Source organism: Dermacentor variabilis, chromosome 6 (genome assembly GCF_050947875.1).
Source record: "Dermacentor variabilis isolate Ectoservices chromosome 6, ASM5094787v1, whole genome shotgun sequence".
Taxonomy (NCBI): Eukaryota; Metazoa; Arthropoda; class Arachnida; order Ixodida; family Ixodidae; genus Dermacentor; species Dermacentor variabilis.
The window spans coordinates 11,309,072-11,453,250 of record NC_134573.1 but is presented as its reverse complement, the minus strand read 5'-3'; the positions used below and the strand labels follow the sequence as shown (position 1 = coordinate 11,453,250).

At 47.0% G+C, this 144,179-nt stretch overlaps 1 protein-coding gene across 1 annotated transcript; it reads right to left on the bottom strand.

Annotated features, from left to right (window-relative positions):
- Positions 1-43,856: 43,856 nt before the first annotated feature.
- RpLP1 (Ribosomal protein LP1) lies at positions 43,857-104,390 on the bottom strand. Its single transcript, XM_075694758.1, has 5 exons — positions 104,186-104,390; positions 104,038-104,098; positions 80,811-80,951; positions 65,318-65,377; positions 43,857-43,951 (listed from the first exon to the last, which is right to left on the bottom strand). The coding sequence occupies exons 1-5, from the start codon at positions 104,255-104,257 to the stop codon at positions 43,938-43,940; spliced, it is 348 nt and encodes a 115-aa protein (XP_075550873.1). The 5' UTR covers positions 104,258-104,390; the 3' UTR covers positions 43,857-43,937.
- Between the last annotated feature and the right edge of the window lie 39,789 nt (positions 104,391-144,179).

The window sequence follows — 144,179 nt, the reverse complement described above, 5'->3', positions numbered from 1 at the left end:
GATCTGTTTGAGAATTTGGTGCGCCGCTCTCGGGATGCCATGTCCTTATAGGAACGCCCGGCATGCCTGTTGCGAGTCCGTGAATATATACACTTCCTCAGGAACACGGATGGCGTATCGAATTGCAAGAGCAACACCGAGAATTTCTCCGTAAGCGGCATTTGTTCCGCGCATTGCAGCAGAGTCTCTCAGGGATTCGGTGCCATCCAAAACTACCGAGGTATAGCCCTCTTGAGTGCGTGATGTGCCCGTGTATAAAGTGTGTGTTTCCGGGATGTTTGCAAGCATGCGGCCAATGTATCGTACACGGGCTTTGCGCCGCCCTTTGTCATGCTCGGGGTGCATATTACGTGGCAATGGATGAATACTTAGTGCTTGGCGTATCGCTGATGACAAGATCGTTGGACGGGTTTCAGACTCAAGGGGTGGGACAGAGTATCCTAGCCGTGTGTGAAGATGGCGGCCAGTAGGAGTGAGTAGGAGGCGCTGGCGATGGCTGACCCAATGTGCCTCTAGCAGCTCGCATAGTGTGTTATGTGTCCCTAAGTTAAGGAGACGGTGTGTGGAAGTATTGTTCGGGAGGCCATGGGCCAGCTTCGTCGCTTTGCGAATCATTGCGTCTATGCGAAGTTGTTGCGCTTGGGTCAACCGCTGAAATGAGAGATGGTATGTAAGGCGGCTGATCACGCATGACTCCACCAAGCGCAGCAGGTCCTCTTCTCGAAGGCCCGAGCGCCTGTTGGAGACCCTCCGGATCATGGCCAGAATTTGCTCAATCTGTCTGGATAGAAGGGAAACAGTGTAGTTTGACCTGCCATCCGCTTGGATGTGTAGGCCGAGGATACGAGCACGATTAACCTGTGGTATCGGTGTGCCATCCACGTGCACAGTGATAGGGGGAGTAGAGGAACGGCTCCGGGGTCGAATGATTATGAGCTCCGACTTTTCCGGAGCACATCTTAAGCCGCATTTTCTCGCGTACTCGGAAACTGTATCGACTGCTTGCTGCAGTCGGTCCTGGATGGCTCCGTCGGAACTCCGTGTCGACCAGATAGTAATGTCGTCCGCATAAATAGCGTGGGCAACATCAGGGATCTGGTCGAGTAGTCGGGGGAGCCCTGCGAGCGCGATATTGAATAAAGTAGGGGAAAGAACTGAGCCTTGGGGTGTCCCACGTCCTACAAGGCGAATCGTACCGGATCGATGCGACACCATTCCTACGGTGGCCGTGCGATCTCGAAGAAATGTGCGGATATAGTTGTACATACGAATTCCACAGTGTGAATGTGCGACATTGCGAAGGATGAGGTCATGTTCAACATTATCGAATGCCCCTTTTAGGTCTAAGGCTATGAGTGCTCTCGTTTGGGCGGATGACGGAGGTCCTATGACTTCCTCCCGCAATTGTAAAAGCACATCTTTGGCAGACAGATGAGCCCGATATCCGAATTGAGAGTTAGAAAAGAATGATTTTTCTTCGAGGAAGGGCTGCAGACGCCGCAAGAGTACATGCTCCATGAGCTTACCAATGCAGGATGTTAGGGAGATGGGTCGTAAGTTTTCAACCTTAACAGGCTTGCCCGGTTTGGGGATCAGTGTGATGTCGGCGTGTCGCCATGCTTGGGGAAGCATGCCCTTGCGCCAGCAATCATTGAAGATATGGGTGAGGTGTTTAATATCCGCGTCACTGAGGTTGCGAAGGCTAGTGAATCGGATGTGGTCGGCTACCGGTGCCGTGTTGCGGCGTAGGTCTTGTAGGACCACCCGCACCTCATCAGATGTGATGTCTGCATCGAGCAATTCGTTCGTCTCGCCTATATAAGGATAGTCAGGGTACTGCGGCGGCGGGCCTGTGGGTATGAAATGCTTCTCTAACTCTCTGAGGAGTGTCGAGACATCGTCCCTGTACTCGTGCATTAGGATGTGCAGCTGTTGAAATGTTTTTCCCTTTGTTGTGGTGGGATCTGTGAGTGAGCGAAGAATCGACCACATTTTTGCTGTGCTCAATGTGCCTGAGAGGCGATCGCAAAATCCTCGCCAGTTATTCCTCGTAAGGATCTCTGCATACTCCTGAGATTCCCGTGTAATTTGATCTATACGTTTCCTAAGTTTGCGGTTGAGGCGTTGTCGTTTCCATCGTCGTGTCAACCCTCTGCGGGCGTTCCAAAGATGAAGTAAATGCGGGTCTATGTCTGGTGTCTCGGTTGTGGTGCGCAGTGTGCTCGTGGTGGCCTCTAGATCTTGTGCGAGAGAGTCAAGCCAGCGTTCGTACCCTTGGCGCTCAGGTGGGTCCTGGCGACGTTCCCTGAATTTCACCCAATCCGTTATACGCACATTTCGCTCGGGCCTGCGCGCACCCCGTAATGACAAGGTGGTCGCCACAATGTAGTGGTCACTACCAAGGTGCTCCTCCAAAGGCACGTGCGCAACGACTGGGCCAGTATTGCGCACGAAGGTCAGGGCAGGTGTCACGAGATACGCTGTTGCCCATCCGAGTGGGGTGCTCTGGGTCGGTAAGGAGTGTGTATCTCATGTTACAGATGGCATTCCATAAGCGGGTCCCTTTAGCCTGCGATTTAACGTAACCCCATGCAGTATGCGGAGCGTTAAAGTCGCCGGCCACCACACAAACCCGTCCAAACCTACGAAATTCTGTTAGTAGGTGCTGAAAACAGAGAGAGAGAGAGAATAAACATTTTTATTAGGTAAATGCAGCTTTGGAGAGGCGTCCTCATTCCAGAATGCCTTGAGCTTGGGCCGCGGCCTGGGCCCTCGCAATCAGCCGTTGCTGATCCTCGAGGTCGAAGCTGGTCAAGGCTCTCTCCCAAAGCTCGTTAGTAAGGTAAGGGTTCGGAGGATTTAATGGGGCCGCTCTGCAAGCCCCTACTATGTGCCTGAGGGACCTGGGCTCTGCGCAGAAGCGGCATTGCGGAGAGAATTTTGTAGGGTGTATGAGATGATTTCTGGTTGGGTGGGGGAATGTATTAACCTGTAGAGCATGGAGGAATCGCTCCTGCTCTCTAGGTAGTGACTTGTGCGGGGGTGCATATGTTCTGCGGGTTAGCTTGTAGTGTTGTGTGATGTCTTGGTAAGAGACTAAAGGGTGCATGCACTCGGGTTCAGATTACTCGGCGTCGGCTCGGTGGGTCAGATCTCAAGCCACGTGGTTGGAGACCTCGTTGCCAGGAATGCCTTGATGAGCTGGCGCCCAGATGATCATGATTGATCTCGTTGGCGGCTTTTGATTGATGATCCGGAGCGTAGTGGTATGAATTCTGCCGCTAGCAAAGTTGCGGCACGCCTGTTGGGAGTCGGTCACTATGACTTCAACCTCTGTTTGGGAGAGCGCGACGGCTATGGCCGCTTCCTCGGCTTGGAGGGGATTGTTTCGTGTGAGCGAAATGCTGCTCCGATGTTCTGTTTTGATGACTACGGTGGCTGTTGTGGCTGCGCGTCTGGAGTAAGAAGCCGTGTCCGTGTAGGCTGTAGAGGGTAAAGTTCCGTATCGCTTGTGTATGGCCAGGGCGCGGGCCTCCCTTCGCTCTGCGTGGTGCACTGGGTGCATATTGCGAGTTAGAGGACGTACGGTGATGTTCCTACAGATGGCATGGGGTAAGCTCACAGTCTGAGGTGGCGGGTGGCTCAGAGGGGCAGAGAGCCCCAGGCGTAAGAGAATGGACCTCCCTGCTTCCGTAATCGCCAGCCTTGTTCGCTGACTGGATAAATGTGCCTCGATCAGCTCCTCGGCCGTGTTGTGCACACCTAGTCGTAGTAGGCGTTCTGTGGACGTACTGATTGGCAGGCCCATCGCCTGCTCATATGCCTTTCTGATCATTGTGTTGATTTTCTTGAGTTCCGTCTCGTTGAGTAGTGCGTATGGAATAGCGTAAGTTATTCGAGACACGACGAAGGCTTGGACAAGCCGAAGCGTGTCCGCCTCCCCCATGCCTCTTGTCTTGGTTGTTATTCGCCGGATCATGTGCGTAACTTGGGCTGTTGTATTCTTAAGCTTTTTAATTAATATTGTATTAGTGCGATCCGACTGGAAAACCATTCCCAATATCTTTACGCTCTGAGACGGAACGATGGTGTGTCCCTCCAGTTGTATGTTGATAGTGGGCGAGTCGGATGTGTGCTTCTTTCGCGGTGAGACCAGGAGTAGCTCCGACTTTTGGGGGGCGTAGCTGAGCCCGCATGACTTAGCATAGTCGCTCACCACGTCTGCAGCTTCCTGCAAGCGGTTCTCCATTTCCCCGATGGACCCTGCGGACGACCAGATGGTAATGTCGTCGGCATATAGGCCATGCCGGATCCCTGGGATGTTATCGAGGAGCGGCGGTAGGCCTATTAGGGCGATATTGAAAAGGAGAGGGGATAACACTGCGCCCTGTGGTGTGCCGCGCCCACCCAGTAGGAAGGGGTTTGTGGCTTTGTCCCCGACCTTTAGGATGGCTTTTCTATCTGAGAGGAAATCTCTGATATAGGAGTAAATCCTGGCCCCACAGCCCAGCGCGTTTAGCCTCTGTAAGGTTGCTGTGTGCTTGACGTTATCGAACGCCCCTTTAAGATCTAAGGCGAGGATAGCCCTGGGGGAGTTGCGTGTCGCTGGAACAATCACCTCCTCTTTCTACTGAAGTAGGATGTCTTGAGTTGAGAGGTGTGGACGGAATCCTATCATCATTGTTGGAAGTTTCCCCGAGTCCTCCAGGAATGGTTGTAGCCGGTTGAGAACGATGTGCTCTAGGAGCTTTCCTACACACGAAGTGAGGGAGATCGGTCGTAGGTTCTCAATGGCTGGTGGCTTGCCTGGCTTCGGTATCAGACGAACATCGGCTGTTTTCGAATCCTCAGGAAGGTTTCATTTCCTCCATACTTCGTTAAGATGAGCGGTAAGCTCTAGTAGCGAGGGCCTGTCAAGATTTACGAGTGCCTTATTGGTAATTTGGTCCATTCCCGGGGCTGTGTGGCGTCTCAAGCCCATTATCGCCGCTGTTACCTCATGTAGATGAATGTCCTCATCTAGGAGCTCGTTAGGGGTGCCAGTATAGGGTGGCAGAGGCTCCGATGGCTGTGTGGGGAAGTACTGGGCTTTGAGAGTCAAAAGGAGGTCCGCCTCGTTTCCAGGAAATTGGTGAATTACTCGGGCCATATTGTGGTGGGATTCCGTTTTGCTGCTGGCCGGGTTGATTAAATACCTCAATAACTTTCACGCCTTGGAAGTACTCAGTCTTCCTCTCAAGCTGCCGCAGAGGGATAGCCACTTCTCTCGGCATAGCGTGGTAGCGTATTCCGCAGCCTCTTGTGTGAGTAGTGCTATTCGCCTCTTGAGCTTGCGATTTAATTTTTGCCTTTTCCAACGCTTCAGCAGGCTACGCCGGGCTTCCCACATGTGGAGCAAGCGAGCTTCGATGCTTGGAGTGGTGGTGGATGTTTCAAGCATTTTGGTGTGCGCCTTCACATCCTTCTGAAGCTGAGTGATCCAGTCCTTAATTGACTGAAGCTGTTGGCTCTGTTCGTTCGCAACTCTTTCTTCTCTTATCTCCCGCAGCTTGGTCCAATCCGTGAGGCGAGCCGTGCCTATCCTGGATTTGTATTCGAGCCCATGGAGAGTGGTGGCTAGCAGCGCGTGGTCGCTGCCTAGATACTCCTCCACATTGGTCCAGCAAGCTTGGGGGATATTTCTGGTGAAGGTTAAGTCGGGGTTCGTGTCTCTTTGAACACTTGCGCCAAGCCTCGTGCTATTTTTTGAATCGTTGACGAGTGTGAGATCCATGTCCTCAATAACTTTGTGAAGCATGTTTCCCCTTGGGTTGGTGTGCTTATAACCCCAGAGGGGGTGGGCTACATTAAAGTCGCCCACAATTAGAAGCGGATGGTTGCCTGCTGCGTGCGTGGCTTGCTCCAAAACCAGTTTGAGGACCGATGGCGCGCTTTTCGGCCGACAGTAGACGTTTAGAACAAACATGGGACCCTTCTTCTTTGTTGCCTGTGGGATAATTTCGAGCAGAATGGCAAGCGGTTCGGATTGCTGGAGATGGTGTTGAACGGCCACTAGCTTCTTAGTGACCAGGGTGTGAAGGCTGCTGCCTGTATCGGTGCCATAAGTGACGTATCCGGGTAGGCGGACGTGTGTGTTCATTTCTTGCAGTGCGATGATTTCAGGTGGTCTTGTTGATGTAGCGATGTATTGTATCAGTGATCCATACTTGTTCTTGTAGCCCCGGCAATTCCACTGCCACACCGTGACTTCGCCTGGGGAGCCCCCGCGCTTACTGCATATATGTTGAGGCGGAGCCATCTTGGTTATCAAGGGGTGGTGATGCGTGCACAAGATGGGGTTCCGGGGAGCCCAGAGAATCTGGCAATTCTGGTAGGGTCTGATGAGCTGTTTTCTTGGGGCGCCGGCTCTGACGAGCTTCCAGTGCTAGTATGCGTTCCTCTAGCCTCATGATGCGTTCCGCCAACTGAGTGTTAGAGTGTTGTTGTTGAGTTGCGAATTGTTGTTGTGCCGCTGACTGTTGTATAGCTGTGAGTTGTTGCTGCATGGTAGCTTGTAGGGATGTCTGAAGGCTCTGAATAGCTTTTGCTACTACCTTTTGCTGAAAACAGTGCGTTCGCGAACGGGGGGAACTGTATGCATTAAGACTCTCGCTGCGTTTACCTTGCGTAATTATTTCCAATATTTGGTGAGGAATGTCAATGTTAGTGGTATGCATGCGACATGTAACATGTTTCGAAACTAGGGCTCCCACAAGAGGAGAGACACCCGAGAGCGTGCTGTAGCCGGATAAAGAAGGGGTGCAATTGACTTCCTGCAAGAGGATGACATCGGGAGGGTTCGTGGATGTGGCGATATACTGCTGTAGGGAACCTCGCTTTCGGCGGAATCCCCTACAATTCCACTGCCACACCACTAGTTGCTCCGTGTTACGCGGCGCCATCATCATCGCTAGAGGAAGCAGGCGGTCGTGCATAGGGATGTGGGCGCCGGGTGCTCACATTTGAAGGTTGCGGCCGAGAGCCTTGGTCGGAAAGCACGCTTTCGTTGTTACCGCTAAGCTCAGGAACTTGCATGCGTGAGAAAGTGCACTCTGTAAATGATTTTACTTGCTCCGTAATCCCTATTTGAAGGGCCTCCATTTGGCGTTCTATCCTGTCCAGAGCCGCCTGCATACTAGTGCTCATGTCTGCCACCAGCGCGTCCATTTGTTTTTGTAGGCGCTCACAGCGCGCCTCCATGTCACGACGTAGGCGGGCTATTTCTATTAGAGGATCCGGATTTGGTAACGAATTGGTAATAGGGGAAGGGGTAGGGAGAGATTTACTGGGCGGAGCGAGCTGTGGGGTACCCTTCGCCCGACCTACCTCCCGAGGCGCCTCCATTGCTGTTTTCTTCTCCGGAGTCCGCTGCACCCCTGAAGGGACCAGGGTCACCTTGGCTGGGGCGTTGGTCTGCAGGGCCTTCCTGTAGGGTTGTCGGGAAGATGGGGAAGGAGGGCGCTTCTCTGGGAGGCGCACCGATGCCTCGCGGGATCGGGACCGAGACTTGGAGCGGGTCCGGAACTTGCGACGGGAGCTCGAACGGGTCTCCGACCGGACTTTTCTGGTCTCCTTCGTTGGGGCGCGCGACGTTCGGGTCTCCGCCGTATCTGTGGTAGTGGTGCGGTCACTGAAGGGTTGGAGTTCACGCTGCTCTTTCTCGAGAGCTTTCCGCACCCAAGCTTTGTTCAGTGTCTGCCTAGCACGCCGCGGGCAGTTTGAATCCGCTGTAGGGTGGGTGCCGTCACAGGATCTGCAGTGCGGGGTGCACGGATGTGACGGGGTGGGGTTGTCACTCCCGCACGTCGCGCAAATGACCACGTGCGGCGTAGGACAGTAATCAGCCCAATGGCCGAGCTTGTGACATATCTTGCAAACCAGTTGGCGGGGCCGATAGGGGTAGCAGCGGAGTTCGGCACCATAGAAACGCACGTAGCGAGGCACTTTAAGTCCTTCAAATGTTACCAACGCAACGTTGGTTTGACCCATCATTCGTGCTTGGAGTATTTGAGTTCCAGGAGCCACAAGCTCATCCACTAGCTTGGATGACGATGTACCGGGCAAAAGGCCAGGAACAATTCCCTTGCATGAGTTGTCTGGGGCCGCAAAATATGTCGTGATGGTATAGACCCCCTGACCAAGGTTCAGCTCCCTCACCTTGTACAATGCGTCGGCTACGTGTGACTGGGGTGTGCTGATGATTGCCAAGTTCTGCTGAGGTCGCAGTCGGAATATGATGTCCTGACGATCCTCGGTGGTCAAGCCGGCAGCACTCCATGAGCACTGGCGAGTGGAGTGCTGTCTCGATAAGTGGACGTCCACTTATCGAGACAAAGTCCTCCGTGAGGCCGCAGAATTATCTTTTCATCGTGCAAAGGAAGTTGAGGCAGGTTCTGATTCCGAATGCGCTTGCGTACGGTAGGCTCGGAGGAGTCCGGATTGCCCAAGATGTTCTCGGAGGGTTGCGTCTTAGCGCGCGTTTGACGGTTGCGTCGATTATGTATGACTGTCTTCCAACAGCCACCTGTGTCGTCGTCAGTTTTGTCGTCGTAAATGTTCGGGGCAGCATCTTCCTCCATCCTTTCCCCGGTCGGAGTGTCTGCCTCTCGTTGTTGGGAGGGAAAATCGGCGACGATGGGATCGGCGGCCACTCCCGCGGTATCCACCTCGGGCGTCTTCGTTGTCGAGGAACGCGCGTCGGCGTTCTCCGTCGCCGTTTGCGTCTTCTGCTCGTTGGAAAATGAAGTTGCGGTAGATAAATGCTCCATCGAAACAGAGCGGTGAATTGGTCGAAGGCCCTTTGCACGCCCGTTTAGAACATGGGCCTCGGAAGAGCTGGTCGCTTGGCGCTCTTGGTTCATGGTGTAGAAAACACGCCAAGGCAGCTATGGCCCCGGCAGGGGCGGGATAATGAAACATAGGGCATTGTGACGGTACAACAGGTATGAGGTACTGAGAGGTATTTGGAAGGGAGTAATGGAGCCGGGGCTTACTTTCGGGAATGCGGTCCTTTGTTTAAGGGCAGAGGTTCAGTCGAGATTAGAAGTAAATCAGATAGCTTTGGGAAGGTTAGCACTAGGTGCCCACGGGAAAACCACAAACGAAGCAGTACAGGGAGATATGGGCTGGGCATCATTCGAAGCACGGGAAGCTCAGAGTAAAATGCTATACGAAAAACGTCTGAGGAAATTGGATGATAACAGGTGGGCAGCTAAGGTGTTTAAATACCTATACATAAAGAGCGTTGACCCACAATGGCGTAAAAGAACTAGGAAGCTAACCAGTAAGTATGCCAGACACGAGGACGGAGAAAGACAGCGCATTAAACGACAGGTTAAAAACGCGGGAGGTAGAAATTGGATAAATTCAATGGAAAAGAAGCATAGTGTAGAACTATATCGATACTGGAAACAGCAGATCAGGAAGGAAGCGTTTTATGATAACTCAAGAGGCAGTGCCCTAGCTACTCTTTGAAGCTAGGTCAGGGTGTCTCAGAACCCGGAGCTATAACAAAATTTAACGAAGAAGACACATGGACTGTGTGTTGTAAATATGTAGAAACAACGGAACACCTCATACTAAAATGTGATGGTATCAATCCCTATGGCGATGCGGCCACAGTAACGCTCCCAGAGGCGCTAGGGTTCAGAGATAACAATAGTGATGTAAATAAATATGCGGTGGAAATTAGCAAAAGGCGATTGGAGGATTGGTGGCTCAAAAGCAGAGGTGAAAGGCTAAAGGGTAGGAAGACGTATTTAAAGAAAATCGCGAATTTTAATAACACACAGCACAGGTAAACAAAAATAAAAGGCAAAATAAAAAGCTGAGCATGGTGGCAACTACCATCACCACGTTTCAAAGGGGACGCTCCTATAATCCATCCATCCATCCACTCTGCTTCCCGCTGGTGCCCACACGCCAGCCAGCGCCTGCTCTGTTCTGCTGACACCTTGGCTACGAGACAGTCGTATTTGCTTTGTGTGTTTGTAATTTGATCAGCTTTATGCGGCTGTGCGATGGGAAAGTGTTTTGTGCCCGTCTTACTCATTTGCAAACCTGAGAAATAAGGTCTCATCATGATGTTCTGCCCGGGACTGTACATGCCTTCTTGGTGGTTACATAAAGCAGCTGGTGCATCAATTTCTCTACCAGTGCTACATGGGGTGATTACACTGTTTGAAAACATGCTTGTAAGTAGGTTCCATTAGATGTACAGAACAGATAAAGGACCGCGGAATCACTCCGTTGAAACTGGCGCAGCCACGTCGGTAAATCGCCTTCACCTCATGCCGCACACGGTTTTGACTGTTCTTTTGAGACGTACACGAAACATATGGACCCTTTTCGGTAATTCGTGGAAATAGTATTGCACATAAAATGTAAGTGAAATCAAAGCGCCCACTGTAACTATGTACTATCACGCTCGAAATTTTCAGGAACGCGATCGAGTGCTCGGAAAGAATTTATATGCTGCATAGTCTGCAGTCAGCCTGGAATGTGTCAAGGTATGAGGGGTTTGGCATGCGCTATCTGCTTGTAGCAATACCACGCAACTAACGCTGTTTAACTGTAAAGCTACAATAAACATTTTTCTGAAAATATGTGTCCCGTAAAATTTTGATCAGGACCTCTACGTGCTGCTTTTTAAAACAGGCTGAAACGGCGACGATACATGGTTATTTCATCTAGCCCGGCGTTCTTTAAAGTGGGAATATAAGAGCCGTCAGTGAAGACATATTTCATGGACTTTGCGCGGGCGGCTGAAGTTACAGTTTAAATCGTTACAGGTGCTAGCGCGGCAAATTGTGCGTCCGCCGTCTGCTTTCAGGCGCCCACGGAACGCCGAGGATGGATGGATGGATGGATGGATGGATGGATGGATGGATGGATGGATGGATGGATGGATGGATGGATGGATGGATGGATGGATGGATGGATAGATGGATGGATGTTATGAGCGTCCCCTTTGGAACGGGGCGGTGGGTTGCGCCACCAAGCTCTTGCTACTGTGCTGCCTAATATCCTACCTAGGTTAACCAATGAAAAAAAAAACACACTATGAACTACCACGTCCAAATTTTCTGATTCCCTATTGCGAACTGTGCATTTGTACGTCTCCGTCTTTTGTCGTTTCCCTACTTTTCTTCCACCAATCCTCCAATCGCCTCTTACTAATGTCTATTGGGGACCTGTTTGCTTTACCACTGCTCCCGCTGAACCCAAGGGCTTCAAGGAGGCCAGTGGTGCCTAAATCGACCGCTGGGTAGGCGTCGTCACATTCTAATAAAATATGCTCCGTCGTTTCCCTGGCCTTACCGCAGCGAGCACATGCTTCTTCTTCCTTCTTATATCTTGCTTTATAGGTGCGTGTTCTAAGGTATCCCGATCTCGCTTCGAACAGTAATGAGCTTCCCTTTGAGTTATCATAAATGGTTTCTTTCCTGATTTCTTTTTTCCTCTTAAGTAGTTACTCATGGGAGGTTCCTTTTCCATTGCCGCCACCCATGAGATTAATTCAGCCTCTCTGACTTTCCGCTTGACCTCCTTTGTTGCTGTGTTGCCTACCCCACAGGCCGCATACTTGCTGGTAAGCTTCCTAGTTCTTTTCTGAGCAACTCAGCACAATTCCTGTTAAGAAGGTGTTTCGCTACATCGACGATTTTCTGGTGATCCTATCTGCCCACCCTAATGAAGCCACAACCCTGGTCGACCAAGTGTTTGAAAAATTCGAGTGCATCTATCGAGGTTTGGCGTTCACAAGATAACTGCCGGAAAAAGGCCAAATCCGCTTCCTAGACCTTGCATTACACCTCCAGGAAGGGCACACGTGTTGGATGTATCCCCCGCGTTCCAAAAAACAACTTCTGCCCTATACATCCAACCATTCTAAAGTGGTGAAGCGCTCCATCGCCCTAGGGGCCCTTAGAAATGCGGTCGTTCGCTCTTGCCACCACTCGATGTCCAGCAGCCTCTCCAATCAAGTCCAGCGGCTTAAAGCAAGTGGCTATCCTGAACAACTGCTGTCATCCTTGGCGGAAGTTTTATTGCAAGAGGCTCGTTCCCCCAAGAAACAGCGCGAAGCGGGTGATGTCTTAACCAAGACTGTTGCGATACCGTATATACATGGTGGGTCCCACATCGCATCAAGAAAGCCGCAGGCCGGGCTGGTATAAAGGTCGTGTTCACTGCGCCTAACAAGTTGGGAAGGATGTGCAAAAAACATAAACGAAAGCCGGAGAACACCTGGACCGTGCAATAAGCAACATGTCGCCAAGCCTGTACATTGCAGTACCAATGTAGTGTATTCCATTCCCACCACTTGCGGCTGCACTTACATAGAGCAAACAGGACGCTGTATTAATGAACGTTTGCGCCAGCATGCTCGCTGTGTCAAGATTAAGACTGGCAGTAATCTGGCTGTTCATTGTGCCAAGTGTGGCTGCACTCCACTACTTGACCACACACGTGTGTTGAAAAAGTACAGCAATCAGATGGCCAGAGAAATCTTTGAGGCATTTTCAATGTGTCAGTTAGGAGCCACCTGTGTTAGTTCCCCTTCTATTGCACTTTGTGATAAAGAACTTAAGTTCCTTAGAAGTTAAGCAGTTTGGCCTGTGTCCACCATGTTATGGTTTCTTTTATATTGTTTAATGTCATTGACGCATGCGCAGCAGTAGTTGACCGACGATGGCTCGCCTTCCCCTCCCCTTCTTTCACTCTCTTTATGCCTGTTGCAAATTGTATATATTTGCGCATGCTCCAATAAAGGTGCTGTTGGCACAGCGCTCGTCCTGTGTCCTCCCTTGTCCGTGTTTTTTGTGCTGTTTTAAATATGAATAGTTCTTTTCCTCCACTGTGAATCAATGTTTTGCCTGTAAAGATACCTGAACACTCTCCCAGCCCATTTACTTTCTTCCATATTCCTCAGCCGTTCTTCATACTCAATTTTATTGCGAGCTTCCCTCACTTCAAAACTAGTCCAGCCCATATCCCCCTGCACAGCTTCATTTATAGTGGTCCCGTGAGCGCCCAATGCGAGGCGACCCACTGACCTTTGGGTCCCATCGAGTCCTGATTGTACTCCTGATTTAAAGCAAACAACCGCATTTCCAAAAGTAAGTCCTGGAACCATTACCCCTTTCCACATACCTCGGAGGACCTCGTACCTATTGTATCCCCATAGCGCTCTGTGCTTCATTATGGCTGCATTTCTCTTCCCCTTGACTGTTATGGTTTTTTCCTGTGTTTCCATATATCCGTTGCCTTCGTTTATCCATATACCAAGGTATTTATATTCTGTTACCCGAGGTATTTCTTGGCCCTGTATCTCCACTGTCTGTTCACTGTTTTCATTGAATACAATAACACCTGATTTTCTAACACTAAATTGCAAACCTAAATTGTTGCCTTCCTGTCCACAGATATTTGCCAGATGTTGCAAATCAATTTGCTTGTTAGCGAGCAACACAATGTCATCCACATAAAATAAACCTGGGAGTTGCTGCTCTATTACTGTACCTGCCTGTTTGTATGAGAGATTAAACCCGATATTACTTCCTTCTAGCGCCCTCTCCATCCTCACCATGTACATCATAAACAGCAGCGGAGATAAAGGGCACCCCTGCCTCAGTCCCTTGTTGATATGAACTTTCTCCGCGCTCCTCATCCCTTCCCATTCAACGCAAACGGTATTTTCTAGGTAAATCTCTCTCAAAAGCTGTAGACAATCGTTACCTAAGCCTTCCCCTTCCAGAATATCCCCCGAAATGTTGCGGTCTACGTTGTCGTAGGGTCCTGTAATGTCCAAAAACGCCACATACAACGGTCTGCTATCTGCTTTTGATATTTCAATACAGTAGTAAGAACGAACAAGTTATCATCCAAACGCCTACCTATTCTAAAGTCATACTGAAGCTCTCCCAAAATGTCATTATTCTCTGCCCATGCTTGAAGCTTTAATTTGATTGCCTGCATTGCTAGCCTGTATATTACCGATGTAATGGTCAACGGTCTATACGAGTGAATTCTGTCTTTCTCCTCCTTACCTTTATAAATTCATTCTACTTTGTCGCCAACTGTCTGGTATTCGTCTATCTTTTAAGGTTTTTTCCACTGCTTTCACCAGAGCTTCCTTACTTTTTGGTCCCAGTTCATTTATCAGCCTAACGGGAACCTCATCTAGCCCTGTGGCTGTGCGCTTAGGAATTTTCTCTTCCGCTTTCTTCCAGTCTAAATTTGTCAGCACCAGCTCCGTTTCCACTTGGGTCTCTTTCATGCTCTTTTTTTCTTCAAATACAACGTCGTCCTTGCCTTGGAAAAATTCGGCTGTTACTTTTTGGATGTAATTTATTGCCGCTTCTCCTTCCAGTCTGTTTTCATCTTCGTCTAGGATATGTTGTTGTATTGTTGTTGACTTCCTGCCTAATAATTTTATGTGATTCCAAAATATTCTAGGTGCGGCCTTCTTTTTCTCACGTATTTCTGACAATCAACGCTCACTTTCACCTTTTAATTTTGCTTGCACCAGTATTTGAACCATAGACTTTTTCTCCCGGTATATTTCCCATTTACTGGTTACTTCAGCCTGTGGCAACTGCGCCTTCTTTGCCTGCCTGTGCTCTCGAGATGCGTTCTGTCGTTCGGCGATCGCTTCTCGTATCTCCTTGTTCCACCAGCTTTTCGGTTTCTTTTTCGTTTCCAACGAATATGTTGTTTCTCTTTCCTTATTTCTGTCGTTATTACACTTAGAAGCTCACCATATTCCCACTCCTTACTTGGCCACTTGCCAAGTTATTCCTCAACTCTAGTGACTTTATTTGCTATTTGTTCAGCGTTCAAATTTGGACTGGCCATTGTGCTTTCCTTGCTCTCTTTCCCAACTACCTATCCCCTTTTCAAAATGATGCGTGTATGGTCACTCCCTATGCTGCTATACCCTTCCTCATCGATGACCATTTCTCTGAACTTATCATGAATTCCTTCTGTCATCAGACAGTAATTAATGGTCGATTGCCGGTTTCCCACTTCCCACGTGATCTGTCCTTCACACTTAGGCCCTGTATTCACGATCACGAGGTTATGTTGCTCGCAAAGGTCTACCATTGACTTCCCGTTGTTGTCGGTATAGCCATCTAAATCCTGTATGTGGGTATTTATGTCACCTAATAAGACAATTTAAGCACCATTACCGAAACCCTTAATATCAGCGCTTATGCATTCCACTAACTCTTTATTCTTCTCTGTGCAATTTTTTCTGGTCCACAAATACGTAACCCCCAGCCAAGTTTCTTTCCCACTCATTGTACCTGATAACCAAAGATGCTCTTGACATTGTGAATTTACTCTTTTCCATTTGGCTCCCTGATGGATGAGCATTCCGACTCGCCCTCCCTTTCTTTCCGACTTAGTTCTGTTGCACCCTTCCCATACATAATTCTCAATAACTGGCGGCTCTTCTGAGTCTCTAAGGTGCGTTTCTGTAACCGCATACACCCCTATTTGTTCTCTATGTAACTGCTCCTCAATCTCTGCCCACTTTTCCTTTCTTCTGCCGCCCTGCATGTTTATTTAGCCTATTGCATTGCGAGCTCTTGTTCTTGCTTTCCTCCTTTTTCTGTTATCGACGGCGATGCTCTTCTGATTTTCCCCTAGGGGACCTTCTTCATTACTACCTACTCTGACCTCCTGAGCGCCCGCGGGCCCCCTAAAAAAGCAACAGCGCGACCCCCAAGTCGCCAGCCCACTTCTCGTGCTAGCCTGTAATTGAAGTGGATCCCTTCTCGTTTAAAACCACCACAACTTCTCACTTCCCTGTTTACTTCGACCAGCTCGAAGCCCTTCTCTCGGCTCATTTTCTATATTGCCTCATTGGCAGCCATTACGGCTCTTTGTACGTGACTGTCACGCACAGGCACCTTAGGCACCGTGCACACCACGATCTGCACCTGAGGGGATAGCTCGCGCAAGTCGTCCACCCCCTTCGCCAAGCGCTGGGCTAGTCCTGGCCCTTTCCTCTTTAGGACGTCATCTAGCCCACCTGCTACTACGACAAGGTTGCGCACGTGGGCATTTTCCGTGAGCTTTTCTCTTGCTCGCTCCATGACAGAACTCAGTGTCCGCCCTGGAAATGTCCCTAACGCCACTATTTTGTCACCTTTCACCCTCTCCACAATTGCTTTTGAGCACCCAGCCATGTTTGAGTCGCCAGCGATAATCACCCTTTCACTTTCTCCTAGCTCTCCTTGCTTCCCTTTGTCATTTTCCGCGTGATTCGGACTCGACAAAGGGCATTGTCCCCTGGGCTCCTGCTTTTTCCGCGTGGCGGCCTCAAGGTAGGTGCCGCTCTTTCCAGCTTCCTGTGGCTGCAGCGTCGCCTCACTCGGGGCGTGTTGCGCTGCTTCACTATAGCTACGCCGATTCACCGGCGGCGAGCTGGCGACCGCTTGCTTTGGCTCCTTGCCTCCCACTTCGCCTGTAGGGTCTACCCTACTTTCTGAGTCTTTGCCACCGCTTTGGTGTCATGACCCGACATTCTCCGCTGCCCGCGTCTCAAGCGCGTCGAGCCGCTTTTTCAGTTCGGCGCTCCTTTCTTTCTCTTCCTCAAGCACGGCCACAGTCCTTACTAACTGCGCGGCCTGGGCCGCCTCCACCTTGACGAAATTTTCAACTTTCGCCTGCAGTGCTACCCGCTTCTCCTGCTCCTCCCTCAGCTTTGCCTTAAGCTCTTCTGACTTAGCCGCCCAATTCCTTTCCAGTTTTTGGACGGCTTCCCTGACGCCCTCGCACGACCTGCACGTGAAGCTAGACCCCTCCGCGTCTGCTAAATTCTGGAATTTAGTCTCGTCCAGGAAGCACCATCGCAGGCACTCGTCGCACTGCACTTGCTCCCCGTCCCCCACGGCCTTCACGTTCTTCGATTTCATCGCTAGGCCTACGTCCCTAGGCCCAACGAGCAAGTTCGCCAAATCACTCACGCAAAGCCGACCTCGACCGCTATCCCAAACAAAAATAAAGAATTATCACTCCCTACTCCATATAAGAATCCGAAGAGCTAGCTGAAAGAATTAAATAAGCCTATCAAATAGGTCCCTCCTACTATCTAGGCCTAACGGGGGAGCCGCCAGAGCTAGACAAAGCCGGTGCGTTTACTACTCCTACCAAGAATTCAAAATTTGCGCCCCTACTCCATGCAAAAGAAAACACTTCAAAACACTAGTTAATAAAGTTAAAAGAGTACTTAGCTACGAACGAAGTCGCTGAAGCCTCGTGCACAGGAGCGTCCGCGAGCCACCACTCTGAAACGCGAAAACCGCGAAAACCCGAAAATGGTGGTAAAAAAAAGTTGTTGTGCCATACTACGAGCGCCACGTGGCGACCACGAGGTGACGGGAGCTCCCACTTTTCCGCCTTAGTTAAAAGGGCCTCAGTTCGAAGCGCCACTGGTGGCGCGCTTTGAAAGCAGAGCATTGGCGCGCTGCGGCTCCCGGCGCCTTTCGCTCACCTAAAGTATTCTTCCATCGTGGTCAAGGGGCATGCGTCTATTTCTCGTACAAAAATCCCTCAAGTGACCTGATCCTAGGTGCCTAGGGACAGCATCGTTTAGGGATTTTTCGGAAGGCGCGATGCTGGCGCCGAGCGACGCCGTGGCGTGTTCGTCCTCGGCGTGATCGTTCTCTAGACCGCGCATTGTTCAACATTGCTCGTGTGATCGTATGTGCGTTGCTTGTGTGTTGGTTGTAGGTTCTCTGTTACTTGGCGGAAAGCCGTGAGTAGTGGCGGTGCGGCTTTGGCCTCGGTGAGCTCTGGCAGTACAGAATCTGCGTTGTGAGACCCGTGCTTTCTTGAGAACCCGGCGGTGGTGACGATTGCAATATCGAAGCGGCCTAGCGCCTCGACAGCGAAGTTCTGCGAACCGCGATGTGGCGTCGCCGTGTCCGACTTTGCTTAACGGACATCTAGAGATCTGCAGCTCGCTGCAAGTCATGTAAATGCAACTGAGTCGACCGCCCGTTGTTCAGCGCTGAATGTGCGTTTGGTGTGCTGTGCTTTAAACAAGTGGTGCAGCCCTGCAGCGGGGGTGGTGGAGGAGCAGAGTGGCTTAGGGGCTCCGTTTGCGCGTTCACAGACATGTGCTCCCATCTTGGTCTCATTAGCGGTGGCGCGGGATTGTGGTGTGCTTGCTCCTTGCCTAGCACGAAGTTTACGACGCTAACACACAGCATGTTCACGTTTTTCCGCGCTATATGTTATTTGCATAACGGCCGAGTTGAAAACGAGACGCATATCTGTGTTCTTTGCGTTTGTGCGTTGTAAATTACTTGTATTGTGGAAGTTCTGGGAGTCTTATTACGCAAGCAGTACGAACGTAAACATACACACGTGTGTCTGAAATATTGAATTACCCATAATACCCTTTACGACTAATAAGTGCGCTACACGGCCTGTGTGAATCAGCTACCATATGTTGCGACGCTCTTCCATGTGGTATACTGATGTATGGTGCGCGTTTATTTCTGTACTGTATTAAAAACCATTTGTGTATTCACTCAAAACAAATGTACGGCTTCTTCACCGCAGTTCATTAAAGTTACGCGGTGAAGCATACTAAAAGTGGGAGGGGGCCGCTATCAGCCAGCATAGTACGTCCAATTAGGCGACCTGAGAAGTGGCGGGTACGCGAGTGTATAATTAAAGAACTCTTATTATGTCCAGTGACAATGGCCCATTTTCACTTTTAGTATGCTTCACCGCAGTACATTGCTTAGGCTTCACAGCGAAATATTAGTGTATTGCGAGAAAGATAATTGTAAAAAGCCTGATTATGCAACGTTTCTTTTGTAGCTTGCTACACCGCCATACAGGGGTGTAAATAAGCATCGTGCAGTAAAGCATACTAAGAGTGGAAAGGGCACATAGGTTTACACTGTGCTCATTATTTTCAATTGTGACATAATTTGCAAGTGCATCTGTGCTCGTGAAAAGCTTCATTGACAGTTCTTTGTACATTACAAAGTCATATTGCAGGGAAGCTTACTAAAGCACATTCGCCATTATGGTACGTGTTATTCACCTTCAATGCAGGAGCACAATGCGGATTCTTGCCCCTGCTTTTGGCTGGACTGCACATGCTCTTTGAGAATTGATTCATTGTTCATAAGTGCACTGGTACTTTAAACTGGAGGGCTCAAGATGATATGGAAGCACAATTTTTATTAAGGGGACAAGATGTTGCCCGGATGGTCGCAGCACAGCTTTTTTTCTTTTCTACTTGAAGCTTCCATTGCAGTGTTTCGAGCCTCTTTGAACCAGCACATAGTGTATATAAAAATTGGACACTGATTGGGAACATCACCTAAGTTCATGCCTATCTATAGTAAAGAGGTGTAGCACGACCAGACAAAATAAAAGAAAGGGGTGGGCTGTAGCAGTATTAAGTGTTAAATGGTGCTTTATCCTTTGAGTTTTCAGTTTTTGTGCTTTTTATGGATCCTCCGCAGTAACCACGCGAGTGCCGAGCTTGAGCTTGTTGGTTTCAAGTCTCATGGTTGTTACTAATAGAACAGTGTGATAAACGAACAAGGGCTTGGAGGCATCCATTCACCTTGCTTGCCTCACGGTGCTGCTTCATAAGCACCGTGAGCATCCAGGCCAACTAGGAAGGGAGGTTTGTTGCAATCGCTTCTGGACTGTATTGCCACCAAACCAACAGTGCTCTCAATGATAGCTTTTGGACAGTAAAATGCTTGCACCCAGCAAAGTTGTAAGAAGGAAGCATTCAGGATGTGCAAAGCAGGCTTTTGAAGCTGGCAGCATTACTGAAGGGGCTTTGCCCATGTGCCCTCTTTATGGATACACAAAGATGATTTCCTCTTTAAGAGGGATTGTTTCAGAGGTCGTTACATGGCAACAGTGTTGTTTGTTTAGTAGCTTGTCTTTGCCCACTGTTAATAATCTGTTGCTTCTCCAGTGCCCCTGTGAAGTGCCTACTTCTTGGACACAATGTGCTCTCCATGCATGCATGCATTTTTAGCTTGTAAGGACGTCTATTAGCTCTTGCCTCAAGCTGGTCCTTGCTGATGTCACCCAAGAAGGCATTGGGGAGTATGGCAATGTACACTTACAAAACAATGTTGATACCAGTGAAACCAAATTAATGGAGCTGCTGTTCTTTTTTTTTTGTCCACTCCATCCTGGTTAGTTACAATAAGCAATGTCCGAACAGAAGGCACCTGTAGTTGGTCGTGCATATCCTGCGCACTAAGACTTGTTGGCATGTTATTACCTTAGCGCAGTGTTTATATGTAAAAACCTTCTGATGTGTTGATGACTTCCTTCTCTTTATCATACTTTGCCTGATGGAGCCAGCAAATGGGTCAACCAGATGTTCAACAGGCTTCCCACTAGTTTTCCCACAGTCTCCTTTACCAGGGTGCTGCTCATAGATATCTGTTTTCTTGACCTTGCACTGCACTTCAACCATGGCCACACCTGCTAAACCTATAGCATGCGATCAAAAAAGTGCTATACATCACGTTGCTCCAAACTCGTGACATATGCTACAAGGCCTTGAGGAACGCCCTCATGATACTGTACGAAGCTTCGCATGATAAGTGCAATGATTAACATCTGCTGGTTTTTCAGTGTTATTCCTGTCCAGTTTGCTGAAAGTTATGCCGAGTGTTTCAAATGCAAAAGACTGCTGCCAGACAAGAAGTGCATAAAACAAGGGTCGCTATAACCACATATGTCACACAAAATGAAAGGGCACTGAGTGTACAGGCAGTTTGCTTCATATCCAACAAGTTTGATTCTCCCTCTGCAAGTGGGTCAACTCAACTTGCCCCAAAGACATGGCCTATGACAAATTATGTGCCAGATGCTGTGTCCCCTGCAAAGCTGAAGATGTGTACAAGAGCCTGACACCCTGCAGCAGCTTCTACACTGGGCAAACAGGTCACTATAAAAACGACTGCCTTTACTAACATGCTAATAACATGAAAAGAGGCAGAAATTTGGCTATTCATTGGCCCCAACTGCAGGTGCAAGCTACTCGTCCACCAGGTGTGTGTTGTTCACAAGAACTGGACCTATACAAATGCAGATAAGAACAATGATGTTTGAAAGTAGTAGAGTTGCACTATATTCTGCACAAGCAGTGCTATTTGCCCCGCTGGTACCTTATAGACCTCAAACTCTACCGAGGCGGCGCTGCGGAAAAACCCGTCACCAGCGCCCCCATCGGAGCCTTGGCACGAACTGAGTAGTGCAAGGGGAGCTGTCCACAAGCGAAGGTGCATAGGCCACAATGGTCCCTTCTCTTTCGTTTGTGTTGAGGCACGGTTTCCTAAAAATCAAGGACCTGGAAAGCTTCTTCCGCCCATCCACGATTCAGAAAGGAAGCTCGGCAGGGCGAAGTACGTGTACAATATAATATAAAGTCTCAAGTGTTATTTCGGCGTGCTGCAACTCGCAAGTACAGAGAGCATCAGGCTTGTCTATAGGCATATCAGCATAAAAGTCTAAGCATTAAAATTGGTTCATACTGAATATGTCCTGAACACAAGACTTATTAAGTATAGCCCATATTTTTATGTATTTTATCGTAATGTTTTGTCTCGCGCAAGTATTTACAGAGAGTAAATCCATTCATAGCCTTTTCCAGGGCAACAAACAGAAAACGTTTTCCAAGGCAGCAAATAGCGTGCGATCATAACGAAAGTAAGCTTCCTACAGTGCCTACGTGCTGCATCTTTCTTTCTCGCAGAAGCTACAGCATCGCTCAATGCCTTAATTTGAACTTTTTGCAGACGCTTCGAGCAACAAGCACGCACAAATAAATGTAAATAAACGCAACATTTCTTTCTTTACACATGTGCATTATTTCGCAATTACTCATCCAGTGCTTCTACAGCAACTTTATTACTCACATTTGAAAAACGCAGTCGAGCATGCTCAGCACATTGCGAAGCGTGCTTGTTGTATCGGCGCAGGACATACAAAATAGTGAAAGTAGAAATGAGCTCGCAATACAACGATGCTCTAGAACAGGATTTTGAATTTATAAACGAACCAAAATGTTTGGTTAAACTGACCTGCCAAATCTCTCCGTTCCACTTGTTGAGTTAAGCGGAGGCGGACGTCTGTTAAAAGGCGGAGATATTGATGGCACATAAGCAGGATGGTTCGCAACATTGTTTTTTCTGTTACCAACGAAGTGGCGGCTGCAGATTCTTCAGTTTTCACTTGGTTACCACGGTCCTCCGTCAGGGCTACGCAAAACAATTATAGAAGAACAAAATTGTCGCACTTTCTCATGCGAGCCGCTGTGTTGTGGGGAATGCAAGTAATCCGATTACCCAACAGGTTGAACAACCCGTATCCAGCGCTCTCGCCTTTCCCCTTCATACGATCGCTATGGAAATCGGTAAAACTGAACGTTGTTATTCCGTCCTTCACGTTCATGGCAATTTACAACAAAACAGGAGCGTCTATTGCGGCGTTTCTTCGTAGCGCATGGAGCTATCGCGGTTGCCGTCGTTTCCGCCATCAGTCTGATCAGTGAGCCAGCAAGCGCTTTATGGCAGTTCGGCGGCGCGTCCGACTAGCATAGAAATTCATAGCTCTCTGTCTGGGTGTTAAATGCGCAAAAAACTCGCCGTATGGACCAAAATCTAGTTAAATCATCGTTTCGCCATCGCTAGCTGCATAGGCAACTTAGCAAGGGAGTCGGCCTTTGCACTACTCAATTACTGCCTCTTCGCATCGGCAGGTGGCACTAGGCGTCTTGCAAAATTCCAGAGTCTGACGTCCATAGCCACAATTTATGGCTGCACCACCATGCAAAGGCACTATTCTTGAATTAACTTCTATTTAATATATTTATAGTGGCCATATATTGCAAATGTCACATGTGTCATGTCACCAGCAGTGGGTAGCAATCTTTCAAGCTTGGGTGACAGGCAAAACATCAAAATGCTACAATCACACTCAAATGTAAAACAGCCTTGGACACAAAACACTGACATCATGTACAGAATGTACACATGTACACATAATTGACATGGTGTAAAAAATGTTGACATGCCCTACCCATAAAGAAAATGCAAAAAACACAGAAAACACACCTTAAAATGCAATGTGCAGAGTCTGAAACCAAGAAAAAACAACCCAAAAAGATTTGTAAGTCTTTCAACGATTAAAATTGTCAAACTGTCTCATCACTTAATGAACCTGCACAGCTGAAAAGGAAGGAAGGAAAGCCCAATAGCAGGGCTGCAAAAAATGTCACCAAATAAATATACTTTGTTTACCAACCATACCTGTGGTTTAGTTGTGGTCTGTGTATAAACTAATTGTGTATAAACTTTTCTTGTTTAGAATGGTTTAGCGGATAGGGAGAAAATGACCATAAGAGCACCAGGTGTGTACAAAGTCTACGCACAAAAAGCCACTGCTTTCTTACTCTTAATTTTTTCCTCTCTACTACTATTCACGAGTATTTAGGTGCCTTAATAGCACTGCTAACATCCTACTGCAAAACACAAAATTGGGCAAGTTGTGGCATAAAGAAAATTGCAGTTTCACTCATAATGTGAAACAATGATGCAGTAGCCGGTGAAATATGTGCAGGAAGCTTAATTCATGCAGTGTTTGTTGGAGTGAACACTTGCCAAAGCAAGTCGGTAATCTCCATAAAAAAGTCAAATAAGTAAAAGTCGTATTTATTTGTGGGAGTCGTGCCTCCCAGTGTTGAAGTGGAAAGACTCGTCTTTTCTTCCTCCTCTTTCATATCTGGACTTGGCCACTGGTCTACACCAAAACCCTTTAGCTTCTTACTGCTGAATTCGTTTTGGTTTTCTCAAATCTATATTTGGGCTACCCATTGCTAGGTCTCGCGCTTAATCAAAGAATGAATCAATTCTCAGAGAGCATGTGCAGTCCAGCCAAAAGCAGGGGCAAGAATCCGCATTGTGTTCCTGCACTGAAGGTGAATAACACGTACCATAATGTCGAATGTGCTTTAGTAAGCTTCCCTGCAATATGACTTTGTAATGTACAAAGAATTGTCAATGAAGCTTATCACGAGCACAGATGCACTTGCAAATTATGTCAGAATTGAAAATAATGACCACAGTGTAAACCTATGTGCCCAATTCCACTCTTAGTATGCTTTACTGCACGATGCTTACTTACACCCCTGTATGGCGGTGTAGCAAGCTACAAAAGAAACGTTGCATAATTAGGCTTTTTACGATTATCTTTCTCGCAACACAATAATATTTCGCGGTGAAGCCTAAACAATGTACTGCGTTGAAGCATACTAAAAGTGAAAAGGGGCCACTGTCACTGGACATAATAAGAGTTCTTTAATTATACACCCGCGCACCCGCCACTTCTCAGGTCGCCTAAGTGGACATACTAGGCTGGCTGATAGCGGGCCCCTCCCAATTTTAGTATGCTTGACTGCGTAACTAAGATGTACTGCGGCGAAGAAGCCGTACATTTGTATTGAATGAACAAAGGAATGGTTTTTACAACAGAACAGAAATAAACGCGCACCATGCATCAGTCTACCACACGGAAGAGCGTCGCAACATACGGTAGCTGATTCACACAAGCCGTGTAGCACACTTATCAGTCGTAAAGGGTGTTATGGGCAATTCAAAATTTCAGACACACGTGTGTATGTTTACGTTCACACTGCTTGCGTAATAAGACTCCCAGAACTTCCACAATACAAGTAATTTACAACACACAAACGCAAAGAACACAGACCTATGTCTCGTTTTCAACTCGGCCATCATGCAAATAACATCATCATCATCATCACCATCATCAGCCTGGTTACGCCCACTGCAGGGCAAAGGCCTCTCCCATATTTCTCCAACAACCCCGGTCACATACTAATTGTGGCCATGCCGTCCCTGCAAACTTCTTAATCTCATCCGCCCACCTAACTTTCTGCAGCCCCCTGCTACGCTTCCCTTCCCTTGGGATCCAGTCCGTAACCCTTAATGACCATCGGTTATCTTCCCTCCTCATTACATGTCCTGCCCATGCCCATTTCTTTTTCTTGATTTTTCTAAATAACATATAGCGCGGAAAAACGTGAACATGCTGTGTGTTAGCGTCGTAAACTTCATACTAGCCAAGGAGCTAGCATACCACAATCCCGCGACAGCTGCTAATGAGACCAAGACGGGAGCACATGTCTGTGAACGCGCAAACGGAGCCCCTAAGCCACTCTGCTCCTCCACCACCCCCGCTGCAGGGCTGCACCACTTGTTTAAAGCACAGCATACCAAACGCACATTCAGCGCTGAACAGCGGGCGGTCGACGCAGTTGCATTTACATGACTTGCAGCGAGCAGCACGTCTCTAGATGTCCGTTAAGCAAAGTCGGACAAGGCGACGCCACATCGCGGTTCGCAGAACTTCGCTGCCGAGGCGCTAGGCCGCTTCGATATTTTAATCGTCACCACCGCCGGGTTCTCAAGAAAGCACGGGTCACACAACGCAGATTCTGTACTGCCAGAGCTCACCGAGGCCAAAGCCGCACTGCCGCACCGCCACTACTCACGGCTTTCCGCCAAGTAACAGAGAACCTACAACCAACACACAAGCAACGCACGTACGATCACATGAGCAATGTTGAACAACGCGCGGTCTAGAGAACGATCATGCCGAGGACGAACACGCCACGGCGTCGCTCGGCGCCAGCATCGCGCCTTCTCAAAAATCCCTAAACGATGCTGTCCCTCGGCACCTAGGATCAGGTCACGCGAGAGATTTTTGTACGACAAATAGACGCACGCTGTTGAGGGGCAAAGCTGGTTCTCGGCTGAACAGAAGGGAAAATGGGGAATAACCGACGGTATCGTGGCGCGAGAAATTATAAGTAAATGTGACAAACGGTAGAGTGAGGTCCCAGTCAGTGTGGTCTGAAGAGACATATTTCGTGAGCATGTCTGTGAGAGTGCGATTTAGACGCTCCATGAGACCGTTTGTTTGCAGATAAGATGACGTGGAAAGCTTGTGCCTCGTGGCACAGCACTGCAGGATGTCCGCGGTAACTTTTGATAGGAATGTCCGGCCCCTGTCTGTGAGAAGTTGTCACGGAGCTCCATGTAATAAAATCGCATCGCTAGAAGAAAATCAGCGACGTCTTTGGTGTAGCTCGTAGGAAGTACTCAGGTGATGGCATAGCGCGTGGCGTAATCCGTGGCCACAGCGATCCACCTGTTCCCAGAGGTAGAAAGAGGAAAAGGGCCAAGTTAGTCCAAACCAACCCGAAAGAATGGTTCCGGGTGAATGGCGAGTGGTTGAAGGTACCCAGCAGGGAGCTTCGCTGGTGTCTTGCGTCGCTGGCATTTCTCACACGCAGCTACGTATCTTCGAACGGAGCGAGCAAGCTTTGGCCAAAAGAAGCGTCGGAGGATCCGGTCGTAGGTACGTGACACATCCAGGAGACCGGCAGTGGGGAGGTCGTGGAGAACAGCCGAGCAAAGGTGTTTAGGGATCACAAGGAGTAATGCAGGGCCGCAGGGGTGAACATTGTGGCGGTAGAGTACGCCATCTTGAAGTGTGAACAAGCAAAGGGAACTGTCGGCAAGTGACGATTCCAGACGGTCAATGATGATACGCAAGCACGGGTCACGACGCTGCTTGTCGGCGACATGGAGCAGTGGAAAAATCGAGAGAACACAGGCGTCTGTGTCAGTATCAGACGTAGAGGTTAACATTAATATAGATAAGCGAGATTACGTGCAGCCACCACACCGACACTCCAATAGAACCTGTCACAATAAACACATCAGGCAGTATCCGACACAGTGCGACACGTTTAGATATTCATATTTCCCATGGGCAATTGAAATCTGGAATTCGTTGCCAAAGGAAATTGTAGAATCAGATTCTGTGGATGGCTTTGTCGCAAAATTGGAGTCATATTTGGCTGTTCGTGAAAGTATTTGAGTGTGTAGTTCAAAGGTAATGCGTTGGTTGAGTGATTGGACACTAGTGCACGTGTGATTGCATAGTGCCTTATGATTTCAAATGTAAATATTGCAATGTGCTGATAGTGGTGTTTTATAGATCCACGATAACTACAAGAATATTATACGACTAATATTGCAATTGTTTTGAGTACCTTTTTCCCTGATTCATGTGAAACAAAAAAGTGTCTTGTTTTGAATACCAGTGCTGTTGTATGGCAGTTTTTTTTTTGCTTTATATATATATATATATATATATATATTCTTTTTTCCTGTTTTTCCCATGCTCGTGTGTATATTTTACAATCCACTTCCTGTTGGGGCCTGTGCAAAGGCCTACAGTATTGTTAAACAAATAAATAAAAAGAATTAATAAATAGAGGTCGCGTCATTGACTGGGTAGCGAGAGAGGCAATTTGCATACTGGTGTTGGGGTCCTGACTTGTAATTTACTGTGTAGGGACATTCTTGTAGTTGGAGGGCCCAACGACCGCGCCGGCCAGTAGGATCCTTGAGCGACGAAAGCCAACAGACTGCATGATGGTCTGTGATTATTGAGAAGGGCTTGCCATATAAGTATGGGCGGAACTTTGAAACAGCCCAGGCGAGAGCAAGACATTCGCGCTCGGTAATCGAATAGTTGCGCTCTGCAGTTGTCAGGAGCTGGCTAGCGTAGGCTATAACGCGGTCGTGTCGGCGCCGTCTTATCGCAACGCCAACAAGGGTTGGCGTTGCGATAAGACGGCGCCGATCCCATAACCACTGGCATCGGTTCGGACCTCTGTAGGTCCGGACGGGTGAAAGTGGGCCAAGAGCGGTGGGTTGGTGAGAATCATGATAAGGCGTGAAAACGCGGAAGCCTGAGCGGGAAGCCCACGTGAAAGGCACGTCTTCAGTGAGTGGTCGAACGATTGCTCCGAAATCTTTTACGAACCGTCGGAAATAAGAACAGGGCCCCACAAAACTCCTAACGTCTTTGACGGACTGAGGTACAGGAAAAGCCGTGACTGCTCTCCGGGTCGGTTTGTACTCCGGAAGCATCGACGAGATGGCATAGCACTGTAATCTGTCAGCGCCCGAAGTGGCACTTTGATGAGTTTAATTGGAGCCCAGCCTTGCAGAAGACGTCAAGGATAGCTGCGACGCGCTCAAGGTGCGTCTCAAATGTAGGAGAAAACACAAGGATGTCGTCGAGGTAACAAAGGCAAGCTGACCATTTGAAACCTTGAAGGAGAGTCGATCATCCGTTCGAACGTGGCGGGGGCATTGCATAAACCAAACGGCATAACCTTGAATTCGATGGGGGCGAAATGCGAAAACACCCGTGTGCTTAGATTTAGGTGCACGTTAAAGAACCCCAGGTGGTCAAAATTTCCGGAGTCCTCCACTACGGCGTGCCTCATAATCAGAAAGTGGTTTTGGCACGTAAAACACCAAATATTATTATAACCTTGAATTGGTAGAGGCCACCTGGAGTGACGAAAGCGGTCTTTTCTTGGTCTTGCTCATCGATGGAAATCTGCCAATAACCACATAGAAGGTCGATGGACGAAAAGTATTTGGCACCGTGAAGACAATCAAGAGCGTCGTCGATTCGTGGTAAAGGGTAAACGTCCTTTTTAGTAATTCGGTTGAGGTGGCGGTAATGAACGCAGAAACGCCACGAACAATTTTTTTTTTTTTTGACGAGCACTACCAGACGCCCAAGGACTAAACCATGCTCAACAATACCTCTGGAAAGCATCTTGTTTACTTCCTGTTGAATAACTTGCCGCTCTGCTGTGGACACGCGATATGGTCGGCGGTGAATGGGAATTGCATCACCAGAGCCCAGTTCGTTCTTCCTCGTCTCGAGTGATGGCGCCCATGTGCCTCGTTCAATCAATTAAATATCACACGCGTGTAGCGATATTTAAGAAAGTACTCTTATAAAAATTTAAATTGTCTGCCGGCAAAATTTGAACACAGGACCTCTAGCACAGAAGCCCGATATTGGATTATACCATGAACAAGCGAAACTACTGCAATCAGCAGCAATTATGCCTGCTGGCAATCTTATTACCTTTTGCCCTAAAAAAAGTAAATTGTTTTGAACTTTCGGCCCAGATAAACCGCAATAAACGAAGCCACAAGAATGTCCGAAGCCCCAAGCATGAAGATCAGACAAATCCTTGTACTACTTGTGCAACAAGTGCAACACCAGCGTTTCCTCTGGTAATTGTAGTAAACACATTGAAAAATTTGCCCTCCCTCACCCTGAAAGGCTAGCTTATGTTTACCTTCTGTTTTCTACTTGCGAATAAACCATTTGCTCGACCCGTGAGCTTAGTTTGCAACTTTGTTTAGTACCATTCTTATTGTCAAAGCATGCCACACTGCTTTGCTTTTAGGCGCCGGACCACAGGTTGGCAAAATCAACAGCTTACTCTCAAATTATATTTTTTTTTTGCTTAGAACTCACTTGGATTCAAACTTGCCAGATCTACGCTCAGCTGGGCTAACCATAATTATGTTCAGCCAGGTTCGCTTCGACTCGCTCAATCAGAATGAGGAAGGCCTTGTTGGCCAAAGGATCTCACGAAATTCAGTTGTCTTGAATTGAACACATTAAACAAAAATGCCTTCATACCAGGCTAATATGTAACTGCAGACGGATTACAAATGGTAATAATTTAGAGGCGTATGCACGACAGTCCTTATGCCCCCCTCACTGGCACGCGTCGGAAAGCTTCGGCACACGCCGAAGTATCATAAGCGTCGGTCGGGAACACGGCGAAGCATGACGACGCGCAGCGAGTACGTCTACTGCCGATGCTAGAAGTTGGTCGACGCGAGGCGAAGCTGCGCCAGCGTGCACCAATGAGAGGCTGCGACGCGTCGCAGGCGTCAACCACTATGCCTATAATGGTCGCCCATGCGAAGGCGCCGGCACCAATGATCGTCCGCGTTCTTTGGACGCGCGACGACAAAAGCGACCCGCGACTTATACACCAGTCAGAACATTGACCCTTCAGACACAGCGATCACCAAGAGGCGTCCGCGTTCACTGCCTCACCGCGTGGGCAGCCAGCGGCGGAGCGTATAAACCTACTCGACCGCACTCCGCAATGCCGGCATGTCTAGGGGACAAACGAATACAACGCGCTCTAAGAAACCTCCTCCGTTAGTGCCTAGGCTGAGTCATATATACAAGGAGCAAAATCCCCCAGATTTTCTCTCTCGCGCCTGCGCAGAAAGGTCGAGCGCCGTCAAAAGCGCCACGCCCCGCTGTACCTACTAGCAATTGTAAAAACGCCGCCGGGCTCAGTGCGATCGTCTGCTAAAACAGTCAACCGAATCACGATTGCCGCGTCTCTGCTTGTTGTATGTGTATTCTGTTTTGCTCAAAACGAATGGAAACATGTTTACGAGCTCCGAAGCCTGGATAATCAGCTCTCGCCTATCGCCGATGTTGTTTACGTTACGTGTAGGCCTAGCGCGGCCATCGATTTCATAACTGGCGAGTGAACGAGCCCAGCTGGGAAACTGTGTCGAAGGAAATTAATTTTCAGGTCCGTTTGGTGCTGCAGTGATGTAAAATATGGCACTCCTGACTTCGAGTGACGTGGTGAATGAACCGTGTGGAACTTGGGGTTGTCAACCACGGCGTAGTTCGTGTGGTGTCGAGTGACTCAAGTTTAACGGGCAAGCTCTGCGCTGTTTCCATTGGCAAAGATAACTTCCGAAAGCGAAAGATAGTAGTAGCCAAACTATGGAAAGTACTTACATAATCAGATGTGCCGTCCGTTTCAGCTGACACTGCGCTCTTCTATTCGGCATGTGAATCCAGTTCAGTACAAGTTCACTGTACTCTTGCACTTGCTTCTTTCAAGTGTATCCGTCTTTTGGGCTAGTTGGGGATAAATCGCTCGTGTAGCAATCAAGAACACTGAGGCAGTGAAGCATACGTGACAACGCAGTGATAAAAAAAAATTATGGGGTTTAAAGGGACACTAAAGGTTACTATTAAGTCAACGTGGACTGTTGAAATACCATCCCAGAAACCTCGAAACGCTTGTTTCGTGCCAAGGAGAGACTTATGTTAAGAGAAAATGCGTTCTGAAGCGTCCGCGTACCTCTAGCGCAGTTCAAATCGCCCGCCCTCCGATCGAGGAGTACTGACATCATGGTCTCATAGTGACGTTGCGCCATAGGTGAGTAGAACGGCGTCCGCAGACGGCGCTGCGGCTTTTCTGTGCAAAACGCAAACGCGCGGCCAGAAACAGAGCCAAGACAGAGCCGACAGCAGAGCGAAAGCGGGAGTATGGTGGCTAGCGGAAGGAGAAACGCGCGACCATAAGCTGGTACTTCATTCTATGACGCAAACTTCGACGCTCGTCGCAATGGACCCTGACACCGACAGATTGGCTCGCGCTGGTGGGCTCGAATACAGCGATTTGAGCACTGACGAGCGCGACCTGCTGCTGAGGGCTCGCCCTGCCGGCGTCGTTGCGTACTACGACGGCGGCCTCGACACCGGCTCTCCGTAGCGGGAAAGCAACGAGGGCTTCCCACGACATCACATGGACGTGGCATTCTCGCTGCTTGTTCCAAATGAAAGTTTCACGAGCCAGCAGAACCCTCACAGCACGACGCGATAACAAAACCACTGAAACTCGAAAGCGTGCACGGCGCAGAGTCGAGCGCGCAGAGTCGAGAGAAAACGAAACCTTTCGACCACCCATATTACTGAAGGGTAACGTCAAAATGTTATTTTTTCTTAGAATCGAATAGACGTAGACAAGTAGCATTTTTTCCGTCTTATAATCGAATGAAATGATATTTTTAATACGAGTAGTTGAGTATTAGTAACACAAATTATGAGGAGTGCTTTCGTCATCGGGCTAGTACCGGAATGTCGCTGGGGGGTCTCAAATCGTGTCATGCATTTACCTCAATTTCTCGGGTACTAAAGCTTTGTTCGCGATTGTATTGACGCCTTAGACGTTCTAGAACATTGCTCTACCACTTTAACTTGAGTTTCTGGTAACCTTTAGTGTCCCTTTAACGTGCCAAACCACTTTCTGATTACGAGGCACGCCGTAGTGGAGAACTCCGGAAATTTCGACCACCTGGGGTTCTTTAACGTGACATAAATCTAAGTACATGGGTGTTTTCGCATATCGGCCCCATCGAAATGCGGCCGCTGCGGCCGGGATTCAATCCCGCGAGCTCGTGCTCAGCCGCCCAACACCATAGCCACTGAGCAACCACGGCGGGTGACAACGCAGTCATATTTGAGTCAGTGTGTCCTTATACTTGAGCACTGCAAAAAGAAATTATCTGTTTGCAACGTGTGCCCCGTGTGCAGTGCATAGCAGCACCTGCATCATGCAAGACGTATGCATGTAGCAGCGTATACCATGATTTCTTCGATGCCTGCTTCGGAAGCAGCAAGTACCAAGTCAATGAAACTAATTGATTTTTTCTCACTTTTTGTTTATGGAAAATGTAGATGGTGTGAGTGCATTGTGGGGAAGGTGAAAAGGTGTCATCAGTGTTTTGTACAGTGAGTATGCTTAGACTGCTGGAATCCCTTCAGCTTCTACTAAAATCTTTCTTGCTGCGATACTATAAATTGTCGTCAGGACAAAGATCTACTCAACACCAAGTTACTGTGTTTGATTAACAAGTTAACACTTCCACAACAACATGCCGATGCACAGCATATGTGCTTGCAATAAATACATTCTGTAAAAATGAACGACTGGGCCTACAAAAATTGGAGGACGCTTAAGCTTCGCCTTCAAGAGTGGAACGCGACAGCGTTCCCGTCGACCCGCCAAGGAGTGTAAGACAATGGGCTACGGCGCAGCGACTACGCGCCCCGCATCGGACACGGTGAGCGTCGAGCAACGCAGCGTTCGGCGCGACAACGAAATGTGCGCCTGAGCAAGGAATGCACGCCTGAGCCTTAGAAACAGCGCGTTTCTAAGGCAACACCGCGTTCACTAGAGGTGCTTTTGTACCGATTTGAAGCATCGAACTCGTGGCTCAGTGGTAACGTCTCCGTCTCACACTCCGGAGACCCTGGTTCGATTCCCACCCAGCCCATCTTGGAAGTTGCTTTTTATTTATGAAGTGCCTGCCGTGATTTATCGCTCACGGCCAACGCCGCGGACGCCGACGCCGACACCGACGACACCGGCTTTTCTGCGACACGAGCTCCTTAACGCTATCGCGTTAATAACAAACTTTGTAGTAGCACTGGAAAAAGTACTGCCATGCGTATCAGCCACAACAAATCTTCTGCACGTCCAACCTACTTCCTTGGAGGCACCTCTATAAAGATAGTTCAGGCCTTTCCCATTCTGGGTGTAACATTTAGCTCTTCAACTTTTCCGCATATGTCACCAGCACTGTATCTAAGCATCGGCCTATTCCTGGGTTAACGTCCCGCGTCTCCCTTCTTTGATGACATTAGGTATTCCGAGCACTCTACGCTTCTGTCATTCTGTCAGGACTTGAGTACTCCTCATCAGTATAGTTCCCGTACCAAACTCGCGATGCTAACAAACTTGAGCTTGTTCGGAGGCGGACAACACGTACTCTCTACTCCAGTCTTTTCGGTTGTTGCAAGCTCATGCCAGCCTACGAGGATTGCCTCAAACCCCTCAGGTAGCACACCCTGCAATACCAACGCAACATTGCACTAGTCTATACTGCAGGGTGCTTGACGGCTCTCTGAACAGCACTTCAGTTCAGTTCGTCTGAACAAGTGGTCAGGACAACCCGAGCCCTCATCGCACCTCTATGGCCCGACACAACTCCCATGATTACATCTGGCATACAGAGCTTTCTCTCCACCCCTCTGGCCATTTGGATTCTCCTTCCTTGGAACCAGACTGAATTGGCACTCCCGTGTGTTGTGCACCCGTCGAATGTGTGCCATGCTGTGTTATTGAGCAAGTGTGTGTGTGTGTGTGTGCACGTGGAGGGGAAGGAGGCATCTTCTGCATCCCGTAAATTCCTGCTCTAGATGGCTGGTTATCAGACGCTCTAACATACAGGCATGAGCCTCTTTTCTTTAGTCTAGTGTGCCAAGTTACCACTAGGATAATTAGAATCATCACTACGACCACATTGATTGTGTTAAAACCAGCGTGACACAATTCAAAATATTTCTGGAGCTTTGTGCGTTCACTCTTCTAAAAAGAGTACCAAAGATGTAAGTCTTCATGAAAATAATGGTGTTGTCTCGAACACTGCTGATGCCTTTGCCTTGATTTGTTTGCTATTGGCCTCGAGCTCCACCACTGGAAAAGCTGGCGCCACCGTCGGCGTGACGTGCTAGGAGGGATCACGTGGACATAGAGGCCCCGTCGGCTGCTTCGGGAGCGCCGAAGCGAGCTGAAAACGAGTTTCAATTCCCTCGTACGCTGCGGTCCTCATTTAGTGGCGAAGTTTTCCCGCTTCGAGTGTCTCCTTTACAACGCTTGAAAGCACTACAATAGGTAGTGGCTGCCTTTGAAGGTGCGCAACATGGTAGGCTACTGCTCGGTGCCGCAGGGCCGGACGCACGTAACGGAGGCCGGTGTCAGCCTTATTCACACGTAGCCGCAAGACAAGAAGCTGCGTGAAGCTTGACTCGCGAAACATAAAACCGGCAAACAGTCATCGGCTACAACTCGGGTATGCAGCAAGCACAGACGCGAGGTAGATTTCTGCTACGGCGCCCGGTTTGCGATGTTCTGAAGACGCGCACTGAGACGCTCGCCCGAGTCTGCTGCACGACTAATGTCATGACGGTTTGGTCTATCAACTTGTCGATGCTACAGATACTGGCAAGTTCAGTGGAGTGGAAAGGCAGCGGTAAGAAGCACATATAAAAAAAGCAATGCACATGGTCATGTTTGTGTTATGAATTAATGCACTGGATTACAAAAAAAAAAATGGAGCAGCGGGATATTGAACGCTGAGAACACTGATAAGCATACAGTGCGACGCAACTCGAGAAATAATATTGATAGGTCAAAGAATTTCGAAGAAAAAAAAGATTATCGTCGCGACGGCACATCATAGTCGCTGTAGGCGTCGAAGTCTCTACAATGATATTATTTTTGTACAGCTCTGATAGCTCCCTCGCAACAATGGTTGCTTGTATACTGTCAAATGCTCATATTCTGCGGCTTAAAGCTCATGGCATGGTGCGAGAACACGCGCGCGGAGAAAGCGAAACAGTGCGCGGACAAGCATGCAGACGCGCAGTCGGTCGCTGCGAATCTGCGCGATCGCTGCATTGAGGCTTCTTTCTATTACGCTCCATTTAGTTATACAAACACTATAAGAACATATTTCACATAGTTTGCTCTCAGCGTTTACCTACCTTTCACGCAAGAAGCTGGTTCGGGAGACTCCATCGCGGCGACCGCGCGCAGTGGCGTTCACTGTACGTATTCGGTAAAGAGATAGCGTCTGTAAACGGTTGTGTGCTTTCAGTTTGCCCAATATTATTATTTAGACAGTAAGGAACTTCTTTCGTTTCGAAAGTACTTACAGAATTGTCCGGGAGAGCTCGCGCGTGGTGTTTTCAGTGAGCGCTGACAGCAAAACCTACGAGGAGGGCGCCGCGTGATCCCTCATATTACGCCAGCGAGGCGCTTCCGATAGATGGCGACTCCGTAACTCCTCGCCGCCAATATGGTGTGAAATATGCTTCAAGTAACCTTCCTTCTCAGTCTGGCGCAATGTGTACGCTATCAGTCAATGAAAACCTTGTTTTCAAGTGTACGAAGTGCCTTAAACCTTCCCTTTCTTGTGGTGTTGATGGCATTTCTTCCACAGAGCTTAAGACGTATGGAAGCATACTTGTTCCCTGTTCTCACAAGCATCTTCAACAGTTCGCTAAAGTTTATTGCGTTTTCTAGCACTCGGAAAGTAGCATGGACATTGCCCACGCATAAATCAGGTGCTTGATATGCACTAACTGCCGACCTATATATGCAGTGCGTCAAAAGTGTTTGAATCGATATTGGATTCCCTGCTTTCTGTTAGTGCTAAGAGCATTTTAATAAATGAACAGCATGACATTTATGTGCAGACCTAAAACTATTTGAAACTGTCAACAGTGTTCACCACTGCATCGACTTACAAAAAGACAGTTTTTCACTCTCAAACTGGTGCAGAAACAATAAGTACTCTGAAATGCTACCAATACTGTGGCATTAAGTTACACGCAGAAAACGCACCATGTGAAATTTTGATACACCCTACGTGATGCTCCACTCCTTAGGCTCGATGAAATGAAAGACCATGGTGTGTACTTTAACAAAATGCTAAGCTTCTCTTCACATATATAATTACACAACACGCCCTTCACGCTCTTGGAAATGTATGCCGTATATTGCATGATTTCCACTCATCTGTTTCTGAAATTCTGCTGTCCCTCCAACTACTAGAGTATGCCTCTGTAGGAGGGGGTGCAACGAGCAAATCTAATTCTGACCGCATTGAACGCATTCAGAATAAATTGATAATAAAGCACTTTTTCCATTCTGGCGACCACAGTTGAGCCTTCTCAAGTATACTTCAACTCGTAACTCGTACGTAATTTCGCGTGCGCGCAATGCCCAAGAAGTGCAATTTCCAGCGATCGTGGCTTAGCCATGAAGAGTACAAAGATTGGATTGCGCCGGACACCACGAGTTCGCATCGTGCTAGATGCAGACCGTGCGAAAAAGTGTTTGACATCTCGTCGATGGGAGAGTGCGCTGAAGAGCCACAAGAGGAGTTCGAAACACAGCGCGAGTATGAAGAATGCAGCAGGTAGCTCCCATGTCGAACTACGTGACATCGCGCGAGTGTGGCAAATCCGTTCGTGTGGTCGAAATGCAGTTCTTGAATTTGAATGCCGCAAGCAAGGCTCACAATTTGGTGACAGAAGCGGAAATATTGTGGGCTTTGAAAGTGGTCACGTGTCATTACTTGTACAGCTTTACTTGTATTACTTGTAAAGCACCACTTTTGCCATTCTGGCGACCACTCTCATACTTCATACTTCAGAGTTCATTTCCTGTGTTTTGTCTGTAGATAATCACATAGGAATAACTCCCTTTTACTTTTTCTCGTTTCTTTTATTCCCTATTTGTTGCTCTATCTTGCATTTTTTTGTCTACCACATTCATGTTTTCTGTACATTTTCTCACATAGCGCTCGTTACCTACACCAGTACAAAGGCTCTCTAGCTGTTCCTGGGCACTACAATGGACATTTGAGTGATTGATTATTATCATAGTATAAAATCATGCTTTTTAAGTATGTACTAGTATACTATCAGTGCAGTAGCTTTTGTGCAATTAAAAAAAAGAGGGCAATAATATGCTATGTGCCTGATCATATGCATTGTGCTATTAATTTCTTCCAAGTTTTAATAATTGCTGGCTACTGTACACACTGTTGTGCAATAAAATAATATACCACAGCAATTATTGTGTGCCTCGCAGGACAGATTTAATATATCTTTCTCAGACAAAACATCATAGCAGGCTGAAAACAATAAACTGCAATTTTTTTTTTGCAGTGACGAAGTGTATAAAGTGTGAAAATAACCTGTTTATATATTTCTTATATTATGCAAATGAGCTGCTCCCATACATTCGAATAAGTGCTTCAATAGTACGACTTGGCAAAGGGCAACGAAAGACCCCTATTAAAACTCCAATTCTCAAGCTTGTATTATCTGACGGCATGTCATTTCATTAATGTAAAGACAAACGTGACATGTGAAAACCAGTTAGAATAGAACATGGCCCTTACACTGTGAAAATGTTTTGTAGCAATACACTCAATGTGAAGGCCTCCAGATCAGCGTTGATGCATCAAAACAACCTAAAATAATAGAGGTGCTCCATGGGCTAGATCTGACAGAATCAAGAATCTGGGGGGAGACAAGCTATGAATTACATAAATTTTAGACATTCTAGATTTTTGCCGATTTTCTCAGAACCCACTTTTTCACGTTTTTCATGCACCAACAAGCATAATTATATTGTCACAGATGCTTTATCTGTATCTGGCGACCGTATTTCACCGGCTAAGAAATGTTAAACGTCGCTCTGTGCAGGATGCGCCTGAACGTATCGGAAGTTTCGCGAATGTTATCGAGGGTTCTGTCTGTTGTCTACGAACCTTGTTAATCTGATTGCATGCACGACACGATTTGTGTCGCTGGCACCAGCGAATACGCTGCAACTTTCGACGACTGATGTATGCCAACCGACACGCTTGACCCGCAGATGAGATTTTCAGCGATTGCCGACATTGCTCGCCGCTCTAGTTGCGATTGAGTCTGCACTATTTTTTACCGTTACTACACGACAATATTTCAAACAGATTTTTTTCAGTGATACTTTGCACGCCTAATTCTTACATAGTTGGCTGTGCAATGAGCTACCAAAAACTGAAATGGTACAAGTTTTTGATATATCGCATCGTCATGCAGGTGTTTGCAAAGCGATCTTGCAGACAGACGCGCGAGGGCTGATACCGATATTTTGCGCACTATTGTTACTTAAAAAAAAAAAAACTGTTGCGGCAGGCGTATATTCATTATTCAAACGTGTTTTTTGTATCTAAAAAGCGCATACAGATCACTAAGTTATTGTTTCAAGCTTGGTTTACAGCAGGCTGTTTTAAGCTGGACTTTGACAAATGAAGACAAAACAGCCCAGCAACAGTGCGCCGCAGACAAGGAGCGAGCTTCGGCACACGTCAGAGCTTGTCGAGTGGTTGCATGCCCTCTTCCTCCCACCAACGCGAAGCGTTCGCTTGTCGGCGCGCGCCGAAGCTTGCCGACGAATGCAAGTGGTTGGGGTATTATTTGCATTGCCTCATCTCTTGTTCATGGTTTACAACCAGATATGATGCTCTCGACCTTGGCAGTGCTGGATTTATTTTGTCAAAAGAAAATGTACAAAAGTGATGTTTAAAGAATATGCAAAACTGTGCATGCGTGCGATGCACACACTTTGGTTTCTGTGGCACGTGTATTTTTGGCAGTTTGGGATAGATAGTCCTTTCTATTCTTGCACTGTACTAATGAAGGCTTGCGTCAAACAAGTTTTCCCTGCTGAAATTGTGTGCGAATAATCTCGACCATACGTGATGCCACTTATCCACAATAGAACTGCAGGAGGCTCAGCTAGCTGAAGGGTTTGTCGAGGTGTTAGACACCACTAGGTGCTAAAATATTTTGGCCTGTTATGTCCACGAAATTAACCGTAGTTTCATATGAGGTGCTACCTAAAAGTTTTGCGAATTCGGTCATAAAAAAACGTGTTCACAATGCCTAATGAGCACTGTCTCCTTGAAAGTAGTCCCCTTTAACATGTATACACCGATACCAGTATTTCCGTCACGTTATTTGTGATTTCCATGCATTCGTGGAACTTTCCAGGTGACTGTGTGTTGAGGACCGCTTGCGATTCGAACTGGATCTCTTGAACAGTGCGAAACCGACATACTTTCAGACTCAACTTTGGGAGAGAAGGAAAGAGAAACTTTATAGAATAAAACAAATTTTAGGTTCCGTGTTTGGGTCCCCTAGTCCTGGGCTCCACTGGCGCGATTGCCTCGCTAGGCTTGGTCCAGGAGAGCCAGTAGCCATGGCTATCCTGATCCTCGTCCATAAGGCGCACCTACCACTGCCTGTTAAAGGCTAGGAGTTTATGAGTTGGTCTGTTCATAAGGGCTTGTGGAGTTTATATGTACCGGTCTGTTTGGTAACACCCACGTGATGTGCGGCAACACTGGGGTGTCACTGCACCATGGTCATTGTATCGTGTGTGGTGAATATGGATAAGTGTATGTAGCTTTGGGTACGTGCGTGTTTGAAGTTGGCGGTCGAACTTTGGGTGCAGTTATCCATATTGCCTCCGCTGCTCTCTCCGGTGTTCAAGGATGCCGCGTGGTGTAGAGGGGGGCTCGTCACTCAGTTGATCCACAGCTCGGATGCTTAGTATACGAGCTAGCCAATCCGCCATTATGTCCCCCTCCATGACCTCGTGTGTGGGGCACCAAGTGAGGTCATGGAATCTGGTAATTTGATTCCCCAGAATTTTTATTACTAAGCGCGGAGCCGTCCCGGAGAGATACAAGCGACAGGCGGTTCGAGTCTGCGAGTATGGCCGCAGACAAGCCCCTGTTCTCTGCATCCCTTATTGCAAGTGCAATCGCTGCGGCTTCTGCCTTACTGACAGATTTTGCCTTGGCCGATGCCACTATCACGCAATTTTGGTTCGTGGCTACCACGGTATACTTGTCCTTGTCCGACTCGCTCGAGTCCGTGGTGGGAACAAGAAAAAGTCCCAAGGGGTGAGGTCAGACGAATAAGATGTGTGCTAAAGTACTGCGATTTGTTTGGAAGTCAGGAACTGTCAAACAATAAGCGATGTGTGAGCAGGCGCGTTGTCGTGATGAAAAAGCCAGTTGCTCTTCCACTTCCCCATACATTTGTGATGAATGCTCATAAGCGCCTCAATATGTCACAGTAAAGCTCACTATTCAGTTTGTCCAGGAGCTATGGCTTCCTTGTGAACAATTCCATGTAGGTTAAAAAAAAAAAAACATGAGCATGAACTTCACATTGCCACGAACTCGACATGCTTTTTTCGGCCGCGAGGAATTTGGCAACTTCCACTGTCCCTGGTTATTTCACTGGAGAGGAATGTGGGATTGTCTCAGACTTGTTGCTTCAGTTCCGTACAGACAGACACACGGTGCAGCTTGTTTGCCACTGAGCAGTCTTGGCACGAATTTTGCACTAGTGTGCTTAATGTTCAAAACATATGGTAAAATTTGCCGAACTATGCCGTACGATTGTCCTAGAATGTCAGACATCCTTTGTAGTAAACCTGTGATTTCCAAAGATAGCCTTACGAACTTCCGCTATTGTTTCCAGGGTTGTGCTCTTCGAGAGGCATCCAGAATGTTCGCCAACAGACATGTGACCCTCTTTAAAGCCTTTACGCCATAAAAAGATTGTACCACTTTGGCTCATGGTGCCAACTCCAAAAGCGCCCTCTAGCATACAATGAGTTTCAGCCGCAGTTTTGCCATGTTTCAAACAAAACTTGATGCAAGCCTGCCATAGTGGCTGCTAAGGTATGCGCCAAATCAGTGAAGCATTGCGTTGCAAAACAACACTTCGCAAAACACTACTTAGAAGCAAGTCGTTGAGCACACTGATCCGCAAGGCACACTGCTAAGCTAAATCTAGCGGCGGAAACGTGTACCACTGTTTCCTCCCGGTTTTCAAAATTCCCATAACTTTTGGGTAGCACCTCGCAAGTGCAGATGCACAATTCCAGCAGCGACACTGCTGACAACCATATTTGCTGTCAAGTGTGCTGAACGTGAGATTTAAATGGAAAATATTTATTGGAATTCATGAATATAAACTAACCAACTACATGTTAATCTATTCAACTATTCTGCTGTGCTTATTCTTGAGAATCAGTGCGGCAGCTCAACAATGTGCCAAAACACTTAAGCCAAATGTTTAATGTCGCTCGACTATCGAACTAATTTTGGTTGTACTGAAGACAAGCTCCAGCTATATTACCGCCAGTTTTCATCTTAACGCTTCCTTTAGTTGATATGTCAACTAATACCATACCTGCCAATCTGGCGACATCAAAAATCGGGAGACTTTATTCACGCCAACGAGGGGGGGGGGGGGTTGCATTCACCGTTTCAACTTCCGGTAGGACCGGGCAGAGGCGTTTCGTTCAAGGCAGTGTTGGAAGAGTCCTTTTCAGGACCTTGCAGTAGCAGACTTTGCCCACTTCAAAAATTTGTCAGAGTAGCTTTGCTGAAAACATGGTCCAGACTGACGGCCCTTCACTAGTAGCAGGTCTTGGAGGGTGGTGTTGCACATTGCTGAGTGGAACCAAGTCCTAGTTTCTCAAGCCGTGCTAAAAATCTCGCACTCTGCGTTGCTATGCGGTATCACGAGTAAATCCAGCATCACCTTCGCAACTCGGTGAAACATGTTTTCCATCAGTGTTTTTCATTTTTCCAACCACAGACCACTGCACTTCCCACCTTTCTTCATTCAAATGTCCTCTGGAAGACTACGCCTGTAGTGTGGCAAACTCAGCTTCGAGAGCATCTAAAGCGTCTTCAGCAGATTCATGGGAATCTCGGGGCAGCAGCTGCGGAAACTCTGAATAAAGACTCGAGAGCGATGCTCGTGAAATAAATTTCAGGTTGGCCACGTGCGCATTCTTCAGAGTTGTGTCCACATCTATAGCGCTTCGCCTCGCTGCATTTCAGAAGCATTTTCCGTAGAAGAGGCCCAACGTAGTCGCTGACATGAAGGTGTAGGTTGTGTTCGACGAGGAATCTCGTGAACAGGCACTCCTCCCTCCTTTCGTCCACTTCTTCCGGAGAAAGTTCACTATGTTGCCTTGCTGCTCAGCGGTGCGAACTAGCTTTGATGCTTCGCAGTGGAAACCTGCAGTTTCAAGTTGCCTTTGACACCGTGAGGCACGATGACATCACATCCACACGTCATACAAAATGTTCTTTTCTTGATGTCAAAAAGGACAGAAATTCAGAAGATCGCAAAAACTTCTGCAAATACTTTTTGCTGGGCTTTGATAGTGCCATGGCATCAAGCACACGAGGATTCTAACTTTACACGGTGCATCGCACACAGATGGCCTAGCTAACACTGATCATACACACAAGCATCAGCAACAAGATGCACCGTGGAGAAAGACATGCATGAAATGCAAGAGCAACATTGGCTCTAGCTTTGGTCAGCTTACTAGACACCGTAATTGGCTGCTTAGTCGATGATACCGATGGTGCTAGTGCGGCCGTTGTTGGTGATGCTGACTATTACGATGTGGCTGTAGATTCCGCGGTGCCGGTTTCGCAAAAACCATCATTGCGCAAACAGAGACCACTTTTCGGGAGATATAAGACAGTGATCGTACTATCGGAAAGTTCAGTAAAAAATTGGGAGTCTCCCGGGCGAATCGGGAGGGCTAGCAGGTATGCAATACTATCAGCAACTGAAAATCATTAACCTCAAATTTTGTCTAATTAGATCAAGAAAAGATAAATTCCAGGTTGTTTACTCCGAATAAAGGAGTGTGCTTACCAGTGAAAAATACAAATGTCGGAGCAACATCAAAAAGTTGCAGTCACTCCTCCCACTCAGTGGCTCGGTTTTCAATGGCCTTAACCACAGCGAACATCAGCAGTCATTTATGACTAGTCAGAACTTTCAGGTGGGGCTTTTATGAACATCTGCGCTAAGGAGACTTCGTGCCAGCGCACTTCAAAAAGTTGCTTTAAACCCACCGTGTATAAGATCAGAGGGACTTTCCTGTACAATATGAATCGCCTTTTTATCATTTAACCTCCCATCATTGCTGCACCCTCCCTCACAACGTGAGGGGAGATTGAATTCTGGGGTTTTATGTGCCAAAACCACGATTTGATTGTGAGGCACTCCACAGGGGAGGACTCTAGGTTATTTTGACCACCAGGCAACATTTGACGTACCCACATGAGAATCTGGCCGCGATTTGATCCTGCAACCTCATGCTTAGCAGCGCGTGCAGGTAGAGAGAGCAGATGAGGGTGAACAAGGTCCTTGTGAGGGTGCCCATGTCTGATTGTCTTTCTGCGACGCCACCCTTGCACCAAATTACTTAGCACACCGATTTCTCACTTGCACATTGTATGCACTGTGTTGGTTGCAAATGCAGCTAGAGCACAAAGTTGCTGGGTGGCCAGATAGTTAGACTGCAGAACTTGAGATGCAAGCAGTTGCAAGTCTTGTTACCAGCACTACTGGTAAATCTGAGCTTTATTCACAGGCTGCGCAGCAGTTCCACAGGATCTGCCTCTTCAGTCAAAGAGACCTAGACAGAGAATAAAAAAAGAGCCAGTCAACATCACAGAACAAAACTGGGACACAGAGGGCAAGAGGCCGCAATCAAAAACTGTCCCAGCTCATGACATAGCTTAAGAGCCTGCCAAGGCAGCTGTCAAATTCACACTGTGAAATGAAATTTGCCCTTATCTTTCAGAAATACAAAAAGGCTATCTGATACACTGATTTCGTTCCAATGCAAATTGAAGAACAAGTACCTCACTAGATAGAAATTACTGTTCCAAGCTCGAGGAAAAATTGGTGAGTTGGTACTAGTGCTGCCACTATCTAGACAAAAACAAGTCCTGCATGACAAGCTTTTTGGTAGACAACACACATCACAGTCGAACCCGACCATATCGAACCTGTTTACATCCAATTATCCTCTATATATCAAACAATTTCCAAATACGGTATATAGTTCCGAGTATATATAGCAAAAATTACACTTACATCAAACAAAAATAGCAGTGACTGCTGGGGGGTTTGAAAATTTTGTTGTTGTGAAATGAAACATCACAGATAGGGAGTGAGCATAAAACTAAACATTAATGTCAAAATACTGTTAGCCTACTTTGGCTAGCCTTGCACAAAGACCTAGAACCACATTGCTGACCGCATGTGTGCCCCATGCATGTGTCAGCGATGGCAGCATTCTGGTGGAGCAGTATTTTTTGGTCTGTCGCTTTCGAAGGTACAATCACTTTTGCAAGTTTTCACATGACTTGGCGCCAAATAACAACATTTGTCTCGTGATATATCAAGTCAAGCATCGTGAAAAATTGCCCTCAAAAGTTGGCTTTCCCTCGCAGCGGCAGGGAAAGGAAATTTTGATGATGCGGGATTGTAGTACAGCGACATTTCATTGTCAAGTTACAAAATGGACTTAATCTTACGGGCGTTCGCCGAGGATACGGAAATATTTCTTTGAGCGAGAATGTGTTATTGCGGGATTCGACTGCAGCTGTTTTGCATAGTTTGAAATGTTGGTGGGATTCATGGCACAGACGGACCACAAGTGCCAAGCCCAGCCTGCTTCCTGGCCACCAGCTGCTGTAGTCTCCCCCTGGCACCAGCAGGCTTTGATATATGAGCACTCTGGTGTGGCGTATGTTGGGAGACAGTGGTAAAAAAGCTAAACAGGTGCATACTAAAGCCTACATCTCTTTTCCCTGTTGGTGTTTATTTTCAAAATGACGTTTGAGTACACTTTTTCAGCCTTGATTGATGATGCTTAGTCTTTGTCAAACATAACATTACTGTGCAGTTTTTTTTTTTTCAGTTACTGTTGACAGAGCTGTTTGCACAGCTTTTTGACCACTTTGAACATGTCGGGTTCTACAGGAGTGGCTACTCTCTTGGCCACATCTCACTCAAAATTCTTAATGAAAGCATGCCATTTTCAATTTCAATCACTTTAGGAGGCTTGCTGAACTCATTTAAATGACTCCATATGGAAAACAAGCAAGAGGCCATGGCATCACAGTTTATAACACTTTCTGGCTCTTGAATGCTCCACCTGTTTCTGCCTCCTCCTGCCCTAGGCATACAGACTGACAGCAGACACGGTTGCTACCTCTAACGTGATTTCACTATAGCTGTGCAGGACAGAACTTCTAAAGAGTGATCTATGCAGTGCATCCAGTCTGATCGGAGCTCTTTGGGAAGCACGATGCACTACAAGCTTGTCAAAAACAGGCAGTGTGCACTGCCACACAGGCATTCCTTGCCTGCTCTTGGGCAGGAGGAGGAGGCCACAAGTTCTCGTTCACACTGCATGATGTGGGTCTTGCACCTCCACAGGGCACTGATTGTACATCTGCTATCACCATTTCATACTGTCAAAACCCACAATAATGAAACATTTTCGCCTCCCTGGTAAACGTCCATAGAATTCAATGCATTTTTCTATCGACACCCAAGTGTTGCTGAACTACAATACCGCCTTAACGAAATTCGTCGAAACGTTCCCTTGCATATTACTTGCTCAAAAAGGTGCCATACTAGGAAAAGTGCTCAAATGCCGCATTACACTTGCACGTGTGCTACAATTTTTGCTTACAAAAACAACCAAGCGCCGGTAAACGTGTCATGGCTGCATGCCTTAACCAATGAGTGACTGGTTTTTGCATACCTGGCGCAGTGCCGCAAAAACAAAGAAATACACATCACAGCTACACGAGCTTGTTTATGGCGCTGGAGATGGCAGCTGCACTGCGGGTTGTCGCAAGCAACGATTGAGTGATCGTCTCAGAATAAGGATGCCCTGCTTTTAAATGCTGGTTTTGTTAACAACAAACAGGCATCGTGTGTGGATTTGGTGCCACTGCAGGTAGATTTGCGCGAAGGGACTCTATCGATGGCTTTCACTGATATGAGATACGATCACTTTTGCACTCACCACTGAACGTGTTGGCGCCTACGGGTGATGGTGTGCACGAGACAAATGTTTTTTAATTATTTAGCGCCTAGTCATGTAAAAACTTGCAGAAGTGATTGCACCTTCGAAAGCGACAGACCGAAAAATACTGCTCCACCAGAATGCTGCCATCGCTGACACATGCATGGGGCACACATGCGGTCAGCAATGTGGTTCTAGGTCTTTGTGCAAGGCTAGCCAAAGTAGGCTAACAGTATTCTGACAATGTTTTATGCTCACTCCCTATCTGTGATGTTTCATTTCACAACAACAAAATTTTCAAACCCCCCAGCAGTTTCATTGTTGCAGGGTTCACCTCTAGCACAACAGACCAAAGCCACCATGAGGGCATCATTTGGCTATATATATATATATATATATATATATATATATATATATATATATATTAAAGAACGCAGCTTCCACCATGATTATATTCTGTTCACATGTAAATTCAGTGGTGGCTGCAGAGCGAATTTTTTTAACTGCCTGCATGGTGGACTCGCTACAGCCATATACAACATCAGTGAACACAAGGTCTTAGGGATGACAAAACGTTTGCTTACAATGTGCCACAAAGGCCACTGGAATGCTTGAACTGCACTCTGCATCACTACCCCTGCATGCCAGGGGCACGGAGTAGCTCCAGTGCGGCATGTAGGAGCAGACCACTGCCTTTGGGGTATAACTGATCAATTAAGTCCGTTACCATGCTACTAACAAGTGAATATGGTGTCTGCTGTTTGTTACACAGCGGATGGCTGATGCTTTACACATTGAAAAAAGAAAATATCAACCTGCAGGTGTTTTAACCAAGTCCTTCAACGCACCTAAACCAACCAAGAACTTAAAGGTGGACCCGGATGCATCGAACCCACCTATACTGAATTATTGTATATATCGAACAGCTATAATACCCCCTTGAAAACCCAACACAGGTATAGCACTGTAATATGCAGGCATCAAACTGTGTTCACCGCAACATTCAATATCTTGAACACTGCGCTGTGCCATGGCCCTGCAAGTGCACTACTTCTAACAGGTACACAACTTGTGCTGTTAGAAAAAAGACAACAAATTTGGAAGGGCACTATTTTGGCAGATCTCTTAACTATTTCCCTACCATGTCCATTAGGCATCACTAGCCTGCTATCAACAGTTGGAAACGCTGCTTTCGAGACCTTCCGCGGCACTTGCGGACACACTGCGTCATGGGCGTGGAGAACTTCATTTTTGTTTCCCAAACAACTAACCAGTGATTTTTTAATGTGCTCTAAAGTTTTGCAATTGACAAAGCAAGCAAAAATGTCCGCCTCTGGAAGCAGTGCGTGCGTTTTGAATGATTGCTGACCTCGCAATTCAGCTGCGTCGGTGGCCGATTTTATCGATGGATAGAATAGCAGCTAGTCTGAGGAAACTGCCTTTTTGTCAGACTGACTCAGAGCGACGTCGACACAAACCAGCCCGTAACACACTGGCGGCCACAGCCTGCTTAGTTTCGCTTTTTGCGTTGGCCCGCCTTTGTTGTCATTTGGAGCACAGCCTGCCAAGATGACTTATAGAAACTGCAAGAAATGCCATGACAGGAAAACTGAGCAGAAAACGAGTTTACTGAAAGACATGCAACATTCTGCTGCTTTGCATTGAGGAACCGCTTTGCCACATGGCATGACCAACTGCAGTGCTTGCACGTAAAATTTTTGTAGTGAAGTCCTATTCAATTAAAAATTTTGCTTTTTTCCCCCCGGTGATAGTGCCCATTAGACAGCTAGATTATTGCCGCCAGTGTTCATGCAACAGAGTTCAGATTATTTCAACATGCTAATGTTTGAGATGCTGTTTAGACGTATAGTAAAACCTCATTAAACTGTACCCGCTTAAACAGTATCTTCGTTTTAAAAGTAGCAAAGTCAAATCCCTGACTCAGCGGTCATTGAACATAATGTGTTTTGCATCCGAATAAACCGTACCAGCTTATTGCATCCATCTCGGTTAACACAGCGTTTCCACTTTTCGCCGCGCAAACACTGCGGTGCGTCGTCTCCATCGGGTGACCCGGCAGAACAATAAGCCTCGGAGATCAGCACAACGGCCTCCAAGCGCCCTGTACGCATGATGCCACATCAACATGCTCCCGACTGTGCCGGGCGGTTCTGGAAAGCCATCAAACCGAGCTCCCCATCCGGATCCAAACTGAAGACAATGACGGGGCCCAAGCAGGCTCCTCCGCCCAAGGCCAAGAAAGTGCCAGCCGATCAGGAAACCAAGGCCAAACACGGCACGTCGAAACCTGTCAGGTCCGCGACACAGGCGGTGCCCCGGGTCCTCAACGCCAGGGACTTCCCGCCCTTGGCACCCGTCCAACCACAGGTGAGCAGTTGGAGTAGGGCAGTCTCCGGGCCCCCTACCCGTCCCTCCCCTACCGATACTGCCCTACAGCAGCAGGTAGAGGAGCTCAGGCGCCAAAACCAAATTCTAGCGCGCAAAATTCAAGAATTAGAGGCCAAACAGGCCGGGTCATCCGAACCAATGCAAGAAGCTGAGCCAGATGACGAGGATGACGGATCATCCGTAACAGCTTGCCTCACTAGCGTCTCGCGGCAGTGCGGGGACACGGTAGTTGGATCTGCTGGTCGCGTCGCCGGCCTAGAGGCACTGCAGCGCCAAACTGAGCAACTGGAGGAGCAAGTGGCGGCCCTCCCGAATCAAATCATGTCAGCAGTCCGCGAGTCCTTCCAGGACATGTTCAAGGCAGCTTTAACGCAAGCACTTCCCGACCTTATGGCCCAGGTCACTGACTCTGTCCTTTAAGCCGTGCAGCCCTGGGTCAGCACCCAAATTAAGAACGCCACTAGCTGCGAATCCCCTCACCTCAAACGTAAGACAGCCTCCCGCCAGGCAGCGGAGGAACATGGTTCAGGCTCTGCAGCTGGTGGGTCGGTGCGGCCCCTCGCTGGGGTTGCGCTGGCTCCCGGCCAGAGCTAGTCCGCTCGCCCGTAAATAAATAGAACAAGATGGCTAGCAGATCTAATAGGAATGATAAAAACCTTGAAAAATTCCAGATCATCCAACGGAACTGCAGGGGTTTCAGAGCTTGGAACAAACGGTCACACCTCCAGCTCTACCTGCAGTCCCTAGGAGGCATGCCGGCACTCATTGCCCTGCAGGAGCCTGGCATAGACGCTAAATTATCAGGCTACAGCACCTTTCAGGGGGGCGCCTCTACGTGCATCTTGGTGAATAAAGCTTACACCGTGGTTCAGGTCGACTTAGACTTGAGTACCGAGCAAGAATATACAATGGTCCGGGTACTGCCTCAGACGCCGCGACCCGTCAATACGTATCCTCAACATATACTGCCCTCCGCATAAGCCGCGCGTAACTTTTAATGAAATCTTCCTTCGCGCGATAAAAATGGCAGCCAAATAGCCTCTAGTGATCGTTGGAGACTTCAATGCTCCCAGCCTTCATTGGGGCTACCACTTCGAACAGGCAAGAGGACGTAAGCTGGCGGAGCTCATCTCGACCCTCAGCCTCACGTTGCTCACGGACCCGGCGTATCCCACCCAAGTGGGGAATTCGGTAACCCGCGACACGTGTCCCGACCTTTCTCTCGTTAAAAATGCTAGAGCGGCTGCTTGGGAGAACTTGGGAGATTCTCTAGGCAGCGATCACCTCCGGATTACACTCATGGCAAAGGCAGCGCGCAAAAAATGGGGTCAGGCCAAGCTGACCGATTGGCACAAATTCCGAAATCACACTATCCCTCCCATACTATTTTCCGGCGGCTACGCGGAGTGGGCTAACCACATATACAACATTCAGAAACAACACGTCACAACACTACAAACCACCGAAGAGATCCCCGCAGTGGACACCCACCTCCTGCATTTGTGGGAGGCGCGCCGGAGCTTAATTAAATGGTGGAAAAAGCAGAAAACTAACAGCAAATTACGCGACCGCATAGCCAAACTCACAGAGCAGGCTGCAGCGTATGCTGCCGAACTCTCAGATTCAAATTGGATAGCACGCTGCGACGCCGCAGCTCATCAGATGAGCTCGAAGGGGATGTGGCGTCTCTTTCGCAGTCTAATCGACCCCTCCCAAACGAGAGGGGAGACGCAAAAGCAGCTCCGGCGGGCTCTGCAAGGGTATCAAGGTACGACGGCGCAACTTGCGGACACACTGTGCGACATATCTCTGTCGTACGGAGGACCCGCCTGGGCCTGAGTACATATACTCTGGCAGGCCTAATGAAACACTTGATGCCCCTTTTGAGTTGCACGCCCTTAAGGCGGCCTTAGCAAAAATGCGCCGGGGTACGGCTCCGGGATGGGATCACATAACAGTGAACCTGTTGGTGAACCTGCCGGACCCAGCCTACCTCCATTTATTAGAATACATCAACCAGATCTGGGACGGGCGTCCACTCCCTCCCGAGTGGAAAACGTCACTTGCGACGTTTATCCCTAAAACAGGTAAGGCCATGAATACGGACAACCTTATGGAGACGATGGTTCTGGATCGCCTCTCTCCATACCTGGAGAGTAAGGGCTTCTTTGCAGTCACCCTGTTCGGGTTTTGCCCCCTCATGTCTGCACAGGATGTCCTTCTCCCGCTGCACAGGGATGTAATACGACCCACAACTATGCAACACAAGGACAAAGCCATCCTCGCCCTTGATCTGAAAGGGGCTTTCGACAAAGTTAAACACGGAAGCATCCTGGCCAACTTGAGTTCTACCGATTGTGGGGCTAGGGCCTACGCATATGTAAGAGATTTCTTGACTAATCGCCAGGCCTTCCTTCGGATTGAGGGCGAGGAATACGGCCCTTACATGATGGGAACACGGGGTACCCCTTGAGGAGCGGTGTTATCACTGCTCCTGTTCAACATAGCTATGATGCGCCTCCCAAGCCAACTGGCCCAGGTGGAAGGCATTCAACACGCGTTATATGCAAATGACATTACAATTTGGACCACTGAGGGGAGCCTGGGGGACATGGAGGCCCGCCTTCAGCAGGCCGCTTCCATAGTCGATGCGTATGCTATGGACTGTGGGCTCCAATGTGCTCCAGCGAAATCAGAGCTTCTGCACGTCAGAGCGAACCCAAAGGACAGGACAGCAATTCACATCTCTCTGTCAGGAGGTCCTATTAGAGAGGTGGAAAAGCTCCGTATTCTGGGCCTTTTCATTCACCACAGACTCAGACCGGACTCCACCATTGTGAAACTCAAGAGAGTAGGCGAACATGTAGGGCGTATGATCCGCCGCGTTTCCAACAAGCGGGGCAGGGACGCGCTTCGGCTCGTCTATGCCTTCGTGACTGGCCGGATCCTCTACGCCGTGCCATATCTCCGCACTACTAATCAAGACGAGGCGCGAATAGACGCCATCATCCGCAAGGCAACTAAGCGAGCCCTGGATCTCCCGGTGGCTACCTCTAATGCCAAACTGCAGGCATTGGGGGTGCTAAACTCCTACCAGGAGCTGCGGGAGGCCCACCTTGTGAACCAATACACGCTGCTCATGCAGACGGCCCCTGGGCGCCGCCTGCTAAACCACTTACACATCCAACACGACTGCACTCCAGAGGAGATGGAGCGTATCCCAGTACTGTGGCGCCATATGCTCTGGGTCTCCCCGCTCCCCCGTAACATGGACACCGACATGCACGAAAACAGACAAGTGCGGGCTCGGGCTCTTGAGAGACAACACTGCTCCCGACCCGGTGTATATTATGTAAACGTAGCAGGGCCGTCGCCCACGGGATTTTACACGGCCGTTGTTGTTCACCAGGAAATGCACGTTGATGGACTCTCTTTTCGAGCCCCGAATTCAATGCGAGCTGAGGAAGTAGCGATAGCGCTTGCTGCCGCCCACGCCAATTCGAGAATCATCATTACGGACTCCCGAAAAGCATGTGATCATTACTTGGCTGGGGAGATCTCCCCCTTAGCTGCTTGCATTCTAAGACGGACTGCCACTGATCCAACACTGAAAAGAATCATTTGGGCTCCTGGCCATCAGGGCGTACGAGGTAATGAGGCCGCTGACGCGGCTGCCCGAGCGCTTATTTACCGGGCTCCTCATCCCAGCTCTTCTGGCTCGGAGACTAACCAGCCGCTGCTGCGATTCAGGGAAATAACGCATTATAGCGACAACTACCGCCTTTCCCGGCCCCTGCCAAGGGGCTGAGTAAGACGGAGGAGCGAACTTTAAGGCGCCTGCAGACAGGTACTCTGCTCTGTCCTGCAATCTTAAAGCATTACAATCCTAACACGGATGGGCGATGCCCGCACTGTGGGGAGACCTGTGATATCTTCCACATGGTGTGGGCATGTACTCAAAATCCCCACCTCCCCCCTTCCCCTACCTCTTCCAGAGAGGCATGGGAGACTGCCCTCCTCAACTGCTCCTCGCTTGAGTCCCAAAGGGCTCTGGTGAAACGGGCGAGAGACGGGGCATTGTCATGCGATGTCCCGGACTAGGGACGCCGACCATGTAGCGGGGGCCACTCTGTGGCTCCCAAACTCTCTTGCAGCAATTAAAAGTTTTCACCACCACCACATCAACATCATTTCGGCGCCATGACAGAGCATTGTGGCATTGTGCAAGCAGGAGCTCACGTCATGCCGAAACTGATAAAAAAGATGCCGGGTGCTTAGCAGAGAAGAAAAACTATCGTTCATGCTATCGAACGTGACCCGAAAAGTCAGCACTGGCATGCGACATGGGTCTACTGTTGACTATGGTGTGTGGCATTTGGAATGTGAAGTTGCTCGGCAGCGCTGCTGCAAGCGCGAAGAGATGTCTGCTACGAGGTCCAACTTTTCGCCATCGTTGCCTCTGTTATTGCTGAAGTGTCGCCTAGCGACAGTGATAAGGACGACACGGAAAGCGTCGATTCAGGCCCGACAGTGGCAGAAGCTGTGCGTTACGCGAGCCTCATGAATGCAATCGTCATGACGAGAACAGCATCCAGCAATAAAGAGGTGCCCCGCGACCGCGCCTGTGCACAGCGATTATGCAATGCCAACGAGGAATCTGCCATGCGAATGTTTGCCGAGAAGAGGGCACTGGCTGGAAAGCTGGCTCACAGCTTCAGAAAGTTTTGAGGCCGCTGTCGTTGCTGCTAGGCCGCCGCGGCATCAAACAAAAATTACACGTTTGTCGCACAAAGTAAATAAATACTGCATGTTTCTTTCCACTTTCATCGCACTCTCTCCCGAGTTCCGTTTTTGACAGGTAAGTGGGCGATCTCATGCTATTTCAGTTAAGCAGTACTACCGTTCATTACGTACTTTTTCCGAGCTCCAGCCAACTACGGTTTAAGGGAGATTCTACTCGAAAAGGTTTTTTTTTTATTTCTAGACTTAGAACTGAAATTTTAGGTATTAATAGAGTCTGCAATGCCAATTTCAAAACTAATTAGTTTCCTTGTAGCTACAATAGCTCCAGAGTTCAGACAACTTTGATAACAGAATATAGGGTTTTTTGTGCACGCTCTTTAGCTTATTAAAAATTTTCACACGGAATCTCAATATAGCTCATTTTGCTGCATATGAGCAGCACATTGCTGAAAAGAACCTCAAATGTGGGCCTAACATGCTATTTCTTTTTTTTTTTTAAATCGAGAGTACCAAATCTATATTTTACATCTCTCCCATCAGCATTTCAAGTTATGAAACAAAAATCTAATTTATATTGTAACTTTATATAGATATCAGCAACCTAGAGTTCTGAAGACGCTCTGTGCAAAATTTCATTGAAGGAACCACTAAAGCAAAACAATAAATCAGTTTAGACTAATGAAGCATCGTTTTAGAACCCTGCAGGCAGTCATAAAAAAAAAAGTTTGATTATTAGATGAGGAAATGAAGGTCCAAGTATCAGTATTTGAATTTCGCGCCGAAACCCAGACAGCGCTACGTCAGAGTGACGTCAGGGATTCCAAAGTATGTTTTCGCATTTGGGCCGTGTTGGCTGAGTAAAGGTTCCCGAAACTTGCCATGTTTAATATTTGGTTCCTTTAGAACACAATGTAGTCAACCTGTACCGCTATATATAATTAGTAGGCCCTAGAATATGCCATCAAAATCCAAGACGTCACAGCCCACAGGTGCAGGAACTTAAGTAGGCGTTGCCACCCGTATTTCATTCTTGCCAAACATCTTATCGTTGTAAGAGAGGTGTTTTTGGTGTTGTAGAACAGTAATTTACTGATGCAGAAGAAATCATTTTTCACTTTAGTGTCCCTTAAAGATAGGAGAATTTTAAGTGCATGAAAGTTTTGTGAACCACACGTCAGAATTGTCTCAAAATGCAAATTGAGCAAAACGCATTTGAAAGTTCTAAACATGTTTATTCTTCAATAACTTTGCTGTAAGCGCACCGATGTCCCAGATTACACTTCACAGAATTATCACTTCTTGTTCTCTCGTTTTTGCAATGTCCTATCTTTTTCAGATGCACTGACAAACTTGATTGTGGCGTCGTCAATCTTATCGGAGTTCCCGCAAGCCACCGTATATTACACTTCACAGAATTATCACTTCTTGTTCTCTCGTTTTTGAAATGTCCCATCTTTTTTCAGATGCACTGACAAACTTGATTGTGGCGTCGTCAATCTTATCGGAGTTCCCGTAAGCCACCGTATCCCCGCAGCCTTGATTAGCCTTAGCGGCAGGCGAGTAGCGTTCTTCCAGTTGCTTTGCGTTTCGGCCTATGTTGACGCCCTTTAATTGTTCTTGCCTCGATGTTGCCGAGCTCGAAAATCACGCTTTTTCAAGTGATCTATTGCGGAATAAGAGAAACGTAGAAACGCACGGCAAGCGCTCGGCAAGCGCTGACTATCACAAGCGCTCCGCGAGCAGGGCCGAGTACCACGTGACTAGTAGGGATGGCCGAATCGGCTGAAACTTGGCTGCAAACCAACTTTGAAACGGCTTTTTAAAACCAAAATAAGAAACTGGAGGGAGGCCTGTATGCTAGAATAAGACCTTGTCTACCTCACCGAACAAACTGCAATGGCGGACGACGTCGAGTTTCTAAGAGGCGAGTGTTCTAAAACAGTCTTTATTTGCGCAAATTTGCGACTTGGAGAGCTACCTTGGCTGATGCAGATTGATTTTTCAGATTTCTCGTTTGAATTCAGCCTTGATATTTAGGAATATAAGAGTTTAATGACCAAAAATAATTCTAGAAGCAACATCTCAAAAGTGAAAATTTTCGTAAAAAGCCATTTTTTGACCCGCATCTCCCCTTAACAAGGTTTCACTGTACAGCAATACCTTGTGAACTCGAACTCGTGTATCTAGAAAAGTTGGCCAACTCGACAGTTTCCGTGGCACTGAACCATTTTCCATATGTGCGATGTATTTATTGCCCTTTATTTTGAAGTATTTTTGGGCCATATTGCAGACTGCATCTCGAAATCTTGACAGAGTGGTACAAAAACTCCGTTGCGGGACCGTTGCAACAGCTTTTACACTAGGCTGCCGCACCTTGGCCGTTCCTACCACAAAGCGTACGCTTTCCTGTAGTGCAAAGTCTGAACCTTGGCGGCTTAGCAACTTTGCCAAGCAACCATGTGGCACGTCATGTCACGGGAGAGACGTGTGCAGAGGCAGGCCCTTCAGACACGCTTGACGCAGTTTCTTTTGTTCGCTTTACACAATGCACGTGATTTACCACCATATGTACTTTTTTCTACGCAACGCACACGGCACGGAATTTTTATTCCATGCAACATAGAATAAAAATGCACGTGCCACAAGCATTCCTGTACATCCCGCCCGCATAGCATGTACTCGTGAAGGCTAATGTCGCTTTCTGTGGCATCGTTCCCATAAGCATGTGCACATGTGCACAGTAGAGAGCGACGTGAGCATTCACTAGTACATGCTACGCGAATTGGATGTACCGGTGACAGATGAATTCACTGACGCTGAAACGCTGGGAGGCTACAAACGGAGGGGTCGGTGAAGGCAACGACGAAAGACCTCGATAGGTGCTGACAGCAGAAACAAGAAACATGCTTTGCTTCCTGCGAAATAAAGTGCAGCGGCGAGAATGATGTGCTTCACGTATGCAATGTGTGAAGCAGCTCAAGGAAGCCTTTCTAGGTTGAAGTGCAACCACAAAGCAGACCAGCCTTAGGCCTTTTTATGCACCGAATGGCAGTGCCGCAAAACGGAGCTGGTTGATAGCTCTGGTACTTCTATTTTTTTTTAAACCTTTACAAGGGCCAGTTTAGAAGCTCCTGTTGAAAAGCTTGTCAGTAGTAGTGAACTTTTCAGAAAGAACTCGACTTGGCACAGAAATTTTGGCAACTTTGCGTATCGAAATGTTTTCCAGTTTTTACTTAGAGTTAACGTAGTACAGTATGAATAAACATTTTATTTTTCACAGCCTTCTTTTAGTGCAAATAGCAAATGTGGTTTCGGAGCTACAAAGGTATGTGCGCTAGCTTTCTTACGGGGGGGGGGGACACTGGTTCTAGAGACCAAAAAATTGCGAAAAAAATCTATTTTGAGAATGGTAATTTTAGAATTTCAAACTATTATTCTACCACTTCACCAAATTTTGCGCATTCTAAATCAATATTTTAGCCGTAATGTTAATTTTTGGCACCAGTGCCAGCTAAATACGAGTCAAAGTTTCCGTAAGAAAGTGCTTTTTCATACAATGAATGCATTTTGTTGCAACCAAATATGTTATTTTCGCACAATGGCCATATATATGTCATGAACTCGTTGCTGAAAGACAGGGCTACATAGCGATGAAATTCATATTGCCATCTTGTTAAGGCCATTCAAAATTACAGTGAACTGAACTTTCTCGTTTTCCCGTTTTTCTCAGCTTCTTTTTTTTGAACACCACACACTGCCTTATGTATTCATATGCTCTAAGTACCAGCAAAATGTTTGGTATCAATATGTTTGTGCCAAATGGATCTAGTCGGTGATGCTATTTATTTCTAAAGTTGTCGGCTAAATTTTAATTGCCACTAAATATAAATGAAAATTGGCAAGAATATTGCAATTACCGTATTTACTCTCATAATGATCGCACATTTCTGTCAAAAAAAAAACATATTGACGCCAATTCAGAGTGCGATCATTACACAGGTTATATTTGCCGCAAAAAAAAAAAATTTTCTTTCATTTGGTGTTTGCTGTGGGATGACAACCGGTCAACAAATAGGCGGCTGCCGCTGTATGCAGTGCGGGACACCAAAACAAAAATGGTGGCTGGCGGAGCAAGCCGAACGCACTTTTTTCTTCTTGTGTGTACATTACGTGCATTGAAACAGTTTCTTCCATATCCGTAATGAATAATATCATTAACATCAGCAAGTTTGCGGCAATAACATAATAATATTTGGGGTTTTACGTGCCAAAACCACTTTCTGATTATGAGGCACGCAGTAGTGGAGGACTCCGGAAATTTTGACCACCTGGGGTTCTTTAACGTGCACCTAAATGTAAGCACACTGGTGTTTTCGCATTTCGCCCCCATCGTGCGGCAATAACATAGCCATGTCCACTTTGAGAGAGAGAGAATAAACTTTATTCAAGAACCCCGGTCCGGGTTCGCCCGCTTTGTCCTAGTTGTCTGCCAAGCCGAGCGTCGTGATGAGCTCGATCATGGCACGTACGTAGTCGGAGGAGTCCGCCAGCCACTCCTCAAGTCTCATAGGTCTACGGGTGGGTGAGAGTGAGACGGCTCGCCGGACAATCCCACAGAATGTGAGCATTACCCGGGAAGCCGCCACATGCCATGCAAGCAGGTTTACCAGGCAAACCTTGTATGTAGTGTTGGAATGTGTGTGTCCGCTTGTGGATACTTCATGGAGTTGTTTAGTAAATTGTCTAAGTTTTTCGCGCCTTTCCACCCGCACGAAGGCATATTGCTCATTCAGACTCAGTGGGTCCGGCCACCACAGAGGAGGGCCCGGGAGATTTGCGCGGGATGTGGCATGTGCCACTTCGTTCCTTCTGATCCCTGTGCGACTCGGAATCCACTGAATCTGCACTCTAATGTTAGGGTGTGCGTTAAGGTGCGTTGTTAATGCTGAGTGTAGTGCCATGGAAATGTTTCTGGCTGCAAGTGCCCTGCATGCAGCCTGGCTATCTGTTTGAATGAGCAGATTTCGTTCGTGTGGATTTGGCGTGGTCGCGGCTTCCACGATAGCTGTAAGTTCCGCTTGATGTTGTGATGCAATATTGCAGTGTAGGCCCCATGATAAAGGTGTAGAGTCGGTTGCCACCCCTGTGCAGAAGCTTTGATTATTTGGAGAGGCGTCCGTGTATAGGATCCAGTCTTCAGTGTCGTCCTTGAGGTGTAGTGCTCGACTTTGTCGTCTTTCTGGTTGTGTGTCTGCCCCCATATTTCGAGGTATTGGGTCGACGGTGATACGGTCTAACATGTCCCACGGGGGATATCGTTGTTCCCTGTCTGGGCTTTGTGGGACATCGTAGCCTAGATCACGCAAAAATGCCCGTCCCTGTCTAGATAGCTTCAGGGGACTAAATTGTGCCTCTTGGTGAAGTTGTTTCAGCTCATCCAATTTAGGCAGCACTGCTGTCTCGACTCAGTTGGATCGCGAATATGCAGGGGTGCCTAGAATAACTCTCGTTATCTGCCAGAGCATGGCTTCAAGTTTGCCTTTTTGCGTTTTGGTGACCTGCAAGTATGGATATTTTGAGGGGACAGAAACAGATGGGCATGCTTAGCTGCCAGTGACAGAAACACATGGCGGGCATGCTGCCGAAACTGCGGAATTTGTCTTCACTGCTATCCTAGTACGGCACGTTTCCGCTAAGAGTGGGCGAATATCTTAGCTGTGTTACAAGCGTCGGAGTATGAATAGGGTACACTTCTAACCTATCAGTGTAAACGTGCCTGCTATCGTTGCCGCTCGCGGTTTGTTGCGTGCCCACAACTGCAGACGAGAAGCATTGAAAGGCGCCTTTTTTGTTGTGTTGTTGACCACAACCATTATAATGGCTACACATAATAAAGGCAAGTGTGGTTGTATTTTTTTTTGTGATAGAAGTGATGAAAGGAATGAAATGGGGCATCTGCTTAAGGGGGACATGGGTTGTGATTTCCTGCATCTTATGGCCAAATCTGATGAAAATAAACAAGCTTACTTAGTTTTTTGTGCTGATTTCAAACATGCAATAATTTTTCTTGTAGGTCCATTAGTTCAGGAGATTGACAGTGTTGCCACTCTATTGTTTCCGGAGACGATGGATAAAAAACTGCTCAGCAGAAAGTGAATATTATTGCATAGCTAGATACTATAATGTGCAATAACTGCAATGTTGTAAAAAGTTTTCAAATGAAATTCTAATTAGCCATTCTGCAGGTGAACAAAATTCTTTCCTTGACCTAAGGCTACCACACCAAAAGAAAATTATAAAAATGGAAATATACATGTGCACAAATTTGAAATTCTGCTCTCAGCACTTTGTAATATACAGATTAGGCTTTCTGCTAAGGAAAGAATTAGTGTTCTAGCGGCTCTAGATCATGAGATATTACTCCGACAGTCTAGTGAAGTGACCCAAAAACATGTTTTAAGTGAGAAAACGTGCAAAACCCTATTTTATTTACAAATTTACACCTGGAACAGCTCAGTAGGCACCAGGCATGTAGTCCTGCTGACTCCCAGCCCCTGTGTGCCGCTTTTTGAGGGACTGGCGCAAATCTTCTGATGCTTTGCGCTTCTTGGCTGATGCTGCCATTTGACACCTATCTTTCTCGGCCATGCGGATGCAACTTTGCTCGCTTGGATTTAGACATAGTTCTTTCATTATGTCCTTTGAGACCCTTGCATTGCCTGCATTAACTTTAATACTGCCTCTGCCACAGCAGCCTCCATCATGAATAAAGAAGCGTGCCTGTGTTTTGGCACCAGTGCCCAGATCATCGAATGCAGGCTTTCGTTGTTATTTTGCGTTTTACCACGCTGGCAACATTGCAGCAGTTTCTTGTCTGAAAGACGTTCATATATGGAACGTAAAGCCTGACTAACATGAGGAGGAAGCTTTCGAGGAAGTTTTGGTAATGGCTCACCCTTGGCCACTGCTTGCACCAGGAGTTTGGGCCTGATGGACAAAGAGTGTGATTAGCCACATCATCGTTTGATGTGATGTGATGATATGTGGCCATCACTGCATTTTGAGTGGCATCTACGTCTCCTTTGTGGGTCTTCTGAGCCCATCCATAGTATGAGGTTAACTTGGAGATCAAGTCTGCTGTCAAACGGCCCTTTCCACTAAGACTCTCATGTCCAGGGCCTCTGTGTTTTGGCACCAAGTTACGCAAAGCCATCCCCATGCGCTTTTGAACGTGATTCACGCAGTCCTCTTTTTCAATTGGGATATACCCATACACTTCATCATCTTGTAAAGCGAGATAACTGCGGCTGGCCCCGTCACAAAGCAGCGTTGTATACCGCAGATTGTGCCGCTCCAATGATCGCCTGAAAAGGATGAAGGCAGCTTCCACCTCCATCTCCCCAGCTTTCTTATTAGTGTTCTTCTTCTTCTGACACTTGTGGCCAATCTTCCAAGTTCCATAGGAAGGGTCACTCTCCTTAGGCCCCGACTCGCACACAGCACAGAAATTGCACAGTACCACAAAGTTGAGCACAAGTCTGCTGAACAACTCGATCACAGTGCCCATGCCAATATGGGACGTATGAACGCGGGTCATCCATGACCCGTCGTACAACACCGCGATGTTCCCAGTATGACCTACGTTCAGTTTGGCGTAAAGTTCGCGAACCGACCGCGTGCAGTCGTTCGTCAGATTACGCGCTGCGTGATCGACCGCTGGTGTCAACTTCGTCTTCACGTAGCTCTGCCACGTTTTCGTGTGAAGAGCCCGCCGGCTGATGCCCATCAATGAGAAAATGTCATTGAATGTGGTCTTTCGGTTCCCCTTTGCCTGCATGGCACGTGTAGCCAAAACGTTCACAGCAAAGGGTTTCATTCTTTCAGCACTGTGAACGCGTGGCGAGCTCCACACCGACGCAATCTCTCCACAGTTCGCGCATATAAAACGCAGCTTCACAGCGAGTCCGTATTCTCACTCGTCTCGGACGATTTCTAAGGCACCATTGCAGATGTTGCAGTTCGCAAACGTTAATAAAGTGTTCACGGCACTCAAATCCACAATCGTAAACGTAGTCCCATCAGGCGGGCGAACTGCATCGTCGGTGCTGTCACCCACGAACTCGCGTTTCCTCTCCGTCACTGGAGCGGAAGACAATTTCGATAGCTTTGCTTTGGCTTTTGCTTCCTCCTCCTCTAGCTCGGAGGGTTGACGGTAGATCGTATCTTGCCGTACGCGAGAGCTGGTCGAAGGGTCCGCGGCAGACGGACTTGTCACAGTATCCACAGCAGCGGATGCGGTCGTTAGGCCTGTCATTGCTGCATCGACGATTTCGGCATCGGACACTGAGGTTGTGGCGTCCTGGGCGTTTTGCAGTGATGAGCAGCGTTTCTTGAAGTTCTTGATTAGCGTCCGTCGCACTTTTTTCGCACCAAACTTGTCCCGCGTTCGAAATTTGCGCTCCGTTTCAGACATCGCGTTGACACTGAGGCAAGACGGCGCACCTCAATGCGCGGCTCCAAGCGCGGAGCAGACGATGGCCATGCACTTCCGCCAATCGAGAGGCAAGCTCAAGTCACGTGCACAGAGTGACGAATAGCAGGGCATTCTAGTACCTTTTTTTGCCGTGCATTTTCTAAGTGGCCAATGGCTGAATGGGGCCCGTTCTGGAGGGAATTTGAAAGGAAAAGTCTCCTCTTTCAGATGAGACCAAGATGTCAGCGCTAGCACACGTGGAAGAGGAGGCACGCGTTTCGGAAAATGTGCTTTCAGCTCAAGTCCCGCCTGAAATTCAGCTAGTACATGTCGTATAAGCTGTCACTGCAGCTGAAATACTGATGTTATCGGTATGAAATTAACAATGTAGATGCAATAATAGCTGTACACTCCAAAAATGCAATAAAAAAAAATATAGAGTTCTTTCGCGATTTTTGGACGCCACAACCCGTGTCCCCCCTTGAGAATGTTTGGTGCGTGCAGACCGCTTGGTTTGCTTGAAGAGTCGTTAGTGTAGCATTCGATAGATGGTAAGCGCGATCATTATTAGCTAGACTTGGCACACGACATATCGCTGCGTCAAGTTCGGGGTGCGATCATTACACGGGAAATAAAAAAAAAAATCAAATTTTGATGACAAAATTCAGGGGTGCAATCACTATGCGAGTAATACGGTATGTTTACATCTTATTTTTTTTCATTATAAGTGCACTGAGAACAATAAAAATAGCATCACCGGCTAGAGCTACTCTCTGGCGTTCTGGCCGTATACTTTGTTTTTGCTTTGGCAAAGTTAAGCTTTTGAAAAGACCCGTAAGAAATTGACTGAATTTCTGTATTAAAAACTTTGCATCATTTGTTCTAATGCAGATATACAAAATCTAATTAGATATTTGCAATCAGCAGAAAAAACTGAACAATACTGTTAAATATCATCCAGTTGACACTAAAATTTAACAAAGCTGGCTTTGGAACCCACGTCTCTCCTTAAGGGGGGACGCGGGTCTTGAAATCGCGAAAAATGGTCAAAAATGGCAATTTTCGAAAATTGCATTTTGAAGTCTTTAATGTCCCAACTATGTCTCTACAAAATATTATGGCTCAATTCCTACTCGAAGTATATAAAAAAAAAAAACTGCAATTTAGAAACGTCGGTGAGCCGAAATTGAACGCCAAGCGCGAAGGTTTGCCTCAGTTTCACGCTGCCGTAGCTCCGCGCGACGTGAACCGATCGGCGCAATCTTGGTCTCGTTTGAGAGCTGGTTTCCGGCTCTCCATTCTGGCGTCCCTCGGCACGCTGTAGACTCTCGTGCAGCGGAGCGATCGGCACCCGTTCTCAAGCGGGAAATCGTCGCGAGACAGCCGCTGATTGGGTGAAACAGGCGCCTCCTCCAGGGCAGCCCTCTGATTGGCCGTGACGCATACTTCGCCTGCCGTGGGCCCACGGCCGCATTGTTCGACTCCTTTGCGTCGTCTGCTTTCGCCTGCATGCACGTCATTTTTCGCGCTCCTCTTTGTTTCCTAGTATTTTTCGTTCTGCCTTTTTCTTTATCGTTCTTGTAGATATTCTGGCTATTGAGTCGCTTCTTTTAACCACGAATTTTTTGCTTTTGCGTGCCTGGTGTCTTTGTTCCGAGTGTCACGATGGCGCGAGACTCTCGCTTGAAAGCAAGCACGCGAAAAGCAGTCAGCAAAAAGAGACGCGCACGGAATAAGAAGAGCGCTACATCGTCGACAACTACAGCTTCGGTGATGCCGCAAGCTGCTGTGCCCTTGGTGGATGCGGCTGGACTGAGCTCGCCAACAACAGCTTCGCCACAGGGCGCGGCTGAACAAACCCATCGACGCTAGCTTCGCTGGTGGACGCGGCTGGGCAGTGCCGATCGGTGTCAACTTCGGTGTTACCGCAAGTCTCTGCAGTGCCAGTGGATGCGCCTGGACTAAGCCCGTCGAAAATGCCAACTTTTGAGACGCTGCAAGTCGCTTTAGATTCCGTGTCGTCGGAAGCGGCCGAGCCGGCTGACCGAAGCCTAACGTCGACTTCGGCGTTTACGCACGCCGCTTCGGTGCCGACGGACGCGGCTGAACCAAGCTCGCGTGCCCAATGCTTCGACATGGTGTTTTTCACGAAGGCAGAGTGCGCGGGGCGCGAAAAAACACGCAGACAACATTAAAACTTAATTGGCGAAGAATTCCGCGACTTCCCGCAAGTTCGAGCTAATGAACGTCGGCACAGGAAGTGAAGACGACGATCGCGGCACAGAGTACATCATCGTTAATCTCTCGGTGCTAAAGAAGCTGTTTGCGTCCTCAAGCTGCAGCAAGTGTGGGATGGCCACTCTCCAACTCGCAAAGTGCAGTGAGAGAGAGCAGTGAGAGAACCAGCAGAGCTGTTGCAGCACAGCTTGGTTACAGTCCCGGGAGCTACCTCATTCGTAGGAGCCTTGAAAAAGATAAACAGAGGCTCTGCAGGTCTGATAAAAGTCACACCAATGCTGAAAAGGTGAAGAAGAGGATGGCCAAGAAGCACAAGCCTGACAGAACCCAGGACTACTGCCCAGGACTTTTGTGAATGTGTGGCAGATTAAAAAAAAATAGCAAGTGACTTTCTGAGCTTTTTTTTTTTTTGTCAAGTGCCAATGCAATACAGAGGTTTTCACAATCTTTACATGAACAGATTTCATTGAATTAAGTATAATTTTTTCAGTAACACCTCAGCTACATCCTAAAGCTTTCCATTTTTCCCAATAGACTAGCAATTAAGTCAGATGTAAGCTAATTACTCCCACATTGTTTTTTTCTTCTTACTTTGTTATTCATTGATGACTTATATGATGACTTTTTGAAAATTTCTTTAGCTTTAGGATGTGCAGTGGGCCCTTGGAAATGACAGCTATTCTTTAAAACTAGTTTTTTATAATTAAGAAATTATCACAATAGCCCGTAAGAAAAGACCTATGTGGGATAAATTATTTTGCAATATCTTCATTTCTAGATGAGATATATAAAATCTGAATATATATTTGGGATCAGCATTCAAAGACATATCTGCATGCCAATTTTCAGAAAGATATGTTAAGAAATAAAAAAAGTTTTCAAGACCATCATCCCCCCTTAAATGGCAGTCCAGATACAGTTACGATTGTATTTTTGGTTCTTGATGTTGTTGCAAGTGGACTGCACTGTATTGAACCATTTTGCAATCCCCTTTAAGTTCAATATATCCAGGTTCCACTGCATTTACTACAGCAATGTGCATGCTGTCAGAGGCATGCCACCGGCACTGCACAGGCTGTGTGTGTACTTACCAAATCCCATGTCGTCATCCTCCTCTTCAGACTCCTCCTTCTTCTCCTCCTTCTTGGCCTCTGCACAGACAGCAGCAGTTGAGCAACTCACTCTACCTCAATCTCCAATGACCATTTTTACAAGTTCTTGTTCTCGTCTGCACCTTGTTTAAAGTATTTGCACTTATCTCCAGTCAACATGAACCAACCATTAAGATGTCTGTCTGGCCGAGTTGGCGCATACTTGACTTGAAAATTGTAACAGCGCTAACACATGCAACCACAAAGTAACAAGGACCTTGTTACTTGTCTCATCTTTGTTACTTTGTGGTTGCATGTTTAGCATGTTCCAATTTTCAAGTCAAATCATGAACCAAACAACCTAACAACACGTTATCTTACCAGCCATTTTACTGTTTAAAGGTTTTTTGTCATTTTCTCACTTTTTGGTGCCAACTGAATGCATATCATATAATCTGTGCATAAAATTTTGGCCAACTCACTAATAAAAAGAAAATTGGTTCGAAGTCTGCGCCCGCGCATGTCTTGTATCGTCACTGCTTTCTAGTTCATTGGCAAAAGTACACTGTCATGGAATGCCAGCAGCTCCCCCAAACTAATACCATACTCAAGCACAGGAAATGGAGTCAACTGATCTAGCAGGTTCCAAAGGTCTTTGAAAGTGTGTTCATAATAGGGAAACAACAAAAGAACATTCCATACCATACTAGGCTCTGTGACCATAGTAAACAAAATTCACTGGGCTCAACTGGACATGTTCTTTTAACTGTTAGCACGCTAGCGAAACATGCCAACAGTCGCATGCGAGGTATAGTGCGGTGTTGGTGGCATTCACGGCACGGACGGAAAAGTATCCAGCCCAGCCTATTTCCTGGTCACCGGCTGCTGTAGTGTCCTGGCACCAGCAGGCTTTCTAATAACGTATGTATTTGAATCTAGGCCAATATATATCGAACTCTAGGGTCTGCTTGGATTCGAGGATATTCAAAAGGTGCCAGTTTTTAATTGAAATTGGTAAATATGGTGTATAGCTAGTGCCAGTGACCATATGAAGTACATGAGTGGCGTCGCCATTTTGGTCTGTGTCATGTCGGCCTTATCGTAATGGCACCAAGCAGGCGATGCCACTATGCTGCCACTTTCAAACGAAAAGTCGTGCCAGCCGCAAAAGCATGGTCAAACATTTAAGCCGGGTGAGACTTCGGCATCGATGACAAACATTTTCGTCGTTGGAGGGGGCAATGGGAGAAGCTTTTTGCGTGAACTGGCCGCCACGGATGACAGTGACATAGAATGAGCTTGGCATATTAATATTCAATAAATGCTGCTTTAATTTTGTGAATGCTGTCCTCGCTTTGTTTGGCCTACATAGATTTGAGGTAAGTTTTTTTTTTCTGGCTTTGAATTTTCGAGTCTGCTTAGAATCTGGGACGGCCTAGATTTGAGAAAATGGGGCAATGTTTCCTCATTTGCTTTATTCACAAACTAACAGGCCAAGGTAGCCCGTGTTGGGCATGTTGGCTTCAGTACCTTTGCTGGTTGTCTATCAGTTTGCATTGCACGCAAATCAAGTTCCACTTTCTTTGCTGCTTCAGAACTTCGCTCTGGCGGCTTCTTTTCAACAAAATGTATTGTCACATTTTATTTGTGGCTAGCGTGTGCAGAGGTGAAGGGCTACCGCCCCTAAAGTGTTAACGCATACAGAGTTTGCAGCCGACAACGTCTGTGGGTATCACACTTACACCTCCATCATTCGCTTGTCAACAGCACGCGAGACACCGTGAGTGCATGTTGTGGCCGACTTTGCCGAAACCCACCTGGTGCACACAGTAAATCACCTGTAAGTAGTGCCAAAGTAGGCTAATCTGTAAGCAACGGAGCGCTTCCATAATCAGCAGATGCACCATATGGAGGTGCCACTTCACTGCCTACTCCTCATCCTCAGAAAGTGTGACTCACACTTTCTAATAACTTATCCAAATAACTTCGCAAGCCGTTCATTTCGTTTACAGTTATAACATGTTTTCCTGGTCATTTACAGATGTCTTCCTGCCTTACCTTGACCTTCACCCCTGCATTTCAGCTGTCCGAAAAAGTGCAGTGCACAGGACTGAGCCAAAAGCTGCTGAAGTTGCCCAATTTATGATGTTTTCTGAGCAGCTTGCTGGCACGTTTTCGCATGCTGAGACAGCAGAGGTTACTGGTGGCGCCAGACAGACATTGTCCGATAACAAGCATTGCCCACACACTTTCAGTGAAAAGCTTTAAACGGCCTTGCTCATAACCCATGAAACCAGGAGACATACTAAAGGCTCAGTCACGGCAGCGGCACAGTAAAAGTGACAGAAAGAATGCGGTGCTCTTCAGTATAAACGTTTCGACTTCGTCTAGCTGTTCCCTACATGTGATGCATGCGACTCATAGCTTCGTCCAAGTATTCTGTGCCGATTATTTACAAATTCACAAGAGTGCCAATATAAAAAATATATATTCGTTGCGTAAATGTTTTGGATGTTGCCTCCCTGCGGAAGCTACTGCCAGAGGCTGATGACATTCGCGACACCAATGAGCTCTGCGAGCACTGCTTTACACGCCTAAAAAAAATTCTGTCTTCATCTTGTGCCACCCGTGGTAAGGCAAACGAGGCATTCCTTCAGGAAGAAGTGACTGATGACTGGAACAGCTGTGTCCACCTTTCTTGAGGCCATCATCTTCCATTCACATATGCAGTAGACTATCTTACGGAAAGATAAAAACGGGCCAAGATTGAAAGTGTCGTCATAGAGAAAGAACTCAAGAGGGGACACTCGGCGAAAACTGACAACAGGAAACACGCCACAGCTAGTGTTAATCTTATCCATTAGTTGACGCGAGCATGGGAAAAAAAAGAAAAATGAAACGAACTTACAGGCGTGTTATTTTTTTTATTCTTTCCCACTAAAACTAGAAAGTTTTGCACATAAATAAACTTAAACATTGCAACTTATTTTTACTGTGTTACCTAGCAACGCGCTAACAGCACGCCAGGCGCAAATGATGCATGTGTCATGCGCCAGTCAGGCCACCGAAGCAAGTGAGGCTGGTTGCACATGTGAAGTTCGCCTGTTTGGGGACCCATCTCGTTTGGACGTAGAGAGTTAGGCTTCCGGTGTATTCTTGCGTTCCCCCTGCATTTCTGACATGGCACCGCTGCACTATTAGACTACGGCAAGGCGAGAAATTTTGTTTGACCGTCTGCGATGCATTTAAAAAAGCCATTTCGTCTTTTATGGCACGGAACAGAGACGTGTGACGCAGTTAGCGAAGAGCAGCTCTGCCATCCTGGTGTAGTTAAGTTGAGTTAATGAATCATACCGGGAGATGCTTCCGATGCTTTCTATGAGCCCCACTGTTACTAAACTTATTTCAATAGTCTTTGGCATGCCCGTCGCACCTCGGCCGTATGATGCAATTTGGCACACATGGTCCTCTTTCCACTTTACGTAAGAAGGGTCACCCTCCTTCGGGCCCAATTCACACCCGGCGCAAAAGTTGCTGAGAACGACGCAGTCTAAAACAAGGCCGCTTATGAGTTCGATCAGGGTACCGACGCCGTGTGCGTCGAATGTCCACGCGTCATCCACAATCCGTCGTATGACACGGCGATGTTTTCCGGGTTGTCCAAATTCAGTTCCGCATAAGTTTCACGAACTGAACTTGCACACTTGATTATCAGTTTCTCGGCAGCAAGAGTAGCAGCAGGTGCAAGTTTCTTCTCTACGTACGTCTGCCACGTTTTCGTAGGGAGGTCGCGACGCGCAATGCTCATTGTTGCAAACACGTCGTTCAATGCAGTTTGCCTATTGCCAGTAGCCTGCATTGCACGTGCGGCGAGCAGGTTCACGGTAAACGGGTTTATCTTTTGATCTCCATCGACGCGCAGCGAACTCCACTTTGACCATACGTCACCGCAGTTTGTACACACGAGCTGAAGCTTTACGGCAAGACCGTATTCCTGCTCACCTCTCATGATTTGCGCATCTCCCTTACAAATCTTTCCCTGTAAACGCGGGTATCAATGCGTTCACCGCCTCCAAGTGCACGATGGTGAAGGCCGTTTCGTCGGGGGGGGGGGGGGGGGGGGGGGGGGGGGGGGGGGGGGGGGGGGATAACCACGGTGGCGGAGCGTTTAGCGGTAAGATTTCGCTTCTGCTCTGTCGCCGCGACGGATGACATTTCCCGAAGTTTCTCTTCTGCTTCCTTCTCATCCTCTAACTGTTGTGGCAGCAAAACTTGTGTCTCAAGACGCACACGGCCGCTCTCTGCGATGCTGTCGGCAGCTGACGAGCTCGTAGGTCTAGCGTCCGTCAGGCCTACCGTGGCTGCAGCGGCGACCGCTTCGGCGTCTGCACTGCCGATCGCAGCGAAGTCGTCATCCTCGTTGTCCCAAGTCGTTGTGGGACGCTTCTTGAAGTTTTCCGATAGCGATCGCCTCACTCGTTTCCCAAATTTGTTCTGTGCTGAACTTCTTGATCGGCCGAACCATAGCTGCAGTCAGCCGACAGCACCACGACAAAATGGCGCACGCTTGTGTGCGTCTCGAAAGTGTGAAGCAGACAATGGGAAGGACGCTAGGCCAATTGGGTGCCTAGACTGTCACGTGCGCCGAGCAGCCAATACAATTGCGCGTTGGTAGATCTCAATGACGCGTTTTTTGTAGAAAGCCAATGAGCAAGGACAGCCAGCGACGGCGGGAAATTGAAGGTGACGGGTGGCTCTTTCAAACGAGACCAAGATGACCATGATAACCCGTGTGCGACGGCAACGGTTCGAACGAAAAAAATGCCATTTTTGCTTAAATCTACGCTCAGATTCATCTCACAGGCGTGTTACAAATAGAATTTGCAGCGGAAACAATAAGTGAAGCTAGAAATGGCGCAAATTAGTGTAAGAATGGTTCTAGATTCCGAAAATGTCAGCTTCAAAAAGGTAGATTTTTTCGTGATTTTTGGCCTTTTAAGACCCGTGCCCCCCCTTAAGCTTTAGCCATCATCACCGCTAATTATCATCAATCAAAGCAACCAAGCACAGAAATCTTCGCTTACATCGATTCCCACAGTGCGTTGGATTTGCACTAATTTTCTCAATGCTAAACAGTCAACGAGTGCAAGAAAACTATATTACAGTATGCTAGTCCAATGCAACCTTTTCAAATCTTGCAAGAATTAAAACAAGAAAAAATTGTGTTCCAAAGTTGGTAATTCAAATTCTGATAACTTTGACTAATAAGTAGATAGAAATACAAAACCTTATATGTGGACTCTTCAAACTTTCAAAAACATACCTAGTTAATTTTAGCTATCTTAGTGCGGTATAATTCTTTCAAGTCACCTCCCAAAATTATAATACTAAAAATTGCAGAACTTTTTTTTTCATTAAACACAGGAAAAAAAAACTGATTACATACTTGCGATCAGCTCACTAAACTGAATATGAGCTGAAAGTTTCAAATCTCCAGAGTTAATAGAGTTCTGCTCGAGCGCCAGGTCCCCCCTTCACTATTTTTTTTCATGTCTTTCATGTAGCAAGATAATATTGCACGCAAATGTTACGAAGAGAACATTCTATGTTTGACACTTTCTTCAAGTTTCTGTGTGATACAGAAAACGCACCAAGGCGCATCAGTCACAAAAACAAAAATTGTTCCAATTTGGGCCCTGTTTGAAATTTTCTTACATTAGAATTGTAGCTCAGCGGGCCCAGCGTAGGCGGCACTGTGCATGTGGTACCACACATACGCACTGGTGTCTACGCTGGGCCTGCAAAGCTGCAACTGCAACTCTTTTCATTTTTGGGGCAGAATAAGAAAAGGCATGGAACTAATTTACTGCTAAGTGTTATAAAATGAACAGAAAAGTGTTTTGACACTGTTTTTAGTTTGCATTTTAATTTGGCTGTGAAATCGGAAAATATATTTGTAAACAATAGGAGGACACTCGCACTACCATCTTCAAATTTCTTTTTCCTTTTGTTGCTTGCTAAAAACACTATTCAGAATTAAATTTTTCAGTTACGTGCAGTTTAAACATTCATAGATGACATAAAAAAACGGACCAAACAATAATATCCAGGGGACATGCATGTTTGATCTCTCGTGGAATCACCCAGCATGCTTCTAACAGGAGACTGAACTGCCTGTTCAATAAACCCACAGATAATCCATGCCTCTATGCTTGTTGGCAGAATGAGAAAACTTGCCAACTGTGCAGCAAAATTTGCAAGCTACCAGCGATGCACAATGGTGACTGTTGCACACAGAACAACATGTCAAGTAGATGTGTCTGTAATTTATTCATGCTTAGTTTTTCAGTCAACATGTCAGACCATTTAGTCCAACAGTTAGTCACTGTGAAGTAGATGTTACTATATAAGACATGCTTGTACCATCATCATCGTCAGCCCATTTTATGTCCACTGCAGGACAAAGGCCTCTCCCTGCGAACTCAAATTACCCCTGTCCTGCACCAACCGATTCCAACTAGCGCTTGTAGATTTCCTAATTTCATTGCCCCACCTAGTCTTCTGCCGTCCTCGACTGTGCTTCCCTTCTCTTGGTACTCATTTTGTAAACCCTAATGGTCTAACGGTTATCTAACCTGCGCATTACAACATGACCTGCCCAGCTCCATTTTTCTTTCTCTTAATGTCAATTAGAATATTGGCTATACCAGTTTGCTCCCTGATCCAAGCCACTCTCTTTCTGTCGCTTAACGGGGGACACGGGTTTTACATCGCAAAAAATGCCCAAAAAATCTATTTTTTGACAATCACATTTTCAGTTTTTAGAACTTTTTTTATCCGATTCCGAAATATCATCCATATAAACCACGTAGAAGTGCTCTAAAGAATTTGTTTCATCAGCCAAGGTGGTGAAAAATTTCGCGGAAATCAAGAAAGAACCGTGTTTTTCAAGCCACAATATCTCTGGAACGGCGCAACCGAGCGCCACCACCTTGGTCTCGTTGCAAAGCGCATTTCTCAGTCTTCAAATTTGCCGCTTCAGCTATCTCCTCCGTACAGAAACAAGCACACAAAAGCAAATGTCTGAAGGTCGTGCCGGAGTCTGCAACTGGACGCGCCCGCCACGTGACTCCAGCGCGGTTCGTCATTGGTCCGGCGCTCGCGTCTGCTCGGCTCTTTGCACCTCGCGAGTCTTTCCACTCGCCGTAATCTCGACGTGTCAAAACGGGTGCTACGCGGACATTGCGGTAGCGTGGTCGATCCCTACGTTTGTGGACGTCTCATGCCCAAAGTATTCCGATCATCGGCGACGCGGAGTTTGCGACCAAGGTTCGTGCGCGGAATCCTCGGACATGCGGCTAGGCCTTTTAGCACACAGTGTTTCAGAACTCTTGACCAAGCACATCGCGCGCGGACATCTCGGCGCGGACTCCAGCTTGTGTCTAGGCATTTCGTGAATAAGAGCATCGAGTGTCGACTCCTAGAGCCTGCGGCTAGGAATTTCGCGCGTCGGCACCTCGAACTGTGCGAACAAGAATATTGAGGGTCGACTCCTAGAGCCCGTGTACCCCATCATACCCCCCCCCCCCCCCCCCCCACTCATGAAGAGAACCGCATCATGAGCTCTGTTCACTAGGCCCCTTGTGCTAGCACAACATCCGACTGCAGAAGTGATCGAGGCAACATACAAAAGTACAATTCTAGAAAGCACCTAGCAGCTGCATATTTATCACTGGCTCTCTGATGCTAAGTTCCACAGCCATTGCCAGGTGAAGACTTGGAAGGCTAATTACACTCAGAGCCTTCATTCAGTAACATGGTCAGTTCTACCAAATGAAAAAATGCCTCACTGATTGTAATTGAGACTATCAATCAGGCAGCCTGCAGGTACAACACTGGAACTATATTCATGCCCACGCAGAGTTCTGCACCTCGGTTTGAAACCCAGGCACCATGCTCTTTGTAGAGCATGGTGCCTAATAAAGTTTCTTGTGCTATTATTTTGAGAGTGTGCAGTCACACATTTAGTATGGCCATTCTTACAAAACAGAGCTTCAAAGCGGTGCCATTTGTATTGCTGTAGATTCACTTCAGCAAAAGCTATATTTGTTTGAAACTTCAAATGCGTTTATTTCAGTTCAATGTTTTTGCACACTGTGCTCCACCTTACGGGTGTTTTTTCTGGGTTGTTTTTGGCCAAAAATGACAAGGTTGGTATCATTTTATTCGTATTGAAATGATCTGGGGGGTGATGCTATTTTTATTACTCTTGCACAGTCATGAAAATTATTCAGGTATAGTAATCGCTGCTAATTAGAAAAAGAAGGTTCGTAATAAATGCAAGATTGTTTTCTTGTCCGCAAAATGCTTCCCAATGAATAAAAATAGCATCAACCCTACAGTAGGTCTTTAGCAATGGTGTCATGCATTTAGTTTTTGGTTTAGCAAGACGGAATCATCAAAAAGTCCCGTAACGAGTTTGAAATTAATTTGACTTCAGACCCAGTGGTGGTCCAGCCAGTTTAGGATTTGGAGCAATTTTTGGAGCAGGAAAAATGTCATTCTGGAGCAGTTATGGAGCAGAAAAATGTGTCTTTTTGGAGCATTTGGAGGAGTACAGCAGTAATCTGTAGCCATTTGGCAAAGCTTGTTATTACTGTGCAATCAGTAAATGAAGAGTGACGCAAGACACAAAGCCAACGGCAGCATAAAATTACGAATGCGCGAGAACAATTTGCGCCGTTAGGCGTGCACGAGACAAAAAGTGATGGCAAATGTATTATGTGCATTCCAAATGACCGATGTGCTTTGACTGACTTTACCGCACCGGACAAAATGTGTATTAGTATGCCTAAAGAAATACAAGACTATGCGTCAATGAGCAGTGCTGAAATGAGTACCGTTGTACGCTATGTCGCAAAGATGGTACACTCGCTTTCGTTGCGAGGCAGATTGTTGCCTTCCAGTGTGTCGTGTGGCATCCGCGAATAGGCACTAGTCGATTCGGCGTAAAACCATAATTTTCCTCACCTATACCCGACTGACCATTCGTAGCCCTACCGATTAGGCCTAACTAGGCCGAGGCAGTGTGCCATGGCGAAAATTGGCTGTTAGCCGATTTGACTGGCAAGCTTTCCACAAGTCATCATGGAAAGCTTGCCACTAATATGTTCGTATGAGTGGCTAACCGGCGATCGGTTCCGAGCTCATGTATACGTGTTTTTGACAACTGTCGAAGCGAGCAGCTACTGCAATCACGCATAGACGCTTGCAGATTGGCAGAAGGTTTCGAACTGCATGTGCAAACACATGAATCCGCGTGCATGAACACGTATGTATATGATACGATCTCCGTGCCTTCCAGTGGCTAATTGGCCCTATACCTTCGCACATAAGCGCTGCTTTCGTCGCCGTTCCGTTTGTCAGCGTCGGGTATAAGAATTGTTTCGATTAGAGTTGATGACCCGGACGACCCTTGTACCAATACAGGCGTGCCTCATAATCAGATTGTGGTTCAGCCACGTAACTGTTTCTGTTGCGGACGTTCCTGTCCCAAAACCATCTGAGTGCCCCGGTTAGGCTACGTGCAATGCATCGGCCTCAGCCGAATATTTCATTTAATATGCAAAAACAGAGTAGCAAATAATCGAGTCGCGAAATGAATTATTTGAATGTTAAATTTATTCGTATAGTTGATTCGTAACGTCCGAAGAAACGAATCTATGCCTTTTACTGCCCCCAAGGGCTCCAATTGCCACATAAACGTTCGAAATAGCTCTGAAGGCCTGCAAGTACTCTTACTAGGCTTATCGGTGCTCGCACTGTGACAGGGAAGCGAGTGCACGGATGTGTAATTAAGGAATACAGTACATACTGTGTCCCGTGATAATTGCCCCTTCCACTTTTGCAATGCTTCACCGCAACATTGCTTCGCGTACGCTTCACCGCATAACACTGCTGTATTAAGGAGAAGCTGACTTTCAGAAGCCGGCAGCATTTAAATGCATCGTGCTTTCCGAGCTTCGAAGCCATAGGGGAGGATTACAAAGACGGAGTCGGCGCGATTGCTAACAGCGACGAGTTGTTATAATGAAAAACAAGGCACCGAACAGCAAGAAGCTTGGTTGCGGACGTCGAAGTAGCTGTAGGCCTAGCTGCGGTGGCCTAGCGCAGCGTTGCCGCGGCAGTGGGCGGCGGCCAGTGGATCTGCGTGCGAGAGCGCCTGTTCTAAACGGCGAGATAATAAAAATGGTGGCGGAGGTGGCTTCGCTTAATGCAGTTTCAGATCTACGATCATGGAAAAAGGTCCGGAAAATGGGACGGCGAAGAGTTTTTGCATCAGAAATTTCAGACATTCTTATACATTGACTATGCGGTACCATGGCAGTGGCGCGAAGGCATCCGATCATTGGGCATGTCTGAAAAGTCGGGCGTCCGGAAAATCGTTCGTTGACTGTAGTTGCAAACCCCACTGAAAACATTGCATTGCCGCAAAAACAAGAAAATACAGTCAAACCCGGCTATATCGAACTCGCAAAAGAACGCCTATCAGTTCGATATAGAGCATAATTCGATATAAGCCTGCTAAATAATTGGATGTCATAAAAGCACATACCATTTATAAGATCACTTTATTGATTAAACTAGCTTAGTTTCGCGCGAAATAGTCCTGCATTTTCTTCTGCTTTGGCAATTTCGCTGCCTGCGACGCACGCACTTTTCCACATTAAGGAGTCGGAGCAGCTGAGGCCGCAGCTTTCCGCATTCGCGCAGAAGCACCGGACTAGTGCGAGCGCACCAATCACTTCGGAGGATGCGGGCCAAGGACCGTCGTTGCTTTCCCCATTGTGCCCACTTTCACTTGTGCTCGGTACGATGTTCGCAATGTAGTCTTAGTTTTCGGGCTCTCCCGTGGTCGCGACACATCATTTGCGCTCACGAACTGATCCACCGTTGATTCGTCAACAGCTTCCGGAAATTCTGACAGTTCGCTCCAAACTTTGGCAACGGCTTCGTTGCATTCATCAGAATTTACGGTCATCACCGAGCACGCGGAAGACGGCACAGCTGAAGCAATTTCAGATTAACCACTCGTACACGGCCGTGCGTACGGGTAGGGCGCCACGGGCACCGGGTCACGAGTTTGGACACTTTAGCCCTAATCTCCCCCTTATTCTTCAAGATCGTGCCGAGAGTGCTCCTCGGAATCTTGTGCTCTGCGGGGACATCCGACTTCTCACCACGTTCGACACGATTTATGATTGCGAGCTTCACGACGAAAGGCAAATTCTTCCGCTTCATCACGGCAACACTGCGGGAGAAGGCCTACAAGGCGCACACAAAAACAGCGAGACAAGTCGCACTTTCGTCATCTTGCATGACGAGGGCACAAGAGCATCTGATTGGCTGTCTGAGCAAGCGCTGTGGGCGGGCCAGGATCATTTTTTGCAGGGGGGGTGCCGACGGCTCGTCCGAGGCAGCGCGGTTGGGCGCGGTCACGGTAGGGAGAGCGGTTGGATGGAGCCGCGCAGCCGGATTTTCTCCGCCACCGCGAGGGAAAGCCAGCTTCCGGGGGCACTTTCCGCCGCTTGACGTTCGATATATTGGGTGTCGCTGCTATTTTTGTTTGATGTAAGCGTAATTTTTGCGATATATACTCATTGTAACTATATCGTGTCCAGAAATTGTTCGATATATAGAATAATTCGATGTAAACGGGTTCGATATAGTCAGGTTCGACTGTAGAGCGCTTTTGCGCAGTTGGCGCAAATGGCACTTGAGTGGGTGCAGCCAGGAGCAGGCAAGTCGAATTGTAGCAGAATGGCGCAGTTGGACCACCACTGCTTCAGACCTCAATATTTTTTTAACTGCTCTAGCTATCAAAAATCTAATTACAGATCTGAAATCAGCACAAAAAATTACTCCGGTCAGTAGAACTTATTGAAGATTCACCCAAAAATAAGAAAAAAATTTTTAGGACCCACGCCCCCCCTTAACGTTATGCCTAACATTCTTTGTTGCCTCACTCTTTGCGGAGTCCTTAACATGTTCTCAAGCTTCTTTGTCAGTCTCCAAGTCTCTGCCAAACATGTCAGCACCGGTAGAATGCACTGAATGTGCACCTTCCTCTTCAATGATAATGGTAAGCTTCCAGTCAAAAGCTGACAATGTCTGCCAAAATGCGATCCAACCCGTTTTTATTCTTCTATGAATTTCCTTCACATGATCAGGGTTCATGATCTGAGAATGCCTGCCAAACGCACCCCAGCCCATTCTTATTCTTCTGATTATTTCAGTCTCATGATCTGGATCCGCAGTCACTACCTGTCCTAAGTAGATGTATTTCCTCACCATTTCCAGTGCCTCACTACCTATCGTAAACTGCTGTTCTCTTCCGAGACTGTTAAACATTACTTTAGTTTTCTGTAGATTAATTTTTAGACCCACTCTTCGGCTTTGCCTCTCCAGGTCAGTGAGCATGCATTGCAGTTGGTCCCCTGATTTACTAAGCAAGGCAATATCATCAGCGAATCGCAAGTTACTAAGGTATTCTCCATTAACATTTATCCCCAATTCTTCCCAATCCAGGTCTCTGAATACCTCCTCTAAACACGCTGTGAACAGCATTGGAGAGATCGTATCTCTTTGCCCGACGCCTTCCTTTATTGGGATTTTGTTGCTTTCTTTATGGAGGACTACGGTGGCTGTGGAGCCGCTATAGATATCTCAATATTTTTACGTACGGCTCGTCTACACCATGATTCCGCAATGCCTCCATGACTGCTGAGGTTTCGACTGAATCAAACGCTTTCTCGTAATCAATGAAAGCTATATACAGTAGAACCCCGCTGTTACGTTCCTCACTGCTGCGTTTTCCCGGCTGCTACGTCGCTTTCATCCGGTCCCGGCATAGCTTCCATAGGATCCAATGTTAAGGAACCCCGCTGTTACGTAGTAGCTGTGAAAACGTTCCCGCATGATGCGTCGCAACCCGAACCCGCCTGGGCTAAAGTAGGCAACGCGCTGCAACCGCCATTACGGCTTTTGACGAGTTTTGACCGGACTTGGCCGGGCTTGGCTATTGAACTGGCTGCAAGGAGCCGCACGCCAGTTCGAAAGGCCGCCACTAGGTGGCCATTCGTGAAAAATGCTCTGACTATCATCACTGTGATTACGGTCACCGCATGGTTTTTGTTGGGCGGGTCGACTCACGGAGGAAGGAAACTCAGGAGAGGCCCTGCCGTCACTCTTCGGGAAGCTATAGCTAAAGAGAAGCCGGAAGTTGGCGTTGCTCCGTCTATCGGGCCAGCTCTCCTCTCTTGTTTACATTTCTCGCGAAACCACGCAGCGCTGCGCGCAACCGGGCTGCTCGGACGTGCGCGCTCCGCAGCAATACTAAACAAACAGCATGATTACGCCAAAGAGGGCAAAATTTCCTGCAGATATTCATTCGTCCGTTTCCGTTGCCTGGGGAGGTATTCTGCAGGAGTCCACCTAGTGGACAGTCCACTTCGGCCGCTGCTGATTGGCTGAGGCCGCTCGTCTCCTCCTCACTCATACAGCTGCATCCAACCAGCAGCGGCCGAAATGGACAGTCCACTAGGTGGACTCTTGCAGAATACCCCCCCTGGCGCGGTGACGAGCAGCACGAGCCGCGTGATGCCGGGGAGTTGCCAAATCCTAGCTTTGGAGAAGCCGTCGCGGCGCTGGACCTCCTCCGCAGGTACGTCGCACCTCACAGCGACGCTGACAGCAATGTGGCCTTCCAGGCTATTGAGAAACGTGTGGCGATTTCTAGCGAGCAAAAGAAACGGCAAGCCACCATTCTAGACTCTTTTTAAGTCCTAAGCACACTCTGTGGAAATAAAGTGTCTATAGTTGAAGCTGCACTTTTTTCATTCATTTTCGGAGCTTTCCTCACTGTTGCATTTTCCTGGCTGTTACGGTTTTTTTCCTTGGTCCGGTGAAAAACGTATGAATGGGGTTCCACTGTATAAAGGTTGGTTATATTCCGCACATTTTTCTATCACCCGATTGATAGTGTGAATATGGTCTATTGTTGAGTAGCCTTTACGGAATCCTGCCTGGTCCTTTGGTTGACAGAAGTCTAAAGTGTTCCTGATTCTATTTGCAATTACCTTAGTAAATACTTTGTAGGCAACGGGCAGTAAGCGGATCGGTCTATAATTTTTCAAGTCTTTGGCGTCCCCTTTCTTATGGATTAGGATCATGTTAGCGTTTTTCGAAGATTCCGGTATGCTCGAAGTATTGAGGCATTGCGTATACAGGGTGGCCAGTTTCTCTAGAACAATCTGCCCACCATCCTTCAACAAATCTGCTGTTACCTGACCCTCCCCAGCTGCCTTCCCCCTCTGCATAGCTCCCAAGGCTGATTAATTGGCCTAAGTAAACATACTCCCTTCACAGACTATAGTGGCTGACTGGCGATCCTGAACTCTTGTTCACTTGCCTGCCTATTCATGATTATTTTTGTCTTCTGCATATTAATCTACAACCCTACTCCTGCACTCTCTCTGTTAAGGTCCCCATTCATTTGTTGTAACCTGTCTGCAGTATTACTGAATAGAACAATGTCATCAGCAAACCAAAGGTTGCCGAGATATTCACTGTTGATCCTTACTCCTAAGCCTTCCCAGCTTAATGCTTGTACCAAGCAAAGATAAAGCTCTGATGCCACCAAAAAATCCCAGTTACACCAGGGACTATATGCCGCGTCATACATTCGGCAGTGCTGTAAACAACTCATGAAATACAGGTATATGTGAGAACCCCTCATACTACTGTTAACCTTGGTCATTCTTTTGTACCCTGCCCGACTCTGTGCAGCCCCACAAGGCCAGTTTCTTCAAGAAAGAATTCTTTACTCCTTGCCACCCACGACAGCTGTAGGAGATGATTTGCATTGTCAGGTGGGGCCTGTACAAGAGGCTGCCAACAAGCAGCAGCACAGAGGACGCAGCAGTGAGCACCAAAACAGCCCACTGTACCATGTTCATTACGTGACCACCTTGCGTCACGACATGCCTCTTTGGAAATGAAACACTGGTCCCTAGAAAAGCTATTATAGTAAACTATTCAGGGTGCAACGAAAGCTTGTCATTTGCCTAAGGTTTCAGGACCTTCATGCAACTAAAGAATTCATTAAAGCAGCCTCAACGGGAAGCACTCCGAAAACTTAATTTTGGGGTAACAGGTGGATTATTCAGAGAAAATGCGTGCTTAGCTGCCATTAAACATTTTCTGCTGAAAATTTAGTGCCATTACGCCATCGTGGACTTGTATTTTTTTTCTCACTCATAGTTATGTATACATGGCACAGTAGTAATACTTAAAACGTGCCAAGTTTTCTTTGGTTGACTTATAATACAATAGCCCAAATAATTCCCGCGTCACACCAACTACAATAGCCCAAATCCTGTGTCACACCAACTATCCGCATCTTCGACCGTGGCCATTTTAATGTGACACTCACCGGCCTTGCCACCACCTGCTGCAGGGGCAGCCGCTGCTGCCACTGGTGCCGCGGCCGCTGCTGGTCCAGAGCCCACACCAGAGCCAACGTTGGAGATGAGGCCCTTCAGGTCCAGCCCTTCCAGCGCTTTTGCAAAGAGGCCTGCACGGGTGATCACCAAAATCACGTAACTATCATAGGTGGCCGACCAACAGCCCTTCCAGATTACTGTATTCCATTCTAATGGGCAGTTTCTCCATCTCTCTCTATATTTATGTGTTATGATTAATGTGTTATGCTCATACTAACACATTCAAATAGTTTTTTTTCCATGTACATACAACAGAGCTTTGGAATTCTCCAACCGGTAACGTTCGTTCATTATCACCAAAAGATTTTATAGCACCGGTAAGCACTTCGCTAACATGCAAAGCGATTTTTTTTTTACATTTCTCTTTGTGTATGTGTTTTTATGTGTAATGTATAATGTTCCCACTCCAGCTCTAGCCCTATATTGTTGGGCTGCAGCATGTGTAAATAAATAAATAAAAAATATAAATAAATAAGGGGGGGGGACCAAAAATTGTCAGTGGTTAGTAAGATATAAAAATGAAATCACATTTTGTTCTAGCAACAATATTGTCAGAGCTACCTTTACTATTAACACAAGCTGGCAACACCTCCACACTAGTGAGTATTCTTTTTACTTAGCCAAGCTGGAAAGGGCAAGGCCACCGTACCAGACACAATAATGCATTGCTTTCATTATGAAAGCCCAGTCAAGAGGTTGTTTTACATGCGAGGCTAGTGGCAAAAGAGCTACGTCAAATGTTTCTGGCATTATGAAGACTTGCGTTCAACGCTGCACAAAGGGACAATGGGGACTCCCATCCAATTCATTATAATTTATTAGTAACCAAGAAACATATCAGACGCAATCACTGGCTTGGAAGACCACGAGTTGTCCAGTAACAGCAATAAAAAGCCCTCCAAAAGCAACGGTGGGCATAAAGTGCGCATGAATTCTATACAGTAATATATTTAGAACATTTTTGTTTCTCTTTGCAAGAAGTGCAGAAGTGTTCTTTTGCTAGTTATAAAAATTGGGTATCCGTTAGAATATGGTAAATACAATATTCGGGGAGCCAGTCATACTTTCCATAGTGGCCCCTCCGGTGACGTGTGCACAGATAACTGGGTTTATATGGACCTGCCCGGCCCATTGTTTTGTGCTACTGTCTGCTTGCGTCAGCTCTCGTTTGCACTGGTTTCGATTGTTTTGTAACCTAGTTGTATGTGCGATTCAAATTGTGTAGTACTTTCTGGAAGGCCCACGGTGCCAGCGATTACACTGGAACCCTTAACGAGTCATCTATAAAAGCCGACGCGCTTGACCCACAGATCGCATTTTCTGCAATCAGACTGTCTCAAATTATTTGCCTCAATATAACGTATAATGAAAACACGTATACAGCTGTGCTCAAATTTCGCATTAAGCAATATCATAATCATCGGCGAATTTTTTCGAAACAGTGTGAATCGTGAAAATATGCGAATAGGACTGTAAGCTATGTAGAGTTGCAGTGTCTACTGCTTTGGTGATGCAGAGGTGTGCCATGCCTGTCCATAAAATTGGCAGAACTAACCTCACGATGACTGTCGACAGTAATATGTTTCAAAGCAGAGGTGCACCGTGTCTGCCCATAAGCTTTGGATAAAAAAAAAAAAGTCTTCAAATTCAGCATGGGAAATTTTGTATGATGCTTTGCCCCAAACTTCACATTCATTTAGAATTTAGCTATGGAAGACATTTAGTTTTAAGCTGAAGAGCCATCTTAGTATTTGGTGTCAAGTTTATATTAAGTATATACAGCCCGCAAACCTTTCCTCAAACTTATTTTTCTGGCACGTTGCTCTACTCAAATGTGGGCACTATAGTAATGCGTAAAAGGAACAGCTAAGCACGCATTCTGTATGAAAAATCTGCTACTACTTCAAACGTTCTGCTAAACAGCCACCCAGAAAAAGCACTGTTCATGGTGGTTAAGAACTTCAGTTTGGCCTAGTTGGTGTTTACTGCATATCATATTGACTGCAAATAAAGATTGGGACAGCGGAAGAGAACACAGACGACATGGACGGCAGCCGGTGGGCATATATAGACAAACAGAACATGCGCAGAATGCAGCAAACAAGAACACTCATCAGCCTAGTGGGGCAATCAATTATAAAAAAAAATCTATTTCCGATTGAAACAACCTAATGGAAGTGTCGCAACACAGTCTTGGCCTTTCTTTTTTTGTGTGCTAACCCTCCATCAGTTCGCGTGCAGGAGATAAAGATTTTTTAAGGAGATAAAAGATTCTGAGGAGTAGCCAGGACCAGACTGCACACGAATAGATGCTGAGCCATTAAAAGTGATGAAATATTTCAGAGTGGCCTGCAGCAGCCTTTATCGGCAATATGGCAGACACCTGCTGCAATGGAAGCAACCAACTGTCGTTATGGCAAGGCACGCATTGTTGGTTCACTACAACTTCGAATTGAAACCATGAAGCAGTTCTTTACAGTGCTAATCGAAATGCATATGGTATACTCGAGGCACTAGAGGGCCGCTTAAGCTGTCTGGAAGAGAAAAATTTAACTACTGTCTGCATCACGGTGTCTCAAGCTAGACTGGTGCTCAATTATACGAACTGAGAGCTATTCGCTTCGTCAGTGCATAAAGGACCGGCCATTATACCCACCTCATAAAGAACTTTAGATGCTGTATGCAGGGTTCGTAAGAATATTTGGCTGAGGAACCGAGGAAATTTCAAGGTTGTAAATAGGCAAATGTCAAGGAGTATTAGTGTGACAGAAACGGTCGGCCTCGACTAGATAAGTCATGTCACTCTTTGTGTCGGGTGTCTTCCTAAAAGTGATCTGTTGATTTCAGCAAGCACTTCAGTTTTCTGGAGCTTAGTCTTTTCTTGTATCCACTCGAGCTCAAGTTCTTTTCGAATTCACCAGTTGCACCATTTCTTCCATTCATCCATGTACACAGCATACTTCTGCCAAGCTTGGCACACTGATGCCTTCAGTTCTTTAGACAGTGGAACGTTAAGCGGCCCATCATGGGTTTTCACGGCCTCGCGGCTGATTTGTTGAGAAATATACGAGAGCCCTCCCATATTTCCAACCGTGATCTGCTTGTTTAAATTGAAACCTCTTTCTACTGAAGCCTCCCCATGGCTAAACAAGAGAAGGACCGTCCTTCAGCACTTCCCATAATGTAGAGAATGAAGGATCTCGCTTCAACAGGAGCATGATGAAAAAGCCAAGACGTTCCTGATCTCTCTCATAGTTGTCATTTTTCTTGGCATTAATGAGTGTACTGTTCACACACAATATTGACACGTGTACTTTATCTTCATCGGGCGACCACTTCTCGCCGCCTAACAAATGTCATCGCACAGCGCAGGACGCGCCTGCATGTAAAAGAAGTTCCTGGAATGTTATCGATGGTTCCATCCACTGTCTTTCACTGTAACTTGTGTTATCTGATTGCATGTGTGCGTGACGCGAATAATGTGGAACTTTGTGGAAGGCACGCGGGTCCCAGCGATTGCTCTGGAACATTAGACAACAGATGTATAAAAGCCGACGCGCTCGACCCGCTCATCAGATTTTCGACGACCGCCGATCGTGTTCGCCGCTACCATCCTTCTTTGAGTATAGCATGTTTTTGAGGGCACAAGTTCGCCCAATAAAACGCTCATTTCGTTAATCACAGTTTTGCTGCCTTCTCAACCGTCACTACCACGTGACATCTGGTGGAGGTGCTAGTGCGTTCATGTACCGAACGCCCCCGCAAAGCCGCAATCCAAGCCCGAAGACAAAACCAACATCCCCCAAGACCAGCGTGCTAGCCGCAGACTGCAAGGACTGCCCCCAGAGCACGGACTTCTACCTGAGACGACAAAGAAGATCATGGTCAAAAGAACCCCAATGGCTGCCCCAGCGTCCCCCATTGTCCTACAACAACCTCGGGACCCACCGACCTTCCATGAAGCAGCGACTGAAGACCCGGAATCCTGGCTGGAGACCTACAAACGAATCACGGCTTTCAACAACTGGGACTCCGACGACAAGCTGCGGCATGTATACTTTGCCTTAGAAGATGCCGCCAGAACGTGGTTTGAGAACCGGGAGTAGACCTTGACAACATGGGACCTGTTCCGGAGCGGCTTCCCGCGCACCTTTACGAGCACACTGCGCAAGGAAAGGGCAGAAGCCATGCTGGACACCCGAGTGCAGCTACCTAACGAGAATGTTGCCATATTCACGGAAGAAATGAACCGTCTGTTCTGCCACGCCGACCCCGATATGCCCGAGGAGAAGAAAGTCCACCTTCTCATGCGGGGTGTGAAGGAAGAACTTTTCGGTGCAATGATAAGAAGCCCACCGAAGACCGTAGAAGAGTTCCTTCGCGAGGCCACCAGCATCGAGAAGACACTCGAAATGCGGAACCGGCAATTCAACCGCCGCACGGCCTCTACCAATTAAGCAGGAATTCAATCACTGGCCACCGACGATCTGTGCGAGACTATCAGAGCGGTTGTACAGGAAGAGCTGCAGAAGTTGTACCCCAGTTCGCAGCCTCAAGTAGCCTCAATCGCCGAAATCGTCAAAGATGAGCCTGAGCGATCGCTTGGAGTTCCTGAGCTGCAAGCAGAATCACAGCAGCCGCAAGCTATGACCTAAGCTGCCCCCCCCCCCACGACCCCACCAGGGCCCTATGACGCCGCAATTCCGTCGCCCAGCGCCGCTACGCGAGGAAGACGGACATTTGGTGAGCCCCCGACCACCGCCCGCTCTGCTATAACTGCGGAGAAGCCGGCCATGTGTACAGCGGATGCCCATACCGCGACTTGGGACAGAGGGTTCGCCGTCCACGCGGCGCGTCCACAGCTTGGGGAGCGCCCACGTGACATCGCCGATTACCTATTTGCCACTCAGTGCGACTCTCAACGACTGTCCCGTTTGCTGTCACAAGGCCGCTACCTGTCGCTGCAACGCTGTCCATACACTGGCCTAGCCCGGGGCTGGTCAGCGAGCCCATATCCGGAAAACTAAAAGCAGCAACCGATGGAGGTGCGGTTGCTGTTCGTCGAACTGACGAAAATTCTCCGACGCCGCCGAAACTACCTCGATGGCAATGACACGTCGCCATCCCGACAAAGTGTGAAAGCAAAGAATATGACGACAAAGGACGACGTCCCATACCAGCCACAGTTCAATGCGACACAGCCATGATCCGACGCCAAGACCCAACTGCAACGCCAGACAAAGAACCACCGACCTCGACGTGCTTCTCGATGGCCATGCATCACCGCCTTAATCAACACAGGGGCCGATTACTCCGTCATGAGTGGACACATCGCCGGCCAGCTGAAGAAGGTTAAGTGCATGGGAAGGCGCTCAAATTCGCACCGCTGGAGGACACCTAATTACGCTGACTGGAATCTGCACGGCAAGAATTACCGTTCATGACCGGACTTACCCTGCCCCCTTCGTTGTCCTCCAACAGTGTTCACGAGACGTCATTCTCGGCATGGACTTCCTGAATCAACATGGCGCAGTCATCGACCTGAAATCGATAACGCTGTCACACGATCAAGCGATACCGCCGGAGAGCTGTCAGTCACCACGCCTTGAGTGTGCTCGAAGATCAAGTGAGCATCCCGCCGCGCTCCAGCCTTATTATTTCCGTCGGCACTGAAACACCTGCCGACGTAGAAGGCATCATCGAGGGTGGCCAACGTCTGCTGCTCGACCGTGAAATTTGCGTCGCAAGAGGGATCGCTCGACTGCACGGAGGGAAAACTGAAGTGTTGCTGACAAACTTCAGCCAGGAGTTCAAGCACATCAACAAGGGCGCGACGATCGCGCAGATAGAGGAAATTCTGGAAACTAGTAATGCGTTTGTCCTCTCGGATTCTGCCGCATCTACGCCGATGACCATGGTTCCCCAACCAGACTACAACATTAATCCAAGTCCAAGTCTCCCCATGATTAAGCAAGAAGCTCAGAAGTCTTCTCCGACGATACGAAAGCTGCTTCTCGACGTCCTCAAGTATACGACAGACACCAGTCGCAAAGCATCGCATAATCACCGAGGAGTGCGCTCAACAACGCCAGAGCCCCTACAGAGTTTCGACGCGAGAACATGAAGCTGTTAGGCAACAAGTCGACGAAATGCTCCGCGACGACATCATCCAGCCGTCGAAAAGCCCGTGGGCATCTCCTGTTGTGCTGGTGAAGAAAAAAAAGGACGGAACCCTAAGTTTCTGCGTTCGATTATCGTCGACTGAACAAGATCATGAAGAAAGACTTATACCCTCTTCCACAGATAGACGGCGCATTTGATCGGCTCTGCAACGCTAAATACTTCTCGTCGGTGGACCTCAAGTCTGGCTATTGGCAAATAGAAGTCGACAAAAGAGATCGCGGAAAGACCGCCTTCATCACGCCAGATGGCCTCTACGAGTTCAAGGTCACGCCATTCGGATTGTGCTCGGCGCCTGCAACGTTCCAGCGCGTCATGGACACGGTGTTAGCAGGATTGAAGTGGCAGACCTGTCTTGTTTACTTGGATGACGTCGTCATCTTCGCCGGAAATTTCGGCGATCACCTTAGGCGGCTTGCGACAGTACTCGAGGCCATAAAATCATCAGGGCTCACTCTGAAGCCAGAAAAGTGCCACTTCGCTTACGATGAGCTTTTGTTCCTAGGCCACGTCATCAGCAAATCCGGAGTACGCCCCGACCCGCGGAAAACAGCTGCCATAGCAAAGTTCCCGAAGCCCATCGACAAAAAGGCAGTGCGTAGATTCCTTGGCATGTGTGCCTACTACAGGCGCTTTGTCAAAGACTTTTCACGCATCGCTGAGCCGCCAACACATCTAACCAAATCTGATGTCAAGTTCAAATGGCAAACGCCACAGGCCGACGCATTTCAAGAACTAAAACGACGCATGCAGTCACTGCCGGTACTTGCACATTTCGACGAAGACGTCGATACCGAAATCCACACTGACGCCAGTACAGTAGCCTAGGCCTCGGTGCCGTCCTAGTCCAGAAGAAAGACTGACATGAACGGTTGATATCTTATGCTAGCCGGTCGCTGTCAAAAGCGGGAGGCAATTATTCTACAACTGAAAAGGAATGCCTCGCCATCATTTAGGCTACAGCAAAATTCCGCCCTTACCTATATGCAGGCCATTCAAAGTCGTCAGCGACCATCACGCGTTGTGTTAGCTAGCCAACTTAAAGGAACCTTCAGGACGTTTGGCGAGGTGGAGCCTCAGACTGCAAGAATATGACGTCACGGTAATCTACAAGTCCGGATGAAAACACTGACGCTGACTGCCTATTACGTGCCTCCATCGATCCCCCGCCGAAAGACGATGCCTTCCTTGGAATAATAAGCGCAGAAGACTTCACTAAACGGCAACGAGCAGACCCGGAGCTAAAAGGCCTCGTTGAGTATTTGGAAGGGAACACCAACGTAGTACCTAGGGCTTTTAACTGCGGATTGTCTTCGTTCACCTTACAAAACAACCTGCTCGTAATGAAGAACCAGTCCGCGCCAGCTACCTTCTTGTTGTTCTGTCAGCGCTGCGTCCAGAAATACTGTACGCCCTACATGACGATGCAACCGCCGGGCACCTCGGATTCTCCCGAACGCCGTCGAGACTACAGGAAAGGTATTATTGGCCGCGTCTGACTGCCGACATCGCCCGTTACGTCAAGACATGCAGAGATTGTTAGCGACACAAGACACCACCGACAAGGTCAGCAGGATTACTACAGCCAATCAAGCCTCCTTATCGACCTTTTCAGCAGATCATGATGGACTTGTTGGGACCGTTTCCAACGTCAACATGCGGAAATAAGTGGATCATCGTGGCGACAGACTATCTCACCCGCTTCGCTGAAACTAAAGCTTTACCGAAAGGCAGCGCAGCCGAAGTGGCGAAATTTTTCTTCCGAGAACATTCTGCTGCGACATGGTGCCCCAGAAATCCTCATCACCGACAGAGGAACAGCGTTTACAGTAGAGCTCACCCAAGCCATTCTGCAGTACAGCCATACAATACAAGCCACAGGAGGACAACTGCCTACCACCCGCAGACGAATGGTCTGACGGAGCGCCTGAACAAGACCCTCGCCGATATGCTAGCAATGTACACGGTCGTCCACTCTTAGAATGCTGCTCCGTGCTGCCGGCACTCCGCGGGGCGCCTCTTGTCAGGCGCCGGAGAAACTATTGCGCAGGTGCAGTGAAGCCGCAGGCGGGGCTTCGCGCGTAGTCTGCTACAGTGCGCCCTGTACTGCGTTGAAGTGGGCTTCAAATTTGCACTGCCTCCGCAGAACGCCGATCGGAGAAACGTTTCTGAATAAACAAAAGACTGCTGAGAAGCCTATCAGCTGCTTTTATCCTGTTGCAGGAACCGTAGCAAAGTTTCCTACATGCCTGGTGAAGTTGAAACACACAAATAAGCATACCGGGGAGAAAATGCGCGCCGCGTAATATTCGAAGCTTTATACTACTTCTGCAGCACTACGATCCGCCAATATTTTTAATTTTTGGCGTCTTGCTGAGTGGCTGGTAATAAGTGTTAGCAGACGACTGCTGTAGTCTGCTGAAATCTCGGCACAACGAAAATTAATCGGAGCGGAATAGTAATAGTGGAGGTGGAGCTACATTTTCAGTCTCCTATGTTACCTTCCCAGGTTCCCACAGATAGAGGTAGACGGCCAGGTAGACTTATCAGCGTTGGAAAACAATCCCTAAGGTTTACTAGGCCCTCAGTATTGTCCACATTCTCCACATACCCAATTCAAGATGTCCTGCTTCAATACGCCAGCCACATACTTTGAACTTAGTGGGAACACAGTACGGCATATTTTCCTGCGGCCACCTGTGAACTGTAAAATTCTTTGGAGGCACAGATGTTTATTAACTGCGGGAAGGTGAAAGCCGTTTGTGACTCATTCCACTGAGTTGAATTTGCTGCGCTTGAATTCATTTCGTGACAGATGAGAAGAGCAGTTGGCACAAGCGTGGCAGAGGGATCATGTGACACCACGACCCGCTGCACTGTGGTGTCACGTAATATTAAGGTCACGTGACCTAAAGTGTAACGGACGGACGCTAGTAGGAACAATTAAACGCTATTGCCTTAATAAATATCCTCTCAGCAACTACTTAAAGCCATGCAAAGCTGAAGACTGAGGTTCTGGTAAACCTTAGGGATTGTTTTCATTCGCTGATGAGTCTACCTGGCCGTCTACCTCTATCTGTGGGAAGGTAAAATAGGAGACTGAAAATGTAGCTCCACCTCCACTATTACTATTCTGCTCCGATTAATTTTCGTTGCGCCGCGATTTCAGCAGACAACAGCAGTCGTCTGCTAACACTTATTACCAGCTACTCAGCAAGACGCCAAAAATTAAAAATATTGGCGAATCGTAGTGCTGAAGCAGTAGCATAAAGCTTCAAACATTACGCGGCGCGCATTTTCTCCCCGGTATGCTTATTTGTGGGTTTCAACTTCACCAGGCACGCAGGAAACTTTGCTACGGTTGCTGCAACGGGATAAAAGCAGCTGATAGGCTTCCCAGCAGTCTTTTGTTTATTCAGAAACATTTCTCCGATCGGCGTTCTGCAGGGGCAGTGCAAATTCGAAGTCCACTTTAACGCAGTACAGGGCGCACTGTAATAGACGACGCGCGAAGCCCCGCCTGCGGCTCTCACTGCACCTGCGCAATAGTTTCTCCGGCGCCCGACAGAGGTGCCCCGCGGAGCGTCGGCAGCACAGAGCGGCATTCTGACTAAGAGTGGAAGACCGTGTACGTCGACGTCAAGCACAAGACGTGGGACGCGGTCCTGCCGTATGTAACTTTTGCTTACAACACGGCGGTGCAAGAAACAACACAGCTCACGCCGTTTAAGGGGGGACGTGGGGATCAGATCGCGAAAATCGCAAAAAAGATCGATTTTTGGCAACGACGCGTTTCGGTATATGCAATGCCTAATCTACATTGTATCAAAATGGTTTAACTGAAAACGCACTAAAAGTGCCCGAAAAAAATTAATTTATGAGTTCGTAGGGCGAGAAAACAGCTTTAAATCAACTGCACATTTGCCCGAGCTAAAAAAACATCCTTAGACACCTCGATTGTTAATGTTAACGGTTTGTGTAAAGTAAAAAATTCAGCATGTTTAGCGCCCCTAGGAGAGAAAGCACGAATTAAAGTATGCGACCACATTACAGTAGCTCCACTTGCGCGCTTACGCTGAAACTCGCTTCGATTGATTTTTCGCCCTCTGTGGCCATTTGTCGAACTTGAGAGTGTGCGGGGCCTGGCTTATGCTCTGCAGGTTTCTTGATTACCTGATTGATGACATGGATGTGAGCCATTGTAGAGCTTCCCTTCCTGAAACCTGCCTGCTCTCTTTGTTAGCTGAAATTCAGTGTTGCTCTTATTTTATAGGAGATTATCTTGGTGCATATTTTACATAACATTGGAAGTAAGCTAATGGGCCTAGAATTTTTCAATTCTTTAACGTCTCCCTTTTTGTGGGTTAGTGTAATGTTGGCATTTTTCCAGGGGGAGGCATACTGTAAGAGTCCACCTAGTAGCCTGTCCATTTCGGCTGCTGCTGATTGGATGCAGCTGCACGAGAGAGGAGACGAGCGGCCCTAGTCAATCAGCAGCGGCCGAAATGGACAGACCACTAGGCGGACTCTTGCAGAATCACCCCCCCCCCCCCATTCTCTGGTACCCTTGAAGTTGATAGGCAGTTCGTAGAAAGGGCCGCTGGTTTTTCAAGCATTATGTCTCTCCCATCTTTGCTTAAATCGACGGGTAGTCCATCTGCTCCCGCCGCTTTTTCCCGTTTCATGTCTTTAAAGGCCCTTTTAACTTCATCGCTAGTTGTAGAAGGAACCTCTCTAACCTGTTCATTACTACTTTGAATGGAGGTATTGTGGCTGCTTTGGGCACTATACAGGTCAGTATAGAATTGTTCCGCTGCCTTTACTAGACCTTCGAGATTGCCGGTATTACCTGTTCATTACTACCGTATTTATTCGCATAATGATCTCACTTTTTTGTCAAGAAAAGTTGACACAAATTCATGGGTGCGATCATTACGCGAGTTAAATTTCCCGCAAGAAAAAATTTTTTTCATCGCGCATTTGCTGCGGGATGGCAACAGGTCAACAAATAGGCGGCTGCCGTTGTATGTAGTGCGGGACACCAAAACAAAGATGGCGGCCGGCGGAGCAAGCCGAACGCCATGCCGAACGCACTGAACGCTATTTTTTTTTTCTTCTCGCGAGTACATTACGTGCATTGAAACAGTGTCTTCCGTATCAGTAATGAATAATATTGTTAATATCGGCACGTTTGCGGTAATAACGTAGCCATGTCCACTTTGAGGGGACACACACAGATGGGCGCGCTTAGCTGCCAGTGACATAGAAACACATGGCGGGCATACTGCGGAAACTGCGGCATTTGTCTTCACTACTATCCTAATACAGCACGTTTCCGCTATGGGTGGGCAAATATCTTACAAGCGTCGGCGTATGAATAGGGTACACTTCTAACGTATCAGTGCAAATGTGGCTACTATCGTTGCCGCTCGCGATTTGTTGCGTGGCCACGAGCGCAGACAAGAAGAATCGAAGGGCGCCTTTTTTGTTGTTAAGCACAACCATTATAAAGCCTACATATAATAAAGGCAAGTTTGGTTGTAGCTTTTTTTTTGTCATGGAAGTGCGGAAAGTGACGAAAGGAATGAAATGGGGCATCTACTTAAGAATGTTTGGTGCGTGCAGACCACCTGGTTTGTCTTGAGTCGTTCGCGTGGGATTCGACAGATGGTAAACGCGATCATTATTAGCTAGACTTGGCACACGACATATTGCTGCAGCAAGTTCGGGGTGCGATCATTACACGGGAAATAAAAAAAATCGAATTTCGATGACGAAATTTAGGGGTGCGATCATTACGGGAGTGCAATCATTATGCGAGTAAATACGGTACTTTGAATGGAGGTATCATGGCTGCTTTGGGTAATGTACAGGTCAGTATAGAATTCTTCCGCAGCTTTTACTACAGTCAACGACTGAATTTTCGGACGTCCAAATTTTCGGACATGCCTGATATTTCGGACGTCTTCGCGGCACCGCCAACGAGCCCCATAGAATCAATGTATAAGGACATCTGAAGTTTCGGACACTCGAACCCCCCGCCGTCCAATTTTCCGGACTTTTTGACGCGACGGAAGCTCCTTTGGCTCCTCACGCAGCGCCCTTGCGGAGAAAATCGACTTGCAGCCGAAGCATATCACCGCTTTGAACCACAACTAGCCGAATCTAGCCGTCACACACCGATTTGGTCTGGCCACGCTGGCAATGTTTATCCGCGCACTTCCGCCTCCGGAGCGGCGCCATTTCGTTTGTTTACGCCGGCCGCGTTTTGGCTAGCGTGGTGTGTTGTTGTGCTGTTCAAGTGTGCTCTGCGACGCTAGGCCTAGGTGCTTCGACGCTCGTCAGCGAGCTCCACTGTTCGCAACTTGAGGATTTCGCTTGCCTTCGATGGCCCCCACTCCGTCTTCGTCGTCCTCGCCGATGGCATCGAAGCGCAGAAAGCAGTACCGTCGGTTAACGATGGAGAAGCTGCCATTATTAAGCAAGTCGTGAGCGGCCGATCCCAAGCTGGCGTGAGCAAGGAGTTCGGCGTCAATGGACGACGTGATCAACGACCTCCGCTCTGCTGGGGTTTCCATACCCACGGAAATAACTTGTTGACGCTGACAACGAGCTCGACTTCTGCGCGGAACTGACTGACGAGGAAATAGTTTGTCAGGTTGTGAGGGATTCAGAAGACTCCGATGTTGAAAATGAGGAGCCAGTGCCTGAGCCGACTACAAGCGCCGAGTTGACGCGTGCACTGTTGACTCGTTCATCGGTGTACAGTGCTGACGTGACCCTTGCTCAGATCGAGGCGAATATAATCGCATGCAACTGGAACGCCGTCCAAACAACAATCAACAAGTTCTTTAAGCCAATGCAGCAATAACACCGGCCGCCCGACAATGCACATGTACATAATAAACCGGCAGTCGGCTGCATACAGTTTTTGAACGCCTGTTTCTATAGCCACTTCACTGATGCTTTGGCAGGGTTTCGGAAGCGTGGTACTTCGCCCTTTACCTCAAGATCCGATAAAAAAAGAAAAAGTGAGTTTTTTTTTTTTTGCATGCATTCATTTTTTCGGACTGCCTGAATTTTCGCACGTTTTTGCGTTCCCTAGAGGGTCCGAAAAATCAGTCTACTGTATATCTTCGAGATTGCTGATGATATGACCCTGTCTATCTTTCAGTGCATACATCTTGGTTTGTCCGATACCTAGTTTCCTTATCACTGTTTTCGGGCTGCATCCATTTTTTACTGCTTCCTCAGTCTTTCTCATATTAGAATTTTGAACATCCTTTATTTTCTCCTTGTTGATTAGTTTGGCAGTCCCGCAAATTTTATCTGATCTCTTGAGTTGGAAACTTTCATTCTTTGTTGTTTCTTTATTAGGTCCTTTGTCACTTGTGAGAGCTTACCTACTGGTTGCCTTGGGGCCTTACCTCCCACTACAACTGCTGCTTCTGAATCCAGCCTAGTTATGGTTTCATTCATTGGCTCTATGTTATCTTCATCTCTGTTCTAAGGCTGCAAATTTGTTTGAAAGAGCCAGTCTGAATTGACATGCGTTTACCCTTACTGCGTCTAGTTGACCTGTTTCTTAATGACCAATTTTACCCTTTCTCTCTTCAAATTGAGGTGAACCCTAGCCCTCACTAACCTATGACCACTGCACTTTATCCTACCTAACACTTCTACATCCTTCACTACGCTGGGACTGGCAGAAAGCATGAAATCAATTTTATTTATTGTTTCACCATTAGGGCTTTTCCAGGTCCACTTTCTGTTGCTACGCTTCCTGAAAAAGCTGTTCATTCTTTGTAGCTCATTCCTTTCCACGAATTTTACCAACATCTCTGCTCGAGTGTTCCTAGAATACACGCTGTAGTTGTCAATTGCTTGTTCACCAGCCTGCTTTTCCCCAACTTTTGCAATGAAGTTGCCCATGACTTCAGTCTGCACTTTTTCCATTGCTAATTCAACCATGCCACCACTCCCTGTCTAATGTCAAAGTAGCATTAAATGCAGAAAACTGCAGCTTTTGAGATAACTGCAATATCTTGAGCAAGTCAGCACACAATTAGTTGCATATCTACTAAATAACAATTTCCACACAAAAGCTCAAATACCTTTCCACATTGTTGTTTCCTGTCTTTGGTCACGTGAGGAGCATGCAATGTCACTGCCTTTTTACACTAACTTTCTTGTGGCCCTATCGTTAGTGTCGTCAAATATTGAGTCAGTGACATCATGACAAATATCTCAAAGCGCAGGACCGTAAAATCTGAGACTGTCAAGCAACACATCTATAGTCGAATACACCTTTAGATGACAGCAGCATTTGCGCCTCAAAGGTGCATGTACATGAGCCCCCACATCACGAGCAGGATGGCCGGTGACCCCGCTGAAAAAGAACATGATCGCCCGTGCTTCGAACTGGGCAGCACTTTTGAGTGGGAACATTTCTTTAGTTGCGGAAGCAATTGGCGGCCGCACTTCAGTCATCTGGATGGGGCCTTTCCTGTCTTGTCAAGTTTCACCTGACTACTGGTAACAAGGGGAGACACGGCCTCTTAGGAGCCGAAAATTTGCCCGAAAATCAAGTTTTCTGTAATGTAATTTTTGTGTTCCTACTACCATCCCACACCTGCCTGCAACTTTTTATTTAAAAATACCTCGTATTGATGGTGTAACAGCGATTTGAAGATTCGTTGGCACACCCACAGCCCTTTAAATTGTGGACAAATTGCGCTTATTTCAGCTGCCTATAACTCGTGAATGGCTCGCTCAACCGCGGCCATTTTGGTATCGTTGAAAAGCTCGCGCGATTGGCTTTTTTTTATCACTCGGTAAGCAACCCTGCGCTCGCCGCCTTCACAAGTAAAACGGGGGAAAAAGTGTGCCTTGAAAGTCGTGATTGGCCAGTTAGGATCACGTGGCTACGATGGCGTCATGTTATTGGCTTAGCGCACTGGACAGGAAAAATTGGATGGTAGAGGCACCATTTTGTCTTTGGCTGCGACCGCGCCCCCCACGACAAGCATGCCTGGAGGAGCGAAAAAGTTCCACACTGTGTATCAGTTCGGCCGAAAGCGAGCAGACAAGCATGCCTGGAGGAGCGAAAAAGTTCCACACTGTGTATCAGTTCGGCCGAAAGCGAGCAAAAAAAAATAAGCGTGCTAAGGGCACGACATCACGGGACACTGCAATGGATGAGCAAGCGACTTTCGTCACTAAGGCACCCGACAATGGCGATGGAGGTGATAGCGGTTCAACATCGTGCGGCCCGGGAACCGATGAGCAAGTGACTCGCGGTGCTGGTGCATCCGACAACGGTGGTATATTGCACAACTTTCCAACGGGTCAGCAAGCGATTCGCAGCAATGCTGGTGATAGCGATCTGCAGACTGACGGCATCCTTCGTGCCAACTCAGGCTGTGTGATAGCCGCGGCTCGCGGCGATGCCGGTGACAGCCGCACATACAATGCAATTACAGAAGCGAAAGCTTACGGATACTTTGAAGTAGAAAAGGAGGATTGTGTTAACCATGTGAGGAAATGCATGGGCACTGCACCCCGCAACTTATTACAGAAACACAAGGGTTTCTGTAACACAAACACAAACGAAGCTTCGGTGGCAAGGGGAGATTGACAGATGAGCTGGTTGACAGGTTGGCTGTCTACTATTTGCAAGCCCTGAAATCACATGTTGATCTGGAAGCCATGAGCCGCGCAGTGATGGCAACTTTTTATCATGTGACCTCCACTGACAGTTGTCCAAACCATGCCCTGTGCCTGGCTGGTGAGCAGTCTTGGTGCCCCCACAATGAAGCAAAGGCCCAAGAGGAGCCAGAGCCTAGGCACAAATATAACTTGCCTAGCGATGTGGCTGCAGCTCTTTTGCCAGTGTACCAGCGCTTGTCAAAAAAGAGCCTGCTGCAGAGGTGCCCAAGGGGAAGGACTCAGAATTCAAATGAGTCTCTGCACTCTAATCTGGAGCTTGCTAGCACAAGAGCAGCACTGGTCTCTTGTTGCAGTACAGGCAGCTGTTGCAGAAGCTGTGCTGTGTCTTAATGCCGGCGAGTATGCAGCTGCAGCAGTGCTAGCAGAGCTGGACATGAATATAACACCCAATGGGTCCAGTAGAGCAAAAGAAAAGGACTTGCTGCAGAGTACAAGTTCTACCAAAAAAAGGGCAGCATCACTTGGCCTTGCTAAGGCAGTAAAAAAAAGCAACATGACAGCATGCATCCCCACTACTCCCCTGGTTCATATTGAGATATAATGGCGGGGGGATCTGTGAATAAACGGAAATATTTTTGCCCGTTTTCTAAAAGCAGCATTTCTGATGTCAGTCTTGGAGCAACAATATACAGTCGAACCCGGCTATATCGAACTCGCAAAAAAACGCCTATCAGTTCGATATAGAGCATAATTCGATATAAGCCTGCTAAATAATTGGATGTCATAAAAGCACATACCATTTATAAAATCCCTTTATTGATGAAACTAGCTTAGTTTCGCACGAAATAGTCCTGCATTTTCTTCTGCTTGGGCAATTTCGCTGCGTGCGAGGCACGCACTTCCCCACGTTGTCTAAGGAGTCGGAGCAGCTGAGGCCGCAACATTCCGTATTCGCGCAGAAGCACCGGACTAGTGCGAGCGCACCAATCACTTCGGAGGATGTGGGCCAAAGACGGTCGTTGCTTTCCTCGTAGTGCCCATTTTCACTTGTGCTCGGCACGATGTCGGCAATGTAGTCTTCGTTTCCGGGCTCTCCCGTGGTCGCGACACCATTTGCGCTCACAAACTCGTCCACCGTTGATTCGTCAACAGCTTCCGGAAATTCTGACAGCTCGCTCCAAACTTCGGCAACAACGACAACGGCTTCGTCGCATTAATCAGAATTTACAGTCATCACCGAGCACCCGGAAGTCGGTACGGCTGAAGCTATTTTGGATGAACCACTCGTTCACGGCCGTGCGTACGCGTCGGGCGCCACGGGCACTACGGGCACCGGGTCGCGAGTTAGGCCGCTTTAGCCCTAATTTCCCCCTTCAAGATCGTGCCGAGAGTGCACCTCGGAATCTTGTACGTTGCGGGGACATCCGACTTGTCACCGCGTTCGACCCGGTTTATGATTTCGAGCTTCACGACGAAAGGCGAATTCTGCCGCTTCATCACGGCAACACTGCGGGAGAAGGCGCACACAATGAATCAGATAAGCAGCGAGACAACTCGCACTTTCGCCATCTTGCACGACGAGGGCACAAGAGCTTCTGATTGGCTGTATGAACAAGCGCTGCGGGCGGGCGGGCCAGGATCATTTTTTGTAGGGGGGTGTCGGCGGCTCCGAGGTAGCGCGGTCACGTAGGGAGAGCGGTTGGATGGAGCCGCGCCGCCGGATTTTCCCGTCACCGCGAGGGAAAGCCAACTTCCGGGGGCACTTTCCGCCGCTTGACGTTCGATATATCGGGAGCCGCTACTAGTTTTGTTCGATGTATGCGTAATTTTTGCTATATATACTCATTGTAACTATACCGTGTCCAGAAATTGTTCGATATATGGAATAATTCGATGTAAACGGGTTCGATATAGTCGGGTTCGACCGTATTCAGTTATACTTATCCTACAGCAGCAATTACTTCTTTGCCAGAAAAGTAGTGAATTGGTGAGTGAAGTAGGCCTAGAATATGAATGAATATTACACAAAATTTATAAAAATATTTCCTGGCCGCTGCATTAGCTTTTACTTTGACAATTTTGACATGCTCTAATTTTGGTCCAAATTTGTGAAAAACATTCATTCTTGCCTCGTTGGACCCCTACATCATCCTTGATCCATTTAGTATTCAAGCATTTGCCGTAATCACCACGAACATGTCCTAAAATGTTTTCTCGTTTTCTCAAAACGACATTTTTGATGGTAGTGTAGTTTTGAAGTGAAAATATCTGTAGTTCTACTTATCTTATTGCAATAATTCTTTTTTCGTCAGAAAGTTGGACAAATTGGGAGTGAAGTAGGCCTATAATGTGAACAAGTATCATTACAGACATAATGAAAAAGTAATTTATCCAGGGTCTTACTAATGCCTTCTGCTTACAAAAGTATGACATGCTGTAACTTTGGCATAAATCAGTTTAGAACATTCATTCTTGTAGCACTGCAACCTCTGATCATTCAACATCATTTTGATGTGCCAGTCTCCTTCATTAACAGCCAGCATTGTGAGAGAACTTGCCTCCAAATTAGTCCATACAAAAAATAACATGAATTGCTTATATTTTGAAAAGTACTTGTTGCATGGGAAAACCAATTGCATATTTGAAATCAGCATGTCAAAATGCGTAAGTGATGGAAGTTTGATTAAATTGTAGACACAAATAAAAAAAGAAAATTTAAGTGGGGTGTCCCCCCATCAACATGGAATTTAACCTGCTCGGTACAGTTTCTAGCCTATTAGCTCAGTCCTTCAATCCTTTATTTGGAGCCATTGCACTACACCAGAACAAGGTACTCTTTTGTAATCCACTGCTCCAAACTTGCCAATGGTCTCTTCCGATTCGCCTGCACCCCCTGAACCAATAGACCAAAGGTGCTCCACCCTGCCATATTTCAGCAGTGCATACTGCACTGCCTTCAAAAGGCTCAGCAAAGGTGCAGGGCTGGTCCATACATTTTTCTGCGACCTCCCCACTGACAGTGCCAATATACAGGTGTGAAGCAGCAGTGCAGCAGATGCAGCACAGTGGCATAAGCAAAGTTAAAACCAGGGTGTCACCAAATTACTTTTTCCAAATTCCCTGACTTCTCCAGGTTTTCCCTCACACTTCTAAGTGTATTCCGTGACTGTTATGCAGCTGAGGATTGCATTCAGAAATCACCATGCTAGTGATGAAAGTTGTGGGTGGTATTAAGACATAAAAAGAGGAAGAAGGCAAGCTATGGGTTCTCGCACAGGTTATGACTGAAGCAAACAAGCTAGTAAAATTGTAGCCTATCATTTGTGTTTGTGAAACATGTCCCTGCATTTATGAAGAGCCTGCCAGTGACCTCATTTTGTGGGCTGATATCAGTAGCCACAAGCCGGCTTAACAAGATTTCGGCATACTGAAAACAAGGCCTTGAGTGGTAAAGACAGGGCAATTGCAGAATTCTATAACTCACGCTGTTTTATTAGCCTTCCTTGGCTGCTGGAATTCTTTTACAATAAATCCACTAAAAACAATTCCTGCAAACACAGAACACTCACTTAACTTATGGCAGTGGTGTTACTTTCCAAAAGACTCAATTATTTCCTTTAACAAGGAAACCTCAACTTGTGCATGATTGATGACCTTTTGCCTCTTCAGTTCAAGCTCCTTTACAAGAGCAGCAGCTCTTTTCCTTCTCATGTCGACATCCGACGCATCCAATTGTTCGTTTTTTCCCTTTCAATTTATCCTTCCATTGGATTTTAGCACCACGGACCATGTCGGCCATCTTGTCTGTCATATCAACTGCTGCAACACCACCTGTAGCGGACACTCCATCGTAGACTAACTCTAGTGCTACAAGGGACTCTTCCTTTATGTTCTCCACGAGACATTCCTTATTTACCGAAAAGCCACGTTCCACAGAATTGCCATGCAAAAGGCAAAGGACAATATTTATAAACAGCCATAAGTGGTTCTTTATGAGCACTTGGGCAGAGTTCAAGCCATAATGTTTCCAACAGCTGCTCCTTTGTCAAATTCGCGCATGTGTGCTTGCACAGAGCTGGTTGAGCACACTTGTAGATATGATCGACCTGCCCTCTTTGCTTGTAGGCCAGTGAGCCACCTGTGTTCTACGAGCACTTGTAGTGGAATGGTTAGCCGCTTCTGGCCAGCTCGCACTGACTAGGTACAAGTAACTCCCCCCCCCCCCCCCCCCCCGTCAACCTGACCTTTAATGGCAACCTCTCCATTATCTTTTGTGAACAGGCTTTGATGAAAAAAATGCACTTTTCTTAAAGCTCACCATAGCAATCTGAGGTTTGGCGACCTTCCGAGGCCCAGTTTTGGCGGCAAAACCAATGTCAAAGGCAGCTATAGAAACCATGTTCTCAGAACTGTCAAGGTCGATCCTGAGCAATTAGGACAGTGCGTCAGCAGTGCTTAGTGTTTCTTTTGAAACAATTCGACCCAGCAGTGAGCGCAATAGGCCATCCAGTGCAGGTGCAGGAAAAGGAACCACTGGTTTCTGACTGGAACTCCGCTAGAAAAGCTTAGAGTTCTTTAGCAATAGAGAGCATTAAGGCCAGTTTAACTGGCAGAATCTGGTCAGCCACAGCCTTCTCAACATTGTTATACCTGCAGCATGTTTGTCGTTTTTTTTTTACTCTCTTTGAGCACTCGACACATGTGACTAAGTTTGGGAGAACTTTAAGCGTTCTCGCAATAACATTTCTATTCTCTAGCCACCTCACTGAGCAGAACTTCAGTGGCAAGACTGCTTCCCGTGTGGCTGATGTGATCAGTTTGATGTGCAGGCACATTCTTGAAAAGGTTTATAAGCTGCGAAGGAACACCACAATGTCTCATGGCATCACATTGTGTTGTTTTAAATGCACTGCTCACAACGTGCAATCCAGAGCTCCCTATGTCCAGAATATTCCAACTCTCATCGATGCAGCAAGCTCCTCCTTCAGGGACCTCAACAACCTTAAATCAAAGTTCAGGCCGTCCACTGATACTTGTAGGATTTTCGCCGGACCAATTTCCTCAGTAGCTTTTCTGAATGAAGCTACTAAATCTTTTGCACGAGTATGGCCTAAAAAACATCACGTCAGGTAGCAGGTTTTTACACAGGCGTCAGCTGGATGCCAGAACCTAATATATCCACTTGCTCTTTTTGCGCAATTTTGTTCAGGGAAGCCACAACCACGTGACACACCATCAAGCTTCGATAGCAGCCTGTTTCGAAAGTACAGGGCAATATTATGACAAACTGTATAGCCGACTATGTCCTTCCCAAGTTGAATTTTCTTAGCGATGTCACAAGCGGGAAACATCAGGCAGAAAAACGCGGCAGACGCTGATGCTGAACAAAATGATCCGTGTGTTGCTACAGTGTTCAGGCCACAAGTAATTTCAGCTTTAGTGACACTTCTTTACTGCAAAACCGTTTAAAGAAACTTTTACGTTCGGCTCAACGGCCAGAGGCTTCGCAGGAGTGCTTTCAGTGCTCGTGCCACGCACCACCCTATAAGCAGCAGCAGTCATGGAACAGGCAGACTGCATGCCGAGTCCTGCACTAAAATATCCACGAAGGTTCGTCTGGCTAGCACAATGGCCGAACTTTGGCTTAACTGGAATAATTTCAAGCCAAGCTAAGACATGCAAACACTTTAATGGCACGAGCTGTGTTGTGTAATCATTACATTTACTGTACGATGTCTATAAACCATAGTTGTGCCTTGCCGTCTTCCTACGCTTTTTCTCCGCCGTTCACCGAGGTTGAAGCCAAGGGAGCGACTTTATCAGCTTTGATCTAGGGTTAAGATTGTTTCCATGACTTGGCCAGGTTTTTGACAAATTCCCCGACTTTTCTAGATGGGTCCAAATTCCCTGATAATTCCAGGTTTTCCCACCTGGTAGACACCCTGTAAAACCTGTTGCACACATCTTCTGTTTCTATGCAATGCAGTGTGTTGAAATATCAGAAACCGACCATACCTGCATCGTGGGACCTCTCAAACTTGCAGACGGTGCACATTAGGCAAACAAAACATCAGGTGTGCACTGCATCGGCACCTCAGCATTTTTTTCCAGTGTCACGTTGCATTTGCACCACTGAAGCTAAGGGCCTGTTTACGGTCGAGCCACCCATCGCCACAATACGGGTGCGGTCGCGCAAGAAATGGCACATATCGAAGACTTGTGCAATTTTTTGTATGCCTGCGGTGTGGCAATGGACGGCTCGAGCGTAAACAGGCCCTAAGCTGCCATTTTTATGAACTTTCCATGCCTTGCCATGAAAGGATTCACAGTGGTGCAGGTGAATCGAACAGACCTAACAGTTTTGTTGGTGGCATTGTGGCACAGTCAGGTGATGAACACTCAGCCTGCTTCCTGGCAACCATTTCTGTAGTCTCCCTCTGGCACCAACAGGCCTTAACAGGTCACTCTGGTGTGGCTAAATTGGGAGACATTGCAAAGACAAAGTGCCGCTGAAATTGGCCGTGGGGTACACTGAAGCTTATGTCTTGCAAAAATGGCACAGCAGTACATCACACAACTTGCTCAGCAATGCATACAATTACAGACTACCACTTCCCAATGCAGGGCTAAAGTGCACTTCTCCGCTTCAGCAATGTTGATAAGATTCATTGCGAATTAGCCTCCGATGGCTCAGCTTTTGTACAACACGCATTCAACCAACACTGCTTAGTTACCACCAGTAATGAAATGATGCATTTGAGAAAAATACACGACTAAGGCCAGGCTATACTACCGATGCAATAAAACTCCTAATGGCAGTCTTGAATGACAGGTGTTTAACGTCGCAAAGCGGCTACTCAAAGTGGAAGGGCTACGGCTACGAATTTATACCACGTGACGTTATCAAACGCGCACCCAAGCCACAATACACGAATGTTCTCTCACTCGGCCACATCCGAATCGAACCGCTGACATCCTACTCGGCGAATAATTAAACAGTCGTCAGCGCGGCGGGTGATGTAGCAAATCCGTTTCGGCAAGTCATGACTATGCCAAGCGAAATATAAGGCTTTGTTAGCCGTAACTGCTACACGACAGCCAGTTATAAACCTTTTCAGGCAGAAGTATAGCAGTTCGACGCAGCATGGATATTAGCGTCATGTGCCTCACGTGCAGGCAGCACTCGCAATAATTATTTTTTATTAGCGCGCTGCCATTGCTTGCACGCCGGCGAAGGTGCGTTCGAAGTCAACGCAAGCTGCTAACCGCCCGTCATGCGTTAAGAAACCATGCTCTGACGAGACTTACCTGGCCAGTACGGCTCGACATCGACGCCTGCAGCCTTCAGGATGGTGCTGATCTTCTCAGCCTAAACAGAATAAGCGAGTGAAGGTCACATCAGGGCCAAATGTTGCAACGAAAGCCATGCGACTAGCACGCGCCCGGCGCTACTTACGGTGACGGCGATCTCATCGTCTTGGAGAATCAGGGCGCCGTACACGCAAGCAAGCTCATCGTTGGAAGGCATGATTACTTAATGGACTTGTCAAATGGTGTTGATGGCAGATATATTTAGTGCACGCTGCTGGATTAGCCTTAGCTCCCGGAGGAGAACGATGCACTTCTACCGTGATGGCGTCCGAACAGAAAAGGAAATTGCTCCGTCTCTACCGGAAACCGCGGGTGATCGCAATGGCTCAGTGCTGCCGCCGCTGCCGCCATGATTCTCACTTTTTAATCATATTTGTCACCTCAAAAATTATTACAGTTAAATAATCATCTAAATTTAAGAGAACAATAATTGTATTTTTAGGTATTAACTGTTATTTTGTGAAATAACTAATCGTTCAACGCATCACGTGATATTGCGCTCAGTGCGCGGGCGTATTCAATTTTGGTGCCACTCGCGTGGTGCCACACACCGTTCTTGTCGCAGTTAATTCAGCCGCGTTGATCACGCACGCTCACCGCGTCAGCTGGATGCGCAGAAAAAGAATACGCGTGTGTCTCCAAATGTGTTGTCGTTTTCTTTTCTGTCCATGTCCGCTGGCGCTTAATATGCTTTCCAAATCAAGGCCGCTTCATAATTGTTGTCCGTCCTGTTGCATTTGTTTCGTCCCCGTCGACAGTTTCTGTCACTCGAAATGTTAGCAGTTACGGCTTCACATTGCAAACAAATTAAAACACGTGTCTGAAGTAAGCTGATATAATTCGACATATAATACGGTTAATAATTAATAATTAAACGACGCACAAAAACGGATGCCCAACGTCGCAAATACAGCGATATGGAATGGACGAGTGCACGCTCAATTTACCCGCTGCCGCTGTCGGCGAGAACGGCGTCGTCCTCCATCGCACCAAGGTTATCGTACAGGAAGCACTTCGGAAACAGCCGTGGCACAATCGAGCACCGCAAAGCCTTCCACACGCGCGAATATTGGAAGACTGCACTCGCTTGACGTACCTGCAAAACGGCAACGGTCGTCTTGCTCAAGGTTGCACTTAATGCGCCGTAACCATCCACACTGCTGCACTGTGGATAGGAAGCACGGCCTCCTGTGCACGTAAAATTTACGGCGACGGTGTGCTACAAGTGCTTCGTGATGATGATGTGTTGTGTTTTGTGGCGCAAGGGCCAGGTGTGGCCAAAGAGCGCCATGACAAATGGTGATGTTGACGATGTATTATGAAGATGTGACTTGGCTGTAAAGTGGAGTAAAAATAGTTGCTGTAAAGTGCATAAAATCTACGTGATATAAAATTATGGCGATGACTAATGACGAATACTGTGAACATTAAAATCCATCGTAAAAGAATGAAATAGCATTGAAAATATATGAGATGGTAAAAATGGCTGGAGCACTGTTGCCTCGCCGGAGCCCTTGAAACACAAGGGCCTAGAGGCACGTGCTATACGAAAGGGCTATCACAGCGGTATCCTCTGAAGAGAGGACCCGCTATGAAGATGTGGGGCTAATAACATGCAGGACAACATCTTTCAGGAAACTTAGGACTGCGTTGGTATCAAATAGCGGTTCTGGGCCGAGTAACATTGCGGGATGAAGGGGGATCTGCTGCCGGTATGCTAGGGGAAAATGCTTCTTTCTCTCAGATTCGGCTGCCCGACACTCCAGGAGGACGTGGAGGACGGTCAGCCTCTCCCCGCATCTACCGCAGGTCGGAGGATCATTTTCATGGAGTAAAAAATTATGTGTGCCAAATGTGTGTCCTATTCTGAGGCGACAGAATAGGACATCTGTTCGCCGTGATTTTGTTACGGAGGGCCAAGAACCTAATTGTGGCTTTATCACGTGCAGTTTGTTATGTACTTCTGCGTCCCACTTACGTTGCCAGTGGTTTCGCAGTTTCCTTCTTAAAAAAGGCTTCAGGTCTGTGACAGGGACCGAAGCAGTAGGATTAGCTGCATGCAATGAAATTGATGTGGCCATCTGGTCTGCTAGAACGTTACCCTCAATGCCCCTATGCCCGGGCACCCAGCATATAATGACATGCTGGTTAGACATGTATGCTCTACAGAGAATGGAATAGAGCTCGATTATTACGGGGTTTCTGTGTTTACAGTGTGACTTCAAGGCTTTAACGACACTTAAGGAGTCTGTAAATAAAATTGTTTTTTGGATATTTGATTTTCTGATATGTTTCACAGCCGACAATAGTGCATGGGCCTCAGCCGTAAATATACTTGTTTCAGGGTGCAGTACACCGGATTCCGAGAAGGACGGACCAATGGCTGCGTAGGACACCCCGGCATGCGACTTAGAAGCGTCTGTGTAAAACTCTGTGCACGAGTACTTGTACTGGAGCTCCAAGAAATGCATTTTGATATGTGTCTCTGGCGCATGTTTAGTGACCTCTACAAAGGATGTGTCACACTCTATCAGCCGCCACTCCCAGGGCGGTACTAGCTTAGCTGGAGGCATTAGGCGTTGTTCGAGAATTGGGACATCCATTTCCTTGCTAAGTTCTCTTGCACGGAGTGAGAAAGGAAGTCTCATAGAGGGTCTGTTATTAAAAAGTGTTTCACACGTGAAGTCGTTAATGGTTGTAAAACACGGATGTTCCTTATTAGAGCGAACCTTGAGAAAATACGTTAAGCTGATGTTGGTTCGCTGAAGATGGAGTGGCCACTCATTTGACTCTACATATAAACTTTCAACAGGGCTTGTCCTAAATGCGCCAGTGGCCAGACGGATACCCAGATGGTGTACGGAATCTAACATCTTAAGCGCGCTCGGAGCGGCAGAGTGGTATACTACGGCACCATAATCTAACCGTGATCGAACTAGGCTCCTGTAAATATTCAATAAACACTGTCTGTCGCTACCCCACGTTGTGTGGGATAGTACTTTAAGTATGTTCATTGTTCTAAGGCATTTTTCTTTAAGATGTTTTAAGTGAGGAATGAAAGTGAGCCTGGAGTCAAGAATAACACCTAGGAATTTGTGTTCTTTGTTGACAGGAATTTGTTGTCCGCCCAGTTCTACACAAGGATCTGCGACCAGGCCTCTCTTTCTTGTGAAGAGAACACAAGAACTTTTGTGGGGGTTGACCTTAAATCCGTTTTGGTCTGCCCATTTGGACACTTTGTTTAAGCCCTGCTGTACCTGTCTTTCGCATACTGTGAGGTTGCAGGATTTGAAGCCTATTTGTATATCATCTACGTATACGGAATAAAAAATGGCAGGTGGTAGTGAAGCACGTAGCGTGTTCATCTTGACGATAAAGAGAGTGCAGCTGAGCACGCCTCCCTGGGGTACACCAGTTTCCTGCGTAAAGGGACGTGAGAGTTCATTGCCGACTTTTACTCGGAAGGTACGATTTGACAAATAGCTTTCAATTGTGTTCAGCATATTTCCACGGATGCCAATTTCCGACAGGTCTCGCAAGATCCCGTAACGCCATGCCGTGTCATATGCCTTCTCCATATCGAGGAATATCGATAGAAAAAACTGTTTATGTATAAAGGCATCGCGGATATTTCCTTCCATGCGCACAAGGTGATCGGTTGTGGACCGCCCTTCTCGGAATCCACACTGATAAGGATCGAGTATATTGTTGAGCTCAAGGAAATGTATAAGTCTGCGATTTATCATTTTTTCAAAAAGCTTACACAGACAATTAGTTAGAGCTATCGGACGGTAACTAGCCGCCAAGGAAGGGTCTTTTCCCTGCTTTAGGACAGGAACCACAATCGCTTCTTTCCATGTGGATGGGAGGTATCCCGAAGCCCAAATAGTATTGTATAGTGTAAGAAGTGTAACTTGTGCGTCAGTATGTAGGTGTCTGATCATGTCATACATGACTCTGTCTGGTCCCGGTGCAGTGCTTTTACATGTGTTCAAGGCAGCTCTCAACTCGGCAATACCGAAAGGCCGGTTATACGGTTCATTCTGCCTGGATTTTCGTATGATTGGCTTACGTTCTATTATTTCTTTATGTTTAAGAAAGGACTGGGAATAATTAATTGAGCTTGACACATGCTCAAAGTGCTCCCCGAGTGAATCTGCCTGGTCTTGCAGGGTTTCGCCTTGTGTGTTTACTAAAGGGAGGGAGTATGTTTGTCGCCCTCTTATTCTACTAACCCTGTTCCAGACCTTGGCCTCATCTGTATACGAGTTGATACCTGTTAAAAAGTTCTGCCAGCTCTCTCTTCTGGCCTGTCGGCGGGTTCGCCTGCCTTGGGATTTTGCTTTTTTAAAATTGATAAGATTCTCCGCAGTGGGGGAGGCGCGTAGCAACCCCCACGCTTTATTTTAACGCGATAGCGTTAAGGAGCTCGTGTCGCAGAAAAGCCGGTGTCGTCGGCGTCGGTGTCGGCGTCCGCGGCGTTGGCCGTGAGCGATAAATCACGGCAGGCACTTCATAAATAAAAAGCAACTTCCAAGATGGGCTGGGTGGGAATCGAACCAGGGTCTCCGGAGTGTGAGACGGAGACGTTACCACTGAGCCACGAGTTCGATGCTTCAAAGCGGTACAAAAGCGCCTCTAGTGAACGCGGTGTTACCTTAGAAGGCTCAGGCGTGCGTCGCTTGCTGAGGCGCGCATTTCGTTGTCGCGCCGAACGCTGCGTTGCTTGACGCTCACCGCGTCCGATGCGGGGCGCGTTGTCGCTGCGCCGTAGCCCAATACCCCTTGGCGGGTCGACGGGAACGCTGTCGCGTTCCACTCTTGAAGGCGAAGCTTAAGCATCCTCCAATTTTTGTTTCTTACGAGCGATCCTACAATCGTCGTTCCACCAGGGGACACGCCGTTTGCCTGCCAATCCATTTACTTGTGATATACATTTAGTTGCGGCATCTATGATGAAGGCTGTAAAGTACGCCACAGCTGCATCGATTTCTAAAGAAGACATATCAGCCAGCGAGATGTTAGTAAGAGTTCGAAATTTCTCCCAGTCAGCTGTATGTATCTTCCACCTAGGAGCTTGTGGAGGAAATTCATTTTCTTTAGATGTTCTTAGCAGTACGGGGAAGTGATCGCTCCCATAAGGATTGCTCGTAACTTCCCATTCGAGTTCGGGCAGTATAGACGCGGAGACTATACTAAGATCTATTGACGAAAAGGTTCTGTTTGCAAGAGAGTAATATGTGGGTTCTTTCTTATTGAGAAGGCACGCTCCAGAAGAAAAAAGGAACTGCTCAACGAGACGACCTCGCGCATCAATACGAGAGTCTCCCCACAAGCTGCTGTGTGCATTGAAATCGCCAAGAACAAGATATGGTTCTGGCAATTGATCTATCAAGGACTGAAATTCATGTTTGTTTAGTTGGTAATGCGGGGGTACGTAAATCGAACAAATAGTGATGAGTTTGTTCAGTAGGACAACTCGAACCGCTACTGCTTCGAGGGCCGTTCGTAGCTGTAAACATTGACACGCAATGCTTTTTTGAATTACAATGGCAACACCGCCAGATGATGCCATAGCATCATCGCGATCTTCGCGGAAAGTTATGTGCTGTCGTAGAAAATTTGTGTGTTTTGGTTTTAAGTGTGTTTCCTGTAGACACAGCACTTTTGGATTGTGTTTTTGAATGAGCTCTTGCACGTCATCAAGGTTCCTAAGCAGACCTCTGACGTTCCATTGAATAATTTGTGTATCCATATTGAAAGTAAATATGTGCTGTGTGTATGGAAATGGAGGTGATGCTTTAGGTTACAGGGCTCTTTCGAGGCCCTGTAACGGGAGTTCTGCCCTTTCTGGAGCGTTCGAGGGAGCCTCGCCGCTCCTTAGGCGCTTGGCGCGCCGTGGGGATAGGTGTAGTGTCCATTGCCTCTTGTGAGGCGCCGGACACCTGCTCTTGTGAGCGAGAAGTTACCAGGGAAGGTCCCGCCTTGGGGGGCAAGACCCCTGTGCCCACCAGCCCGGAGGTCGATGGGGCTCCCTGAGGGATTTGGCTGCGCCGGCTGTTGCTAGCGCTGGAAGAGGCCGGGGAGGTTGGGGCAGCCTCGGCTGCGCCCACCTTCGGGGTTGATGGTCCCTTCTGCTCGGGTGGTGGGGCAGCGCTAGCTGCGACCACCATGGAGGCAGATGGCGTAACTGCCGACTCACTGCTTGTGGGTCGGACAGCCGCCGGAGGCCGTTGTGGCGCTGCCCCCTGACGCGCCACATCGGCAAAGCTTTTCCTTGGCGGGTTTGCTACCCGCCTTCGTGCCTCTTTGAACGATATATTCTCTTTTACTTTTATGGTTACAATTTCTTTTTCCTTCTTCCAGGAGGGGCACGACCGCGAGTACGCGGCGTGATCCCCGTCACAGTTCACACAGTGGAGAGAGTTCTTACAAGCTTCAGTGGCGTGTTCAAGGGCACTGCATTTCGCACATGTTTGGCGGCCCCGGCAGCTCTGCGAACTGTGGCCGAAACGCTGGCATTTGAAACATCTTAGGGGATTCGGTACATATGGTCTGACACGGAGCTTGATGTACCCGGCCTCTACAGACTCGGGCAAAATACTTGAACCGAATGTGAGTATTAGGTGCTTGGTCGCAATTTCTTTGCCATCCCGCCTCAGCTTAATTCTCTTGACATTGACAACATTCTGTTCACTGAAGCCGTCCAGGAGCTCAGCCTCTGTCAGCTGGAGCAGATCATCATCCGAGACAACGCCGCGGGTGGTGTTCAGAGTACGGTGTGGAATTACTGTCACGGGAACATCCCCAAATGACACTAAGCTGGGCAATTTTTCATATTGTTTCTGATTATGAAGTTCTAAAAGGAGATCACCACTTGCCATCCTTGTCGCCTTGTAACCTGGTCCAAGGGCCTCAGTTAAAGACTTTGATACTAGAAATGGGGAGATTGCACGCACTTGTGTTTCTGACTTTTCCGAGTGAATCACATGGAATCGTGGGAAGTTGGGTCTTTCACGACCAAAGAACTTGAATACATCTTCGGTGCGCCCTCTTTTCTGAGGGCGATCAAGAAGGGAAGGGAAGGAACTAGCCATAGAATAATGTAATTTTCGGCGATAACGCCAACCACCCACCGTGGAGCCCTACAAGGGGACGTTACAAGGACTGTAAAAAACCGGTCCTGCAAACGCCAGCTGTACGTTATCACTATAACCAAATATGAGATAACCTAGGTTGGTTATTCACACAAGGTTAACCCTTGCTGCCTGGAAAAATTGGAAGTAAACGGAAGCTAGGAGAAGACAGGAAAGGTGGAAAGCGAGAGAAAGACGAAGGTTGGAGGGAGAGAGAGACAGGAAAAGGCAACTACCGATTTCCCCCGGGTGGGTCAGTCCGGGGGTGCCGTCTACGTGAAGCAGAGGCCAAAGAGGTGTGTTGCCTCCGCCGGGGGGCCTTAAAGGTCCGAACACCCGGCATCGGCTCAACCGCCAGGATCCCCCTTTCCCCGGACACGGCTAAGCCGCGCACGGCTACACGCGGGAGGGTCCAACCCTCGTGTGCTCGGGTACGTGGTGTCGCAACACACCAAACGCCTGCTGACGCAGACGCCCCTGCGGGGTACAAGTGCTTCGTGCCGAAGGACATGTACCCTCTCCGACCTGGATCAAACTACAACAGTTATTTCCGCCGTTCAAACGTGACGAAAGCACAGCTAGCCCTGCAATTCATTACGGCGCAAAGCAAGTCGTGAGGAAAAGTGCTTGTACGAAGGAAATGGTGTGTCGATCCACGTCGGTGTTGCGGGAAAGGGTAAACAGCTGTTGCTCGGTAAGTTCACGAGAAATATCGTCTCGAACTCGTGCGTAAGTTAGCGACATGCCTGAAGCTTGTCATGGGAAAACGTATCACGAGCTGAAAGCAGAATTTTGTGAAACTAGAACGGCTTGGTGCAGACTATGGCCACGCTTTTGAAAGCCCGTTTCACATATGCTGTGAAATTGTTTGCACTTGCGGATTTTGTGCGTACGATTTCTCGATGTTCGGAATGCGGAACTTCTCTGCGAAAACGCACGTGCGCCGAGTACGGGGAACCAATCACAACGGGGTTCGTAGACACGTCACTGTGGCCTTCCTGCTTAAAGTAACGCACTCAAACAGTTTTTAAGTTTCTTTACTTTGTTCTTACCGAACTGACGCCGAGAATAAGTCAGTCCTCCGCTCGGTGCTCGCAAATGCGAAAATCGCAAGCTGCCGAGCTCGGTGCATGCGGCAGTGCCAAGTTCGCTTTTGCGCAAATCGTATATCTGCAGAAACTGCGTGCAGTCGAACCACGTGGACCGGAAAGTCTGCGCGGTGCGTTACCGACGCGTACAGGTGGAGGAGCGACTCCATTTTCGGCCCCGCGCACACTTTATGTATATAGGTGTATATACATAATGTTTCGGTCGGAGAAATATATACACCAGAAATCCCAGGTCGGCCTATTGTGTCTAATAACAACATACCTACTGAGCTACTATCTAAATTCTTAAATCACCACTGTTCAAGACATGCCACACTTCCTTCGAATTATCGACGACATCAACGCCAACCAAATCCTTTCCGACCGCGCTATTCTAGTCACTTTGGATGTCATTTATTAACTTATTAACTTGCGTTATTTAACTTGGGGTGTAAGCCCGAAAGCTAGGTTTCAATCGTAAGCCATGTGGAACGCGTCTGCATCGAAATGGGAGCCGGGTCCTGCGGCGACTGGGGACAGCAATACCGGTGAGTCGTTTAACATCGCTGCTTCAATCGCTATGTAATTTATTCGTCTCGTTAACTTACAGGCGGAGGCAAGTCAACGAACTAGATGCTGCGTTACATATGGGCAGTCAGGACCCTCCGTTGTTGTTTCCGAAATAAACTTTCAGTTGCGAGGCCACCATTATACACACACTCACGAAAGAGAAAGCGATATCGGAACGCGCGTCACATTCTTCATCTCGTTGTAGCCGTAGCCATAAGTGACTGAGTTGCCTTATCAATATATATTTTTTTCGAGTCCGCAGGCAACTTCTTTTGTTCACAGAACCGAATAACCTTTTGATAAACTGAAGCTAAAGTACTGAATTTAATGTATTAAATAGTTGCACACATAATAATTCACCCATATTTCGTATTTGTTGGTTCCAAATGTTCTTGCTGTTCAGTTTGGCTTACCTCAGGACATTTCTTTTTGCAGTAGTGAAGCGGTGCATCACGTTCATGCACAAAAAGAATGCATCATTTCTAATAGCTTCATGTTGTTCATCTATTTGCTTGTGAAATCAGCAGTGTGATCTCTTCTAGTGTATAAACGAGCGCACAAATGTTCTTATTTGTGATCTTAATAACACTTAAGCTGTTGACATGCATTGTAGTTACGCAGACATCAATATTACGGAGGGTAACCATATTTATTTACCATGCTGCTTAAGCACCCTAGAACAAACAGTGTACATTTACATGTGTTCTGTAGTCACAAACCACTGCAATTTATATGTCGCACCTTTTCGCATTTTATATTGCAAAATTGTGCTTATTCAATTTCTGATGCAGTCAAAATTTCTGTTCCAGACATGCAGTAATGAGGATGGCGGCAGTATAAAGCAACACACTCCATGCACTAAATAGAAGCTGCTGTCTGCTACAACAAGGTCATTGTGTGGACTTCGGCTGCTACTACAAGGTAAACAACACCTGGTTTAGAAATAAATATGCTTGATATATGCTGTATTGGCTTGCTAGTCTTGAGTTACATGTGATTTGTTTGTAGCAGATGATATGAACGTTTGTTGATGTTTACAGTTCAGCATAATTGGTTCGAATATGAAAGAAAACACTACATGAGTGTATAATCTCTGCTGTATCTCATGTGCCATAGTCCTGCCCCAACAGAGTATGTGTCGAGTACATCTTGGTCATCATGGGAGCCCCCATCTACATCAACAGGAAGGGGCTGGAGCTGAATTCGCAAGACCACGAACGACCTACGGACGACTGTTTCAAGAGCGAAGAGTCTACGCCATCATTTCACCAGCACGGATATTGGCCGAGTCAACCAGGTACCTCAACAACACAAATGTTGTGTCTTCAGATGCACCTTCAACCTCTGAACAAGCACAGACGACGCTGGCTAAGAGTGTTCTGTCAGCTTGCCCTTCCTTAGTGAGCTTCCTGGCATTGCCAATTCGTGCCAAGTATAATTTTGTTTCAATAAATGTGCCAGGGACGTGGTCTATGTGGACGCGGCGGAGTACGCAAATGGACAGAGTATGTTGATAGTTGCTACGAGTCTAGAGGGTGACTGCAGAGTTAGTGGGACGGTAAAAACATGGAAGGCAGAGGTGGCGGAGGAAGCTGCCTTAGCAGTGGCGTAGCTAGGTCGTCTGGCACCCGGGGCCCATAGGTCATCTGTCACGCCTCCCCCCCCCCCCCCCCCCGCGCCCCGGCTGTAGTCAAGGAAGGCGCGGATATCGACAATTTCCGGGTTTCAGCACCAGTACAGCCGCCTTCGATACCGCGCACGTCCCCATGGTCCCCCTCTCCTTCGCTTTCTTGCCCAGAGATCGCGAATGCAGCAGGTATTGGCGGCGAGGAGTTAGGCAGTCGCCATCTATCGGAAGCGCCTCGATCGCTTAGTATGAGGGATCACGCGGCGCGCTCCTCATAGGTTTTGCTGTCAGCGCTCACTGAAAACACCACGCGCGAGCTCTCCCGGCCATTTCTGTAAGTACTTTCGAAGCGAGAGAAGGTTTTTACTGTCTAAATTATAATATTGGGCAAACTGAAAGCACAGAACCGTTTACAGACGCTATCTCTTTACCGAATACGTACAATGAACGCCACTGTGCGCGGTCGCCGCGATGGAGTCTCGCGAACCGGCTTCTTGCGTGAAAGGTAGGCAAACGCTGAGAGCAAACTATGTGAAATATGTTCTTATAGTGTTTGTATAGCTAAATTGAGCATAATAGAATGAAGCCTCAATGCAGCGATCGCACAGCTTCGCAGTGACCGACTGCGCGTCTGCGTGCTTGTCCGCGCACTGTTTCGCTTTCTCCGCGCGAGCCTTTTTGCACCGTGCCATGAGCTTTAGGCCGCAGAATATGAGCATTTGACAATATACAAGCAACCATTGTTGCGTGGGCGCTATCAGAGCTGTTAAAAAGTAATTTCATTGTAGAGACTTCGACGCCTACGGGGACTGTGATGTGCCGTCACGACGATTCAATCTTTTTTTTCTGAATTCTTGGGCGTTTCAATATTATTTCTCGAGTTGCATAGCACTGTATGTTTATCGGTGTTCTCAGGGTGCGATTTCCCGATGGTGCTTTATTATTGTAATCCAGTGCATTATTTCATAACACAAACATAACCATATGCCATGCTTTCTTTTTTATGTCGCTCCCTTTCCACCCCAGCGAACTTGCCAGTATCTATAACATCGACAAGTTCATAGAACAAACCTTCATGACATTAGTCGGGCAGCGGACTCGGGAGAGCGTCTCAGTGCGCGTTTTTCGAACATCGCAGACCCGGCGCCGTAGCAGAAATCTTTCTCGCGTCTGTGCTTGCTGCATACCCGAGTTGTAGCCGATGACTGTTTGCCGGTTTTATGTTTTGCGAGCCAAGCTTCACGCAGCTTCTTGTGCTGCGGCTACGTATGAATAAGGCTGACACCGGGCTCCGTTGCGTACGTCCGGCACTGCGGCACCAAGCAGTAGCCTACCATGTTGCGCGCCTTCAAAGGCAGCCACTACCTGTTGTAGTGCTTTCAATCGTTGTAAAGTGGACACTCGAAGCGGGAAAATCTCGCCAATAAATGAGGACTGCAGCGTACGAGGGAACTTAAACTCTCGTTTCCAGCTCGCTTCGGCGCTCCCGAAGCAGCCGACGCGGCCGCTATGTCCACGTGATCCCTAACAGCACGTCACGCCGACGGTGGTGCCAGCTTTTCCAGTTGTGCAACTCGAGGCCAGTACACGCTGTTTTTTCTGCACCAAATAACACAGGGTGCTGCACTGATAACTTGTGATAAGCACATGTGCGCATCTTCTGTCAGACTGTAAGGCTTGGCAACCAATACAAATGCGGCATCTTGGCAAATACGGCTCACGTCACAAGTAAAAAAAAAATTATGAAGTTTTAATTACAAGTTTTAGCGGCAACATAGCATTTGCAAAATTGAAGGCCGACATTCATATCTTGCCCAACAACAACTTCACAAAAATCGTCGTAGGTACTATGGCCCGCGGTATTTTGGCTATGGGCAGCCCTGAACGAAACCGAAAATTAAATTGTGTCTCAGTGACGCTGATCTCCCTACCATATTAGAAAAACGGAAAACCCCACCTGCCTCCCTGCTGCGCGGGCGCCAATGCTATGACAATTACGAGTTCTCTTCATTCTGATCAATAAAGCCTTGTTTTTATTTGCTGCTATGCGGACAAAAGTGATTATCCAAGCTGCGGTACCACCAATAGATTGGGAAAAGAATAGAGCACGCTTTGCGTCGATTCTTGGCGTCACCATGAAGCCTGTGCCAGCGAAACCTGTTCGCCTGCACTCGCCACTGGTCCACTATTCTATATTTCTTTTGGCTACTGCCATACTGGGCGCCGCCCGCCGTGCCAAAGTACTGTAGGTCGTAGCACCCAAAATGATGTTGTTTAAAAAATTTTTGTTGAGTTAATAATATGACTTTGAGCCCTCAATTCTTGGAATTGAAGTGCTTCCTCTATAAGTACTAATTAAGGAATTATTAAGGATATGGTTATTACTTATCTGCCATATTTTTCGCGCTACCGAGTTCCTAGTAATCGCAAAGACACATAACTTCATAGAGTATCGGGAAATATCCTTACAAAATTCACGTTTTTTTTGTTGTAAAATTCTGTGCAGCTGACACAGACACTGTACTTGTGACATGAAGTCAAACAACAACAGTTTTCTGAAAATTTGGAGGGTAAGAAGGAAAGCGTGAAATATAGCGGCAGGTTTCGCCAGTAGGAAACTCTATGGGTTTCGCAGCGGCTTCTTGGAGCGAGTGGGAGAGGGGAAGTAAAAAGCGAGTTGAACATCGCGGCGACCGCGACTATATACAGCCTGTCGAGTCATACGCCGCCAAACTCTTCGGCCGCGCCGAGTTCGAAGACGATGCAGAGAATCCCATTCGCGACTTTTGACGGCCGCACTTATGCAACGTCGCTCTCAACGAACGCTTCGCCGTAAACGCGAACGCCGGGCGCGCTGGTTGAACGTCCTCTTTCTACTGCCCTTCTTCGTCTTCGCTGCGCGTTCTGAATGGAAGAGGGACCCAAGAGCCTCAACGCTTTACAGCATGAACACACGGCATGAGCGCACCTCACATGAAACGTTCCGCTAAGGCGAATAGTTTAGCGACCCCAGCAAAAATTCTAATACAAAAACTAATAGCCTATGAGGTTATTGACACTAATACAGTCTATTATGTCTATTAGTGTATTAGTCTAATAGATCTAATGGTGTATTGGCCTATTAGTCTGATAGGTCTATTGGTGTATTAGTCTAATAGGTATATCGGCGTATTAGTCTAATAGGTCTATTGGTGTGAAAGAAAAGGTGTCAATGCACCGGTTACAGAATGAAAAACAGGCATAATTGCTAGGAGCATTTATTAGCACACAAATATTTTTACAGATTTCTCTTTCGAGATCTTCGTCAGGTCAGCAATCTTGATTGCCAGAGCTTTTACTCCACCACTTCGACCAGAGAACGTCCTTTTGGAGTGGTCAAAAAAACCTGGGTAGAAACATACACACATATAGAAACATTTAAAAGCACGGTACTTGTTTTACCACTAAATGTTTAGGCAGGCAATATTTGCTTCTAAATTGGAATAATATGGCCCCGTAATTTCCAAACTAATTTTAGGACAAAGTGTGATATGCTTAGTTCGACATGTTTATCATAAAGAAAAATGACGCCATCTGATATGACAGAACAATTAGACAGCACATAAAATGCACCAAAGATGTTCTGTGAGTTACATCGAAACTGTAGGCAGATAAGGAACAACTGTAGACAGAAATCTTGCACAGCATTGTTGGAAACATGCATGTCACTGCTGCTATGCGCACAACAATCGGCCCAATCACACTGTACTGAAGTGCATCCACCATTGAGATAAAAAGAAACAACTTTATACTATACTATAGAAGCATAAATAAGTAAAATAGTTACCTCCAAATGGAAAGGAATCGGCGCCGGCGAAAACACATCACATTGATGCACGCTGATAGATCCACGAAGCACAGGGGTAAAAACAGTTGCCTTCCGTTGTTTTGAAGTCACACAACACTCATATCTAAGTATTATACTGCAGGAATAAGATTGCGCAGACGCCAGCACCTCGGGTTCCTTAAAAACACATCGTTCATTCACTAAAAATCGCGCACACCTCGCCTTGACATGGCTACAGTACACTGCAACATGGCAGCCGCCAATACACACGTGCTGTGCGTAACTACGGCTGACTATGGCTGTACTTTTGCGATCTTCCCGCCTGCCGTGTTCCCTTCTCTGCAATACTGCTCATTGATGTCGATAAATATTACGGCCTTTTATATGCGGTATTAGGTTATCAATTTAGGTTACAAGTTTAACACTGCTTTATGCGCACTTCAACAGAAGATACGGGACTAACGAAACTTAAGTGGCAAACAACTATGGTTGCTGCAATTGCACCATCGTTCGTAAACCCACCGGGCACCGCGACTCTGCCTTGCAGGTCACGGCTGGTTGTTCGTTGTGCGTTTTTTTTTTTCCGTGGCGAAGTATTTGCTGTGTTGTAAACACTAGCTGTTTCCTCACGACTCATCGCGACGAGGCTCAACAGAGGCCTAGTTATGAGACGTCGCCAGTGAAACAAAATTGACAAGACCATCTAGGCGCGCGTCCATCGCTTTCGTGTATATCGCTGGGAGATAAGCTTAGTGCGATGAAACTAATACAAACGTGCGAATGCTGTGTGCTGCACATTTTGCACAGCAAAATTCTTAATTATTCAGCGAATAATCAGATACCTCTCTGCAAATGGTCCCCAATACAGACTTAATTTTTCATAAACTTTCACCCTCGCATTAAACAAGCAGCAAAAAGGGGTAACAGAATTCAACAATGCATGTTGCATAACAGACCAGCAACAATCTGTATAAAGTCAATAGGACGTATCAATCTAATAACAAATCTAGCAGACATGCAACAATGTTTGTATAAGACTAATACGCCTAATACATAGACTCTATTGGTCTTATAGGTCAATCAGTACAACTAATAGAAATTTCTATTGGTCTAGTACAAAACTTATACAACTAATACAAAACTGTATTAGACTAATACAAACTTCTATTCGAATTTTTGCTAGGGGACCATTTTGCGAATTAAATTTTTTAGCCCGCACATTCGTGCAATTATTTCGTGGGGTGTTGATAGAGCTGCAGCCGACAATTCTGTGGCTCAACGCGTCGGGTACATGTGCTCGGGCTACTGGATACTGGAGCATTCTTTGCCATTTGCGCCCAGTCAAGCCGGCAGAAAGAGGGGTGTCTTCAGGCGTATGACACCTCGCCCCCCCCCCCCCCCCCCACTGGCCCCTTGCACCCGGGGCCCACGGCCCCCCGGCCCCCCCTGTTGCTACGCCAATGTGCCTTAGCACTGGCAATAGCCTCCACGGAAGATAACATCGTAATAAGCGACTGCAAGACAGCCGCCAAGAACTATGCAAAAGGGAGAATCTCGCCGGAAGCACTGAGAATTTTAAACAACTTTCGTGAAGATCGCGACATTCACATTATATGGGCACCCGCACACTCCTCCCTTCCCGGGAACGAAATAGCGCACAACCTGGCTCGAGAACTGACAGGCCGAGCAGGTGACACGCATCAAATACTGGGAACGGAGAGAGACCGGATGACCAGCTTTAACGAGATCACCAAACACTATAAATTGGGAAGGGCCCATTTCCCCCCGGCACACTCCTCGTTAAATAGACGGCAAGCGACGGCATGGCGCCTCTTACAAACAGATACATATCCGAACCCGGTGGCCTACCACCGCTACTACCCGGACCTTTACACGGATAGATGTAGATTCTGTGAAGAAAGGGCGGACCTACAACATATGGTTTGGGCTTGTACTCGTACACTCATACAGAATAAAATAATTAAGACCAGAGAGCAGTGGGAGACCGCGTTGCTCAGCTGTGCACCGGAAGACCAACTCAAGGCAATCCAGCAGGCCGAAGATGCCGCCAGGGCCCAAGGGCTCGAGGCCGTCATTTAGGTAGAGGCCTAGGTCTCAAATCTGCTGTGCACAAATAAAGTTTATTCCTCCTCCTCCTCAATAAATGCAAGCTTTTTTCATTCCACATTTTTGTTAGAGATCATCCCTATTCCTCATCCAAACATTAAAGGTCAACCCATTCTTTGCTCATACTTAATGCCAGTCACTGTCTAGAAGCATAACATATCTGTAGCAGCACTTTCTAGTGTATGTTGCCATGTGCAATTCCTCTCCTGAAATAGCTGATGCGGCATTGGCGTGGGTCTTGCATTAACCTTTACACTGTGTGCTATGTAGCATTTAACTTTTGTTAATGTTTTTGGCTTTCAGTGCTTTAAAGGTAGGGTGGCTTCTTTCTTGAATGCAAGCTTTCTCCTTCCCATATTGAATTCCTAGTTTCATTCAGGATTGCTATTCCTGCTCGATAGCCTGTGTTTTTGTGCAAGCTACATTGAAGTGCCCTCGAACTCTTCCCAACATACATCTAATGTCTAGCATCCTGGGCCAACCTTCAGGTCAAGCTTTGAAGCTGCCGTCAGGTTTCGAACCAAGCCCAATCACTTTCTGGCTTCGTTCTTTTCCTCGTCTTGCCATTTCCGCCCTCATTTATGTTCGTCATATTGAGACAAATATGTGGTGATTTTTTATTTGTGTGTATTTTGGGCAAAATCAATTTCAAATAAAACGGGCCACTGAGCGATTGTTATGGCCTAATTTTTTTTGCACTCATTGATTAGGCAGACCTACCTGCACGGCTGCATGTATACGGCAACTGAGTTCTCGTCGGATGTTACATGAATATTTCATTAATAAACTTCATATACATTTCTGCATTTCTGCAGCACAGACCCATTGCGGCTGCGACTATATTGAGCTGCATGGCTGTTCACAGTATCATTACGGAATAAAATCTGCCAGTCTTTACTTAATAAATAGTCAACATTATGAATAAAAGAATAATTTTGTATATTTTCTAAATTTAAGTACTTCCTGGCTTGCACTGTCGTGTTCTTATAAGTTTGGCAGGCCTAAATATCGCAACAGACCATCTAAGTGGAGTTATTTGTTAGCCATTACATATTCACTGCATTCGCCTGCTTTCCACATGGCTACCAATAATCAGTAGATATGATGCAGGTTCTTTATATTTGGAATTGGTGACTTACCCAAAACCTCATAGTACCCAAAAGAAAATAAAGCCATTTCATACATGCAACAAAAAGTTTAATGCAACCATAAAAGGGAAGCAAATCGTAAAGATTTAAGTTAGAAGCTAAGAGTAAAATTGCATTTTGACTTGACGTGAAACGCCGGCTACAACAAATAAAGGAGTGCCACGAAACAAAGCAAATGCAAAAAAGTATTGTTCATCCAAACAAAACATTTCACTGTTGTAGCAAGGTGAGACGATGAGGGAAGCAGCACTGCACTCACCCCAGAAACTACAGGCTTGACCGAAGGGTCCAAGACATCTCGAACATAATGTACACACTTGGCCAAAGAAGCGGGGACTATATCGAGAAGTTGTGTTCTGGCCACAGAAAAGGGAGCTCACAGGCCATGCGTTAGAATTCTGTGGCATGGTGAAGTTACAAAACCGTACACTTGTAGCGATGTGTTGGCCAGGTTTTGATTGGTTGCCCTGGTCCAGTGAAGTCTTGACGGCATGTATTCAGCACAAACCATGGGGCGACCTTCCTACGGGGCTTTCCTCCATGTTGCAGCTATTGCCATCATTTTTATCAATCGGGGCTTCGTCGTCCGCAGTGATTAATCCCTTAGTACATACAAATAGGTCCTTTAATTTTCCAGTTTTCTTGCCTTAAATGCCCTCGTACCTATTGCAAGCAAACGGGGAAGATAGCATCACTCTTCCATCATGATCGTTCACATTAGAGTTCCATTAGGAGCAAGATCGGGGTACCCATGGCATCTGTCTCGATTCTTTATATTTTGTGCCGTGATACCCAGGACCCATAGTGTGGCTGCCGGCGTCATCTGTAGGTTTGTGAGGCAGGAGCACCTTCTGCTTGCTTCAGCTCCTGTCTGACCTTGCCCTTCAGCACAACGGCCTGAAGTTCACAAAGCTACAATGCCCCCGGAGGTGAATGACGCAACCTGTCAGCCCAGCCCTCGGAGCAGCCGATGACATGCCTATCGATGCGACGGACAACTGCAATGACAACTGCAAAGCTTGCAAGGCTGGGACGATAAATTTCTTCAGTGACATCCATTTTAAAGGCCTAGCCCTTGAAGTGAACATCACATAGGATGCAGACTTATCTCGCCATCACAACGATGACTGGTCCATAGCTCACAAGGCTGGGATAGCAAGTCTCATCGGAAGGCTGATCGTGCATGCCTAGCCCTTGAAACCACCAGCTGCGTGCCTGCCAATACTCTGCCGCTTCATCGTGATGGGCACTCCAAGGTTTGCAAGGCTAGAACTCTGAGGTCATCGCATCTGAAATTTGGAGGCTTTGCCCTTCAAGCAGCCAGCACCGCCACGGCAGTATTAAAGATTGGAGGAACTGCGAAGATCACTGATGCTTACAAACAATTATGTAGTATCCTTGGCTGTGCACCTACAAGTGCCCTAGGGAAGAGACTCAAATACGGGACACTGAGTGGCTGAGAATTATGAGAATATTCTTGCGCACTGACATCAAATAAATCAAAGAAAAGCAATAGAATACCTACATCTATGTCACAAATAGTTGTTCAGTTCAACTTAGCTTGCTTACATCTGCAATTGATGCGATAGGCGCTGAACAAACTAGATCACCAGATTCATAACACTAGTAGTCTGGATCAACCACAGGGACATAGAGGCTTTCGAATACCTTGAATTGGGCATATGCTGCAGTAAAGTGAAGCTCGAGGTCCGATTGACAAAATTAGACAAGAAAGCATGCTACACATGCGCTATGCCAACAGGGATTTTAATAAGTAGGCCATAGAGCTGGGTTTGTTCAAATGACGAGAGGATGCCCATTGATAAAGCTAAGTAACTAGGTCTTAAGAATGCTGCAAGAAATTAACACTACTTGAGCAGCGATATTCTCACAGCAAATAGATGCGTTGCAAAAGCAACAGTCATAGCTCAAAAAGCCCAGAAACTCCCAGAGGTGAATCTGAACTTGTGCCACAAAGCCATTCTGTTCTCTGTCAGTACGTCTGCTATGCTGTGTCGGTCAATGGGTGCTGTGTCTGCCCTGAAAACGGCGATAGCTTTCCTTTAACTGGGACTGATAATCCATCTGGCACCACTGCTAAAGAAATGTTAAACATTTGTCCTAAAGACAAAAACGCAAACCGAAGCGGGGTAGGGAGGGGGGAGGGAATGAAGGTTGCAGAAAAACGATGCAAGAATTCTTTGAGATGAGGTGTGGCAGTCGGGATCAGAACCAGAACGATAAGTCAAAAGAGAGTTTGCACTTTCGTGTGTGATCAAACGGACAAGCATCATACTGATGGCATCAAGAAGAGCACAAGGATGACGCGAAGGCACTTGGCGGCTTGGAAGGACAGAGTCATGCACTCGAATGTAGAAAGATTGCGGGAAACAACTCATGCCCCCGGATGCAAAAAAAGAGTGAAAATAATACTTTATGTTAAAAAAAGGCTTTCATTTCAAACATACCGTTAAAATAATACTACCCCACTGCACGATACATGATACATTATAAACAGCTGCAAAATTGCATAACTGTGCAAACTCAACCTGAAAGCCTGAAATAGATAGAATAAAATTTGTTCCTTGTGAGCAAATGGGGATGTACGGCTTGGATAAGCTGAATATGTGCAGTTTCGACTTGGCAGAAAGGTAATTCATTAGTTAGATTTCTATAGTGGTGACCGAAACAGGAGTTCGGCAATGGCAAATAAAAGAACATTTGTATGCAGTAGTGTGAGAGTTAACGTGGGCAGAAGTGCAATGTGTAAATAGGGTCTATTTTGGGCAGAAAAACCTAGGTATAAATGGCACTGACATGGTATTGACTCAGGTTATCTTGACAAGAAGCAACAGCCTGCCCTTTAATTTGCATAGATTTTGCCATACAGCTTGCCAGCACTTGCATGGCTGTTACACTACTGCATACCTCAGCAAAGCCAGATGGCTGTAATGTTAAATGTCATGTATAAGGCAGCCATTTATATATATCCACGGGCAGACATATCTGTATTTTACGACTGTGCGCAAGTTTATTGCTGACAGATACCGTATTTTGTGCATAACATAAAGTATGTCTTTGCATTCATGCTCGACGGCAACATTTTTCAGTTCTACCCGGCCCCCTCTCTCTAGGTCTTTGTCCAGAGAAGGAATGCCCAGTGCTTGAGTGCCCATGAGAGTCGATGCTGCTTCAAACTTCAACAATTTTTGTGCCAGTTACAGCTATGCAAGCCAATATTTGCACCAAGAAAATGTTACTTAGCCCCTTCAGGTTTTTCAAATGAAGTACTTTACCAACAAAACTATGTCCGGGGGCTATCCCCATTCGACTTTTCTTTGGCATTTACAACACATCCTCAGACCATAAATGCTTATTCAAAGCATCCAATACGCTTTAGGCCATCTTCTGCAAAGTTCTAATTGAAGAGGTACTGACATGATATCTTCGATTATCCTTTTTTGTCGTTAAATTAAGGCTTTAGAGCTCTGAAAATATAGTAACAAGCCTTGGAGTGGCGTGATCTAGTATAATAGCTTTCCTAGAGCTGGTTCAGGTTTTGGTTTCTAAGGACTGTGCAGTGACATCACGACACAGTGTGTGGTCACGTGGGAGAAGGACATTGCGACATTTTGACACTCTCTTGAGGCCTCCGACTATCTCGGTCGACTTGTGTGCTGCTAATCGTGAAGGCCAATGTAGCAGCATAGCGGACGACTGAATGAGCTAGAGCGAGTGTCATAACATTGCAATCTCCTGCTACCACATCACCATATACTGTGTCGTGACATCAGGGCATAGTATCCTCCTGGCAAACAAAAGTGGCCGTAAAGAAGCTACTACGTTAAATTATTTACGGTGTTTTGAGGCTTCACCCCTCTAACGCTGTCTGTCGTCTTCTCTCCACCCATCTTCAGCACTCTTAAATTCAATTATAAAGTGCGCTAACCAGCTCAGTTAAGCACACTCGTGCAGTATGTACTACCAAGCGCTTTTTTATACCCTTCCATGTCACAATGTTACCCCGATGGGGGCGAAATGCAAAGACACCCATGTATTGTGCATTTGGCGCACATTAAGGAAACCGAGATGGTCAGAATAATTGCGGCATCCGCCACTACGGTGTGCCTCATAATGATACCATGGTTCTGACATGTAAAACCCCACAGTTCGTTTTATTCTGACCAGAAGTGGCTAACGTATTTTTAAAACTTCAGTTGGCAACGTGTTTTACCTGCTCAGAAACAATAAATTTGCTCCTTGCGCTATCTCATTGCCTTCGATCAAAAGCCTGACTAAGCATTGAGACACATCTTGGCTTGTCCGTGGCATTGCTAGAGAATGCGAAGTACGCCTTATTAGCTGAGCTTGTCTTTGGTCGTTTTTAGCAAAAAGCCACTGACGAACCTAGCTCGTTGAGGGCACGGAAAGTGTTAAACATCCCACACAATGTGTACAAGTACTTCATTTCAGAATCAAGTAGGGGAACACAAGCTGCACACCTGGCAAGTATTCTTTGTACAATTGACGGAAAGCTAAGTCTACCAATCTTGCTGGAAAGCACGCCTGAAAAGATGTACGTCAGCAATTACAAAACTACACAGCAAGGACAAAAGTCTAAGAATGCAAGGCATGCGGTGAAAAATTTTGCGTAACTTTTGCAAAGAACCTGCGGGTAAATTATTAGGCTACTATAAAGAAGCCTTTGGCAGGCCAGTTCTTGTTAATATTTAAGCTTGATGACAAAAATTTACATCGCTTAGACAAAGGAATGCTGTTAAGAGCTTGGGTCATGGCTTTCAGTGAAAGACAATAATCAAAAACAAGTCACCTACGTGCTTTATCTGTTTGAACAATTATTTTAAGAGGAGGGTGGGGGCTCAGTAGCAGATTAAGAATTATGTATGTAGGTCATGCCCGCACGTCGTTAACAATGGCAGGTGACATCGGTGATATTTCTGGCTCCTTGAAAGAGCGTAGGTTAGGGCGTGTTGGTATTCCATAACTGAGGTTTTTTAGCGCACGAGAAGGGACGAAAGACGTTGGCGAGACGCTGTGTCTCGTCTCGCTGTGTCCTCGTCTCGCCACTGTCTTTCGTCCCTTCTCGTGCGCTAAAAAACCTCAGTTCGGGCTCCTGTTCTGAACATGGAAATATGAGCCAGATTCTCTCTACAATGACTCCTTTATCGTTAGGTTTGTAATATTACCCTTTTTTATACGCCCAAATTTTTTAAATGAGCTGCAGACAGGCTTTACACAAATCAGGTAGCAATGTCTTTTGACAAATTAGCCTAATAGCATCAGCATTAGACCTATTTCCACGATCCCGTTCATTAAGTACTACTTGGAGCATGCACAGAGGAAAGGACACTTATATTGATGTCAATTACAACTGCATGGTGTTCAGAACTTTCAAGTAAACAGAGGGGCTCCATGCTGTAATGTCTTCCTAGTTGTATTAGAATGTATGGAAGACAGGCTTAGTCTATATGTACACTAAAGAAAAAAACATTTTCATTAGTGAGCATGCTTCTTTCTTTTGTGTTTCTTTTTCAACTTGGAAGGAGAGAAATGAATGCGAGATTATGGTTGTTTGTACATTTAGATTGACACAACATGCTGATCATTAAATATAGGGTTGCCGTGAACCCACTAAACGCATATCAAATATGTGAAGAAGTGAACCTTAGCAAAGCTGCACAACCATAAGTCAAGTCAGTTCAAGCACATAAACTAGTTAAAAAACAAGCTTAAAATATAACGTACCGCATATTGATTTTGCCGTCATATTTACCACTCATAGGTACTAGCGTGGCTGAGTTAGTGATCAGAAATGATCCCACAAAAAATCCATTTTTGTAGAAAAAATAAAATCCGTGTTCCTGCTAGGGTTTGAGTTCATTGCTTTATTTATAATTCAGGTGTTCCATACATGACACGGCAGCAGTTTCATTCTTTTCTTTCCAATGCAGACACAATCCTATAATAATTGTAACCCAGTGTATCCGACCACATTTGAATGTTTTAACAAATCAAATGCTGAACTCTTAACAGTACTAAAAGTGAAATATTTTCATGTGGGTAGTTTCATCAGTCAATACAGTCATCCTTAGTCCATTATAAGTGCTGTTGTCTTAAATATTAAATGATGTGTAATATTTGAAGATGTGGCACAAGTAAGCATCATTGGAAGATAAATTTTGTACACCACAGGTCTTAGAATAGTTACCCATTGAAAAAGAGCTCATAAAATTGGCATAGTGCTTAAGAAGCCTCAGTATGTTAAATTGAGCAAAGGCTTGGCAAGTTTGAAAGCTGTCCATAAAGAAAGATGTGTTTTCGCATAACATTATATCATAATAAATACAAAGGGCAAGTGCAACAGTAGGAGCTCCAGATTATATTTAGTCATGGCCAGGACATTACGTGAAATTATTATGAGATACTTTCAGCTGTCTGCACAGTTGACAGTGCAAGCGTTACCTTAATTAAAAGGTTTCCCTAAAGGGCTGCCACAGTAGATTGACACCTACTTGTATGTATTGGTTCATTTGAAGTTCTGTGGGTTGTTCTCGTCACCCCACTTGGGAGAACCCTTAGCACACCCCTTTTACTACTGCAAACTAATCCTTGCCTTCAAATTTTCCCGCTTCCCCTTTACATAGCCCCCTTATTTTATTCTTATGCACCTGCTTATCCTCCTCGACCCTTGCGAGCGACGAGCTATGTGGAAATCAGTTGTTGCCCTAATGAAGGCATGTCCTTTTGCGGAAGAACCCAAGGCGGAAGATTCTTTTGTTTGGTGTCTGTCGTTCATTTAGTTAATTGTGTGGTGCTCTACTTCCTCTACACAACATCCTGTACAATAAGGTGTAGTTTATAACCACCGTTAATTTCTGCCGAAGTGGTACCTTAGTTGGCCAGACCATGGCCTGACAAAGCGTGCTTACAAATTAGCTATCTCTGGTTAAGGCATAAGTACAAGGGTATCTCAGTCGTTCAAGTGAGTAGGGTAAAGAAAATTTCAACAATAACTTTTGTTTATTCTCAAAAACGGATAAGTTATTCGGACAGGGCTGCCTTTGCGGACTCGCTGGATTGAAAAAGCACACATGCATGAATCACGGCATGCTTTCATATGAAAAGCTGACATTTCTATATCGCGTGATTGTTTCATGCTACAAGTAAATAATCTATTTCATTATTGCGGAAGGCTGGGCTAGTTGGTGATTAATCAGCATACCTTCCAGCGAGTGTCGTGTATTAAAGTGACGGCGTTAAGGAGCACGTGTCGCAGAAAAGCCGGTGTCGTCGGCGTTGGCGGCGTTGGCCGTGAGCGATAAATCCCAGAAGGCACTCCACAAATAAAAAAACAACTTGGAAGATGGGCTGGGTGGGAATCGAATCAGGGTCTCCGGAGTGTGAGGTGGATTCGCTACCACATAGCCACGAGTTTTATTTTTCTTTATTACCGGCTTGGCAAGTACATACAAATATTGTCAAATAAAACCGAATGTTAAAACGTCTAGTCGTTACTAAGACTGACGTGTCATGTTAAAATGGCTTCATCGAAGCCAAACTGTCCAACACTGAAAGCCAATTTGGCGGATCACTCAGCAGTTTCAACACTTCGCTTGTATAATTAACGTTCTCAGTAAAATAATACATTGCTGACCTTGCATCAACATCAGCATTGCGTACAGCCATACGAGTTCGCCACACACTTTGCATACACAATAGCATCAACATGTCCACCGGCACACCGTCAGGTTCAGCACATGGCAAAAACCTTATTCCGAACGCAGTGATAGGAAGCTCCTTCTTTAATGTTCTTTGCAGGATGTCCCATAGAAAGCGGGCATCGTGGCAGTCAAGAAAAATATGTTCGACAGTTTCTTCCTTGTTACATATAAGACAGTTGTCTGACCATGGGACAAACAAGCCCTTGCTTCTTAGCCATGGCTTAACAGGCGTTTCGAAGGCTGAAAGCGGGACAAAAGTGCCTCTAGTGAATGCGGTGTTGCCTTAGAAGCGTGCCGTAGAATGTTATACTGCAGTGTATATTGGTAATTATGAGCATGTAAATGACAGACGTCGCAGTTACACGGGTACACGAGTAGCGAAGAACGTTTCCGCTACATTTCTTCTGCGCTCTGCGCATACGCAGAGCCATCTTGCGGCAAACACAGAAGACCCCCTCATCGCAATATACGGCGCTGCCCCGAGACGTGGCGCGCCACTCGCCCCCATGATCGCGTCCGCCTTCACAGCGCGTCGCGGCCCGGCTGCCCGTGCCGATCTCGACGTTTGGCTCGCGTACATCGTTTGAGTCGGTGGTGCGAACGGGTTCGATAACGCTATCGCTTTACACTCTTGAAGGCAAAGCTTAAGCTTCCTCCAATTTTGTGTGTCGTCACCTTGACCTTGTCAGTGCGCTGCTTAACCACGAATGTATGATCATCTATTTCATATTTTGCAAAGGCTAACTATGAAGCTTTTGATGACAGTAGATAAAGAACTATAACTGACAACTCTGACTACCTAAAACATAGACCAACAGAACACCGAATTGATCGCGTAAAAACAAAGCAGATCAGTACCTGACTGCCACATTTTTTTCCTAAACTAGCGAACGTGCCACAAATGTCGGACACGTAAATTCGGCAGCCACAACACAACGGCTCCTGAATTTCACAGGTGCAAACACCCCGTCAAATATTGTAACGTGTAGTGCGGAAAGAAATTTTATAGTGTATTTTGTATGTATTGGTAGTTCGCTATCAAAGAACTGTAGCGCAGAAAAATCGTGAAGCTGTTACAAAATCAGCTATATTTATACATCCTTGGCTGCAACCAAGAACTTTACCAGAAAGCAGCTCCTGCCTTTTACACACATAACCGAAGCCACATTAAAAGCCATGCGTGTTTAGAGTGTTCAAAAAACAGCGCTGTCTGTTTTTTGTCACGCATCGTTAACCTCCACAACGCCTTGTATTACATTAGAAATAGGAAGCCAAAAATAACATAAATGTACATATAAAACACAGAGTGAGTAAGTCATTACCCATCGTCCAAGTTTCTAAATACTAGCACATACAGCTTTAATGGACGACTGCAAACGGCAGCCAGAATGGATTACCGATTGCTAGCGCACACCAAAAGACACGTAGTATGAGCCGAATGAGTACTGATTTGGAGGGACTGTGAGGTCACTGTGACCCCTGTGAATATGGACAGCAGTTCATGGCAAGGACCACTCATTTGTTAGTCACTGCGCAACGAGTAAAGTATATGTACTTCTGATTCGTTGCGCAGTGACTAACAAATGAGTGGTTCTTGCCATGAACTGCTGTCCATATTCACAGCGGTCACAGTGACCTGTGTACTTCTGAGGAAGAAGAAGAAGTGTATCTGTTCGGTCGCTGTTTTTATGTGGTGCTCTGAGTTTTCTAGTTTTTTGGATAGTTACGGTTACCTTTGACGACGATTGATTAACAAGACATCGGGTGATGATTCAACGAGCCAGGCGCCTTATTACAGGTACGACATTTCTTTTTTGAAGACCTGACTATTACCCTGCCGCTACGGTTGTCGGAAGCCGAGAACATCGTCACGAGCCTTATGCTCGTCCAAACGTAACAAGCCATATGAATGACGCTACGGGCCGTAATGAAAAGCCTGGAGCCTTGCAAGCGTCACACAGCTTCATAAAGCCGGCACGTTTGGTTCTCCCCAACTCAGAATGAACTTCAGCGAATTCAGGAATGATGGCTGATGGTGAAGCCGAGACCAAGAAACCTCGCCTAGAAGACGGCAAGTACGATGATAGAACATCGACTTATGAGCTAAGTGATGAAGGAGAGATGGGTGAAGATGCACCATTTACTGTGGTCACGTATAAGAAAAAGCGAGCCGAAGGCATTCCGGTTGTCTTTCGCCCAACAAGTGAAGGTACTACTTTTTGGCAAGTAAATCCAAACCGAGTGTCTGCCGAAATAGTTTCCGCTGCCAAAGAAAAAGTACAGTCTTTCAAGACGACCAGAGATGGAAGTTTCAGTGTCAGCGTTGCTTCCTTAGCATCGGCGAAACGCCTTTTGATGCTCTCAAGTGTAGGCGGCCTGGAAGTCAAGCCATTCATCCCAGAGTCGTACACGCGAAACGTTGGCAAAATAAAACATGTGCCTCTGCAGTACACAGAAGAACAACTCTTAGACTTCTTGAAAGACGCAGGAGTTGTATCGGCACGCAGACAGATAAGGTATTCCCGCCAAGAAGATGGAGCAGTGAAGTCACATCCTCTTCACACGGTAATCCTGACTTTCAGAGACGACCGCCCTATTCCTGGAAGAATTTACTTGGGTTTCACCAGTCACCCTGTCGAGGAATACCTAGGACCCGCACTTCGCTGCTATAATTGCCAGAGATTTGTGCACATGGCGAAAACCTGCCGTAGCACACGTCGATGCAAAATCTGCTCAGAAGACCATGACCACAAGGAGTGCAAGTCACTTCTTCAACCTAAATGTGCAAACTGTGTGGGAACCATGCCGCCTCCTTCTCAGGCTGCCCACAGAAAAAAGCAGCGGCACAAATGCGTCGACATGAACTAATTCATGGAAGACAACCGCGACGCAATGAACCCGCACCAAACCTCGAGATTGTTCATCCAGTGCCAGATCACCCACCTCAGCGGGCACCGGAACCACCACAGCCAAGAGCACCAACAAGATATCCCTCCTCTAGAGAACAACCAACAGTGCAATCAAGAGACCAATCAAGAGGATCACAGTCAAGCGCCCAGTCTTATGCATCAGTGCTACGGAAACCCAGAGGACAACAGGCAGAAAGTAATACACAAGAAAGCTCCTGTACTCGCACACATTTCTCTCAGCGACCTTACGCGTCTACTGCAGAAGTAACACCAGCTAATAGCGAACATACCACAGCATCGGTGACACAACTGATTTTGCCAATGCTTTTCGCAACTCTTAAGGCAATCCTATCTGCTTTGCCGGAAGCAAACAACCTACCAGAAGTAAAAGCCTTGTTGCCTCTAGAAGCACTGTTGTGTCAACAATCCGGGCCGAAACTGCGGCAGGCACTACATGAATAACCGCTACAAAAATGTCTCCATATTTCAGTGGAATGCCAACAGTCTTCGAAGAAAGTGCGCCGACTTTCGTAAACTGCTTGTACAATACAACTTCCCAATGCTTTGCATTCAAGAGGCGGGAATCACTGACGACTTTCGCCTCTCGAATTATGTGATATATAAGACTTCTCGTCAAGGTGCTGTTAGCAGAGTGCTCCTGTGCGTCAGAAAGGACCTACCATCTTATCAAATTCAGTCCAGTGATTCAGACTTCCCGGAAATCATCGCATGTAAAGTATCCTTTGGCAAGCTCTGTATAACAGTGATTAATCTATATCTACAACCTTCAAACCGGATTTCAGTAGAAGCGCTAGTGGATATCTTCAAAATAGCTCATTCTAATGTATTTATATGTGGCGACTTCAACGCGCACAACACCATCTGGGGCAGTGATCATTGTGATGCACGGGGTAATGTTATTGAGTGCGCCATAGACAAATGCAACTTGACTGTTTTAAACGATGGGTCGCCAACATTCCTTCGTGGATATAATTACTCAAGCTGCATAGATGTTACCCTGTGTTCACATGATCTAGTGAATGGTGTGGGATGGACAACAGATATGGAAACGCGCGGAAGTGATCATTTTCCCATCCTTGTTAACCACCCTAGCAAGGACTATAATATCAAGCGTTACAGCAGACTAACCAATTGGCAAGCTTTTCGGTACCGCCTAACGGATCAAATTAACCAACATACAACAATGGAAAAATTTACAGAATTTTTGCAGGATAATATGAACATATGCACAAAGAAGGTCCCAATACCAAAAGATTATGCTGCAGTTGACGGAGAATATGAACACCTAAGAGCCATCCGACGCCGATCCGAAATAGCTTACCGACGGAGCGGAAGTTTAGAAGCCTACAGAAACGCTCAGAAAATACACAATGTAATGCGCAGACGAATGGAAAGCTTAGGCAAACGGCGCTGGCGCGATTTCTGCGGCACGCTGTCTCCTCACACGGCTGTCCCACGAATTTTTCTAGTAATTCGTTCTTTAAGCGGACCTGTAACACAAAGCTTCCCATTTCGTGCTCTCGCTGTAGCCCGGGGCACGTGTGAAATAATAGTTGCAGATGAATTTTGTGAGCTTATTTCCAGATCTACTTTTTCATCACAATGCACAGAATTTGAAATTTCAGTAGAGTTGGCTAAGCGAAAAATTGCTGCTTGCTACTGGGCCCAACATCCTCAATTAGATCATACTTTCACATTAAGCGAGCTTCAATGTGCAATTGCATCATGTCGCCAAACGTCCGCTGCTGGGCCGGACGCCATTACGTACAATATGCTAAGAAACCTCGGACCGACAGGTACAAATGCTCTCTTAGACATCTATAATAACTTATGGATAGAGGAGACTGTACCTGACTCTTGGAAAGTCGCTCGAATCATACCAATGTTTAAACCTGGTAAGACGCCCTTGTGCCTTGAATCCTTCCGCGCCGTTAGTTTGACAAGTTGTTTATGCAAAGTAATGGAGAAAATGATTGACGCGCGACTTCAATGGTGGTGTAATGAAACGAAGGTGTTGTCCAACTACTTAGTAGGTTTTAGAAAACATAGATGCACAATGGACGCAATATTAGATATAGTAACCTGTGTGGAGCACGAGCGTGCACGTGGAAACATGACTATAGCAGTATTCCTAGACATCAAGAGGGCATTTGACACCGTTAGTCACGTTCATGTTCTGCTAAGCATGTTGGAACTTGGTCTGTCTGGCAGGTCCTTGCGATGGATTTCTGAATTTTTATCAGGTCGCAAAATATTTGTTCAGACGGGTGAAGGAAAGAGTGCTGAACATATTGTCAAACAGGGAGTACCACAGGGAAGCGTACTCAGCCCCTTCCTTTTTAACTGCGTCATGGCTGATTTAAGGCGAAGACTGCCATCACAGTTAAAGTTTTCACTGTATGCAGATGATGTGTGTATTTGGACATCTGGGTCTAGTGCTCAACTACTCCAGATGGCATTGCAAGACGGCATAAATATCATCAACCAATTTTTGAGAGAAAGAGGAATGGTACTATCACACGCAAAGACTGCTGTATTGCCCTTCACTCGGAGGCAGTTAAAAAATTTAACTCTTAATCTGGAAGGACACCCTCTAATGATTGTCACACAGCATCGATTTCTTGGCATAATACTTGATAGGCAGCTATCCTGGGCACCCCACTTAAAAAAACTCGAAAACGAGGTCAATGCCATAGTGACTGTACTTCTTAGACTTGCAGGCACATCATGGGGCGGATCAGTATTGTCCATGCTGACTGTTTACAATGCATTAATACGACAAAAAATTGCATATTCCGCGCCCATCTTACACGGACTTTCCCACACGTCAGAAGAGAGACTTCAAATACTTTTAGCTAGAGGACTACGCCTATGTCTAGGAGTTCCACGAGCGACTTCGACTTCTCTTGTAATAGCTGAGGCTCGCCAATCACCATTTCCAGTTATGCGAACTACAGAAACATGCCGGCATTATTTCCGTCTTCAAACCCAGCATAAAAACCACCCATTGCCTCTAGACATAATGAAACGAGATAGAAGTTATGTTCATATAGAAATTCAAAAAAATCTTCACATATTGCCAGGAAATGAATTTTGGAACTCAGACATCGAATATCCTCCATGGCTGCTTACAGTTCCAAAAATCGAATTGTTAGTAGAAGGGATATTCAGCAAAAGAGACATGTTCATTCAAGCTGCTCAAAAACTAGCACTATACCAGATATATATGCGGTATTCAGGATACACACACGTCTATACAGATGGCTCCAGTACAGCAACCTTTTCAACTTAATCATTCATTATACCGCACCTCAACAAACAAGAATCATTTAAGTTATCTCGTGCGACATCGTCCACAACGGCTGAACTGTTCGCAATCCTATGTGCGGTAAAATTTATATTGTCAGTAACAGAAGCGCAAAAATAGGTAATTTTCAGCGATTCACAGGCGGCTCTAACATCACTCTGCAGCACAAAGGGGAAAACATTCAGCGACAGTATAATATATGAAACACTTAAAAACCTCACAAAGGCAAGCGAAGCGAAACATGCAATAGCATTCCAGTGGATACTAGGGCATTGCAACATTCCTGGCAACACAGCAGCCGATGAAGCAGCACGACAAGCGCACCTGAAAGATGATACGGCTCCGCTCCCAATATCAAAGAATGAATTACGCTGCATTATAAGGACAACGTCTTTCAATATGTCTAGAAACACTTGGTTTGACCAGAATTCTAAGAGCTCTGACTTATATCATATTGATCCATTCATTGAATTCACATTTTCATTGTCATTAGATAGAACTATGGAAACGCTTATTCATCGATTAAGGCTAGGCACTGCCTACACAAAGCATTTCTTACACAGAATTGGCCGAGCGGAAACCCCCGAATGTGATTGTGGATTTGTAGATGAAGATATATATCACCTCCTTCTAGATTGCCCACATCACGACACACCAAGATGCCGACTTAAATCAGCGCTAAGTAAATTATAGCGCAGACCTTTCAGTTTAAGGAAACTTTTGGGCCCTTGGCCAACAACGGCCTTGCAGAAGAACGCTTTAAAAGCACTAAAGACTTTTTTTGAAGACAGCGGCATCGTGGCACGTTATTAGTGCTTTCATTGTTCTGTTCATTTCAATGTCACTCTATATATCCATCTGTTTGGGAATTATGTTATGTTGACTGCTCTGTTGTGACTGTATGTGCTAATATATTTACACGATGTATATACCACCCGCTGACTGGAAAATGTGTTATTAGGCGACAGTATCGTTTGTACTTTTGAGACTTTCGACTACATAAGTGTGGAGACATTTGCCATGTATATTGTATGTACCCGCAGACCCGCTCACTAGAAAATGTGTTATTAGGCGACAGTATCGTTTGTACTTTTGAGACTTTCGACTACATAGGTGTGGAGACATTTGCCATAGTCTTCCTGTGGAAACGTTGCTTTATAAGTCCTGGTGCTTGTGTGAAAAGATTATTTGATATGTAACCGTGAACCCTGAATGATGTGTGACGGAACCACCCAAGAGATAAGGAGTAGCCGGCGCCTTAAATTGCGCGCCAACATCTCCTTATATCATATCAATAAAAAAAAAATGTACTTCCGACATGCAGCTTCTTTGCAGTAAAACGTAACAATGAACCTCAATGACAAAGAAATAACAGGTTGGAAACATCTCACTCGCACGAGGACACTAAAACCACGAAGATCAAGGTAAACAGTTATTGGTTTAATTTTGCGGATGGTTTATCATAGTACCAGTGCAGTCAGATATGTATAGTACATGTAGATGCATCTTCAATGGAACATACCTTTCATGCCATGAAGCCGATAGATCTTGGTGTAAAAGTTCATCGCAGCCACGTCAACTGCTGAGAACATATCGTAAAGACTTGATATGCATATATATATATATATATATATATATATATATATATATATATATATATATATATATATATATATATATATATATATCCGCCTCGCGTGTAAGAGGACCGCGTCTTGAATCCCGCTGCCGCGCAATTTTCCACCGGATTATAAAAAATTAGTAACTCAGGGGACCAATTGCAATGCATGCTCACTGACCTAGAGAGGCAAAGCAGAAGAGTGGGTCTAAAAATTAATCTGCAGAAAACTAAAGTAATGCTTAACAGTCTCGGGAGAGAACAGCAATTTACAATAGGCAGCGAGGCACTGGAAGTCGTCAGGGAATACATCTACTTAGGGCAGGTAGTGACGGCGGATCCGGATCATGAGGCGGAAATAATCAGAAGAATAAGAATGGGCTGGGGTGCGTTTGGCAGGCATTCCCAAATCATGAGCAGCAGGTTGCCATTATCCCTCAAGAGAAAAGTATATAATAGCTGTGTCTTACCAGTACTCACCTACGGGGCAGAAACCTGGAGGCTTACTAAAAGGGTTCTACTCAAATTGAGGACTACACAACGAGCTATGGAAAGAATGATAGGTGTAACGTTAAGGGATAAGAAAAGAGCAGATTGGGTGAGGGAACAAACGCGAGTTAATGACATCTTAGTTGAAATCAAGAAAAAGAAATGGGCATGGGCAGGACATGTAATGAGGAGGGAAGATAACCGATGGTCATTAAGGGTTACGGACTGGATCCCAAGGGAAGGGAAGCGTAGCAGGGGGCGGCAGAAAGTTAGGTGGGCGGATGAGATTAAGAAGTTTGCAGGGACGGCATGGCCACAATTAGTACATGACCGGGGTTGTTGGAGAAGTATGGGAGAGGCCTTTGCCCTGCAGTGGGCGTAACCAGGCTGATGATGATGATGATGATAGAAAATCAGTGTGTTGATAAAATTGCATCAGCAAGCCTAGAGTGTGGCTTCATCGCGGTGACCAGAGCCGGTAACGCACTCCCTCACCAGAGCAGGATTGGCCACACTGGTGCAGTACTTGGCCACAACCTCCCATATGAACACAACAATCAAACCCCGGCCCTCAATCCCCAGCAGCCGCAAAGCCACTGACCACGGCGGCGGTCAGACCTGCGACGCAGCAGAGGGTGCTAAGAATCCCTGGTTCCGGACAGGCCGCCATTGGAATCTGAACCTGGCAACGTATAACGCTGGAACGTTATCTAGGGAGGCGAGTCTAGCAGTGCTATTGGAGGAATTAGAGGGCAGTAAATGGGTTATAATAAGGCTCAGTGAAGTTATGAGGAGGAAAGAAGCATATACAGGGCTGAAAAGCGGGCACGTCCTGTGCTACCGGGGCTTAGCGGAGAGACGAGAACTAGGATTCGGAATCCTGATTAATAAGGATATAGCCAATAGATAATAAGGATATCATAAGTACTAATGAAGATATACAGGAATTCATAAAGGAAATCTATAGCATTAACGAGAGTGTAGCAGGTCTTGTTGTGAAACTTAATAAGAGGTACAAATTGAAAGTCGTACAATTCTACGCCCCTACATCCAGTCATGATGACCAGGAAGTCGAAAGCTTCTATGAAGACGTGGAATCGGCGATGGGTAAAGTCAAAACAAAATACACTATACTGATGGGCGACTTCAATGCCACGGTAGGCAAGAAGCCGGCTTGAGACAAGTCAGTAGCGCAATATGGCATAGGCTCTAGGAATAACAGGGGAGAGTTATCAGTAGAGTTTGCAGAGCAGAATGATATGCGGATAATGAATACGTTCTTCCGCAAGCGGGATGGCCGAAAGTGGACGTGGAGGAGCCCGAATGGTGAGACTAGAAATGAAATAGATTTTATACTCTGCGCTAACCCTGGCATCATATGAGATGTGGACGTGCTCCGCAAGGGTCGCTGCAGTGACCATAGGATGGTAAGATGTCGAATTAGCCTAGACTTGAGGAGGGAACGGCAGAAACTGGTACATAAGAAGCCGATCAATGAGTAAGCGACAAGAGGGAAAATAGAGGTATTTCGGATCAAGCTACAGAACACGTTTTCGGCCTTAGCTCAGGAAGAGGACCTTAGAGTTGAAGGTATGAACGACAATCTTATGGGCATCACTAAGGAATGTTCAATAGAAGTCAGTGGTAACTCCCTTAGACAGGATGCCAGTAAGCTATCGCAGGAGACGAAAGACCTGATCAAGAAACGCCAATGTATGGAAGCTAACCCTACAGCGAGAATAGAACTGACAGAACTTCCCAAGTTAATCAACAAGGGTAAGACAGCTGACATGAGGAAGTGTAATATGGATACAATTTAACATGCTTTCAGAACGGAGGTAGCCTAAAAGCAGTGAAGAAGAAATTATGAATTGGCAAGAATCAGATGTATGTGTTAAGAAACAAAGCTGGCAATATCATTACTAATATGGATGAGATTGTTCAAGTGGCTGAGGAGTTCTATAGAGATTTATACAGTACCAGTGGCACCCACGACAATAATGGAAGAGATCTAGAAGAATTTGAAATCCCACAAGTAACGCCAGAAGAAGTAAAGAAAGCCGAGCTATGCAAAGGGGGAAGGCAGCTGGGCAGGATCAGGTAACAGCAGATTTGTTGAAGGGTGGTGGGCAGATTGTTCTAGAAAAACTGGCCGCCCTGTATACGCAATGCTTCATGACTTCAAACGTACCGGAATCTTGGAAGAACGCTAACATAATCCTAATTCATAGGAAAGGGGACGCGAAAGACTTGAAAAATTATAGACCGATCAGCTTACTGTCTGTTGCCTACAAAGTATTTACTGGGGTAATCGCAAATGGAGTCAGGAACACCTTAGACTTCCGTCAACCAAAGAACCATACAGGATTCCGTAAAGCCTACTCAAAGATAGACCATATTCACACTATCAACTAGGTGATAGAGAAATGTGCTGAATATAGCCAACCCTTATATATAGCTTTCATTGATTACGAAAATGCGTTTGATTCAGTCGAAACCTCAGCAGTCATGGAGGCATTGCGGAATCAGCGTGTAGACGAGCCGTATGTAAAAATACTGAAAGATATCTATAGAGGCTCCACAGCGACCGTAGTCCTCCATAAAGAAAGCAACAAAATCCCAATAAAGAAAGGCGTCAGGCAGGGAGATGCGATCTCTCCAATGCTATACACTGTTTGAATCCCACCGATGGCAACGGTTGTTGTGGTCGCACCGATGGTACGACCTGTTGGGAACTCGGCGCTGACGCCCGTTGTTGCACCTGGGTCGCAAGCCCCAAGGACGTAGCGTTGGCCTGGCGGCCTGGGGTACAACTGGAAGCATCCGAAGGTCCCGGCAAAGCATGAGTCGACTGGTAACAACAAAACAACTTGTTTATTTTAACATCGCAAAGAGTTGGCGGTCAGGTTGACCGAAGTAGAGAGACGGGAGTGCACTTTACTCAACAGAAGAAATGGGAGCCCTCCTTTTGGCGTCCGGGGCAGCTGTTTTTATACTCTCGCAGTTGAGGGCAAGAAGGAACCCCTCAATAGACGAGCACGTGATTGTACAATGGGATAAGGTGACGCATACTGTCGTAGCGCCGCCGGTCGGGCACAAAGACTGGGAGGAGAAGGTGACTCCTACTGTCGTATCGCCTCCGGTCGGGCACAATGGCTGGGAGGAGGAGGTAACTCCTACTGTCGTATCGCCTCCGGTCGGGCACAATGGCTGGGAGGAGAAGGTGACCCCTGCTGTCGTATCGCCTCCGGTCGGGCACAATGGCTGGGAGGAGAAGGGGACTCCTACTGTCGTATCGCCTCCGGTCGGGCACAATGGCACATACACTCACACACGCACATGAAGACACGTGGCATCGGAACATGCCTGGACGCGCTTGGCGGGGAGCGTAGCGGCGACGCCGAACGGGCCAAAATGTCTGCCGCTTTGTTGCAGTCGCGCCGGCTAAACCGCGCGTCGTAGGCGAAACGTAACAGACCGCCCCGCCGGGGGAAGGAGATCCCGATGGACAGGGGACTGCATCCGCTGTCCGGAGGGATGTCGCTCGATGATGCTCATAACCGAAGTCGGGCGTCCCTCGACGTTTCTTGAGCGCAGCGCACAGATAAGGCCTCGTTCTCTCGTTCAGGTTCGCACAGGACACTGCAAAGTGACTTCGGGAGAGTTCACATTCTTGTTCTCGTTCCCGGCAAGCGTTAAAACTACGCTGAAACTCAACCGCTCAGTCAGCAAGCACGGCACAACCCTCACTAAGCCCTGCCAGGCTCTTTCCCCTTTTATACCACTGCCTAGTTCCTTACAGTAGTCTAGCATCACTCAGAACGCGTCCACAAATTGGAAAATTGCACTAGAAAGCATATCATCACTTTGAAACACTAAACAAAAGCAATATGTTAAAAAAATCCTGCCTCAGGAAGAAAAACATCAGTAACAAACAATTTTGAGGCTGATTCCTACGTTAGGGGCTCCGACTTAAGCCATCGGCGTTACCGTTGAGACTCCCCTTTTTGTAACGCACCTCAAAGGAATATTGTTGCAAAGCGAGGCTCCAGCGCAGGAGGCGGCCATTTTTGGGAGAGATGGTCTGCAGCCATTGGAGAGGGCAGTGATCCGTCTCAATGATAAACCTCGAGCCGGCTAGATAGCATGACAATTTCTGAACGGCCCACACGAGACATGCACACTCTTTCTCGGTGGCGCTATACGCCTGCTCACGACTGGTCAGCTTACGACTAGCATACAGGACGGGGTGTTCTACTTCTCCATTTTCCCGTTGGCACAGTACAACGCCCATGCCTCGCTCACTAGCATCGCACTGAACAACGAACCCTTTTGTATAGTCTGGCGATCGTAGCACAGGCTGGCTTGTTAGGGCACTCTTTAGGTCGCTAAAAGCTCTTTCGTTTGTCTTGTCCCAGACGACTGTTTGAGGCTCTGTTTTTCTTAGAGCATCCGTCAGGGGAGCCGCGATATCAGAGTACCTGGGGATGTACCTCTGATAGTAGCCGGCGACACCTAAGAACGACCGAATATCGGTCTTCGTGCGCGGTTGCGGAAAGTCTCGCACAGCGGCCACTTTTATTTCAGAGGGGCGGCGACGACCCTGACCAATCACGTGACCGAGGTAGACAACCTCGGCCTGTGCTAACTGGCACTTAGGAGCCTTGACTGTCAAGCCCGCTTCGCGCAGGCGGGTTAGCACTGCCCGCAAGTGTGCCATATGCTCAGACCAGGATGCGGAGAATATCGCTACGTCGTCTAGATACGGTAAAGCGAATTCTTGCTGTCCCCGCAACACTTTATCCATGAGGCTTGAAAAACAGTATGGCGCGTTCTTCAAACCAAAACTCAACACTTTAGGACGGAATGTTCCCATTGGTGAAATGAACGCCGCATACCTACTAGCCTCTTCTGTAAGTGGAACCTGCCAATAACCCCTGACAAGATCTAGGGTGGAAATAAACTGAGCGCTACTAACTTTCTCAAGGCGCTCCTCGATGTTAGGGATCGGATAAATTTGATCCTTAGTGATGGAATTAAGCCTGCGGTAGTCGACGCAAGGACGAGGTTCCTTGCCCGGTACCTCAACTAAAATCAAAGGGGAGGTATAATCACTCTCACCTGCCTCAATAACACCGAGCTGTAGCATTTTCTTTACCTCAGCCTCCATAATATCGCTCTGGCGGGGTGACACCCGGTACGCCTTGGATCGTACTGGCTCTGGGGAGGTAAGTTCTATATCATGAGTAAGTACAGAAGTCCTACCAGGCCTCTCAGAGAACAGACCTTGAAACTCTTGTAATAGCTGGTGTAGTTCGGTTTTCTGCTCAGGCGACAGCGGTGCTTTACTGATAAGGTCACTAATGACTTGACCGGTGTCTTCCCTGTTCGTCACTGAGCCTAGTCCCGGAAGCTCGACCGGAAGCTCTTCAGGAACGTTTACCATCATGCACACCACTGCTTCCCTTTGTCTATAAGGTTTGAGCAGATTACAGTGGTAAACTTGCTGTGCTTTCCGCTTTCCTGGCAGACTTACCACGTAGTTAACGTCCGACAGTTTCTGAACAATTCGTGCTGGGCCCTCCCACTGCACGTCTAGTTTGTTGTTTAGCGATGTGCGCAATATCATGACCTCATCGCCCACCTCAAAACGACGGGCCCTGGCTGTCCGATCATAATTAAACCTTGGCCCTCTGCTGGGCCTTTGCCATTGCTTCACCTGACAACTCCTGTGCCCTTCTTAAGCGTTCGAGGAGCTTAAGCACGTACTCCACCACGACTGGGTCGTCGCCCCTGCCTTCCCACGATTCTCGAAGCATGCGAAGCGGAGACCGAAGCGAGCGACCGTACACCAGCTCAGCTGGCGAAAACCCCGTAGCTGCATGCGGCGCGGTCCTTAATGCAAACATCACCCCAGGCAGACACAGCTCCCAGTCAGTTTGATGTTCAAAACACAATGCTCTCAACACGCGCTTCATGACGGAGTGGAGCTTCTCAACGGAATTCGACTGTGGGTGGTACACTGAGCTGTGTAACAGCTTTACCCCACACCTTTCGAGAAAAGTTGTCGTCAAAGCGCTAGTAAACACTGTGCCCTGATCTGATTGGATTTCCGCAGGGAAACCAACTCGCGCAAATATGGACAGTAGTGCATTAACTATCTCAACTGAGCTGAGTTCTTTAAGCGGCACTGCTTCAGGGAACTTTGTCGCTGGGCAGATCACAGTCAAAATGTGTCTGTACCCCGTGGCTGTTACCGGCAGAGGTCCCACTGTATCAATAACGAGCCGTCTAAAAGGCTCCGTAATGATAGGTACCAACTTCAACGGCGCCCTCGATTTGTCCCCTGGTTTGCCCACCCTCTGACAGGTGTCACATGTCCTTACGAAATGGTCTGCGCCCCGAAAACACCCTGGCCAATAGTACTCTTGCAAGAGACGGTCCTTAGTTTTCTTAACTCCTAGGTGTCCG

Coding starts and splice junctions, on each gene's coding strand:
- RpLP1 (XM_075694758.1), bottom strand. CDS start 104,257: ATGCCTTCCAACGATGAGCTTGCTTGCGTGTACGGCGCCCTGATTCTC. Junction 80,952..104,037: donor TGTCGAGCCGTACTGGCCAG/GTAAGTCTCGTC, acceptor TCACCCGTGCAG/GCCTCTTTGCAAAAGCGCTG. Junction 65,378..80,810: donor AGCAGGTGGTGGCAAGGCCG/GTGAGTGTCACA, acceptor CTGTCTGTGCAG/AGGCCAAGAAGGAGGAGAAG.